This window comes from Salvia splendens, chromosome 13 (genome assembly GCF_004379255.2).
Source record: "Salvia splendens isolate huo1 chromosome 13, SspV2, whole genome shotgun sequence".
Taxonomy (NCBI): Eukaryota; Viridiplantae; Streptophyta; class Magnoliopsida; order Lamiales; family Lamiaceae; genus Salvia; species Salvia splendens.
The window spans coordinates 14,942,862-15,087,040 of NC_056044.1; the positions used below are offsets into that span (position 1 = coordinate 14,942,862).

General features: G+C 39.5%; 6 protein-coding genes across 8 annotated transcripts; 4 read left to right on the forward strand and 2 right to left on the reverse strand.

Annotated features, from left to right (window-relative positions):
* Window positions 1-28,320: 28,320 nt before the first annotated feature.
* On the forward strand, window positions 28,321-31,205 carry LOC121762368. 3 transcript variants are annotated; one of them, XM_042158230.1, is made up of 8 exons: window positions 28,321-28,732; window positions 29,051-29,095; window positions 29,194-29,314; window positions 29,803-29,878; window positions 29,984-30,032; window positions 30,157-30,254; window positions 30,533-30,671; window positions 30,751-31,205. In XM_042158230.1, the coding sequence occupies exons 1-8, from the start codon at window positions 28,361-28,363 to the stop codon at window positions 30,820-30,822; spliced, it is 972 nt and encodes a 323-aa protein (XP_042014164.1). In that variant the 5' UTR covers window positions 28,321-28,360; the 3' UTR covers window positions 30,823-31,205. The 3 variants fall into 3 exon arrangements, with proteins under 3 accessions (XP_042014164.1, XP_042014162.1, XP_042014163.1); XM_042158228.1 differs by having other exon boundaries at window positions 28,325-28,732; window positions 30,744-31,205; XM_042158229.1 differs by having other exon boundaries at window positions 28,326-28,732; window positions 29,809-29,878; window positions 30,744-31,205.
* A 3,892-nt stretch (window positions 31,206-35,097) lies between these two features.
* Window positions 35,098-36,875, forward strand: LOC121762993 (40S ribosomal protein S7-like). The gene is made up of 6 exons (XM_042159024.1): window positions 35,098-35,235; window positions 35,690-35,772; window positions 35,870-35,943; window positions 36,015-36,138; window positions 36,319-36,501; window positions 36,583-36,875. Exons 2-6 carry the CDS (start codon window positions 35,698-35,700, stop codon window positions 36,700-36,702), a joined length of 576 nt encoding a protein of 191 aa, XP_042014958.1. The 5' UTR covers window positions 35,098-35,235; window positions 35,690-35,697; the 3' UTR covers window positions 36,703-36,875.
* An 8,536-nt stretch (window positions 36,876-45,411) lies between these two features.
* Window positions 45,412-46,882, forward strand: LOC121761531 (cell division cycle-associated 7-like protein). Its single transcript, XM_042157173.1, has 5 exons — window positions 45,412-45,516; window positions 45,685-45,782; window positions 45,860-45,946; window positions 46,028-46,139; window positions 46,211-46,882. Exons 1-5 carry the CDS (start codon window positions 45,430-45,432, stop codon window positions 46,376-46,378), a joined length of 552 nt encoding a protein of 183 aa, XP_042013107.1. The 5' UTR covers window positions 45,412-45,429; the 3' UTR covers window positions 46,379-46,882.
* Window positions 46,883-61,245: 14,363 nt separating this feature from the next.
* On the reverse strand, window positions 61,246-71,086 carry LOC121760570 (plasmodesmata-located protein 4-like). Its single transcript, XM_042156214.1, has 3 exons — window positions 70,396-71,086; window positions 69,939-70,046; window positions 61,246-61,390 (listed from the first exon to the last, which is right to left on the reverse strand). The coding sequence occupies exons 1-3, from the start codon at window positions 71,084-71,086 to the stop codon at window positions 61,383-61,385; spliced, it is 807 nt and encodes a 268-aa protein (XP_042012148.1). The 3' UTR covers window positions 61,246-61,382.
* Window positions 71,087-74,057: 2,971 nt separating this feature from the next.
* Window positions 74,058-78,772, forward strand: LOC121762299 (protein SPT2 homolog). The gene is made up of 10 exons (XM_042158130.1): window positions 74,058-74,338; window positions 74,943-75,033; window positions 75,128-75,327; window positions 75,654-75,771; window positions 76,497-76,571; window positions 76,656-76,779; window positions 76,882-77,381; window positions 77,463-77,599; window positions 77,700-77,786; window positions 78,504-78,772. The coding sequence occupies exons 2-10, from the start codon at window positions 75,013-75,015 to the stop codon at window positions 78,607-78,609; spliced, it is 1,368 nt and encodes a 455-aa protein (XP_042014064.1). The 5' UTR covers window positions 74,058-74,338; window positions 74,943-75,012; the 3' UTR covers window positions 78,610-78,772.
* Window positions 78,773-141,285: 62,513 nt separating this feature from the next.
* Window positions 141,286-142,670, reverse strand: LOC121761305 (probable glutathione S-transferase). Its single transcript, XM_042156957.1, has 2 exons — window positions 142,333-142,670; window positions 141,286-141,764 (listed from the first exon to the last, which is right to left on the reverse strand). The coding sequence occupies exons 1-2, from the start codon at window positions 142,639-142,641 to the stop codon at window positions 141,414-141,416; spliced, it is 660 nt and encodes a 219-aa protein (XP_042012891.1). The 5' UTR covers window positions 142,642-142,670; the 3' UTR covers window positions 141,286-141,413.
* Window positions 142,671-144,179: the final 1,509 nt, after the last annotated feature.

Genomic DNA, 144,179 nt, shown 5'->3' on the forward strand with positions numbered 1-144,179 from the left:
CACTCACTTGTTGCATAACGAAGTGGAGTTTGATTTCAATGAGGAGTGCAAAAAAGATTTTCAGTTGTTGAAGGAAAGATTGGTTTCTGCTCCCATCATCAGAGCACCTGACTGGAATCTACCCTTTGAAATCATGTGCGACGCCAACGATTATGCAGTAGGGGCGGTGTTAGGTCAACGAGTTGATGGAAAAAGCTACGTGATTTTCTATGCTTCGAAAACACTCAATCAAGCCCAGAAGAACTACGACACCACTGAAAAAGAGATGCTGGTTGTTGTATACTCATTTGAGAGGTTTCGCCCGTACTCGCTGGGGTCGAAGGTAATCGTTTTCACAGACCACGCAGCTATTAAGTACTTGCTGGCGAAGAAGGAGTCCAAACCAAGATTAATCCGTTGGGCGTTACTTTTACAAGAATTTGATTGGGAGGTTAAGGATAAGAAATGAACTGAGAACAAGGTGGCTGACCAACTAAGTCGTATTTTTCAAGGGGAAACCGAGGAAGCAATACCAGATGCATTCCCCGAGGAACATCTGTACTATTTAGGGGAATTTCCTAGACCTATCAATTGGGAAAAGATCATGGCATTAACAGGTCCAGGAGATTCTGAGAAAGGAAAATGTCATCTAAACGATGAACCGTGGTTCGCAGACCTGGCAAACTACTTGGTCACTGGAGAGGTACCCAGTTCGCAGGAAATTTCCCGGGCCCAGAGGATGAAGCTCAAAAGTGAAGCCAAGTATTATTTCTGGGACGACCCGTATTTGTGGAGAATGGGAGCTGACCAAGTAATCCGAAGGTGTATCCCTAACAGAGGGATGTGCTAAATCATTGCCATGCCCTAGCTTGTGGAGGTCACTTTGGACCTAGGAAGACTGCAAGGAAGGTGTTAGATAGTGGTTTTTACTGGCCTATATTGCATAAGGATGTTTTCGAGTTTTGTCAGAACTGTGAGAGGTGTCAACAGACCGGGGGAATCTCCAGGAGGGACGAGATGCCGCAAGTCCCAGTGATTGTATGTGAGATCTTCGACTTCATGGGTCCATTTCCATCTTCATACGGGAACGTATACATACTTGTGGCAGTTGATTATGTTTTGAAATGGATAGAGGCCAAGGCGACCACATCTTGTGAAGCTAAAGAGGTAGCGAAATTTCTTAGAGCTAACATCTTTAACAGGTACGGAGTGTCCAGAGCTATAATATCTGACAATGGGACGCATTTCCGTAACCAGACTATTGAAGCTCTAATGAGAAAGTACGGAGTTAACCACCGCCTTTCCACACCATACCATCCTCAATCAAATGGGCAAGCAGAGATCTCCAACATGGAGATAAAGGCGATACTGGAGAAGACGGTTAATCCGTCAAGAAAGGACTGGAGTAAGAGGCTTGATGACGCACTATGGGCATACAGAACAGCATATAAAACGCCCATTGGAATGTCTCCTTACAGGTTAGTATTCGGCAAGATGTGTCACTTGCCGGTGGGAATTGAGCATAGGTCGTACTGGGCGGTCAAGGAGATTAATATGAATCCTAAAGCTTGTGAGGGAGAGAGGAAACTGCAGCTCCAGGAGTTGGAAGAATTGAGGCTTGAGTCTTACGAATCAGCGATGTGGTACAAGGAAAAGACCAAGCTTTGGCATGATAAGAATCTTCGGACCAAGGAACTGCAAGTTGGGCAGAAAGTTCTCCTGTTCCAATCCCGGCTCAAGTTAATGCCTGGTAAGCTTAAGTCCAAATGGATTGGACCATACACTGTTGTGAGTCTGCGTGCAAATGAAGCAGTGGAGATCCAGGGAAGTGCTTCAAACTCTACTCTGTTTCTTGTTAATGGTCATAGGGTGAAGATATTTAGGGATAACTCGGAGATGTGTGTAGTGGACGAAGTGCCACTACGCCCACCCCTTGATATCGCCTGACTGGTCTGGGAAGGAAGTGTTCTTAGAATATTCCTGGGTCAGGGGACTAAGACTTCCTTATATATGCCTTGACCCAGGGAATCTTGAGAACACTTGAAAACAAAAAAAAATTGTAAATATTTAATCGCTTTCCTTAAATCAAGAAAACCCAAACAAATCAGAAAAAATAAATCTTCCAAAAATATTTTCTTTTCGAAATACCAGACTCCTCAGGAGAATTTTTATACTGTCATATCCTTGACCTGGGAGTCTGGCATTTCATTTTAGTTTAGTTTGATGTTTTTTTAGTGTGGCATTGCAGAGATATTCACATGGGGTAGGGAGTTGAGGAGTAATATTTTGAAGGGAGTCGACACCGGTTCGAATTTCAAAAAGTAACTTTATGGGGAGGTGTAAGGTCGCACACGTCACGTCTGCAACCACCTGCAAAAATCCGTCCTCTCCCATACCACAGGCTATAACCGTGTTTTTTGCTTTTATTTTTCATAACACACACTCTCTCTCTCTACATTTTCTCCCAAAATTCTCTCTCAAATCCCATTTTTTCTCTAACCCTAATCGGAGCAATTTTTCCGAAGTTCTTGTCAAAATTTGCAGAATCTACCATGGATAACACGAAAAACACAGAAAGCACCTCGATAACCGCCGGATCTGACGCGGCGGCTTTCATGGCCGACCTTTTACAAAAGCTAGGGGGACCAGCAGAGGCTATGAAGGCGTTCGCCATGTTTACAACCATGATGGGAACGGCCACGCCGGCCGCAATTACCACCCCAACCACCACTGCACCACCGCCACCAGTTTCAGAAGCCAAGAAACCCCAACAGGAGGCAGATCTGGCTGGGGGTTTGGACCTTTTGGCTGGAAGCGTACCAAGGTTAGACTCTGTTGTTGAGGGGGAAACCTCTGCTTTGGCTGATATATCGGTTGGCGTGTCTGCGGGGGAAACCCCTGTTGCTGAGGATGTTATTTCTGAAGTTATTGCTGGTATTTCTGAGGGGACAACCCCTGTTGCTGAGGAGTTATGAGAGGGTGAAACCCCTGGTGTTGGTACGACTGTTGTGGAAGGGGAAACCCTAGAAGTATTTGGGGGCGATGGGGCCCAAGTTTCTGAGAAAATCGTTAGTGAGGGGGGGACCCCTGAAAAATCGGTGGGTACTGAGGCCCACGAGGAGCAAGAATTGGTTGGGGTACAGTCCCCTGTTTATATCATGGGGTCGACCCTTTTGATGGCTGAAGGGGGGGAAGCCCTCGTTACTGAAGTTATATAGGACTCTGTTGACGAAAGGGCAGAGTTCATTGTGGATTTGACAGATGTCCCAGAGGGGACGGGTTTACAGATAGAAGATGCAAGGGAAGCCCGGAGGCAAGCCCGCCGGAGCGTGTTAGATGATATTGACGATTCCGTCCAACAGACAACGAAGGAAGCGCTGGGTCAAGGGAGCACCTCCGAAGAACAGGACAACTCCCCTCGACCTAGTGAGAAGGGGAGTGACGAAGAAGAGCGCCGCCAGGCGGTGGACAGAAAGAGAAAGGGGAAGCACGCCGTTACTTCCTCGACCAAGCGAGCAAAAGGGAAAGCTGTTGAAACTTCTCTTCCTCCACCTGCAAAGGTGCCTTACGCTGCTGAGTCCGATAGCCCCTCTGGGTCTAGTGATTCTGAAGAGGAACCTGATGAGGAGCTTAATTTCGTCCCTAAGGATGTTTGGTTGACCAACGACCTGCTGAACGCCATGAGGAAATTCTCTAACCCTAGGCGGGCAGCAACATTTAAGGAAAAGAGTGCTCAGGGTAAGCTTGCAAAATCTGGAAAAAGGTATGATCCCGCAGAATTAAAGAAGATTGCTTCCGATGCCGAATTCCGGGAGTATATCGACGTGATAGGGTTCGACTGGTTACTAAAACACAGCACTTTCGAGGTTCCGACAGCAGCGGTGCATGAGTTCTTTTCAACCTTTCGGCTGAAGTCTACGCATGATTTGGATGCTGACGCTATCACTTTCCGCCTCTTCAATGAAGAGCATGAAATGAGTATCTGCGAGTGGACTCTCCAGATGGGGTTGATGTCACGGACCCAGGATGATGAAGGACTATGGAATGATAGGGTGGTAGGACCACCGAAGTTGACTCCAGGTTTTGGCCCACAAAGTGCCTGGGAATTCATAACCCACCCATATGTGGGTCAGTTTAAGACAAGCGTTTCGAAGGCCTCCCATATTAGCAATCAGATCTTGCGGTTTGCTCAAACATTCATCAGTTACAACTTGATGGGAATGGCGAGCGCTCCGTTGACCACGCCTGACCTGTATTTCACCTGGTGCATGGCAAAGGGAATTCGTGTGCACTTGGGCTACTGGCTAGCCCAGGCTTGCCACCAAATGGCCGCCAATCCCTCCAGACATATGTACACATGCCACCTCTTAGGGGCATATCTGCAGCTCAATGTGATATTGAAGATAGCAAAGTCGTGCCGGGTGGGGGAAATGTGCATGCCCCCGGAGGTGTTCAATGTCGACTACTTCTTCAATAAGGGGCTGTTATACATGTCTGGAAAGGAGAAGTGCTTCTACGAGGTCGGCGGGTCAGATGTGCAGGTGAAACAGGAAGCAGCGAGTGTGGAAGCGGGTAGCAGGATTGAAGTGGAAGAAATGAGAACAGAGGTTGGATGGATGAGGTCCGAAATAAAAATGGTGAGAGAAGAAATCATGGCCCTACGGGGTAAAGAAAGGGACAGTGTTGAGATTGAGAGAGTACGGAAAGAGGTCGCCGGAGTGAGAACGGAGGTCGACGAGACGAGATTAGAGGTCAGGAAGATCAGGGAGGAAGTCGTGACCCTCACAGGGCGTATTTCTGATCTGGTGAGGACGACAACCAGGCATACTGAAAGGATGGCGGAAGGTGTCTCGCTGATGATGGTAATTGCGAAATGGCTCAGAGCGAGGTTTCCCGAGACACCAGAATCACTTCCTGGCCCCGACAGCATTTCTGCATCGCCAGGGCAGGGAAGTTTGTCCATCCAGAAGCCTCCCCAAGCGGCGAAGCCTTTGACCACTCCCTCCGCGACCAAACCCGTGACCTCAAGGAAGACAGTTCCAGGACAGAGCGAAAGGATGACAGAGACGCCGGGTTCGCCGGCAAAGAAGAAGGCTAAAGTGACCCAGACGTCTGCCCCACCCAAGGCTGGCTCCCAAGGGGGCCAGACCCCGAATTGATTTCCCCCAAACCAAGTAACATTTACCTTTCATCTTTTATTTTTATTTATTGCTTTCTGTTTTTTATTATCTGTGCCAGCATGCTTTGTTCTGTACATATATGTTGCAACTTCCCACACTTAGCCCAATTTCTGGTATAAGTATGAGAAGGGGTTGAGCTGTTTTTACATATTTGGTTTTGGTTGTTGTGCTTTCTCCCACTTAGCTCGGTGTACGGTCTAAGTGTGAGAAGTTTGTTTTGTTTTTAGCATGTTGTTTGTCTATTGAGTTTATACTTCCCTATTTCCCTCCTTCACTAGGATAGCTTGGGGACAAGCTTGAGTGAAGTGGTTGGGGACAAGCTTTAATTTCTGTTATGTCGATGATGTTGAATTCTGTTTGCTGCTGTGATTTTCTGGAATTTGAGTTAGCTTACTTGTTTTGGATGTGTTTCGCAATTGTTTGTTGAATGTGAGCAGAGTAATGGATTAGACATGCCCACCGGTTCCGGTTCCGGCGGTTAACCGCCGAACCGGAACCGGCGGTTCCGATTCCGAACCGGAACCGTGGCCTTTTTCCCGAACCGGAACCGTCGGAATTCGGGTCGCGGTCCGGTTCCGGTTCAAGATATTTCGAACCGGAACCGTTACCGAACCGGCGGTTCTGGACGGTTCGGAACCGGCGGTTAACCGGCCGAACCGCCGGTTCGGGCGCGTTTTTCAAGGCATGTGGATGGGGCAGACCGGCGGCAGCTTTTCAGCTGAAAAACCGGCCGGTTCAGGCGGTTTTTGGGCCGTGAACCGCCAGTTAACCGGCGGTTAACCGTGAAAACCGGCTGTTAACCGCCGGTTCAGGAAGTTCCGGATGCGGCGTGAGAAACGAGGCGACATGACGCAGCTTTTGCAGACGGTTTCGTTGACCGAACCGGCGGATTCGTCCCGGAAACCGGCGGTTCCGGTGGTTTTCCGCCAAAAACCGCCGCTTTTGCCGATTTTTCAAAAAAAAAAAATTTCAAATTTCAAATTCGAATTCTTCCATTTTCCCCCCCATTTTTATCTATAAATACCCCCCTCTATCCTCATTTACATTCACCCCACTCTTGTGTTAATAAGAGTTTCTCTCTTCAATCTCTCAATTCTCTCTCTTTGTCTCCAATTTCTCATTTGTGCTATTGTGCTTCCATTTACTTACGCAAGTGCTACTCTTATTACGCTTTACGCATTGTTATACACTTATACTTGTTCCCGTAGTTCTATAAGTTGTCTTCCTTTCTCAATTGCTAAAACAAAAAAAAATATTATTCCATATTTCTACCTTTCTACATAGCAATATGTCTTCATCCCGAGAAGGTCGTGTTGATAAGGGAAAGGGAAAGGCCAAGAGGCCATCTCGGAGATCCGTTATTGATGAAATTTTCAAATGAACATGGATGAGTGGCAGGTTAATATTTATTATCTACTAATTTAATTAATTTTGAATTACATTACATTATTGTTCATAATTTTATTTTGTATTTACAATACAAATATTATTTTGTAGGCTCGAGAAGAGCAAGATGTGGCACATGCTATTGCTCTCTCTCGCTCTCAATCCCAAGGCGATGCTTATGTTGGTACCGGTAGTGGTGCTCCCGGTCGTGGTGCCTATTCCCAACAAAGTCCAACCCCTGTGAATGTTGATGAAGACGATGATGATGATGACGACGAGAAGGAGGGGGAGGAGGTAGAAGAGGTTCAAGAAATGCCACCCCCACCACCACCAAGGAGTCGGCGTGGTCGTGGACAACCTCCTCAACCTCCTAGACCAGCTGAAAGGTCTTTAACCTCAAACATCATGGTGAAACATTTCAAGAAGGTACAAGATAGTAACGATCCTAACACTTATAATGTGTATTGCAACTATTGCGAAAACGTATACACATTCCGAAGGGGTGGAGGATACGGTACATTTACCCGTCACATGGAGAAAGCGCATCCGGTCGAGTTTGGTATCGCTCCAACCCAAACTCAACTCAACTTTCAACATGGAGTCGGGACCGGGAGTGGGACGGGTTCATCCCAAACATCAGGTACGTGTAGCAATACTCTTTTGAAATATGATCATAAAAATGCTCTTAATGTGATGTCTAGATTTGCCGTTATGAAACATTTTCCATTCAATGCTTTTGATAACGATGCTTTTGAGTCGAGTATGCGGCAAGTTTATAATGCCGCTGCAAGAAAATTGAGTCGAACTTCAATGACTCGGGCCGTTGTTCGACAATGCATGGAAAAGAAGGCGCAATTAGGTACGTTTATTATTAACTTAGGGCATAAAGTTTCTATTTGTTCTGATGTGTGGACTGATTGTTTTTGTAAAAATTCGTATATGGGCATCACTGTGCATTTCGTTGATCACAGTTGGACTTTAAACAAACGTTTGATTGCATTTCGGGAATTTCCCGCACCACACACTGCACAAGCAATTGCTCAATTGATCATTCAAGTTTTGAATGAATTTCAATTGATCAATAAAATTTTTTCAATTGGTTTTGACAATGCTAGCGCTAACACTGCTAGCATAGATGAACTAATCAGTGCATGTTCTCCTGTTATTGATGGCAAATATTTTCATGTGCGATGTATTGCCCATATTTTGAATTTGTGTGTTCAAGATGCGATCGATTTGTGGCAAAAGTATGTTGATCCTATTAGAACTGCTGTGAAGTTGATTCATAACAAAGCTCCTATTGGTAGAGCTTGGAAGAGATATTGTCATAGTAAGCAATGCAGGTACACCAACTTTCGCTTGGATGTTTCAACTCGTTGGAACTCGACATATGATATGTTGGAGTCGACTTTGAACCACATTGAGTATTTATGTGATTTTTTTAGAAGTTGTCCTCATGTTCCTTCTGATTTGATTTTGATACCTACTTGTTGGGACCACAGCATGGATTTATTTCGATTATTCCGCGCTTTCAAAAATGCCACTGTTGAGTTATCCGGTGTTTATTATCCTACTTCTGTGCGCGTTTTGGAGCATTGCATGTATGTGGCAATTGGTTTTAAAACTTGTGTGAAAAATACTCAATTCATTGAGTTGAAGGCTATTTTGTTTTACATGGTTGAAAAATGGTTAAAATATTTTTCACGTATTCCAAATGTGTTTTTGATTGCAAAATGCTTGGATCCAAAGTGGAAGTTGCATGGTGTTTATAAACTTTTAGACATGTACTATGGTTGTTTGCACGCTTTGGATTTTTCTCAACTCCGCGAAATGGGCTTGACAAGAGGAGAATGCTTCGAACTAAGTATTCCAGATGTTGATGAAATCAAACTAAGGTTAGATAGTGCACTTTGTTCTCTCTACGCGGAATATGAAATGCGGTATAACACCGCTCACCAGGTACGTGCTCCTCCTAGTCCGTCTACATTTGATTTTGGTGGAGGGGATTTTACCAATATCATGATTGATCCTGACGTAGTATCACAATTGCAAGATCTATACGGTACTACAACCAATAGGACTAGAGCGACTAGTAAATTAGATATATATTTGGAATCGCGCTCTATTTTTCAAGATGCAGGTCCTCCTACTCAACAAATTGACGTCCTTAATTGGTGGGGAACACATGACAAAGAGTTTCCGATACTCTCCATCATGGCTAAGGAGATATTCGCCTTTCCCGCTTCCACCGTCGCCGTTGAACAAGCTTTTAGTGTCGGCGGTTGTGTCCTAGACGACAAAAGGAGCAATCTCTCCGCCAAGAACATGGAAGCCACTATGTTACTTGACGATTGGGCAAAGGCGGACATGAGAGCACAAGAGCCGGATTTCGACTTCCGTGTAGAGAGTGATGGTGAAGAATTTTCTTCCGATGGCGATGACGAGGTCAGAAGCGAGAGCACTCAACATTAGCAATGAGTCGACGGGGGGCGGTGAACGGCGAGCACAGCCGACCAAAAAGGTAAGCAAGGTAAGAGAACTACGTGGGCTTTGATTCCTCAATAAAATTGTGGATACGTAGGCACCTCAACTTAAATTTGAAAAGTTTAACTTCGAAAGTTTAAGTTGAGCTCAAGCCCTTTTCAATTATTTTTTTTCCCCCCCATTTCATGTTTTTTTATCTGTAATTATAATGTATCGTTGTTGCGGCTAAGTTGTACTTGAAGATCATTAAAATATATTCCCCATTTGATAAGTATCTTATTGGTGAAAAAGTGGATATCTTTGGGGCAAATGGTACTGGAACACAAATTTATATATGATCTTGAAGTATCATCCAGATTCCATATATAAATTTGTGTTCCAGTACCATCTGCCTCAAAGATACCCACTTTTTCACCAATAAGATATTTATCAAATGGGGAATATATTTTAATGATCTTCAAGTACAATTCTTCTCGGAATCAACCATTTGATCTTCCAATGCAGCAATGTGTATATGGCGTGCTGATATGTGTTTGCTTAGAAAATGGGCAACATTTTGCAAGAAAAAATGGTTGATCCTAAGGTAAGAGAACTACGTGGGCTTTGATTCCTCAATAAAATTGTGGATACGTAGGCAACTCAACTTAAATTTGAAAAGTTTAACTTTGAAAGTTTAAGTTGATCCCAAGCCCTTTTCAATTTTTCCTTTTTCCCCTCATTTCATGTTTTTTTTATTTACCTTCCGAGTCCCACGAGGCGACGACACTTGTAAATTATATTATATTGTTGTATGTTGTTGTATTGTATACTTATGTATTGTAAATTGTAATGTATCATTGACTCGTTGTCCGTTACAACTCAAAATCAATAAAATTTATTTCATTTTCTCCATATTCGTCTTATTTGTGCTTGAATTATGCATTGCCTTGTTCCGATTTATTGTATAAAGCCAAATTTCAAATTTAAAAAAAAAATAATAATAATTGAACCGGCGAAACCGTCGGTTCGAAAACCGGAACCGCCAAAACTGTCGGAAAACCGGTGGTTCCGAACCGGAACCGGAACCGCCGGTTTTCGAACCGGAACCGGAACCGGAACCGGAACCGTGAAATAGCCTCACGGTTCGGTTCCGGTTCCGCCAACCGCCGAACCGGAACCGGCGGTTCCGAACCGGAACCGCCGGTTCGTGAACCGTGGGCATGTCTATAATGGATAGATCGGAGTGATCGGAGTCGTTGGTAAACGAATCGGAGGTTGAATTTGATTCTGTGGTTTTTGGTTTTGGAATCGTTTAAATTTGGAGTTGATTGGAGTAGATATGCTAGATCGGAAGTTATGGGGTTGAATCCAGTTGTTGTAGGTTTCGGATTGCTTGGATCCGGAGTGGATTAAGCGTTCGACGTGAGATCTGAGCAGAGTTGGTTGTTTATTTTGATGCCTAGTCTTCGTGTTTTTATTTCTCTTCGTCTAGTATATTTAGATCTGTGTTATTTCCGGTTGGTCGTGAGTTTCCGACAACCGGATCTTTACATTCTGTTTGAATCCAGGTATGTGCTCTGTTTCTTTCATCTTCGTTTTTAATTCCTTTGCAGAGATACATGTTGTCGTTAGTTAAATTCTCGGTTAGTTATTTGCAGCTTTCTGTCGTACTTGCTATTTCTGGTCATGGTTCCCACGGTTAGTTATTTTCTGTCTAGCTAAATTAGGTAGTCATTTACATGGTCTAGGAAGTAAATCTAATACACCGAAGTCTTCATGACGTCTGTTATAAGAATGTTCACAGTTTCCTAGATCTAGCATTTACATTCCCTGCCTAGGTCTAATAGTAGTATACCTCAACCCTTTTGCGTGGCAGCAGCCGCTTTAGCCAAGAGTCTCTAATTGCTTTCTTACGTGTCTATCTCTGTGGGATTCGACCCCTACTTCTCTATACTAATCTATAGTATTCGAGTTGAGGGATCTTTGAGGGGGAGTTTGTGTGCACAACGATATAGCATTCCGAGTTGTATTGAGTTCCTAGACCAAGTGATCTAGTGGATTCATAGGACTTGGTGTCTCGACCCAGCACATCGCATTTTCATATTCACACACCGCAAACAACACAAACTCCTAGGAAGCTTCAAAATTCATCTGTACTGACTAAGAGCTTAGCCTCTGCGTCTCCAATAAATTCCGACTTCTGGCAGAAATCCTTAATAGCTCCCTCTATCTCCTCGTCAGTTAACCCCTGGCTACTGATCAGATCACACCATGCAGTTGTTTCTACGTCTGCCTGCCCATACACATCTAAAGCTTGGAGTTTCTCCTGCAATAATTCAGTCTCAAGAAAATCTTGGACTAGGGGGTCAATTACATCCACATAGCATAGATTTTCAGAATCGATAGGCTTTTTCATGGCCTCATTGACATCAAATGTAAACTTCTCTCCGTGAAAATCAATGCAAATTGTTCCCTCAGCCATATCTACAATCGTCTTGGTTGTCCTAAGAAATGGCCTTCCTAACAATATACCACTAGACTCTCTAGCTTCAAACTCACCCATCTTGATCACGTAAAAGTCAGCAGGGTAAGTAAAATCATGTACTCTCACCAACACATTTTCTAACACACCCTCAGGACTTATGCATGATCTATCAGCCAGTTGGATCAACACCCTAGTACTTGATAACGTTACTCCCTTCAGCCGATTATAGATTTACAAAGGCATAACATTAATAGAAGCTCCCAGGTCACACATTGCATGCTCGACTTTCACATCTCCTATAGTTATGGGCAAAGTGAACATACCTTGATCGGCTCTCTTGGGCGGTAACTTTTCCTGTACATTTGCTGACGCTATCCCTTCCACCATGATCTTTCCATCCTCCTGGGCTTTCCCGGCTATGAATTCTTTAATGAATTTCCCAAGTGGGAGTATCTTCACGGCCTCGAGGAATGGTATGGTTACATCCAGCTTCCCGAAAATCGACATGTAATCCACTGGGTTCTCCTTCTTTCTTTTAGTCACGAAACGGTAAGGGAACTGTTTCTTCCCTTTCTCCTCTTCAACCAGTTCTTCAACTGCCCTTCCGGAGTTTTCCTTAGGTACATTCTGGGCTGGAGCTTCCTTCGTCGGTCCCTTCTCCTTAGGCGAGTCCACCTTGGGTTTCATGCCTCCGGTTTCACCGTTCCTTGATGGTTCCTCATCCAAGAAATATGGATCCTGCATTTGGGGTAGAGGTTTGCGTAACTCCTCTTCCGAGACAACGTCTCTCAGTAATGTTGCTCCACTTGATTCTCCACTGGACTTCTTCGGTTTGGGCCCCTCATAGGTGGTACCGGACCGCAATGTGACCTTGCTTATGTTTGACTTCTCAGGCACATGGACTATAGACGGGAGTTTCCCTGAGTTTCCTTTCATTTCACCCATCGAACTGGCCAGCTGGGCCAACTGCCTATTCATCATATCTATGTTCGCCTTATGCTCCTTCTGGGCATTCTGCGACGCGAGCAATTCTCCCATCATGTCCTCCATGGACCTCCTCGACCTGTTAGGGTATTGGAACTGACTTGGTCCTTGGTGCTGGTTATACTGGGAACTTTGGTTAGGCTGGAAATTTTGGAAGTTTTGTGGGTTCTGGTTAGGTGGGTATTGGTTATACTGGCCAGGAGGGTTGTACTGATCATGGTTATATTGGTTTAGGTTTTGGTTTTAGAACTAGTTCTGGTTCTGCTGAGGTGGTGGTCCTTGGTTAGGTTGACTCTGGTAATTTTGGAAGTTTCTCTGGTGGGGCGGTACATAAACAGGGTTTGGGTTCTGGTTCTGTGGGTGTTGGTTTTGAGGTTGTTGACTGTGGGGTTGTTGGTTCCTTCCTGACCAGTTGAACTGGTTGTTGGGGTTTTCTAGGCCACGGTTGAAATTTTGGTTCGGGTGGGGGTTGTATTGGTTCTGACCTTGACCTTGGTTTTGATTTTGGCTCCCATCTCCCCATCGAAAGTTCGGATGATCCCTCCATGGTGCGTCTCGTTGTCTCCCCTGGATCCAATGCCCACTAGAATTGTAGTACCCTGCAGCATTAACTTGCTCCACATTCACGAAGTCATTGGGCTGATCATAGCTTGGTCCTTGGTTTCCCTACTCTGCACCCTTGTAGCTTCCAGTCGGGGAAGGTAGTGGTGCGTTCTTCTCGATCGCGCTCAGGAGCGTCTTCTTCAATTCGTCCATTTCAAGTCCATCTTCTGCTTCATCTTATGCTTCTGGTCAGTGGACAAGGTGCTTGCAATCCTTTCTCTGCTATAACCATCTCTTGAATTGTCGTACTCCTTCTTTGCACTCAATAACTTACCTAGGACCCTTTTTGCTTCGCTGACCCTTAACTGCGTGAAACTTCCTCCTGACGAAGAGTTTGCCAAGTCTTTCGTTGCTTTGTTCATCCCCTCATAAAAGGTATGATGTATTTCTATATCGGCCATACGATGGTTCGGACATGCATCCAAAAGACTCATATACTTTGCCCAATAATCACTCAAAGGTTCATCATACCCTTGCTTCACTAGTTATCTCTCTCTTCAACGCGCTCGTCTTCGATGACGGAAAAAATTTCCATAAGAAGGCTGACTTAAAACCTGCCCAACTCTCAATGGAATTTGGGGGCAGTCGCATGAACCAGGTGTTAGCCTCCCCTTTCAGCACGAACGGCAAAGCCTTGAATCTGTAGTCATCGTCGGTCGCACCTGCTGGCCTTCTCTGTGCCCTACAAATCTTATAGAACTCATGAAGGAATTCGTACGGGCCTTCATAGCTCTTCCCGCAGTACGTAGGCAGAATTGCGATAACATGGGGATTCATATCACTGGCAGTCTGCCCCGGGGTGACTACTATAGCTTGCGGTGGTTTCCTTCGGTATGCGCGTTCAACGTTCTGATTTCTGGATCTTTATATCCTTGGGCAGCCATCTCCCTCGGGTTGCCTTCCAACAGTGGTATTTCTTCTAGTATTGGTCCTTCTATGGTGTCTTGCTCTTCTTCACTACTCGAACCTAAATCAGACAAAGCTGTCGACAGGCCGGAACGAGTGGTCACGAGTATAGATCCTCGCTGAAGTATCTTCGGTCTCCACTGGTCAGGAGCCGAACTGCTTCTCATAAACTGAAATAAAAAGAAATAGAAAAATTATCCACAATATATACGCCAAAGTATCACACACAATAACAATAAATAACGCCATTCATCCCCGGCAACGGCGCCATTTGAAAGAGCAGGTTTGTGACAGGTGTCGTGTCAAGCACAGGATGTATCCTACTGATCAGGATGGAACCCCAGCTAATCCTGAACCTGGTATCAATAAATCCTCAACCCCATTTTACTGGCTAGTATAGTGGAGGCAAAGGTCGAATCCCACAAAGATGATGCGTTTTGGTATCGTGGTGATATTCTGGAATGGTTTGGTTAGCTACCACGCTTAGGTTGAGATTATACCTAGGCAATAAAATAAGGTGGTACTCTACTGACTAGGAAGGGAGGTGAAAGATGATTGACATGAGCTGTGTACGTGGAAAGTGGGGACCATGATGTCTCAGAAATATGTGGATTGTACAAGTTTACTATAAAAGGCTAAACGGAATATCAGAGGAAAAGAGGTAGTTGGGTGGCTACTCTGTCAGATCTGTAGGGTACCCGCTGAAAAGTAAAGAACAAAAGTAAAAAGTAACCAAAAAGGTAAAAGTGGTCCCAAAGTTGGATGGAGATGTTATCTTCTTCAACCAGAATCAAATCAGATCAACAAATCCAGGCTCATCACCATAAAAACACAGATTAACAACTTCAAGAACACAGATCTACAACTAAACTTCAAATCAAAGATCGAACACCGATACTGCAATTACGCTTACTGGTCAACATGCAAGGTGGCAGAAATCACGTAAACTGGACTTTCACACTTAACCATTTCAGATCTAAAATCTAACAGCTATCTAGACTTGTAAACTCAGAGAGATTAACTACAGAAATGAAAACATGCGATTCAACACTGGAAATTACCGTAACAGCTAGATCTAAGCTATCTAGGCAGAAGGAAACAGAATCAAACATGAACCGATACAGGAAAACAACTTCATATTTATAAAACGTTTGGATCAGAACTAATACTCCAAAGTATGCAAATAATGAAAGTGCAACAAAATCCAACGTAAGAAAAACACAATGCGATTAACTAAGAAAGCAAGTAAAGATTTTTTTGCCACTCCGGGCGATGAAACGGTTAACACTCCGAGGTACGCTGACTGGAACGCGAGAATGGGAAATCCGGTGAACTTGACGATCTTCAAGTGACCATGGCAGTGGCGAGGAACGAGAAACACGAAGGATAATGCTGAAGGACTGATGTACCGAAGAGAGATTGCTAACTAAGTGTAGGAGTTAACTAACTACTTGATGATGATTCTCTCTCCAAGTGGCTTCCTTTTATAGGGAGGCCTCCCTTGATTTTTAGGGTAGACTCTCTGCATGAAATGACCCTTTTGCCCCCTTGCTAGCGGTTGATCTTCCCAGCTATCCTTCTTCTCCATCTCGAGCCTTTTTTGGCATGCATATTGTTCAGGATAGGAACACCCTGACGCCCTTTTCACCTGAATTGCTCGAACGCTCTCATACTGGCTAGGACACTTCTCTGCACACTTTAGCAACTGTTTTGCAGCTATATTCCAGTTATGCACATTATACTAACCAGTAACCAAGGCCTAGAATACGACTTATCACTTACTCAAGTTGGATCGTCAAACTGATCCAGCCAATCTATATATGTCTGCTACCTGCAAACTGCGGATGAGTGGATCCAGTAAAAGCTCAGGCTGATCAACTCGACATGGATTTGACTTTTGAGTGAGATGAACCGAAGATCTAAAAAGATGTGTTCTCTCAAAATATTAACCCACTAATACTATTAACTAGTATATGGAAGTAAGGATCGATCCCAAAGAGATGAGGCGTTTTAGCTTTTTGTTTGCTTGACACGACTAGGAGATGGTTGCTGCCACACTTTCTAGGGGTTGGTTAAGTTAACTACTAGACTTGAGAAAATAAACTTAACTAAACTGATCAACTTGCAGGACGAAGCTAAACTACTTGATCAACTTAAATAAACTTTCCATAAATGGACAAGCAGAATAAATGGGGATTGTCAGTCCCCTACAAAAAACACTGTAGAGTAAAAACTTTCCAACAACTTCATCTTCTTCAACAAATCAACACGAAAAACAGAGTAAATAACAGATCTGAAAAGCTAAGAAAGATGAAACATCAGAACAAAACATAAAATTAAAGGTGGTACTCTACTAACTGGGTGGTGTGAAAGTGATTGATATGTAGTTGTTTACGTGAGAGTGGGGACACGGTGTTTCAGGGATATGTAGAAAGTAGATAGTTACTATAAAAGGCTAAACGGAATATCAGAGAATATGTGGTGGTTTGGTGGCTGCACTGTCAGGTCTGTAGGATACCAGCAAGAAAAGTAAAGGACAAAAGCAAAAAGTAACTAAAAAGCAAAAGTTGGTCCCAAACTTGGATGTGGATGTTGTCTTCTTCAACAAGTATGCACAAAATCAAACAAACTCAGATTCCATGGATGACACTTACAGATTAACAACTTCACAATTCAGATCCACAAATTAACACGCTAAAATTTGAAGATTAATCGAGTGAAATCAAGAATTACACTTACTGGGCGACATGTAAGGTGACAGAATTCACGTAAACTCGGATTTCACACTTAATCACTTCGGAAACTAAATCTAAACAACAAACTTAACTAACAATCTCAGATCGAGCAGCTCCAAATAAAATCATGCTTTCAACACTTAGAAATTACCGCGACAACTAGATCTAAGCTACCTAGGCAGAATGAAACAAATTCAAACCGAAAGAGATGCATAAAAACAACTTCATTGCATAAAACGTTTGGATCCCAACAAAACACTTCAAAAGATAACAAGTACTGAATATGCAACAGATCCAACGAAAGGAAAACAAGTAAAGATTAACTAGGAAAGAGAATAAAGATTGTTTTGTCACTCCGGGCGATGAAACTGCTACAACTACGAAATGAACTGGCTGGAACGATGGAAGGCGATTCTCCGGTGGACTTATGGAATTTCAAGTGACCATGGTTGTGGTGAGGGAAGAGAAGATTTTGGACGATGCTGAAAGAATTTTTCTACCGAGAGAGGGAACTCTAACTAAGTGTGAATGTCGATTTTTCCTTCTCTCTCCAAGTGGCTTCCTTTTATTGGGAGGCCTGCCCTTGCTTTTTAGGGTAGACTCTCTTCGTGAAATGACTCTTTTGCCCTTGTTTGTGGTTGATCATTCCCAGCAATCCTTCTTCTCCATCTCGAGCCTTTTTTGGCATGCATCCTGGTCAGTATTGCACCCTTCTGGCTCTCTTTTCACCTGAGTTATCCGAACCCTTTCGTACTGACTGGTACCCTTTTCCTGCACACTTTAGCAACTATTTTGCAGATATAATCCAATTAAGCACGTTATACTGACCAGTAACCAAAGCCTAGAATGCGACTTATCAGAACTTCTATTTATAGGGTTGCTTGCCCTAAAAATTAGGGTTGTTCTTCCTTGCACATTGTCACTTTTCCCCCGTTAAATAGTTGGCTGTCTACTAGCAACCCTCTCATCTCCATCTCGAGCCTTTGGGCATGCATCCTGGTAAGTATTGTACCCTTGTGGCGTCCTTTTTCACTTGATACCTCTGATTCCTTTCCTGCTGACTTGCACTCTTTTCTGCATACTTAAGCAACTTTTTTTGCAGAATATGCACGCTAAGCTTATCATACTGACCAGTAACCAAGGCTTAGAATACGACTTATCAAACTGCTCACACTTAAGACATGCTTGTCCTCAAGCATGGAGGAACAAACCTAAAACAATAAGTCATATTCTAGTCTGGTTACTCCCTTAACTAAACCTATAAAATAAAAAGACTCTATCGACTATGGCTGTCAAATCGTGCGTGTTGGATCGTTATCGTGTCAACCCATTATCGACCAAACCCAATCGTGTCCCAACCCAACCCAACCCAACCTGAAATCATCGGGTTCTTATCGTGTCCTAACCCAACGGGTTCGTGTCAGGTTCGTGCGTGTTATCGTGTACCAAAACAAAAGTCAACTCTTTGTTAATTATAGTAAGCTAGCTTGACACGACACGATAATGACTAAAACATAATGTTATTATACGATTTAAACATGATATTACACGATAAAATAAAAATTATCAAATTACAATAATTATTTTCTTAATCAAAATAATCAAATTAAATTATAGTAATATTAAAACTAAATAAATAAAAAATTAATTAATATTTTAATAAATAATCAAATTTAAAAAATTAATAAATAATCAAATTTAAAAAATTAATTTTTAATAAAATCTAAGCATAATATTTTCTTAAAATTCATACAAAATTAATTAATATTTTTTTATTAAAAAAATTAAAGTATAGTATTTTTTAATTAATTAAAAGTAAAGTATAATATTTTTTTAATTAATTTAAATTAAATTATAATATTTTTAATCAACAAAAATAACTAAAATTAAAGTTTAATAATTTTTAAATAAAAATAATTATTTTTTTCTTAATGTATAACCCAAACCCGACTCAAACACGACCCGGCCCAAACCGTTATCTTCGACCTCCTCCTCTTTTCAGCGCCCTATTCACAGATGTTTGACTCTTCTTTCGCTGTGACTTGATCAAGGGCGCTGGATTCAAGGCTTTTATTAAGACTTGTCCTGGATGCTGGAAAACTTGCAATCGAGCTCTGATAAACTCCTTCTGATTTCATCCAACCAAGCTGCTCTAGTGGCTTGGGAGTTGATATCAGGGAGCTTTCACTTCCTAGGAGGTCGCAGGTTCGAATCCTAGGAAGTGCAGATTTGGGGATTAATTTCTCCTTGGGCCTGTGGGCCCAGAATGACAACGAAGCGCACCTACGGGGTAAGACGCTTCACCTCCAACTGTTAGGTCGGGGGTCCGAGTCACATCGGAGGGTAGATGGGGAACCATCGTCGATCCTCCTTAAAAAAAAAAAAAAAAAAAAAAAAAAAAAAAAAAACTCCTTCTGATTTCAGAGAGACTGTGTTGACATTCTCTCGTCCTGCTGGAGGTTGCATTGTAGCCGAAATCTTTCCTTCATTACCTCTCAGCTCTCCCAGTGACATGGCAACCTGAGATAACTGCTTCGTAAGCATTTCTAATGCAGCTCTCTATTCTCTCTGGGTTTCCTGTATTTCTCGCACAATATCATGGGGCTGGTGTGGAATCATATCCCCTGGACCTTCATTTTGTTGCCTGTTATTTCTCTGATTAAATCGGCCTCCTCCATGGCCTTGCTGGTAATGGTCGGAAAGTCCATACTGCTCTGGCTGGTTCTGGGAGAAGTAGTTCTGTTGGCTTCTTTGCAGGTTTCCTCTTTGGTACGACGGGACATAATTCACTATTTGATTATTTGGTTATCTTCCCTGGTTGCTAAACTGAGGGGTTTGGTGTTGGTATCCCCCCCAGTCTCCTTCCTGTTGTCGGCTTGACCAATTAGGTTGTCCTCCACTTGACCAGTTCCCTTGGGGTTCACTTGACCAACCTGCCTGACCTCCATGCATTTTGTTCCCTCCAGTGTTTGGTCTATCCATGATTCGAGCCAGCCAGTTGGACTGCCCGTCAGAGGATTGCATTTGCTGTGAAGGGGGTAGTTGTGGTTGGCTTTGATTCTGTTCAGCCCATCTGAAATTTGGGTGGTCCCTCCATGGAGCATCTCTCTGCTTCCCCTGGATCCAGTTGCCATTTGCATTCCAGTGGCCTGCGGCATTTACTTGCTCTACCTCAGGGGGAAACTCGCAGTAATAGTACTGATGTTCTTCTGGCTGCGGTGGCTGCGGCACATACTGCGTCTCCTTTGGTGCAGGCGGTGGCGGCGGTCTGGCTTTCTCCACTGCCTCTAGCAGCCTTTTCTCCATTTTCTCAAAACGAGCATCTAGCTTTTCATCATTGCGCGCCTCTGCTGCGTGCACTGCCCCTCGTCAGTACTGCCCTCGGTTTGTCTCATACGACCGCTTGGCCTCAATCAGCCTTTCCAAAATGTTCTTAGCTAGGCTAAAAAGGGTTTTTGAGAAATACCCATTTGCTGCGAGGTTGTGGTCGTTCTTGCTGTCCACCGTGAGTCCGCCGTAGAAGATCGAGTAGATCTCCATTTCTCCCAGCTTGTGGTTGGGGCATGCTTGAAGCAGCCCTTGAAATCTGTCCCAGTACTGGCCGAGGGGCTCGTCGTACTCCTGTCTGGGCTCTGTAATCTCCCTTTTCAGGGCACTTGTCTTCGATGCTGGAAAGAAACGATCGAGGAATGTCATACGGAATTCGGCCCAAGTCCGGATGGATCCTTCTGGCAGCCTTGACACCCAGACACCCGCGTCCCCCTTCAAAATGAAGGGAATAGCCTTGAGCATGTAATCTTCGGACGTGGATCCAGCCGGGACGGGCTGAATATCACAGTATTGGCAGAACTTCTCCAGAAAAGCGTTCGGACACTCCTTCGAAACACCGTAGAAGTGGGTCAAGACGGCTAGCACTCCTGATTTGATCGCGATGGTCTGCATCCCAGGAGTGGCGGCAATGGCATGTGTTGGCTCCTTCTCATCATGAGCGTGCAAAGAGCCGATTCCCGAGTCGTCAGCGATAACGGCCATCTCTGCTTCTGTTCGTTTTTGTGGTGATGGTAGCGTGTTCTGTTCAGCTGTTGCTGCCTCTAATGCTGCTCTGTAACGAGTGGTAACTACTCCAGCTTCCTGAACTCTCCAACGAGTGTTAGTTCTTCTGTATATCAAAGGATGATTCCAGTAATCGCCTTGGTGGTACCTTCTCATCAACAGCAGAAAAAATAAATGAGAAAATAAAGAAAGAAATAAATAAACTATTTACTCCTTCGCACTACACACAAACATAAAGTAACACCATGCTTCCCCGGCAACGGCGCCATTTTGGTGAGGACGAGAACGACGGATTAAAATTGGATCAAGTTATATGGAAGATAACTGAACCAATTGGATCAGATAGCAAATTGTCGTTGCCACTTAATCAAATCAATCCTCAAACCGACTCACGTAAGAAAATATTTATAACTCCTGATTTCGCACTACTTTAACAGTAAAGCGGCAAGTTCGGGGTCGATCCCACATAGAAGTTGGTGTGTCGAGTGTGTGAGTAGTGAACAGGGGGGTTGGCTGCTGCTACGCTTTAACTTGGGAGTTTTTTAACAACTGTTTTTAATCTAGACAGAATTAAACTAGCTAGCTTGATCAACGGAAATTTAACTACTGGGTCAAGTGAATTGCGGGTAACAACAGAAAAGTAAATGCGCGGATTAAAAGCAAAAGTAACTTCGATTAAACTAAAAACGATTATAGCGTGAAATTTAACTAAGCTAACACTTCGGAATTAAAGAAAGCGATAAACTGAGAAGAATCTCAGCGGGAAACTTAAGTTACGCTAACAGAAATGAGTATTCTGCAGCGCTCCCTTCGGTCGCTCTTTTAACTAAGCTATCTAAACTAAACTAGAGAACTGAATTAAACTAAGCTATAAGGCTGACTAAACTAAGCTAGAGAGCTGGACTAAGCTAAACTAAGCTAAACTAGACGAAAAGTAAAGTCTCGGATGCCCTTCTTGTGGTGGCGCATCCTCTATTTATAAGCTCGATTCGGCCTCCAGCTGGATAATGATCTTGACCGGGAATATTCACTCATGCAGAGGATGAGCGACTCATTGATTGCTACATGTTCTTTCTTCTAGAATGGCGACACTTTTGGGTAACAGATTTCTGACCGGCTCGTCCTGGCGTCTTCATAAGCTAGCACGTGTCCCCTTCTAGAACGTCGTCCTGGATAACAGAATGGTGCGCCACATCCAGCTCATTTCTTCACGTGTTCTTCTTCTAGAATCCAGCGGTCCCCACTTTTACTGCTTGATCACTCCCCCTTGATCAACTCCCTCGATTTTTGGCCTCTTATCGCCTTTTGTACTTGCTTGATCAGTTCGGCCTTGCTGCCTTGGTCAAGTAGCATTTCTGCACATTTTAACACTTGTTTGCCGATAAACCGATCAAGTAGTATACATTTTACCCCTAAACCGATGCATGAAATGAGCCTTATCAAACTGCTCACACTTAAAACATACTTGTCCTCAAGTATAAAGAAAAGAAAAAGAAAAAAGATAAGGCAAATTTCAGGCATGGTTTACTTATTTCACAAGTAAAAAAAACGAAAAGAGGAATAAGACCTTAAGATAAAAACACGTATTTACATGTATGCATTGGACCGAATAATTTTCCAACAATCATACCCGAGGTCGAGGTCAATCCATTAGGCAGTAGCTTATGTTTCTGCTTTTTCGCTTCTGCTTGATCAAGGTGTCAGCTTGTCAAGATTGCTCAATTTAAAAACCACTCTTGGATTCACTCAGTCACTCATTTCTCACCAGAGATGTTAGGACTGTTCACTCGGTGTTGCCACAAATTTAATACTTTGAATCGGACTGCACAAGATAGTTCCTTAAGGTCTTTGTTTTGGGTTGTAACTGGGCTCAAGGGTAGTAGCGTATTAGGGTAGGGTCCTAGGGGTTCTATGTTTAAAATAAAAGAGAAAATCACATGAGTCAAAAAGCCAAAGATTTAACTAAACTCGCTGGATCAGATTTGGGGTATTTATTTCTTCTTCTACTTGACGCTCCTTCTTGGTCAAATGTTGACCCTTAGCCTTATAATTTTCGGCTTATTATTATTTTTACTTTTGATTTTCTGTAGGTTACAACTATTTTCTGCCCTTTCTCTCTCTCTCTCTTTTTTTTTCAAACCTTTTCATAATTTTCATATGATCAACCTGATTGTCTAACTTGATCAACCCGGCTACCCTTTATTTCGACCATTCTATTTCTATCCCCTTTTATTTCCTTTGACAACTTCATCTCTTCGACCCTCTTTTCTCATGTGATATGAAACTCGTATTTGGTCTTAAGGCTTTCAAAGAATGGGTAAGGGTGTTTGGGCTCAAAGTGGTTAACTAAGGGGTGCCATGATTAATGAGGCGGGGTTGTGGAGCGAAGGAAGACACGGCTCAAATGGTTAAGTCCTAATGCCTTTAGTCATTACTACTTGTGCAATTTTCATCTCAATATTAAAAGTCAGCCTCTCGTAATTTTTTCTTTTGTAAAAAATAGTAGAAAGTGTTCTACTTTTGGCTTATAACTCACATATAGAGAGGCTTCACAGTTGGTTTAGAAATTAAGCGTTTCCATCATACATGCGTCGTTCAAAATGATCAAGTTTTTGCAATCAAGTTTTACATGTGAGCATAATGAATCCTTTTTCTAACTCTCCCAAAAAGTAATCAAGTCTTCCATTTATCCAATTTCATGCGTATTACGTATTTTATTACTATCTGGAATTTGTTATTTTTGAAAATTTTGGATTTATGATTTTTCTGTAACTAACCCGTCCCCCCTCCCCACTACATATGAACTCGTCCTCGAGGGACTGGATGCAGTGGAAAGAAGGGTTAGGCAACGGTATAGTAACAAACAAGGGAAACTTCTCACACTTAGACCAAGCACTGGGCTAAGTGTGAGGCAGTGCCAGCAATCAACACATGCTAATATAGAAAACATAACACATAAGCAAAACAGACAACAACTTCCATAAACTTCTCACACTTAGTCCCGACTCAGGACTAAGTGTGAGAACGTAGTTAAAAATACAATTTACACAGAGAAACAGAGTCGAGGGTGATACTATTGCCTTTTGGATGGTTGGATCAGGGGATGTTGCACGCCTTCCTTATAGCCTCCATTTCACAGGCCTTCCTTATTGCCTCCATGGTTCTCGCGTTTAACGGAGCTCCTCCTTTTTGGTATTTTTATTCTTTTTCTCCTTGGGAGGGGAAGACTCATGCTGGAAGCGTTAGTGAGCCTCCATACCTTGATTGGTATGGTGGTCCTTCTTCGAAGGATGAAGAACACTTCCTTCCTCCTTCCCCTTGTTCTCTTCCTTCGCTCTCACTCGGCTGCCTTCCACAGTCTTGCTTGCCTCTGCGGCTGGCATGGCCGCTTGGTTCACTTGTCTCTTCTCATCCACTTGCTGCCTTGAACCCTCAGCTTCAAGAAGCAGTTGGTTCGTGGTCCGGCTACGCGTCCTTTTCAGGATGGAGTAATCCTCTATAGTCGAAAAAATGTTACATTCTGTCTCCTTTCGTCGCAATAGGAGATCACCGGGAAGAGGCATCTCTTTGCGAAGGTGCATAAGGTCCTTACCACTAGGTAGTGACTGGGTGTTTTGAGTAAGCATATCCTCTGTCGGCGGTGGCGTAGAGAAGTCCTTAGACCGAGAAATTTTTAGGCGAGCCTTGAGGGCGATGTGCATTTCCACGGGGTCAGCGCCGGTGAGAAAACTTCTGAGTAAGAAGCCTACACGCCTTATGTCAGTCAGGTTCATAACTGGGAGTGGGCCGATGAACCTAGGAGGTAATATAGGGGTTCCGGTAGTTGGTGGGCTGGGTGGTAACAAGGATCTCTGATTATCACTGTTGATGCCGGCTTCTGAAGAAAACGAGGAGGTACTGGAAACATCGAGTAGATTGTCTTTCATTTCTTTCTGATTATGTTTGCGGGTGATTTGAATTGGAGAGAATTAGATGAGTATAGCACAAAGGTAGCTGATGGAAAGTGAGACCCGAAAGACCCCCTTTTATGCTTGGACTCCGACTGTTGTGATTCGCGTCTGTTGAGATCTCTGCGATGTTTCGCGTGCCGGCGTGCCTTTTCAGAATGCCAAATGGCAAAGCTTCTCCAATACGCTTCTTTTGTCTTTTCATTTCAACAGTCGGCGCCGCCTGACACCTCTCTAATTACTGCACACGTCTTATCATTACCTGCTCTTATCGACTCAACCACGGTACCATTAATTCAAATTGCACTGATCATGCGGACCCTTAAATCCTGATGTCAACTCTCATAATTCCACTTGATCAGTTTCTTTTCTCCACTTCCGACTTTTGATTTACTAAGAAAATAAAACTTATCATACTAAAAAGAAAGAAAACTATTTACACTAACAAAGGTTCGACCGGGTTTCCTTGGAATGTCACTTGATCAGATTAAGAGTTTAGAATTTGTCACTTGATCAAGCAGACTATCCATGAATACCATATCACACCTTATACCTGTTCACTGGCGCGAGCTAGGCATTGGTAGTGACATGTAGTCAACTACAAACGCCTCCATTCCATTCCTTCCAGGTAACTCTCCTTCCTCCAAACCGTCGGTCCTTCTCGCGAGCTTTGCCCTTTTGGGTGCAAGTTGCTCCCAGCTACTCTGTTTGCCTTGATCAATCCTCCTTCTCTGGCAGACCCGCTGTTCCTCAGACTTTGACTTGATCAAATGCAGGTGCCCTTCGGGGAACTTGTCTGGAATGGCTCATTTTTTTTCTTTCTGCAGAATTCGGCGCCGGTGACTCGCCTTTATATTTTCACACTTTTTCTATCAACTGCCTCCCACTCAAATTCCTGTATGAGGAGTAACCATCTGATCAACTGTGGGTTTGATTTCTTCATCGATGATAGGTACTTGATGGCTAGATGGTCAGTATATACCAGCACCTTGGAACCAAGTAGGTGCTGTCTGAACTCCTCAAATGCAAAGACTACTGACAGCATTTCTTTTTTGGTCGCATCATAGTTCCTTTGCGCCGGACCCAATGCTTTTGACGCGTAGAGGACAACATAACCTTTCCCTTGGATTCTCTGACTTAGTATTGCTCCCACAACATGGTCACTAGTTTCACACATCACTTCAGAAGAGTGATTCCAGTCAGGGCCGCGTATCATAGAATAACTCATGAATCGATCTCTTAGAAATGGGAACGCAGTCTCGCAGACATCAGGAAATTTAAATTTTACGTCATTCTGGGGAGGCTCCGTCAGGACCTGTGCTCTTCTGGGGAAATCCTTTATGAGTCTTCCATGGGTCCCAGCGTGTCTTAACAAGGCTCTGTTCTCCTCCTAGTTAATAGGGTACGAAAGTTTTGTCATGACTGCTCGAGGGTCCGACCAATTTGAACTTCGCTTCTTAGGCATCTAGGATTGATGTTGGGAGAGTAGTTCTCCCTGTTTCTGCAAGCTTGGTTCGGCTGGTTTGTGATCTGTCTGGCTGGACAGGTTCTTGAAAACCCTCGGCGATGTTGGTACGGGGAGTAGTTGCCTTGTAAGCGAGAGATCCTTCTTCGGCATTCCTTTTAATGGGGCGGTTTGGCCTGGTGGTTTCTCGACCCTTCTTGGTGAGTAACCTCTCTTGCCTCGGCGGGTTGTGATGGCTGGCAAAATTCCATAATTGCCCTTCCAATGGCTTGATCATCCATTGCTCCAGTCTTTGTCGAATCAAACCATTCTGCTGCCTCTCTCTTCAGCTGTTTACCTTCAGCGGAACCAAAGGATGGCTCTTTGAAGGATTCCTCTTTCGAATACTCCTGTTTCCGAGGGCTGATAGTGTTTACTGTTTGTATGCTCTCTCTGACGCAGCGGCCCGCGAGTGGGCGTCGTCACGCTGACGCAATAAATCATTTTTTTTAAAAAAAATTGATTTTAATAAAAAAAAATTATAACGGTAATGTTACCATTTTTACGGTTCAACGGTATTTTTTTTATTTTTATTTTTTTTTTCTTTTTTTACTCTATAAATACTCATCTTTCATCCTCATTATACACACAAACACACATCTATTCTTCTCAAATCATCTCTCTTTCCTCTCCAATTTTCATCTCACATCTCCAATTTTTATCTCAAAATTGTCCGGCAGTGGAAACGAGGGCGGCTCTGGCGGATATGACTTGAACGCGTTTGGCGACTGGGGGGCATGTACAATGTCTTGGGTGCTGCCGGTTCCGGTTTGTCGACGCCGGGCACCCAAGGCTCGTCGACGCCGCCGGCGTACCAACCACCATATTTTGATATGGATATATACTCTCATCCCTCCGCCCCGAGGTATGGGCAATCGCGGGGATTATCCCAAATTAGGGAGGATTTTCCAGATGAACCCAATCCGGATGGAGGACGCGGCGGTTGAAGCTCCAGGGGTCGCGCATTCGACGCTGTGGAGGAAGAGGAGGAGGCAGCCAAGGAGGAGGAGGATGCATGCCGTCATCCATACAGCCGGGCGGACACGATGACTCTGTTCAACGCTTGGGTCAGCGTCTCGTACGATCCCATCGTCGGGAATCAACAAACCCGCAAGTGCTTTTGGGAAAAAGGTCACCGCCGCCTACAACGAGAACAAGCCGGCTCGGTCCCGCCGCCGCACCCTGAAGATGCGCCGCAGTCATTTTGACCGCATCGACAGAGATGTCAAAAATTTTTACGGCATCTACAAGAATGAAGCACCTCAATACCAAAGCGGAGCCAGTGGAGCCGACATTATGAGAGCAGCTTTGCGAGTCTTCTTTGACGACAACGGCAAAGAATTCAAACATGTCGATGTTTGGGAGGCCGTAAAAAATGTTGAAAGGTGGGCCGACGGTGTCCAGTCCAGCCATGGCTCGAGCTCGAAGCGCACGAAGCACACGGCGGGTGGCCAATATTCATCTAGTGAGGGCGGGTCAGGCAGCGCCTCACAAGAGGTTGAGGGCACGACCACCGATGCAAGGGGCTTCTCCCGTGGGCGCCGTCTGCCGCAAGGCGGCGAAGGCGGATAGAGGGGGGAGGGACCGAGGCGAAACAAGTCAGGCGGGCTCGGGCTTGAACACCCTATTGTCCATGTACTTGAGCCCATCTTGCCGGAATTGAGTATATGGCAAGAGAAATTGGTATTCCGCCTCCAGGTAGCTTGAGTGCACCGCCACCGCCTTCGGGGGTGATTCCCCGGCGGAGTAGTTTTTTTAATTTCTATAAAATTTTATTTTAAATTATGTAATTTTTAGTTTTTTTAGGATTTTAATTATGTGTTTTTTTTGTTTTTTTGAATTTTAAGTTGTATTTTTATTTTATTTAATGAAGTGTGTTTTTTATTAATTAAATTTGTTGGAAAATAAAATAAAATTGAATGAATAGTTAATGGATGAGATGGTTAAGAGACGATTGAGATGGAGGGTTGCAGGTGTTGTCTCTTAGTTAAAGATTGAATGAAAAGTATACTGAGGCTCATGAAAAGGGAAAGATGAGACGGTTAAGAAGACATCAATGATGGCATGAGGAAGTAATTTGTTTGAAATCAAGAAGACTCATTTACAAGATAAAGGTAAAATATGCATTCCCCGTAATGTTATCCAGTCTTATACGGGATTGTGGCTGTACGGCATCTTCTCCTTTATCAACAATGGCGGTCATTGGCCTCACAATTCTCACAAACAATCCTCACTTTGGAATGACTCGGGCTAGCAACAACTACAAATACAAAATGCGGGTACCTTACGAACTGAAGAAAGGACAGTCTCGGCAATTTCACAAGCTCCCTTCCGGTTCCAACATCGAGATCATCTTCCAAAAAGGCCTTCCAAAAATCGATCAGAAGCCGCCGCCGCTAGTATTCGTGCACGGAAGTTTTCACGCGGCGTGGTGCTGGGCTGAACACTGGCTGCCCTTCTTTTCTCGACATGGATTTGATTGCTATGCTCTTAGCTTGCTCGCTCAGGTATTCTTCATTTTATTCTTTTCCATTGATTAATAGTTTCATTTTTTGGAGAATTTGATTTGACCTAAAAGAAGCTTTGCCATATCACCTTTTTAGTTCGTCTTATGAAACATTTGAAACAAAATTGGTAAATTAAGAGATAGAGAGAAAAGTGTTTTAGTGCCAAAAATGGAAGTTTCTATTTTTAGGGGACGGAAAATTTTCTATTTTTAAGGGACGAATGAGTATTAACTATTAAGTGCCCATTTTGTTGAAGCTGTTGTTATCTATAAGCGTGCTAGAATTGGGAATTTGATTCTGAACAACTGCCTGCCTCAGGGAGAAAGTGATGCACCTGATGGTGCAGTAGCAGGTTCACTCCAGGTATACTATGCTCTTCACTCATCAAATTTGTTGGGGCATTGCTTAACTCAAAGGAAACAGGAACTTGTTAACTGCTTCTAACTCTTTATCTACAGTAGAGCCATGCAGCCGATGTGGCTCACTTCATTCACAACGAAATTAGGTTACCACCAGTCTTGTTAGGTCATTCTTTTGGAGGACTTATCGTTCAACAGTATATCGCAAATGAGAAATCTCAAGGTCAGCATCTCCGTACTACATCTTTTGGATAGGAAAGTAGGAGGATATTAAGGTGCAAACAAGACAGTCATTTTGCTTGTGAACATTTCTACAACAACTTCCTACTTGGGCACTGTTTCTACATAGCCACAACTCTTTGAGACAGAATAGGTGTTATTTAAACAACTCTCTAATTTCCTGACTATGAAACTGGTTTTCCATCAAACCAGATCATGAAATTAGTTAGGTCTAAGCATCCAGGGGAATTGTTTTTAAGAAAGAGGCATATTGCTACACTCTCTATCTCTCTGTATTCCATAATTGCAATTTATTGCACTACTCATTGGAATAGATTAGTGGTGCTTTTTCTGGTGTTTGAGGCATGGGTTAGCTTTAGGCCTAAGCTGATAAAGCTTCATACATCCGTCAAGAAACAAATGAAGAGCTTTTTTTACTATTAGTGGCTTGCATTGTGATTATAAAATGCACTTACTTTTCTCCAATATAAGTTTCAGAGATGGAAAACAGACACCCATATCTAGCTGGGGCTGTCCTAATTTGCTCGGTACCACCTTCAGGAAATAGGTTATATTCTTAACAAGTCTGCCTCATTTTATCCATAAATCTTTATCCTCTTTACTCATCTATTTTTATCCTTTTCATGCCACTATTTTTATCCTTTTCTCCCAGTGGCATAGTTTGGCGGTATCTATTCTCCAAACCTATTGCTGCATTTAAGGTACTTCATCTTTTAAAGAATGAAGAATTAGTTACATCCAAAATTGATTAGAGCAAGAATCTCTCTTAATATGAATGCTGAAACCAATTACCCTGCACGTCTATTTTGTATCGATATGGAACAGATAACACGCAGTTTGGCAGCAAAGGCTTTTCAAACTTCTCTGCCACTTTGTAAGGAAACTTTCTTCTCTGCTGCTATGGAGGATCATCTGGTCCTTCGGTTAGTACTGGAAACTTCTTTCCCTGTACCTTCTTAATTAATACAATCGCTGCATTTTGTGATCAATTCCAATTAATAAATATATGAGGCATTGCAATTTCCATCTGATTTTATTAACATGTAAATATTAATTAATGGTTTTATTATTATAAACTAATAAAAAGGTTCCACTGTCTGAGAATCCAAGTAAAGAAAGCTTAAACAAACGATTCATCACTGAACTAGCTTATGGAGTATCTTCTAGTATTTCTTTGATGAATAGTAGTAATTCTTTCCAGATATCAGAAGCTGATGACAGAAAGTTCAAGTAAGCCACTTTTTGATCTGCGGAAGCTCAACGCATCACTTCCTGTTCCTCCTGTGAAAGATCATTCCATGAAGATCCTTGTCTTGGGAGCAAATGATGATTTCATAGTGGTAAGACTCTGTATCAGAAAAAAGTTCTGTTTTCATTTCTCTTTGGGGTGAATGAATCACACGTTTGTGTAGGATGCAGAGGGACTTAGAGAAACAGGTAGGTTTTATGGAGTGTCACCTGTTTGTGTGGAAGGGGTTGCACATGACATGATGTTGGATTACTCATGGGAGAAAGGTGCGCATGTAATTCAATCATGGCTGAATGCTTTGGACACATAAGCAGCCTGAATCAATTATGTTTCTAGAATACTTCCTATATCAAAGAAGAAACTTGATTTTCTGAAGATGAATACGTTTGTCACATGGTATTGCTGAATAACACATCTCTACCTGAGTATATTACACTAAGCTGGTGTTGGTTGGGGTTTCCTTAAAATATAGTATCAATGGAGTATAATGGAGTATTTTTTTTGTATGGAGATTTCCAAATGTTTGGACTATTGACAGTGAGCACTTAGCAACTAAATTTACCAGCTTGTATTGTTGCCTACTGAGAGGTTATATAACATACTAATAGGAACTATCATTCTCAAATAGGAGTACTACTTCTTTTCTTTTTTTAAAAAAAACTAAAAAATATAAAATTATTATTATTATTATTCAGAGATATTCAAGTAGAAGAAATAAAGAATTCAATTGACCAATTATTGCTCAACCATTTAAGTTTGATATAGCTAAAAAGTTTTTCATTTAGAAAGATATAAATTAAATAAATGAGAAAGGGAAAAGAAATGAAATAAAGAACACGATGAAACCAAAATTAAATAAATAATTTATTAAAATATCATGTATGACAAAAATGGAAAAATGAGCAAAAAATTCAAAGAACAATGAAGATTACTTCAAATAAGATTATTTCTTTCTCTATCGTTAATGCGCAAATTTCATTACCAATGATTTTTTTTAGTTCACTATTCGAAAAACAAGAAAGAGAATTTGGAGAGAAGAAAAACGAAAATGATAAAAATGATATTTTCATCTAAAAATGAAAGACTTTAAATAAAACAGTGAACTACAAAAATGAACCATGAACTATAAGTTTATCTCAGCAATAGTCTTTGGACTTTCAAAATATCTATAGTAATCCCTGGACTACGGGTTTATTTCAAAATCGGTCCTTTTGCATTTTTCACCCGAGAATGCCCTTTTGTGGGCTGGGTAATTTCGTCTTTACACAATTTTCACTTTTTCAATTCGATATTATTTCAATGATGTGTTAAATCTGATATTATTTCCAAATTATCTTCTTCTTCCATTTGTCATCCTTAACTTTATTTCTTTATTTCAATATCAGATTTAATTGTATAAAATTAAATTAAAATTTAGATTTTTAAATATCAGTAAATTATTTTAAAATTATTAATTATATATTCTTTCTCGACTAACAGCTATATATATAGAAATGAAACTATGTAGCAAGCCCACACATAACTAGAATACATAAATTAATAATTTTAATTAAAATAATTTATTGATATTTAAAAATCTAAATTTTAAATTTAATTTTATAAAATCAAATATGATATTGAAATAAAGAAATAAAGTAAAGTATGAAATAAGGATGAAGGAAGATAATTTTGAAATATTATCAGATTTAGTATATCATTGAAATAATATCAAATTGAAAAAGTGAAAATTGTGTAAAGACACAATTACCCAGCCCCCAAAAGGGCATTTTCGGGTGAAAAAATGCAAAATGACCGATTTTGAAATAAACCCTTAGTTCAATGACTATTGTAGATATTTTTAAAGTTCAGGAACTATTGTCGAGATAAACCCATAGTTTAAGGCACATTTTTGTAGTTCACTCTAAATAAAATTATACCTAAAATTTAGGGATCAAACTGAAAATTGCAAATATATTGTTGTTAGACATATATCTAGTAGAAAAATTGTAGAGTTCAATTGACCGGTTAATTTCTCAAACGTTTTAAATTTTTATATAGATAAAAAGTTTTTCATTTAATAGGGAAAAGAGACATTTAAAGAAATAAGAGAAACAGAAAAAATGATAAAGAAAGGGATGAGATAAAAATTAAATAAATAAAAGAAAGGGAGTATAATTTAGAAAATTCAATAAATTATTGATTAAAATATATTTTCAGATAAAAAGGAAAAATGAGGTAAAATATCAGAAAATAATGAAAAGTAGTTTAGAAATATCCGATAATTAAGAAGGTACCACAAATGTGCCTGCCTCATAATTAATGATAAAAAAAATAAAAAAATAAATGTTGAATTCGCCATGATATACCTGATCCATGCATAATATCATGAAAAATGGATACAAATTTTTGACTGCTACTTAGTATCGGCAATAGGTCTGAAAAAGTATCTAAAAATATCAAATTTAGATATTTGTACCCTGTCGAAGTAAGGAACCATGTAATATACATTTGGAATAAATTTTATTTTGAAAGAATTGAAAAGGCACTATCTCATTTTCATTGAAAGGTTCTAATACATCTGCCCCCTTCTCAGCGCATTTCTTTAGACAAACACTTTGTAATTCACTCTTAAAAACATAAGAAAGAGATTTAGAGAAAAGAAAAAAGAGAAAAGAAAAATATAAAATTGACATTTTGCCTAAAAAAATAATAATAAAGACAAATGAAATTACACTAATAATTTTGGTATCCCAAATACTACTCCCTTCGTCCCCGATTTCTCGTTTTTCCATTTTGGTCCATTCGTAAATGAGTCTCGTTCATATTTACCATGCATAATAGACCATATATTGCACTACCCATTCCACTCACACATTTCTAAACTAAATAAATATAAATAAGTGAAACTCATATTCCACTAATTTTTTCAATTCATTTTTTTGTAACTTTTCTTAAAAGCTATGCTAAAAGAAATGAGACTCTTAATGGTAGACTAGGAAAGTAGTACTCCCTCCGTCTATGATTAAATGTCTCATATTTGACCGGCACAAGTTTTAAGAAATTGTTTGACTTTATAAAATAGAGCAGGTAGGTAAGTTAGTGGAATGAGGACCTATTTTTATATTTTAGTTTTATAATAAAATATGAGTAAAATGAGTTAGTGAAATATTTGATCCACTTATTGAATATAGTAAAAATGAAATGAGACATTTATTGGCGGACGGAAAAAAAAGGAAAAATGAGACATTTAATAACGGACGGAGGGAGTATTTCTTTTTTAAAACAAAAAATCAAATAAAATGATTTGAAAACTAAATATCTAGTTCACCATATAAATATAGTAAGATTTAAAATATTTCTTTTGATGGATAAATAAATAAGAGTTTACACAATAATATCTAACTTTTGGTTTTGGATATTAAACCTTCTACCCTAAACTTATTAAAATGTATATTTAATATTCTCCATGTTCCAATTAAATTGAAATATTTCTTTTAAGGCACATAAATTAAGAATTTATGTTGAACGAGTTAAACAAAAATAAATAAAGTATGAGACAGATGAAAATATATTGAGATGAGAGATAGTAAAGTAACATGATTAATAAAATAAGAGTAATTAAATGTTTTGTTTTTTACAAATAAAAAAACGAGTCACCTTTGTTCGAACATCCTAAAAATAAATAGGAGTCAACTTAGTTGTGACTGATGAAACAGTATATTCGGTTTTTCTTTTTTAGAATCATAAGTAAGGATGTCAATCGGGTCAGCCCAGCGGGTTTCGGGCCAACCCTATAAGGTTGCGGGTCAACTGGGTGCGTGTTAGTCGGATTGTGATTTTTTCGGGTTATAAAAGTTCAACCATAACCCTAAAAGCTCGGGTTTTGGTCTAGCCCAATGAGTTATTTGGGTTGCTGCCGATAAAATTAACATGCGAACAATCCAATAAATAACGATGAAAATAAGTTATATTTATAAAATATAAAACATTTAACTGTGATAAATTTGATAATCTGAGATATATGCATAAACTCAAAGATAAACATAATCAAATATTAATATTTGAGATTTGTGCAAAATGAAATATAAACATATTTTGAGAAAATTTAAAGAATGTTTTAGAAATTTAAATATTTTTGTAGTGATTTTGAAGTTTCTAATTTTTATATCTATTACTTATATTAATAAAAATTTAATATATAATTTAAATATTTAATATAAATTGAAAGTTAATTTTTTAGTTATCTATATAATAAAAATAATCAATGAAGTGACGAATTATGTGTCAAATAAATAGAACAATATAACTTTTATCGGATTTTCTGGCCAGCCCATCGGGTTTTCGGGTCTGACCCTAACGGATTGCAGGTTAATCGGATTGTAATTTTATCGGGCTATAAAATTGCAATCATAACCCTATAAATTTGGCGGGCTATTCGAGTCAGCCCACGAGTTGCGGGCTGCACTGACATCCCTGACAACAAGTTCATTTTTCCTTTTCGGCGTAATACCGGGAGTAGTAAATTTAAACGGTCCAGATCTGCCCAGTTGTTCAGTGTATTCATCGCAACCGTAGTTGCTAGGGTTTTCAATTTACAATCTTTAAAATTCTCAAATCTCCGCCACATCCAATCTGCGCTGATCAACGAGTGTTTATCGTCCGGCTTCATCCGAAAGGTACTCCATCATCTACTCTGGATAATTCGTGGTTTCACTTGTTTGATCTGTCTTCTATATAATTTTGTCGTAATTTCTCAAAATCAACACACTTAAAGCTACCTGTATGATGTTATATATCAGATGTTTGCGGCGATTGCTTTGGCTTGTTTTATTTACTTCTTATTTCATCAACGAATTTGGTGTTTATTACGTATGTTTTAATGTGGCCTTTTCTGATTGCACTCCTCTTTCAAATATCGCTACGGAATGTTTTTAATGGTGACTAAATCTAATTTTTAAACAAGTTTAGGATGATGAATTGCTTATCCATATTTACTAAATATTCAGTATGATTCATATTTTCTAGAGTCGCACCAAAAGAACAAACAAGGAACTAATCAATTTATGGTTGCAATTAACTTTCATTGGTTTAAGAATTTATCGTGTTGTGTTTAATCTGATTTTTGTGAAGGTGCAAAGATGTATACTGCGTTGCAAAAGATTCACAAGGAAAAGGATGCTGAGCCCACTGAGTTTGAGGAGAATGTAGCTCAGGTAATTTATGATTAATGCTGTTGAGCTTTATAGCTATGTTCCAACAATTGAAGTTTGTGCTTATTACAAGTTTTTTTTCTTTTTTTAATTGACACAGGCCTTATTTGATTTGGAGAACACAAATGGAGATATTAAGAGCGAATTGAAGGACCTTTACATCAACTCTGCCTTGTAGGTCTTTAATTGTGTGGATGTTGGCTTGCTTCCTTTGATCATTCTACTAAATTTTTAATCTTCTTTAGGCAAATTGATGTCTCTGGAGGCAAGAAGGCTGTTGTAATCCATGTACCCTACCGGTTAAGGAAAGCTTTCCGCAAAATTCATTCTAGGCTGGTTAGAGAACTTGAGAAGAAATTCAGCGGAAAGGTAACGCTGATTTAGTTGTGTAAAATTTGCTTTATGGATGTATGCATTCAGTTTCCTTGTAGTTTTTGTTTATATTTTTACATAATCTGATGGTTAAGGGGACTTGCAGTTGTATAATTGCAGACTTGAGGGTTGAATCGATATCTCTTGTTTTCTAATTGACTATCATTGAAAATATAGGAAGTTGTTTTCATTGCTACTAGAAGGATTGTGCGGCCACCGAAGAAGGGTTCAGCTGCTCAAAGGCCTCGATCACGTACTCTCACATCCGTTCACGAAGCTATGCTTGAGGATGTAGTTTATCCAGCTGAGATTGTTGGTAAGCGCATCAGATACAGGCTAGATGGATCAAAGATCATGAAGGTGATTGCTTCATTCATCCTAACTTTGTAATCTACAGCCAGGGCTGCAATTGATACTGTAACTTGTTCTGTGCATTTGCAGGTGTTCTTGGATCCCAAGGCAAGGAATGACACCGAGAACAAGGTTGAGACTTTCTCCAGAGTCTACAGGAAGCTATCGGGGAAAGACGTTGTCTTTGAATTTCCCACGACAGAAGCCTGAAGATCTTGTAATCTAGTTGTGATCAGATGTCATCTGTTATTCTATTCCATTGCAAGAGATATACTAATATTGGGGTTTGGGCTATTTGAAGTTTTGTTGGAAGAGTTTTGACCAAAATTTGTTAAACCCATGTTAAAATTATTCTCCAGTTTTCCTTTTTGGATGTTCGGTTATTTGCCTCGAGTAACTCAGGAAGTTCTAGTGACAGTGTTTGATGTTTTTGTTTTCATCTAAATTTTCATATTCTTGCGAAAATCATGATCCTCTCTATTCATATTAGAAAGGAAATTTTATGCACTTTGCTTACTTTTACCTTTTCATTGTGTATTTTGTACACAACTCACTCTATTTTCCTACTTGTGAGTCTCAATCTTCATTTCTATGTATGAGTTCCTCTTAGCAATTTTTATAGATCCATTCGGGAATGATGATGTTCCATTTAGTGATATTTTTCAGACACCGACGAATGCCGTCACATACATCAAGAAATAGCGTCATAGAGGGGACTGATGGTAGATTATTTCTCTGAAAACCGCTTGGAATATTTCCGCGTCAGTTTCGTGTAAGCCACACGTTGGGAGCTAGGAAGGAGTACTTGTAACATAGATGCGACCTCACTAGTTGCTTAGAGCATCCACAATGGCGCCTAGCGCACCGCCTAGCCGAGCGCCGGCGCTAAGCGGTCGCTAGGCGAACCATTGCAGGAGCCGAAAACCGCCGAGCGGTTTTTCGGAAATGAATTTCGCCTAGAGCTAGGCGGTCAAAATCCGCTGGGCTATGCGCAGGGCGATCCGCTCGGCGCCATTGCAGCGCCCGGATCGCCCAGCGGTTTTTTTTTTTTTTTTTAATTTTCGAAACACTATATATACGCGATTTGCACTTCATTTTCACTCTCATATTCGACTCCAAAAGGATTTAATTGAAGAGTTATGTGCGCGGAGGACTACTCAGAGTTAGTTTTTTTATTTATGTAATTTTTTAAAATGTAATTTTTTTAAAATTTAAATAAAATTGTTGCATTTTCCCGTATCTGTGGCGTAAATTTAATTCCGTATTTTGTGTGATTGTTCATTATTTGTTTTATATAATTTTGAGTGATGTGGCTGGGCTATTTGCTTGTTTTGATGATGTGACAGGAGGATTTTTAGTGCTGATGATGTGGCAGTAGGAGTTTGTGGCTAGGCTATGGTTGGGCTATGGCTGGGCGAAAACCATTGTGGATGCTCTTAGGTCCCTCGACACTGCAAAATGCATGTCGGTGATTTGACAATATGAAGGTGCTAACCTGTTTGAAGATTACTTGCACGTTAGAGCATCCACAACCGTGCTCTTGCCAGCGGCACGGTTGTGGGCCCGGGCGGTACTATTCATGCCTACTCTCTGGCAAGAGCACAACACCCACAACTGTGCTCTTCTGCAAGGACGAGCACAATTAATTTAATATTCAATTAAACATAAACATTTCCATAATACTAAAATTCATTAAAAAAACATAAATAATATTACAAATGACAAATAAAATAAAAAACGACATAATTAAAATCCTAAAAATTAAAAATTACATAATTAAAATACTAAAAATTAAAAACACCACTACTCGTTGCCGAATTTCGCCCACATGTGTTTGATTAGGTCTTCTTGTAGCTGAATGTGGGTTCGGGTATCGCGCATTGTGTGCCTTGTCTCGATCCTCTGGCCAACCGTCGTATGCTCACCTCGGCGTGGGGGAGACCTCGCTGTTGAGCTTCCGGCTTCATCCTCGTCGTAGAAGCTAGCTACCCTTGGCCCTTCGTCGGCTATAATCATGTTGTGTAAGATAATACACGTGAACATGATGTCGGCGATATTATTCACGTACCACAGCCGAGCCGGGGCCTTCACAATGTTAAATCGGGCTTGAAGGACCCCGAAGGCTCTTTCAACGTCTTTCCGCGCGGACTCTTGACGCTGCGCAAAAAGAACCCGCCTCGGATCGTGCGGGTTGTGGAGCGTCTTCACGAACGTCGACCACCTTGGGTAGATACCATCGGCGAGATAGTAACCCATGTGGTATGTATTTCCGTTGATGGTGAAGTCGATCGCCGGTGCTACACCATTCATCACATCATTGAAGAGTGGTGAAGAATAGAGCACGTTCAAGTCCTTGTTGGCTCCGGCAACGCCGAAATATGCATGCCAAATCCATAGGCAGTAGTCGGCGACCGCCTCAAGGATAAGTGTTGGGCCGCCGCCTTTGTGACCGCTTAAGTGTTGCCCCCTCCAAGCATTCGGGCAATTCTTCCACCTCCAATGCATGCAGTCAATGCTGCCAAGCATTCCGGGGAAGCCATGGACTGATTCGTGAAGACGCAGCAACCGTTGGCAATCATCGGTGCTGGGTGCCCGAAGGAATTCATCCCCGAAAGCTGAACGAACGCCCTCGCAAAAATTCTTTAGACAAAGGATTCCAGTGGACTCACCGATATGCAAATACTCGTCGAAGATGTCGGCCGTTTGCCCAGTAGCGAGTTGTCGGATGGCACACGTACACTTCTACAACGGCGTGATACTTTGCCGTCCGGCTGCATCTTGACCTGTTTGGAAGAATTCAACACGTGCGGACAATGTGTTGACAATTCGCATGAACAAGCGCTTTGACATGCGAAAACGGCGCCTAAAGTAATCTGTCGGAAACCGCGGCTGGTCGGCAAAGTAGTCGGCAACTAGCCTTTCGTGGGCTCCCTCCCGGTCACGATGGATGTAGCGCCGATTTGATCTGGTTCGTTGAGGAGGAGGAGCGGGGGTATTCGCCGCGACATATGCTTCGTAAGCGGCACGATGTTGTTCGTAGTATTCTTGTTCTTCGCGTTCCGCTTCCGCCATAATATGGGTGAAATCCATTTGAGGTTTTGAATGAGGGATGAATGTGTTGATAGTTTGTATGAGAATTTTAAGAATGAGAGATGAATGGGAGATGAATTGATGTGATAAATGGATGATGAATGTGTGTATTTATAGATGTTTTTGGGGGAAAAAAAATAAAAAAAAAAACTAAAAAAATTCAGAAAAAACGGGAAAAAAATGGCCATATTTTTGGGATTTGGAAATTTTTTTTAATCATTTTATATAATTTAAAAATGATTTTTAAAATAAAAAAAATAATAATTCAAAGGCAATCATAAGCCGCCACGTCGTCTGCTCGCTGGCACGGACGGCGGCCTTCACTCCCACCACCGTTGTGGATGCTCTTAAAGAGATCACAGGACTCGAGTTATTGAACTGTTTCTAAACAACCGTTCATGAGTTGACCACGATATAGAGCAGCATTGATGATGAAATTATGTATTTTTTATTTGAATTTTAATTATGCATTTTTAGTTAAATATTTTATTTTAGTTATTATGAAAAAAATATTAATTTTATTTTATTCATAAATCTTAACTTTAGTATATTAGGATAAGGAAAAAATAATAATAAAAATAAATATGAATAATGTTATGTGCTTTCGAGTAGAACTAAATAATTAAGATTTAAATTTAAGTGCATTTGAGTACACAAAGATATAAAAGATGAAGATAACCACTTAAGATAAGTGTTTTTTAGAACAAAGAGTTGCCATTTCACTACATAATCAGATGTCTATATAAGTTAATACTATCTCCCTCCGTAAAAAATAGATAAAGTTGTAAACGGCATGAGTTTTAATGCACAATTGAAGCGTTAGTGAATTATAGGGACTACTAGAAAATTCACATAATATGACAAGTATAAATGCAATTAGAAAATTATTATCTTGATACTTTAGGTGTAATGGCACTTATTGCACGTGTGAAGAAAAAAAGTGTGATAACAAGCAAAGTGTGGAGATAAATCCTTCTTTATTACACTCAAAAAGTGTCAAGAAATAACTTTTGTCATCAAAATGTGTAGTGTCACAAACTATTAGTTTAAACTACACTATATAAATGCACGAAAATTTACAAATAAACCCCACAAATATATATTATTACATGATTTATACTTTTGACCTACAAATTTCTATAATTTGTATTTTCATCCTAAAATTTTTATAAATTACATTTAGTCCTTCAAATTTTTATATTTACATCTTTCTTAAATATATAATTACATTTCCACTTTCAATGTAAAAAAATCATATTAAATTGCTATTAACCATCCAACAAAATTTATATAAACGACTGATTCAAATAAAATGCTAAATTTGAATAACAAAAATCCTCTGTGGGTGCGCGGACGATGGACGATGCGTCGTCCTCGAACGACAGATAGTCCGCGGAGGAAGCGTGGACGATAGGGCATCGTCTGCGCCATCGTCCGCCCACCGTGGGGGACGCGGACGATGCAACGCGTTTTTTTTTTTAATTTTTGTCTATTTAATCCTCGTTTCTCATTCTATTTTTCATACGAACATTTCTCGCGTCTCTCATTTCTCTCATCTCTCACATTTCTTCATCTCTCACAAACCAAAATGAACCACGACGACGACCGGAGTTCCTCGGACGGCGATAGTCCGACCTTGACTCAAGCCTTAAATGCAGCCGTTAAAGACGCAATGGCGGAATGCTTAGCCGAAATGCAGCGCGAGGAGGCGGCGGCGGCGGAGCAGATCCCCAGGCCTATTCGACATCGGACGTTTGTCCTTCGTGAACACGCCGCATCTCACAAACGTCTAGTTGCAGACTATTTTTCCGAGCAACCACGTTGGGGCCCGACTGTTTTCCGCCGCCGGTTTAGAATGCCTCGTTACCTTTTTCTCAGCATTGTCCAGACGTTGGAGTCACGTGATGAATACTTCCAGTATCGGGAAGATGGCATCGGCAGACCCGGACTTACGCCGTTGCAGAAGGGCATGGTTGCACTCCGTCAGTTGGCCTACGGCACCACGACAGACATGTTCGACGAGTACCTCCACATCGGAGAGACAACAGGCCGCGAGCTTGAAGAGATTTTGTAGGGGAGTTGTGGAGGCCTACAGCGACACATATTTGCGAAAACCGACTGTTGTAGATTGCCAGATCCTGATGAAGATGCACGAGACGGCGCACGACTTTCATGGGATGCTAGGGAGCATCGACTGTATGCACTAGGAGTGGAAGAATTGTCCGACAGCGTGGAGAGGCTAATTTACTAGTGGATACAAGGGCAGCCACCCGACGATGATCCTCGAAGCCGTCGCTGACCATCGGCTCTGGATCTGGCATGCGTACTTCGGTGGAGCCGGGTCGAACAACGACGTCAACGTTCTCAACTCATCCACCCTTTCACCGAGCAATGCAATGGCAACGGCCCGGCCATTGAGTTCACTGCCAACAGGCGTCAATACCACATGTGGTACTACTTGGCCGATGGCATATACCCAAGGTGGCATGTTTTCCTGAGGACGATCAGCTGCCCAATGGGTGAGAAGAGAGTTTTATTTGCACAAAAGCAGGAGGCGGCGCGGAAGGATGTGGAGCGGGCATTTGGTGTGCTCCGATCACGGTGGGCAATAGTGAAAGGGCCGGTGCGTCTCTGGTTCAAGGAAGTCCTCGCCGATGTCATGTATGCGTGCATAATCTTGCACAACATGATAGTCGAACATGAAGGTGGGAGCATCACCGATTGGACCGATGATGAAGATGCATCTAGTTCCTCCAGCACTGCGACCGCGCCCCCCGCTCGAGGATTACCGACGGGCTTCAATGAGGTTCTATCTAGATAGACCTCAATGCGCAACCAACAAGACCATGCTCAGCTCATGAACGACATGATTGAAGAAGTGTGGGCCCGTAACCATCGTCACTGAGTTTGCGTATTTTTTTTAATTTGTATTATAATGTATTAATTTTATAAATGAAATGAAGGTTTTTCCCAATTTTTGTATTTATTTAAATATTCAAATAAAAGAAAATGCTTAGGTCGCCCCCTAGGGCGGCTTATAGGGCGCCCCACTGCAGGTGAAAGGGTAGGAGGATAAAATGGTGACGTGGCGGTGCATAGGGCGGACTTTAGGGGCGCCCCATTGCGGATGCCTTTAGAAAGGGTATGCGCTCTGGTCACGTTGATGATGAAATTATGTATTTTTAATTTGAATTTTATTTATGCATTTTTAGTTAAATATTTTATTTTAGTTATTATGAAAAAAATATTAATTTTATTTTATTCATAAATCTTAACTTTAGCATATTAGGATAAGCAATAAATAAATAAATATGAATAATGTTAAGTGCTTTCGAGTAGAACTAAATAATTAAGATTTAAATTTAAGTGCTTTTGAGTACACAAAGATATAAAAGATGAAGAGAAGGACTTAAGATGAGTGTTTTTTAGAACAAAGAGTTACCATTTCACTACATAATCAGATGTCCATATAAGTTACTCCGTAAAAAATAGATAAAGTTGTAAACGGCATGAGTTCGTCAAGTTAAAGACAAAAAACAAGTGCTTGTTGGGAGTCAACCCAACATTTTACATTTTTTATGTTTCTTTAAGTTTGTTTATGGAAGTTTGATTTTCATTTTTGTCTTATTGAAAATTCGCAGCTACTGGACTCAACCCAGCGGCCGCTGGCCATTGTCCTACGGCCCGCCGGCAACTCACTAGAACGATTTTGTACTCAACACATTGCCGATGAAGACGTCCAGCGTTCCGCTATAATTTCACCGCAATCTAGGAGAAAGTGTCAACTTTTGTTGGAATTTTACCTCGTCCAGCCATAGCCCGATTTTCAAGGTATCTTTACTACTTTTGTATATTTCTCACGTCCCAACCGACTCTACAAACTTATTCTTCATTCAGTTTTGAATAAGTTTGGGGGATGACATGGTGGACCGTGATATTAGGATTTTTATTGTTTTTAACATGTTTTTCTTAGTTTAAATTTTGTTGTTTTTTGCTGTTTCTCTTTGTTTTAAAAACACGATGTGAATTTGTCATGAGCTTAACATGGAGAATAATGAAACATGCTTGTGTAGAGACATATTAGACTGAGTTGTCAATGATAGAACGCTCTTACATCTTCGATTAAGTATGACTTGATGCCTTGATTTGATGGTTTGGTGAAAATGTAGAAAATATGTGTACCCCCTCCATTAAAATGGAAAGAATGAAGTACTCCCTCCGTCCCGCTTTAGGAGTCCTGGTTGATCAATTTCGGGCGTCCCTCTTTAGGAGTCTCGGTTGGGATAAACTAATAAAACATGCCTACAAAGTAAGTAAAAAAGTGTTAAAAGTGGGTCCTAACATCCACTACAACATTTATTTATTACACACTCAATTAAAAGTGAGTCTCAACATCCACTACAATATTTATTTATTACACACTCAAACACTTTCTTAAAATATGTGTCCGGCTCAACTGGGACTCCTAAAGCGGGACGGAGGGAGTATAACATAGAGAGTATTATTTTAAATTTGAGTTTAATATAAATAGTTGGAGCAAAAGTATATTTGATGTGACATTATTACTAAAAAATATTCTCCCTCCGTCCCAGCCTAAGTGAGACGAATTACTTTTTGGTACGTCCCAACCTGAGTGAGACGTTTCCTTTTTTGACAACAATCAACTCACTCTTCTCTCCTACTTTATCCTCTCATTTCTCCTACTTTACCTTCTCTCTTACTTTATTCTCTCTTTCTCTTTCTTACTTTTTCATCTCTCTTACTTTTTTCTCTCTTTCTGTTTCTTAATTTGCACTCTCTTTCTGTTTCTTAATTTACACTCTCTTTCTTACTTTTTCATCTATTTCTTAATTTACACTCTCTTTCTTACTTTTTCATCTCTCTTACTTTTTTCTCTCTTTCTGTTTCTTAATTTACACTCTCTTACTTTACTATTAACAATTTAATTCACTAAACCCTACTACCTAAATTCTTGTATCAAAATAGAAACTTCTCGTTTAGGCCGGGACGGATGGAGTATTTAAATTTAGTGTTAAAATATAAATGTTTTGGAGATGTTTCTTATCTACCTATAAGAGCATCCTCATCCGTGCTCTAGCCAACGAGCACGGATGTAGGCCGGGACCCCCTTTTACGCCTTGTCCTTAGGCAAGAGCACAACACCCACATTCATGCTCTTCCACAAGGACAAGCTCAAGGGTCCCACCATTATATTATTCAATTTAAATAAAAACATTTCAACAATATTAAAATGCATTAAATTTACCCAGAATACTATTACAAATTATAAAAAAATAAAATTACATAATTAAAATTTTAAAAATTAAAAATTACATAATTAAAATCCTAAAAATTAAAAATTACATATTTAAACTCCTAAAAAATAAAAATTACATAATTAACATCCTAAAAAATAAAAATTAGATAATTAAAGGCTAAAAAAATTGAAAAATAAATTAAAAGTGGGGAGAAAACGGATATAATTTTTGGGAAGTGGGAAAATATTTTTTTTACTTTTAATCGAATTTTTTAATTAAAAAAAAAAAGAAAATTGCCAACGATATTGCCGTTGGCCAATCAGAGGAGGACACATCAGCTGCTCGCTGGCACGGACATTAGCGCCGTGCCAGCGGCGAGAGCACAGCAGCGGACGGACGCTGGCCTTCAACCTCTGCGGATGCTCTAAAGAGCGACAATTATTGCCTAATCTGATTTAAGAGTGGCGGGAAATAGAATAACGCTGGTTGGCGCTTGATTTTTGACTGCGAAATTAAAACTCACTCCTCCGCTGTGTCTCCTACTTTAAAAGACCAAAGAAAATACTAGAATTGTGTGTTGTGGTTGACAATGGCGGTTAATTCGGGCAAATCCCCCAGAATCCGGCTCGTCGGTAGTCGGATTTATGATTCCGTCAACGGAAAGACTTGCCATCAGGTTTGATTTCGAATCGAAGCCCCTCTTTTAATACTATTGGTTATTTTCCTTTAAATAAAAAGGAGATTTATAAAACTCCGATGCTTGTTTGACAGATTATAGCTAGATTGTGATGCGATTGAATAGAATGGGTTTTTGGTTTCTGACATTTGATCTTGGGGTGTCAAGTGTCGCCAAAAAACAAGGGATTTCAGTGCAGCATGCAAGAACCACAAGATTATCAAGCCGTGTACCATTATGTATTGTCATAAATGCCTCTTGAACAGGTTAAATATTGCTCTTTTTTTACTGAGTTTTTGAAAGAAATCCGCAATGAATATATTATGAGTTGTTCTTGTGTTAGGTATGGCGAAAAGGCGGAAGAAGTAGATGGTTTAGGAGAGTGGAGCTGTCCCAAGTGTAGAGGCATTTGCAACGGCAGTGTTTGCATGTGAGTCTTCTCAATTCTCTCTCATTTCTTCTTCTTCTTTACTCTTTTTGTGTTTGTGATACCATTGGAGACATTGTTTAGGAAGAAAAGAGGTCATCAACCCACTGGTATACTTATTAACATGGCAAAGGCAACTGGCTTTTCATCTGTTTCTGAGATGTTGCAACATTTTCAAGCTTCTTTGCCAAATAAGGTGAAACTTTTCTTCTTCTATACCATATACATTAACAATAATTTTGACACTTGTTTTTTGGCTCTAAAAAGCGGGGGAAGGAAAATTCCGTTACTGCCAACAAGTCCAAGAAAGTTTATAAAAGAAAATTGGAGAAGGAAGCTATTGCAGAAATGCACAACTGTAATAAGAAGAAGCGTGGAGCTGAAGGTACTGATATAGACAAGTCAAACAAAATGAAGAGAGGTGGGATCATATGAGCTGGAAATTAAGAAAGATGCTGATAAAATGTGTGTACTCAAAAAATCAAGGAAGGAGTTGGAGAAGTATGATGGTAAGAAGGGTTATGCCTCTTCAAAAAGTCCTAGAAAATTAGTATCTGAACAAGAAGCAAAACTCAAAGTCGGACGCAATCCAGATGTTGTAAAGCGTTTAGAAGATGATAACACAATGCGAGATGAAATTGAGTCTGCCATAACGCTAGTTTCCTTGACATACCAATGCCTCTGGGGATAGAATTGAAAAATGTAGCTGGACTTGATGTATCAGCGGAAGATGTTGGGAATGCATTGCAGTTTTTAGAATTTTGTGCTGCTTTTGGAAAGGCAACTGATTTTACTTGCAACCCCCTACTTTTGATACTCATTTTTTCGATCTAAATGGGACCTTACATTTGTATATATAGCTTATTTTGATGTCCTAACCTTTAACTGGACTGGGAGCACATTTATGTTATCTACACATGCTTATTTCTTATTGTCAAACAATTCAGTATTGAATATTTTGTTTTCTGTTTCTGATACTCGTTATGGTATTGTCAATCTGCAATTTAACTCAATCATACTTTTATATTGAAATGCTATTTGTATTTAAGAATCGATAAGTATGATCGTCTACACTTAATCGTACACTTGTAATTTCTACAACTCTATTTACCCTGTATACCATATGTAGCATACACCAATACCTTGGCCACTTCGGTTTTCCCTGTATATCATAAGTATAGCATGTATTTTAAGGCTTGTTTCATGGGTGAGCTGGACGCCAAGGAATATTTTCTTTGACAGTCCAATTTCATATCCACCTGGCACCTACCTATTTTACAGACAGAGCAAGGAGAAGAGTATGACCTACTTTCTGTAAATTGGCAAACATTTATTTTCTTTTACAAGGATACGTTGTTAATCATTTTCCATTTTCTATATAGATGTGGAAAACTAAGTCCATCAGCTGTAAAAAAAACACATGGTTCAGTGCACTTAAGAACTGCTTCGCTGAGTCTCCAAGCTTTGTTAAAACAAAGGGAGTGGAATGTTTAGAGAGGGCATATCTGATTACGAATCTTTGAAACCTTCGGAAAAGCTTAGGCTCTTAAATTTCCTCTGTGATGAAATTCTTGAAACTGTGTAAGTTCATTATAATATTTCCCCCGTCCTTTCTAATATTTATGTATTCTCTTACGTTGCTCAATTTGTTGGAAACACGTCAACTAAGTAACGTCGCTACCACTGAATCCGTAGAAAGTCGGACTTGCAATGCTATACGAATAGAGCCTTTGCTTAATGAAAACCAGAAGTTGAATATAATTGTATTGGCAATGTACTGCATTATTATGCATTACATGTTTTGCTCCATATATTTTATCTAGCTGACTTTATGTCTTATGTGATGATCTTGGAAAGGGAGACACTCTCACCTTAAATGAGAAGAAATGATTCTCCATTGCTGATGAAGGGAAGGCAGTACAGTAACAGAAGATCTTTTTCATTACGGTCTCTTCTCCAATGAGTAAGTTTGTTTCATTAATGTGGTATACACACATTGAATCATTAATTTCTTGGTTAACTATTCAAATGCAAATGCAAATGCAAATGCAAATCAATATCAGTTGCATATAAAAAACCAACAATATTAGATTATGTTTAAGTTGCACAATCTTTATTAGATCATGGCAGAATACCTAGTTCTATTTCTGCTACTAGAACATTGTGCAACACAACTAATAGCAATACATGAAAAAGATGCATGTAAGGTTTATTGGTTCATGTTCATGATACATTCATGGCATGAATTAAATGGTACTCAAGCATTGATTTATACATTCATGGAGTAACTCTCTATTTCCAAGCATGATTTATACCCTAAACTATGCAATAGGTTAAGTTAGTTAATACCTCTCTCATGTCCTGTGAACATTCTTTTAACCTTTCTTGTTAGTATGCCTTGAATTTGTATAGGATTATGTTTCCTAATTGGGATAGGATTAGGTTTCCTAGGCCCAGTCTGTCTCATGTGTGCCTATTTATATGAGAGTAGAGCACATAATTCTGCAATCTGAAATCTGAAATCTGAAATCTGTAGCCATAATCTGAAAACACTCTGAATAAAATATGTTCTCTGTTTCCTGCGCGTGGACGTAGTCAACAACGTTGGTGAACCACGTAAATCTGTGTCTTCTTTACGTTTATGTTTATCTCGATTACACAATTGCTCTATTCTGTCACAACAAACGGGTATCTAGAGCATGGTTTTCGAACTAGGGTTTTGAATTCCGCATCTGTTAGGGTTTCTGTGTTAATCAATCAAGATGTCCGCTCTAAACGTGAAGGTCGACAAATTTACTGGGAGAAATAGTTTCGGTCTATGGCAGATCAAGATGCGATATTTGCTGAAGCAGCAAGGGTTGTGAGCGCCTCTAACTGCAAAAGGAAAGGCGAAAAAGACAGACGAGAAGGATGACGAGTGGGTAACCATAGATGAAAATGCTCACTTGACAATCATGGTGTGCCTGTCTGACTATGTTATCATCGAACTCGCTGATCAAGAAACTGCGGCTGCCCTCTGGACGAAGTTGGAGAGTCTATACATGACGTCTCTAACCAATAAGTTGCTCCTGAAGCAACGTCTGTTCCGATTACGCATGCAGGAAGGTACGCCCCTTCGGGACCATCTTGAAAATCTGAACAAAATTTTGCTGGATTTGCGTAATGTTGAAGTTAAAGTAGAAGATGAAGATGCTGCTTTAAGTCTACTAGTTTCTTTGCCTGAGTCATATGAAAATTTCGTTGAATCTTTTATGACTGGGAAAGAAACTCTGTCACTGGAAGATGTTCGATCTGCTCTCCACATCAGAGAAGATCGGCAACAGGCAGCTAGTTCAGCCATAGCGTCAGGATTATCTGCTACGGGTACGGGTTAGAAGAAATCTGGAAAGAAGACGTCAAAATCAAAAGGGGGATCGAAAGGTTTCCAACCCGGAGACATCTGCAGACACTGTAAAGAACCAGGGCACTGGAAATATGATTGTCCAAAGAAGAAAAAGAAAGAGGGCAAGAAAGGGGATGCCAATGGTTCAGCAACTGTGGCAGAAGCTGATGACTTAGACTCTGAAGTAAGCCTAGCGCTGGTTGCAGATGACCAGCCACACAGCAACGATGTGTGGATTTTTTACTCAGGAGCATCGTACCATTTGTGTCCGCACATGGATTATTTCACCACTTACGAGTAGATAGATGGAGGCAATATTACCATGGCCAACAGTGTTGTCTGCAAGGTGGTTGGCATTGGCTCTATCAGAATAAGGACGCATGATGGGGTGTTCTACACCTTCAACGATGTTAGGCATGTTCCACAGATGACGAAAAATCTTATATCTTTGAGTACCTTTGACAGTAAGGGATTCAGCTTCAAAGGTGAAGGTGGAGTAATGCATATTATGAAAGGTTCGAAGGTGGTTCTGACAGCCTTGAAACGAGGTACCTTGTATATTCTGAGATTCCGGCCGAGAGTATGACAAAGCTATGGCATATGAGGCTTGGTCACATGGGGAACGAGGAATGCAAATTCTGTCAAAGCGTGATTTTCTCTCTGGGCATAAAGTGAAGAATCTGGATTTTTGCGAACACTGTGTTTTTGGAAAGCTTCATCGCAACAAGTTCCAAAGAAGGCTGTTCATCGGACCAAGGGGACGCTCGACTACATTCACATGGATTGTTGGGGTGCATCACGTGTTGAATCTATTGGAGGTCACAAGTATTTTGTGTTGATGATTGATGACTACTCGAGGATGACTTGGGTGTTCATGATGAAGCATAAAGGTGACTCTTTCAAGAAGTTCAAACAGTGGAAAACCTTGGTGGAAAATCAGACAAGGAAGAAGATCAAGCGACTGAGAACTGATAATGGTTTGGAATTCTGTTCGTCTGAGTTCAACGAGTTCTGTAAGAACGAGGGGATTGTTAGCCACCACACTATTAGCCATACACCGCAGCATAATGGTGTGGCAGAATGCATGAATCAGACACTGCTGGAAAGAGCGCGATGTACTCTTTTCCAGGCTGGGTTGACTAGGAAGTTTTGGGTAGAAGTAGTAAACACAGCGTGTTACCTGATCAACTGTGCACCTCACACTGGCATTGACTGCAAGACACCTTATGAGGTATGGTCTGATTCACCAGCAGATTATTCGTTGTTGAGAGTTTTTGGAAGTACTGTTTACTATCATGTGAGTGAGGGTAAATTAGAACCAAGAGCTAAGAATGGGGTATTTGTGGGTTATGGATGAAAATTTTATGCTTAACTCAATTATCAAGTTTGTCGATGCAGAGGAGTCTGATAGTGTTGATAAACAGGTGGAGCTGCAAGTCACTCACAATGAGAGTGAATCACAACTCCAAGGTGAAAAAGATCAACACACTACTGCTGAAACTACTTGTTCTGATATCCATCTGGAGGCTTGTCAAAGAAGCATTGCTATTGACAGAGCTAGGAGGACAGGTGTGAAGTCTCCACAGAAGTACGCTTTTGAGGACATGTTGGCATATGCACTACAGGTTGCCAGTGAGGTGGAAGATGAACCATCCACTGCAGAACCATCCACCTACAAGGAAGCTATTTCGGGTAGTGAGCATGCTAGATGGCTCGCTGCAATGGGAGAGGGAATGGAATCACTATGGAAAAATCTGACTTGGGAGCTGGTCAAACAGCCGAAAGGGAGAAAGGTTGTTACTTGCAAGTGGATATTCAAGAAGAAAGAAGGGACCACAACAGATAAGGGTGTTAGATACAAAGCTCGGCTAGTTGCAAGAGGGTTCACGCAGAAGGAGGGGGTTGACTATAATGAGATATTCTCACATGTGGTTAGACACACTTCCATCAGAGTGTTACTTGCGATAGTTGCACATTATGATTTGGAGCTTGAATAACTGGATGTGAAGACGACTTTCCTACACGGACTACTCGAGGAGGATATCTACATGACTCAGCCAGAGGGATTTGTAGTTCTGGGCAAGGAGGATTATGTTTGCAAGCTGAAGAAGTCTTTATATGGACTAAAGCAGTCCCGGAGGCAATGGTATAAGAGATTTGATAGCTACATGATCCAGTTGGGATACAACAGGAGTCCGTATGATTGTTGTGTATATCACAACAAAGTTGATGATGGTTCCATGGTCTATCTTGTTTTGTATGTGGATTATATGCTTATAGCTGCAAAGTCGAAGTCTGAAATTCAGAAGTTGAAAGCTCACCTCAGTGCTGAGTTTGATATGAAGGATTTGGGTACTGCAAAGAAAATTCTGGGCATGGAGATATCTAGGGATAGAACAAAGAAGAAGCTCTCCCTGTCACAGAAGAGATACATTGAGAAGATTTTGTCAAGATTTGGCATGTCTACATCAAAGGCTATTGATACTCCAAGTGCCATAAATATTCATCTGTCATCTGATCAGCACCAAAATCTGAAGCTGAGGAGGAGTACATGTCTCAAGTTCCATACTCGAATACTGTTAGGAGTCTGATGTATGCTATGGTCTGCACTAGGACAGACATAGCACATGTTGTTAGTGTTGTCAGCAGGTTCATGGGGCAGCTTGGAAATGAACACTGACAGGCTGTAAAGAGGATTTTTCGTTATTTGAGAGGTACGTCTGATGTTGGTCTCGTTTATGGAGGTGATATTTATTGTTCTGTGATTGGTTATTCTGATTCTGATTATGCTGGAGATGTTGACGGTAGAAGATCTATGACTGGCTATGTTTTGACTCTTGGTGGTTCTGTTATTAGTTGGAAGGCAACTTTGCAGGCTGCAGTTACTTTGTCTACGACTGAAGCAGAGTATATGGCATTGACAGAAGCTGCTAAAGAGGGAATATGGTTGAAAGGGCTAGTTGGTGATCTTGGTCTACATCAAGAGCAAGCTGTTGTGTTCTGTGATAGTCAGAGCGCTATTTGTTTAGCCAAGGATCAGGTCCATCATGAGAGGACCAAACATATTGATGTGATATATCATTTTCTGAAGAATGAGAAGAGAATTGAGGTGGAGAAAGTAGGCACTACTGATAATCCTGCTGATATGTTCACCAAGCCGGTCCCGCAGAGTCCGCAGAGCAAGTTTCAACATTGTTTGGACTTGCTTAATGTCATGAGTTGTTAGTTGTCCGAGGAGGGCAAATTTGAGGCAAGGAAGGAGAAGTCTGTTCGTCTGGCATTGTAATGATACATCTGCAAGGGTGAACTCAAGTCAAGGTGGAGATTTGTTAGTATGCATTAATCTGTATAGGATTATGTTTCCTAATTGGGATAGGATTATGTTTCCTAGGCCCAGTCTGTCTCATGTGTGCCTATTTATATGGGAGTAGAGCACATAATTCTGTAATTTGAAATCTGAAATTTGTAGTCATAATCCGAAAACACTCTGAATAAAATTTGTTCTCTGTTTTCTGCCCGCGGACGTAGCCAACAACGTTGGTGAACCACGTAAATATGTGTCTTCTTTACGTTTCTGTTTATCTTGATTACACAATTGCTATATTCTGTCACAACATTTCTTAATCATTCTTAAGTAATTGCATAAGGGTCCTCAATTTCTTATGACAATTTGAGATACAAATCTTAAGAATGAATAGAGTCCTAGTGAAATTAAATTTGATTGGTTTCTTTTAATTATTAAGAAGAATCAGTTTAGTTTCATTCTCAATGTTTAATCTAGCAAGCTAAAATATTATTTTAAGAAAATCTTACTCTCTTTGTTCGTTATCAGTAGTTTACTAGTATATGACGCATGTTTCAATATAGAATAAGTAAAGTTGGAAAAAGAAAAAATAAATAAAAAGTGGTTAGTCTCATTAGAGAGAACTTTGCAGAAATATAAAGTCACTAGCTTTCTTGACGATTCAAAATGGTATATTGATTGGGAATAAGGGAGTGTTTCCTTCATATTATCCACACTTAAATGGTCCACTTAATTAATGAACATTCTTTTCTTGCAGGGGAAAAAAGGATGAGCTGTTGATGTGAACAATATTGAAGGAACATAAAATATGTGCTATATCAAATATGCTTTTATTTGATAAATTTTTGAGTTGGCACAATCTTTGAATTGTTTCGGTTGAAAAGTCCTGTGGATCGCAAATGAAATGTCTGTTGTGAAGGAAAAATATTGATTGTGTTGTGTCGGGAAATCACTTTTTTCGTTGCGGGGAAAAATTGTCGTGGAGAGAGGAAATCTCATTAAAAAAATACTCGATTTAACATGTTCAATGGAGGCAAAGAATGTATTCGAATAGTAACCATATTAATATGTTACTTGCTAATTAAATCAACACATTATATTCAAAATATTAACACAGCGATATGAATATGTCAATACAAATTTATATTGACATTTTGTAAATGTCAAAGTAAAATTTGTATTAACATACTTATGTTATTGTGTTGACATTTTTAATATAATGTGTTGATTAGTGAACAAGTAGCACATTAAGCAAAATGTCAAGATAAATTTGTATTGACATACGCATGTTATTGTGTTGACATTTTTAATATAATGTGTTGATTAATTAGTAAGTAGCACATTAAGATAGTTAGCATACTAACGCAACCCATGGAGACAATGCTCAACTCTAATGTTTGTAAATGTACACAAGGGGTGCTTTATAATATTGATACACTTGGAATTTGCATGGTTTTAGAGGGTAGTTGTGACATCCATGACCCAAAACATGCTTTATTTTACATATTAGCATTTATATTCATTGGAATTATAGATATATAAATGGATTGCTATAAAATATGGTACTCCCTCCGTCCGCGAATAGGTGTCTCATTTTTTCATTTTAGTTCGTCGGCGAATAGGAGGCCCGGTTCACTTTTACCATAAATGGTAATAGGGTCTCACCTTCCACTAACTCATTCCACTCACATTTCATTTAAAACTATTGTACAAGTGGGACACCTATTCTACTAACTTTTTTCCATCACTTTTCTAAACATTTCTTAAATTTCTTGCCGTCAAGAAATGAGACTTTTAATGGCGGATGGAGGGAGTATTAAATAATCTATGAAAGGTTGAGTTAGTTATATAATTATGTATCTAGATGTATACACCTGTGATAGCATTTGTAAAATTAAATAATTGACGCAGTTAAGTTGAACAATTAAAATGATAAAATAATAGTACAATACTATATGTTTATGTATATGTCCGTACGAGTCAGGAATAGTTTTCCATTTACTATATGAGCCATAGTGTGGAGTATTAATTTTAGACACATACGTGTGTTTATTTGTATGCTATGTAATGGCGTGTAGTTCCAAACAATAAAATGCAATTCTTTATAATATTGTTACATAGTATTTTAGATAATTGCCATTATTATAATATTTTTATTTGATGCTTGATTTTCTCTTATTTCAAATGACGTATAAGAAATTTAGAGTAAGCATAAGCTGAAGAAGTGGATAGGTGTGAATCTCATTTCCATGACCGACTAGAAATTACTATAAATAGGTCTTCAAGCATAATTTTAAAAAAAGGAGACTTTGGAGTCGAGAGGCAGAAAGTGAAAGTCAAAAGATGAAGAGGTTAGGGATGTAATTAAATTCTTAAATTTTCTCTTAAACACACACGTCTGCTTACTACATATTTAGGATCAAGGTTTGAAAGGGACGAGTAGTCAGGGGCCAGATTAGATTATATGCCATAATTAGGTGTGCATATATTGTACTTTTAATTTTATAAGTGCCATGTGCTAAATTGTTGGGATTGGTTTATATGGTGGAATATGACAAGAATATATGATTCGTGTAAGAGATATGTTTATACATCATATTGGAATTATTTGATAGCATATAATATGGGTGTGCAGTCGATAGAATTGATACGTTTTACATATGGTATCGAAAGTACATGAATCATATAATTAAAGAGGATATGTTACGGTCTTGTCCTGAATCTGAAAATATAGAGGGACCTACGGGTCAAAATATAGAGGGACCTATGAGTCCGATTACAGAGGGACCTTCGGGTCAAAATATAGAGGGATCTATGAGTCCGATTACAGAGGACCTTCGGGTCAAATACAGAGGGACCTATGAGTCCAATTACAGAGGGACCTTCGGGTCATAGAGGAATCCCGGGCAGATACCAGACTTGATTTGTCACAGAATAATAAATAGAATAGAGAGCCATATGCATATGGATGGAAAGTGATTATGATATTTGATATTTATTTATATGTGCAGATTTAGAATATTTGTAAATAAGCCTGATAAGTGATGGATTTTGTAATTATAGTATTTGGATGGTTAAATGATTAATATATGATTTCTTTTACATTAATTTGTATTTATTTATTATAAATATATATATGTAAGAGGGGTTGGGGGTGACAATTTTAGTGGTATCAGAGCAGTGATATGATCTTACTGGGATAGTCTGCATTCTATATATATTATAATGACAATTGTTAGTCATAAGTTGCATTAGCATTTGACTTGTCAAGAATATGAACATTTTTGATTATATATCATCGATGAGAGAAGGGTTAGCCATCTTGCTTCATTATTTAATTGTATGAGTATTTTAAATATTTGTGTATCATATGAAAATAATTAGATCTTGATGGTTGCACAAGAAGCGTATATATCAATAATAAAGTACACTTAATTCTAAATTTTGTGAGCATAACTCTTAAAGATGAGTTAGAGTATCTAACATGCTAATGCTCCTAGAGTTAATATTATCATAATTGAATAGTATTACTTCACCGTTTATTAAGTGAAAAGTTATAGTATCCTTTTTTTTAAATTAACTCATATACTATAGAAAGGAGGAAATTACAAGTTTACAACTGATGTCAAGAGGGCTCGAACTCGGCACCTCATACAATAATGTCTAAGTTCCTTGCCGCTAGGACAAAGGGTCTGGACAAAAGTTGTAGTATCTTTCGAATATAAAGAAATGCAAGAGGCTATTACAAACAATTATAAAAACAATACATGGTTTGGAATTAGAATAATTCGAAAGTAATAAGTATGATCTTTCTTATAATTCTTGTATGAGATGACAAATTTGAGAGAATAAATTGATGTAAAAAGATATAGAGTTGGAATAACAAAATAGATTGAATTATAAGGAGTGCTGAAAAGGTTAAATTAGAAAGACAACGACGGGAACTTAATGGATAACGAATTTTGCGAACAAAATTATTAAAGATGAGAAGAATTGTGACATCCATGACCCAAAACATGCTTTATTTTACATATTAGCATTTATATTAATTGGAATTATAGATATATAGATAGATTGCTATAAAATATGGTATTATTTATGAAAGATTGAGTTAGTTATATAATTATGTATCTAGATGTATACACGTGTGAGAGCATTTGTAAAATTAAATAATTGATGCAGTTAAGTTGAACAATTAAAATGATAAAATAATAGTATAATACTATATGTTTGTGTATATGTCCGTACGAGACTAGGAATAGTCTTCCATTTACTATATGAGCCATATTGTGGAGTATTAATTTTAGTCACATATGTGTGTTTATTTGTATGCATGTAATGGCGTGTAGTTCCAAACAATAAAATGCAATTCTTTATAATATTGTTACATAGGATTTTATCTAATTGCCATTATTATAATATTTTTATTTGATGCCTTAGATTTTCTCTTATTTCAAATGACGTGTAAGAAATTTAGAGTAAGCATAAGCTGAAGAAGTAGATAGGTGTGAATCTCATTTCCATGACCGACTATTACTATAAATAGGTCTTCAAGCATAATTTTGATAAAAGGAGAGACTTTGGAGTCGAGAGGCAGAAAGTGAAAGTCCGAAGACGAAGAGATTAGGGATGTAATTAAATTCTTAAATTATCTCTTAAACACAAATGTCTGCTTACTACATATTAGGCTATATGTTAACATGTGATAACTCAAAGTGAGATGATTTATCTTAATTTTGTAAGATAACACAATTTAACTTAGTGTTTGACTTTGGAGTTGAGAAAGTGAAAGTCCGAAGATGAAGAGGTTAGGGATGTAATTAAATTCTTAAATTATCTCTTAAACACACACTTCTGCTTACTACATATTTGGAGGGTGTTTGGTAGGCTATATGTCTTAACATGTGATAACTCAAAGTTAGATGATTTATCTTAATTTTGTAAGATAACACAATTTAACTTAGTGTTTGATAGCCTAAGATATGAAATTTGGTAGGTTATATGTCTTAACATGTGATAACTCAAAGTTAGATGATTTATCTTAATTTTGTACGATAACACAATTTAACTTAGTGTTTGATAGCCTAAGATATGAAATAAGATGATTTGGTTATATGTGTGAAAAGACATATATGCCCTTCTTATATTTAATTTTTATTAATTAAATCACTTATAACATAATTAATGAGTATAAGAAAAAATTTAACAATAGTAAATTTTATTGATTACGTAGAGAGAGGGAGACGAGTAGCGGGAGAGAGAAGGTGGGGGGGGGGGTGTTTGGGGGAAGGGGTAAAAGGAGGGAGAGAAAGACCGGGGGGGGGGGGGGGGGGGTGTGGGGTTGGGTTGAGAGTGGGGTTGGGTTGGGTTGGGTTGGGTTGGGGTGGGGGTGGGAGTACGAGTAGCCGGGGGGTGGGAGTAGGGGAGGAAGAGAGGGAGGGGGAAGGGTGGGCCAGAATAACAGTAGAGGGAGCGTGGAATATGACATGAATACATGATTCATGTAAGAGATATGTTTATACATCGTATTGGAATTATTTGATAGAATATAATATGGATATGTAGTTGATAGAATTGATACGTTTTACATATGGTATTGAAAGTACATGAATCATATGATTAAAGAGGATCTGTGACGGTCTTGTCCTGAATCTGAAAATATAGAGGGACCTACGGGTGGGACCTATGAGTCCGATTACAGAGGGACCTTCGGGTCAAAACAGAGGGACCTATGAGTCCAAATACAAAGGGACCTTCGGGTTAAATACAGAGGGACCTATGAGTCCAATTACAGAGGGACCTTCAGGTCATAGAGGAATCGCGGGCAGATATTAGGCTTGATTTGTCACAGAATAATAAATGGAATAGAGAGGCATATGCATATGGATATAAAGTGATTATGATATTTGATGTTTATTTATATGTGCAGATTTAGAATATTTGTAAATAAGCCTGATAAATGATGGGTTTTGTAATTATAGTATTTGGATGGTGAAATGATTAATATATGATTTCTTTACATTAATTTGTATCTGTTTATTATAAATATATATGTAAGAGGGGTTGGGGGTGACAGTAGTTTTGTATGAATCTAATCATATTTTGGCTATTATTAGGTATGTTTATATCTACTTCTCTATTATGTTGGTATTTTGACCATTTTGTGAAGAATGTGCAGAAAAATGTACAAAATATGTGGATGTGGAGCAGCTTTGATTCGAGACAGTTTTTCTGGATATTTTGAAGTCCTATTAGTCCATAATGCATACCATTCTCTTCGTCTTTGAAAGATCTTTGCATGGATATCTTAAATGTCTCAATCGGAGTTCGGTAGAAGAAGTTATGGCCATTTTACAAAGACTGCGCGGAGAAGTGACATAGCTGGCAAGCCGCCAGGTTCGCATGCAAACTAACCTGGCGACCCGCCAGTAACGCACGGGAAAAATGCCGTTGGCAGCTGACGAGTTGGCAAATTCGACGCACAATGAACCTGGCGACCCGCCAGCTTCGTCCGACAGCTTCTTTCTCGCCCAAAGTCAACCCTAGGTATATATATGCATAGGAAACGCTTCCCAACACTATTCTACGTGCCTCCAACCCAAAAATATATACTAGTTTTCCACGTAGGAAGAAGAGAAAAATGACCAGAGGACGAGTATTCATCGCAAGATTGAAGACGAGGCCTCAATCCGCCCAATCCAATTCTAGGAGTTCATATTTTAGTTTTATTTTTTTTCAAACAATGTTTTTGAATATTTCTTTCTTTTGTGATGAACTTGAGTAGCTAAACCCTCCGTAGAGTTCTATGATACAATTATTCTTATGTTTAATTAAATTCCTCTTTTTTCTATGCCTTTGCTCATGTGGTTATTTTGACTTCTCTTGTGCTTATACATTTATTTGACTGATCACCTTATAAATACATGTGGATTCTACTACAATAATAGGGAGATGAGTAGTTTAATTTGAAAGAAGAGATGTTGACGTCTTTGCCAATAGACTAAAGGCCATTTGTGATACTAAACATATGACGATTTTACGATTTTGGTCCAAAACATTATCTTTTGAATTATTGCATCATGAACAAATGAAAACGGTCCGGATTTAGTCCATTTTTCCCGGAGCCGTCAAATTTTTAACGGTCAACGACAATTAAATGAATGTTGACTGGATTAACAGCTTTTTATTAGAATATTTAGGACCACAAATGGTCTTTAGTCTTTTTTTAACAAAACAATAACAAATGTTAGGTTATAGTATTAAAAAAATTGAGGGGTCTCCTACTTCATATTCTAATTAAAAGTTGTTAATCCAATCAAAATTCACTTAGTTGTCGTTGACCGTTAAAAATTTGACGGCTCCATCCAAAATGGAATAAATCCAGACCGTTTTTATTTGTTCATGATGCAATAATTCAAAAGATAATGTTTTGGACAAAAATCGTAAAATCATCACATGTTTAGGACCACAAATGGCCTTAGTCTTGTTAATATAATCTAGAGATTTGAGCCTTTGAATGAAGCTAAATATCTTAGGAGCTTTTAGCAGTTGTTGCCTTAGTTTTAGGAAGAATACTTCGGTTCTAGGTAGCAATCTACAAATTGTAATGTTATGGAGAAGATATAAATTTATCTTAGTGATAGCTTAATAACCCTTGAGACCATTTGTTGGCATAGTTTGAAATTTAGTTGAGCATAGGATATTTTTATCGAATTCGTGGGATTCTACCTCTCCCTTCTTGATCTACATCCGTTACCTTTATTTGTCTATGTTGTTTTTATTCGCTTTAATTATTGTTTATGCTTTGCTTTCAAGTAGATTTAGAAAAACAAAACCTTACGGTTCTTCTAGATAGTAGTTAAGATTGGTTCGTGGTACTTAGGTTAACACTCATTGTCTCTGAGGATATGATACTCTTGCTTACTATTTGCTACAGTAGCTCCATACACTTGCGGGTATATAAGTTGAGTCAAATATTAATTTTTCTTAAATTACTACTCCCTCTGTCCCATTTAAGACAACCCATTTCGTTTTTCACACTTGTTTTAAAAAAATATAATAAATAGTTAAAATGGAAGAAAAGTAAAGTAAGAAAGAGAATAATGTAGAAGAGAGTCTCTTCCATATTATCATCTCTCTTAATTTACTTTCCCCCCACTTTAACTATTTATTATAATTTTTACAAAACCCGTGCGAAAAATGAAATGGTCATCTTAACTAGGACAGAAGGAGTAATTTACTAATTCATCAATGCAGTATCTAAAAAATGTCAATACGATGATATTAGTATATCATCACAAATTTAGTTGACATAGTTATGTCTTTGTTTAACTTTTAAAAATAGATGTCAACACAAAAACATAAAACATAAGTATATCAATTAAATTTGTGTTGATATTTTTTAAATAGCAAGTTAGTAATTTTAAAAAAAGTTAGCAATTCATCACCATTTGAATATTTATTTATACTATGAACAAAATATCGATTGCATCGCAAGCCCAATTATACTATGAATAAACGTTTTGTGTCATCATATATATATTTTTATGAATAAGTAATAGAATATCATTAGAACTTATCATTTATATCATATTCTTGGGCATATATGAAGGAAAACATCAAGAACTAATCTACAAGTAACCAAGCATACCAAAACAACATGAGCAAACCCATATAATAATTTAACAACTGATCGGTGAGGCGAAAGCGAAAGCTACAGCTCTCGGCAATGGAAAAAGTTGTCATCCGATCGGTCACCAATCTGAAAAAAATATGCTTTTCTCATCATAAACTAGTATTAAAACAACGTGGAAATAAAATCGTAAAATATATTTTGTAAGTGATGGGGTACGAACTAAACCCTAATGGCAAGCCCAATAACAGTGACGGCCCATCAGCCCAGAGCCCAAGAAAGAGTATCTGTTCGGCACCAAAGAGTTCGGCACGACCAAAGAGCTCGGCACGACCAAAGAGTTCGGACTCAGCCTACAGCTCGGTAAAAGCCGACCAGTCAAGCTCTCCTCTCAGATCGGCAAGAGCTGATCGGTAAAGTCCAGCAGTTCGGTCTCAGCATTCGACCGAACTAGGAGTTGGTGGACTCACGAAAGGCCTCCACGACCTCCACTATACCCACGATCTATTTAGTGGTATGAAGCAGTTATTGAGCAGTTATTGCTCACCCACGATCTTGTTAGTGGGGCTGCAAACCACGATCCTAGTTCAATGTATAAATAGAACTTAGATCTGATAGAAAAAGGTTAAGCTCTCGAGAGATAAAATAGCATATAGCAAGTCTGTGTTGTAAGCTGTATTTTCGCAGATCAAGCAATACAAACCTGCCCTCATTTCTCCCCGTGGACGTAGATTTACCTCAGTAAATCGAACCACGTAAATTCATTGTGTCATAATTCTCTACCAGCATTTACTAACATCAATAATTCGCGGATCCATCACTGGCGCCGTCTGTGGGAATCAGAGAACCAAATTTGTGATAAAGCGAGTTTTTGATCCTCTTTTACCAAAAAAATGCATACCAGATCACATAACACCCGTGCCTCCGTCCGTGATAACCATGAGGAAGCTAATCCAGCAGCCCATAGGCCTGGAAAGCAGCCTCGTGAAAAATCTACTTCCAGTTCTCACGGAGAAGGAGCAAGCCGCTCAAAAGGTCCACACACCGAGTCTTCCCAGCAGCCTGATTTGAACGAGGCTGTCAAGCTGTTCTTGGCCGAGAAGCAGGAGGAGTTCTTAACCTTCCTGCAGAAGAGCCAACAGTCGGAGAAGACAACAGCGGATTCTCCCTCCTCATCCAGACATGAAAGTCACTACCGCAGTAGTGACGTGTCTTCCAGGAGAAAGAATCCTCAACCTCAACATGCTCCTGCTCCTCCTCGGTACCGGAACCACAGGAGAACTCCATCTCCTCCGTACCGAAGAGATGTCGGGTTTGCCATGTACGGAGCATTAAAGACTCCGTTCTCGGACGATATCACCCGAACTCCTTTGCCGCGGAACTACCGGACACCGTCAATGACTTATGACGGGCTGGAGGATCCTCATGACTTCCTGGGACGCTATCAATATAATATGGCGAACCAGGGTCTCAATGAGGTCCACATGTGCAAGCTGTTCCCCGAGCTGCTCATCGGGAACGCCAGAAGGTGGTTCGACAGCCTTCCTCAAGGCAGCATCAGATCCTACCGAGATCTCATGGATGCTTTCCACAGGAGGTTCTTTCAGAAAGCGGAAGCCCGAATCACTTCGGCTCAGCTGCTTTCTATACGTCAAGGTCGCGACGAAAAGATCAGCGACTTCCTGACGAGATTCCATAAGGAATGCCTACAAGTAGATAATCTCAATGATCTACTTGTCATCTCGGCATTCCAAAATGGAATCCTGCCCGGAGCTCTCTACAGAAAGCTCGTGGAGTGCGGTCCGCAAACAGCTCAAGAAATGTGGGACATTGCGGACCAGTTTTCTCGTGCGGATGAGGCAGACCGTCGAAAACGGTCGTTAGACAGCTCATCCCAAGGAGACAAAAGGAAGCCCGATCAAAGCGACCAGGTGCTTCCTCGCCGAACTCCTTTTGAAAGAATTCAAAGGGCACCGGTACAAGGCAGATTGGGGCCACGTCTCAATCCTGAGAAGCCGCCCGCTCAGTTTGTACCATTAAACAAGTCAAGAGCGGAAATTTTCGAACTACATTCCGATATGTTCGAAAAACCAAAGCGGATGACGAAATCGGCCGCACGGCGACTTCAGGATCAATATTGCTCCTTCCATCAAACCCACGGTCACGATACCGAGGAGTGCCGAGATTTGGCTGCAGGTATTGATGTTCTTGTGAAAACAGGAACGTTAAAAAAATACCAAAGCAAGCAGCCGAAAAAGAACAAAAGGCAGAGAAGTGCGAACTGCAATCCTCAGGATCCGAAAAGGCATGAGGATCCCGAAGACGACGACGAGCCGCAATACGATGGAGTAATCCTGACTATTGATGCTCTCCCTGCCGGGAAGACTAAGTCGTCCCTAAAAGCAGAACGCAGAGGTTCCAATCAAGAGGAACCAACACATAAAAGGCTGAAGAAAGACGAAGTGATTACATTTTCAGATGCCGATCCCGTCCCAGCCATCTCTCCTCACCAAGACGCTATTGTCATTCAAGCCGGGGTGGCAAACAAACTGGTCCACAGAGTATTTGTGGATACAGGAGCGTCAGTCAGCATTCTTTTTAAAGAATGTTTCGATAAAATGGAAGTGGATCCAGCTCGGCTCAGTCCGGCTCCACTTCCTCTGAAAAGTTTCGCCCAGGAGGACACCCGCCCTGAAGGTATTATCAGCCTTCCGATCACGGTGGGAAAAGCGCCTACAAGCTCCAATACGATGATCGAGTTCTTTGTGGTGAAAGCTCGGTCTCCGTACAACATCATCCTGGGGAGGGACTGGCTCAACACAGTTCGGGCCGTTTGCTCTACTTATCACCTCACCATCAAGATCCCCACTAAAGGTGGGATAGCGGTCATCCGAGGTGATCAAAAAAGAGCAAAAGAATGTCTGCAGATTGCGCTTAAAAGTGCCGAGCAATCAGTTCGGCACCATCAAGCATAGCAATCACAGCAACCGGAGTCGGAGGCAAGCGAGATGACCGAAGTCACTTCAGAGCCAAACTCAATGACCGTTCAGTTATACGAAGATGATCCATCCAAAACGGTCAAAGTCGGCTTCGCAGGAACGCCTCTACTCCGGGAAAAGACCATTCAGCTCCTCAAGGAGTACAAAGATGTCTTTGCATGGTCTCCGTTGGACATGACCGGAGTGCCCCCCGAGGTAATCACTCATCGGTTAAATATTGATCCTTCAATCCGGCCAGTAAAACAGAAGCAAAGACTCTTTGCGGCAGAAAGAAGCCAAGTCATCCATGACGAAGTCCGCCAATTACTAAAAGCGGATGTACTATTCGAGGTGAAATATCCTTCTTGGGTGGCCAATCCTGTGATGATCAAGAAAAAAGGAGGAGGATGGCGGATGTGCATAGATTTTACCGATCTAAACAAGCACTGTCCAAAAGATTGCTATCCCCTTCCGAATATAGATAAAAAAGTAGAAGCTTTGATCGGTTTCGAAATTTTCTGTTTTCTTGATTTATACAAAGGATATCACCAAGTGTTGATGGATGAGAGTGACGCTCCGAAAACAGCTTTCATCACCGATTTCGGCATTTTCGCTTATAAAAAGATGCCATTCGGTTTAAAGAATGCCGGAGCCACTTATCAAAGGATGGTAGACAAGCTTTTTCGGCACCTCATCGGGAAACAGGTTGAAGTGTATGTCGACGACATAGTTGTCAAAAGCAAAAGCACTTCGGAGTACGAAGACAACCTCAAATCCACTCTCGACGTGCTCCGAAAAGCCAACCTCAAACTCAACCCCCAAAAATGTACCTTTTTGGTAGATTCAGGAAAATTTCTGGGTTGTTGGGTTTCAAAAGACGGACTCAAGGCAAACCCTTCAAAAGTTCAAGTCGTTCAAAACATGGCAATGCCGAAGTCCATACATGACGTGCAAAGGCTAACCGGATGTCTAGCCGCACTGAATCGATTCCTTTCCCAAGCAGCCGAAAAGCAACTGCCGTTCTTCAAAGTGTTGAAAAAAGCACCAAAGTTCGAGTGGGGAGCCGAGCAGAAAAAGGCCTTTGACGAGCTCAAAAGTTATCTAGCCGAGCTTCCTATTCTCTCTGCTCCAACCGAAGCCGAAGTAATATTCTTATACTTAGCGGCTTCAGATCAAACCATCAGCGCGGTGCTTGTACGAGAAGAAGGCCTAAAGCAGTTTCCCATCTACTTTACAAGCCGAGCATTAAGAGGTCCAGAAACAAGGTATCAACCTCTGGAAAAAATTGCTCTGGCGTTAGTAAATGCAGCAAGGAGACTGCGGCCATACTTCTATGCTCACAAGGTATGCGTCTTAACCGATCTACCTCTTCGGCAAGTTTTGACCAAGCCAGAAGCATCAGGCAGAATCGCCAAATGGGCCATAGAGCTGGGAGAACACTCGATTGAGTACCTACCTCGGAAAGCCATCAAGGGACAAGCCTTGGCAGATTTTCTTACAGAGGCCAAGTTCGATCAAGCAATCCCTGTCATTGCCGAACAGAAAAAGTCTGCCGATGCCGAACTAGCACAGCCCTTGGAATCCGAAGTAGAGCCGCCAGACTGCTGGAGCGGATTCGTAGATGGAGCTTCAAACAAGATGGGAAGTGGAGCTGGTATTTTACTCATCGCTCCCGACGGACACGAGGTAACTTACTCACTTCGGTTCCTATTCCCCACTACTAATAATGAAGCCGAGTACGAAGCCCTCCTTGCCGGACTCCAGTTAGCGCAAAGTCTGCTCGTCAAATCTCTCAAAGTCCATTGTGATTCACAAGTCATAGTGAATCACATGTTGGGTACAAGTGAAGCCCGTGACGAGAGAATGAAGAAGTATTTGGACAAAGCGCAAAGCATCAGCCGAAGTTTCTCCTATTTTCGGATAATCCGCGTTCCCAGAGCGGAAAATAGCCGAGCAGATACCTTAAGTAAGTTGGCCTCAGATCCGAGCTCAAAGGCGGAAGAATTAATGCATCGAAGCATTGATGAAGCCGAGGTACATTCAGTATCTAACTCGCCGAACTGGATGACGCCGATCTTGCAGTATCTGGATCAGGGACAATTGCCCGAGGATAAGAGAGAAGCTCGGAAAATCACGTGCCGAGCACTTCGGTATGAACTTCATGAAGGAGTCCTCTTTAGAAAGTCTTACCTCCAGCCGTTATTGCGGTGCGTAGGACCAGAAGAGACGGACTACATCCTCAGAGAAGTTCATGAAGGATCGTGCGGCAGCCACATCGGAGCTAGAGCTTTAGCTAAAAAAGTTCTAAGATGGGGATATTATTGGCCAACCTTGGTACAAGAAGCAGTGCAGCTCGTCAAGACATGCCCGAAGTGCCAAATCCATGCAAATATCCCAAGGATGCCGCAGACCGATCTATCCACTATGCAAAGCCCTTGGCCTTTCATGCAATGGGGCATAGACATAGTGGGACCACTTCCTCAAGCTCCTCGGCAAATGAAATTCCTAATCGTTGCCGTGGACTACTTTACGAAGTGGGTGGAAGCTGAACCATTAGCTACGATAACGAGCTCGAAGGCATTGGATTTCGTCTGGAAGAACATAGTGTGCCGATTTGGCATACCCCACATCCTCATCTCGGATAACGGGACTCAGTTCACCGACAAGACGTTCAAGAATTGGTGCCAAGAGCTGAATATTCAACAGCGGTTCACTTCGGTCTCTCATCCACAAGCAAACGGACAAACGGAGGTAACAAATCGTATCCTGGTGAAAGGGTTAAAAGCTCGGTTAGAACAAGCCAAAGGACAATGGGTAGAAAATCTCCCTCAAGTCCTATGGTCCTACCGAACTACACCCACAACCTCCAACGGTGAAACTCCGTACAGTCTGGTATACGGCACTGAAGCTGTGATTCCGGTGGAGATCGGCGTACCCAGTCCCCGAACTCTAAATTTCTCCTCAGAAATGAATGACGACGGACTGAGAGCCGAGCTAGATCTTGCCGAAGAAAGAAGAGAATTGGCATGCATAAAAGCAGCCAAGTACAAGGAGCAAGTAGCCCGGTATTACAACCAAAGGGTGAAGAAGCTGCAAATTCAAGTGGGAGATCTCGTCCTGAGAAACAACGAAGTAAGTCGAGCAGAAAAGCTGGGCAAGCTCGAACCCACATGGGAAGGTCCGTATCGGGTGTCAGAAGTCCTCGGCAAAGGGTCTTACAAATTGGCTCACATGTCAGGAGAACAGGTACCCCGAACATGGCACATTTCCAACCTCAAAAAGTTCCATTTGTAAGAGACAGTCCGGTCAGTCTGTCTTGTGTCTAGTTCGGTCCTAAGGCTATGTGCGTTTTTTGTCTCTGTGCTTTACTTGGTCTTTTTTTGTCTCTGTGCGTTTTTGTCTGTCTGTTTCGTCTCTCTGTGCGTGTCGTCTCTTACAAATGTTACTGAGGCATCTTGTTCTTCGAAGGCTGATCCCCTTCTTAGAACATATACAAGCTAAACGATTGTGAGTCAAAGCTTCTACAGAAGATACAAGACTACAATTCAGCTTAAAACAAGCAGTTCGTCCGAAACGAGCTGCAACAAGCCAACGATTGTAAGTCAAAGCTTCTAAAGAGGATACAAGACTACAATTCAGCTTAAAACAAGCAGTTCGTCCGAAACGAGCTGCAACAAGCCAACGATTGTAAGTCAAAGCTTCTACAGAAGATACAAGACCACAATTCAGCTTAAACAAGCAGTTCGTCTGAAACGAGCTGCAACAAGCCCACGATTGTGCGTCAAAGCTTCTAAAGAGGATACAAGACCACAATTCAGCTTAAACAAGCACTTCGTCTGAAACGAACTGCAACAAAGGTCCAATTCTCGCGATAAAACTTGCCTGAATTAGGACTAGGGAAAGTCCGATCCACGCGATAAAACTCGCCGAATTAGGACAAGGGAAAGTCCGATCCCCAAATTAGGACAAGGGAAAGTCCGATCCCCAAATTAGGACAACGGAAAGTCCGATCCGAGCGATAAAACTCGCCAAATTAGGACACAAACCAAGTCCGGTCAAAGAAGAGTTCACTTCATGAGACCGTGGACAAACATCAACTTACCCCATACTTTTATCCAGAATGCCGAAGTGATTCACTTCGCTTTTCGGGGGGGGGGGGTAGTGATGGAGTACGTACTAAACAAGCCCAACAGCAGTAAAGCCCAAGACAGAGTATCAGTTCGGCATGACTAAAGAGTATCAGTCCGGCGTGACTAAAGAGTTCAGTTCGGCACAACCAAAGAGTTCGGCCCCAGCCTACAACTCGGTGAAAGCCAACTCATCAAGCTCTGCTCTCAGGTCGGCATCAAGCTCTACTCTCAGATCGGCAAAAGCTGCTCGGCAATAATTCAGCAGTTCGGTCTCAGTATTCGACCGAACTAGGAGATAGTGGACTCATGCAAGATTTCCACCTCCACTACACCGACGATCTATTTAGTGGTGTCAAGCAGTCATTAACTCATGCAGGATAGTGGACCCATGCAAGGTCGCCACGATCTCCACGACATCCACTACCTAATAAATGCTGCATGCCACGATCTTGGTTCACTGTATAAATAGAACCTAGGTCAGATAGATAAGGGCTTCTTCTTCTTCTGTTAAATTCTAAAAAGCTCTCTAGAGAGAATATCATAAAGCAGGCCAGTGTTGTAAGCTGTAATTCGCAGATCAAGCAATACAAACCTGCCCCCATTTCTCCCCGTGGACGTAGATTTACCTCAGTAAATCGAACCACGTAAAATCTCTGTGTTGATCTTCATTTATTTCCTGCATTTACAAAGTGCTTCAATGATGAAGAAAGAGCGTATTTATCAGATACGGGAAAGATTTCGAAATCGTTGCGCCGTTTCGAATCCCACCTTTTCAGGAATCAACGGCCGGATTTTACTGTCGCATTTAATGCAGGCATGCGCTAGGCACGTCCCCTGACGTCAGCCTCCCCCTTACCGTTATCCAGAATGCCGAAGTGACTCACCTCGCCGAAGTGATCCACTTCGCTTTTCGGGGGGGGTAGTGATGGGGTACGAACTAAACCCTAATGGCAAGCCCAATAACAGTGACGGCCCATCAGCCCAGAGCCCAAGAAAGAGTATCTGTTCGGCACCAAAGAGTTCGGCACGACCAAAGAGCTCGGCACGACCAAAGAGTTCGGACTCAGCCTACAGCTCGGTAAAAGCCGACCAGTCAAGCTCTCCTCTCAGATCGGCAAGAGCTGATCGGTAAAGTCCAGCAGTTCGGTCTCAGCATTCGACCGAACTAGGAGTTGGTGGACTCACGAAAGGCCTCCACGACCTCCACTATACCCACGATCTATTTAGTGGTATGAAGCAGTTATTGAGCAGTTATTGCTCACCCACGATCTTGTTAGTGGGGCTGCAAACCACGATCCTAGTTCAATGTATAAATAGAACTTAGATCTGATAGAAAAAGGTTAAGCTCTCGAGAGATAAAATAGCATATAGCAAGTCTGTGTTGTAAGCTGTATTTTCGCAGATCAAGCAATACAAACCTGCCCTCATTTCTCCCCGTGGACGTAGATTTACCTCAGTAAATCGAACCACGTAAATTCATTGTGTCATAATTCTCTACCAGCATTTACTAACATCAATAATTCGCGGATCCATCAGTAAAATATACAAAAATAAATCGAGTAGGCTCACCATCTTTTTTCTTCCCACATGACTTCATAAAATAACATAATCCAACTCCGACTGATAAAATGGCTAAACCTCCAACAACAAGTGCTACCAGTTTTGGCGAACTGCCTCCTTCAGTTGATAAAAATTATTGAATCAATTTATAAAATAGTAGTACAGTATAATTTGGTTACGTAGAAAAAAAATTCACGAGAGTAATTAATTAAACAATTATTGACCGAGTAAATCACCAAAGTTTGCCACAAAATCATTTTGTGCAAAATTTTTGTTCTGATAAAAATTAACATAAATTTTTACACTAATAATTAATTCTTAAATGGATATATTTTTCTATCTAATATTTCCTTTCTCTAACAGCAATATACAGTCATTTTCTTTTAGTTTCATTCACAAAATTTAATTATTTTCTGTTTTCTGAATAAGTTTCAACTAATAATATTACAATTGCTCTTATATTTACCTCCTCCCTCGTAGGTGCCAAAACCCTCATCTCTGTAGACATAACTAAGGAAGCATCCATCAACATAAACTTGTCCAGAAACTGAATATCTGCATCTCTCCTCACAAGCAATCTCCACCGCACGATGCACGCATTCTCCGCACTCACAGCTCCTCAGACTCTCCCCACACTGCGCCAAAACGTGGATCGATTCATATGTCGTCTCGCAAAATCCATTCTCGCTCATCACACAGCTTTCCACCATACCAAGCGCTGCATATTTAACGTCTTCAAACCCGCCTCTCTCGATCCTCCTCTCGCTGCAGCCCCGCTGAAGGATTTTATTATTCTCTGCCTCAGCCTCAGCCTCAGCTCCATCATCATCTTCGTATCGAACAGAGCAGCCGTGGAGCTGGATTCTTGCTGCTAAACTTTCTCCGCACAAGCTCGAAGATCTGGCCACGCATCTTTCGCATTCGTCTGAGCTGAGATGTTTCATGCACTGAAAGGAGCCAGAGATGGCGGTTTGCTCATTTGCGACGATGGTTTTGAAGAAGGTGGATTGCGAGGAGTGTGTTATGAGTTGTTGGAAAAGGATTGGGAGCAATGAGGGATATGGTGAGGTGCGGTTTGAGCATTGTGTGTATACTAATTTGTGGGTTTCAGAGGAATGTGTGACTGTTATCATGAGGAAAACAAATGGGATTAACATGTCGGATTGTGATTGATCATCGGTGTTTGCATGATTAAATATAGTTGAGTCGTTACTTTCTGTTGGGAAGATTGTGGTGTGAATATGGTAAAGTTTTGTGTGTTTATGACAAGGAATTTTTATTGGTAAAAAGGCACGTGTTTTTCCAGCCTAACTTCATCTAATTCCTTGTGTTAATTGCTATTAGATGTCATGGGTATATTAGATGAACACAAGGAATTCTCTCAGAACTTATCAATTTCATATTCACAAGGATTGGTGGTTGGTAAGATCTTGAACTTGACATTTTGGTTTCAAAATAGATTTATTTCACATTAAAGTCTTTATTGGTTCAGTTCATTTGCTAAATAATTTTTAGGTTCTATAGATTAAGTGTATAAGCTTTTGGTTCTAAATAAATATGTTTTGGTCTATTAATGATCAAATACCTCATCTGTAGTTTCCTTTTTTTTTCTTTTCTTGTAGTGACCCACTTTTTTATGCCTGGATTTTGCTTGATTACGTGGCAATTTCATTATTGTGTGATTATTTGGACTTAATGTGAAAATGCGAATTTCTTGATTTATTGTGGCTTGTACGTATTTTTTATTGCGGGAAATTAAAGTTCATTTAATTTTCTAAGTGTGTTGTGAATTATTTGGGATCATGCATAATTATTCTAGACCTTCTTCTTCTAGGTCGAAATTGGAGTTAAATGGGGTAGAAAGTCTGATACAAATCATGCCCTAGCTCCCCTTACTCTAACTCAAATTGTACCGGTTTTGGTCTACTCGACCAAGTAACCAACTGAGTTGGGTTGGTTGTGACTCCGTCAAGTAGAAGTCTCTAGAGTGAGATGTCACTTGCGGACTAGAATAGATTGAACCTAGCATGACTCGATCGAGTGGATCAAAGACCAAACACCACTCCCCCTTTTAAACGAAGATCAAAGACCAAAGATCAAACTTTTCTTATTAATTAAAAAGTGGCTCAGATACCAATTGATGAAGAAACGTACAGAGAATTACTTAACTGACCCTATTCTTGAAAATGAAACTCTAAAATGAAACTGTTCTTATTATTCAAAAAATGTTTCAGATACAAATTGATGAAGAAACGTACATGTGATAACTTAACTTGTAAGTAATCAAAGAAACCCTAATTTCTTGTAAACGCAACTGTTCTTATTTATCAAAAACTAGTTCAAATACCAATTGATGCAAAATGTATAGAAAATGACTGAATTGTTAATTAATCAATAAACCCTAGTTTCTTGAAAATAAAACTATTCTTATTAATAAAAAAACTGGCTCAGATACCAATTGATGTAGAAACGTATAGAGAATTATTTAACTAGTAAGTAATCACAGAAACCTTAGTTTCTTGAAAATGAAACTATTCTTATTAATAAAAAAGCTGCCTCAAATATCGATTGATGAAGAAACGTATAGATAATGACTGAACTAGCAACTAACTAGAGAAACTCTAGTTTATTGAAAATAGAAATATTCTTGTTAATAAAACTGGCCCTGATACCAATTGAGGGGTAATTACATATTTCATACAAAATATTTTACTTTTATTTCAATTTAGTACAAAAAAGTATTAAGTTTACATATTTCATATAAAAAGATTACTTAGTGTTCTAAAATAATACATTCCGTTAAGTCCCTACTAACACCGTTACTTCCAATTACATCATACATACAAAAAGTTTCATCAATGTTTCAAATTTGTACAAATTTGAAATTAAAATTTTTCATTAATTATTTCAAACACAGTTATTTTTATTACTCACAAAAATGAAAAACACATAGAAAAAAAATCACCACTCTTCACCATCAAATTAGCGAATTGCATTTTATTGTCGAAGCTTTCTCATATGACAATGGAGAATACAACTGAAAAGATATTGAATCTTTTTTGTAAAAGTTAAATATTGACTTATTGACTGTTTGAAGCTCAAATTAGTCATTTTGTAAAGATGAAATATGGACTTATTTTATAGTGTGTTCTATAAAGAATACAATAAAAGTATAGAGTATATTGAGAGACAGAATATTTGTAAACCACAATCAATTGATAGAAGAACTGATATTGACTATTATTTTTTTAGAGTGATTAATTATATTAAATCTCTAATTATTCTTTTATTATGATGATAAGTTGGACAAATCATAAACTAACTAACAGTGTTCAAAATATTTAACGGAATGTATTAATTCAAAACACTAATATAACTTTTTGTATGAAATATGTAAACTTAATACTCTTTGTACTAAATTGAAACAAAGCTAAAACATTTTGTATGAAATATGTAATTACCCCACCAATTGATGCAAAATCGTATAGAATATGACTATAAGTGATCAGAGAAACTCCCGTTTCTTGAAAATGAAATTATTCTTATTAATCAATATATGGCTCTCAGATGCCAATTAATGACAACATATATCATAATGATTGAACTGGTAAGTAATCAGAGAAACCCTAGTTTCTTGAAAACAAAAATATTCTTATTAATAAAAAACTGGCTCACATATCAATTGATGAAGAAACATATAGAAGAGTGATTGAACCAAAGAAACCAGTTTCTTTGAAATGAAACTTTTATTATTAATCAATAATTAGCTCAGATACAAATTGACGAAGAAACCTATAGAGAATTAATTAACTGGTAATTTTATAAATATTTATTGTCATGATTATGTCAATATTATTATTTTCCCAAAAAATTATACTATGTATATATATAATTATTACAAATTTTCGGTCTACATTAATATATTTAAATGTTTTTTCTGTTTATTGAATTTAATAAAATCACCACGTCTCCATTAATCTGGTTTGTGATAATTTGCCGTGATTTTTTTTTGGGTAATGTATTTGCCGTGATTTTAGAGTGGCGAATCCATATAAGTAGACGCGTATTTGTTTCCATATAAAATTTGAAAATGATATAATTTCACCTTAATAAAGGGATGGAAGGCGGTACGACGAATGGAGAAAAAACGCACAAAATCGCGGTTTGTCCATCATTCTTATCCTCAACCCCAAAGGCGCACGATAGCGTAGCGTCTTCCTTTTTGTGGCTCCTGCGGCGATTTATCTTCGCCCAGCCTCGCCAAAACGAATTTCCCCTCAATTTTTAATTGCGAAACCCTATCTCTCAAGACGGCCTCCTCTCCTTCAGATCCCAAAACTTTGTCAATAAGTATTGGTCTTCAATCTCTGATTTTGCTACCATCGCTTCCGATTTAACCTGCTCTACAGGTATTTTTATTCAATTTGATTTTGCGATTTCTGCTTAAATTTCATTTGCGATTAGGTTTTATATGTTTTTTCTATAAAATTCGACTCCAGTTCATCCCTATGTTTCTCAAACCAAAAAAATGCCTTTATATGTTTTGTCTCGTTTTTCTCACGATCAATTGAATTGTCTCGAAATACATAAGTACGTTTTTCAAGCAATTGTTTTGGATTTTATTGGTGGATTGATTTTGTGTATTTTTTACCACCCGTCTGCATCTTACGAGGCTAACGATGATATAAAGATAATGCCTGGTTGAATCTCCTTTCCATCACGTCTCTTAGGATTGTAAATTTTCTTTTTTTCCCGGTCAAAGATGCAAATCGGTTATGGGTTTTGTGCGAATATGTAAAAATCTGTTTGTTGGATTATACAGATAAGTGATACGTTAAATTGTTAGAAATTTATCTTATAACTGGTTTTCTTTGTTGGATATTTCTTGTGCTATATATCAAGCAAAATAATTAATTCTGCTGTCTGAAATTTGGTACATGGATAATCAATTTTCAGCAATTTGCAGATCCTAGTTTTGGTTGAAATTTGAAATGTTTATTTTTCTGTGTTCAGGATTGGGGTTTCAAGTCCTGTGAGACCAGAATCCATATTTCCTGCTTTTATATAGCAATTCATTAGAGCAATGGGAGGGTATGAAAAAAATGTGAGACATTCACCACCTTCAATATTTATGTCAGGTGTTTTATTGCCAGTTTATTCGGAGATTTTAAATTTTGTAATTTTTTTTTTAATTGCAGGAGTATGAAGATTGGGATGAGTATGAGGAAGATGGAGATGATGATGGTTATGAAAGAGTTCATAAGCCCACCCAGGAGGAGTTGGATTATCTTGCCCTCAGACAAAGGTTAAAAGAGTCTATCAGAAAGCAGATGAAGAAGGATACAGGGACTGCAAACCCTGCCTCCCGTGACAAAGTTAATTCATCACGTAGAGACAAGTAAGCTTACCTCAAAAGTTTGAATATATTGATATTTTTTTAATATTGCATTTAGTAAATTGAAATTTTATGTATATCTGATTATCTATGCTGGTTTTATTTTTCTTTCATGAGTTTATTCAGCCAGTTTTCTGCATGTTTTTGGTTATTTGAGCATTTTGCATCATTGATTTTTGTGCTGAACATTACACTACTATCTAACACAAGCTTTGATGATGAATCAACAAGCATTCTTATGCTATAACCGTATTGCATATTAATATTATGCTTGCATTGCATTCATATGAATCGAAGGTGGTTATTGACATTAATCTTTATATTTGCAGCTATGGTTCTTTCTTTGGGCCTTCACAGCCAGTTATTGCTCAGAGGGTAATCCAAGAAAGCAAGTCCCTGTTGGAGAATCCAGATCTAGCAGCAAGGATATGTAGAACTAGCCATAAGGTACGTTCTGTGACTTTTGTCCCTTTTATGTTGGCACTGCTGCTTTTCTCATTACTTTTAGGTTTTTACTAGTTGAACCTTAGGATGGATTCAACCTAGCTACGTGTTTAGAACATAAAAGACTGCCATTTCAAGCTGCTGGCTAAGAGAGGTGTGGATAGTTTAATATTGGTTTGAGCAAGCATCGCCATTACTGTTTTCTGGTTCAGTATCTGAGCTGTACTGGTATATAGGAAGACTTTTTTTCCTGTGTTGGGGGAAGGGGGATGGTGAGGATTGGACTGTAGACTTTTCTCTTTAGAAAGGACACCTACTTGGTTCTGTTGCAGTTGCAGGTCTTGAAACAGATGAAGACATGCCTATACATGAAAATATCACAGCCTGTTTATTTTAATACTCCCTCCGTCCTACTTTAGGAGTCCCAGTTGAGTTCGGCACGGATTTTAAGAAATGTAAAAGGAAAGTTGGTGAAAAAAATGGTGGAATGTGGGTCCTACTTTTTATATATTAGTTTTATAATAAAATGTGAGTGGAAAAATGTTAGTGGAATGTGGGGCCTAATACCATTTATGGAATATTCCAACCGGGACTCCTAAAGTGGGACACCCAAAAATGGTAAACCGGGACTCTTAAAGTGGGACGGAGGGAGTAATATATTAGTTGCATCTAAAAGAAACTGAAAACGTGTTAAATTTGTTTTACTCATAGCCGGTGTTTATCTGCAGGAGAAGAAGAGCTCTGTTACTGCTCCTGTCAGTTCAAAATCTCAAACAAACCGTCCGCCAAGTGTTAAAACTGTGGTAAGAATTGGCAGTATATGCTTTCCTATTGTTATTTGATTGTTGTACTCATATTTAAATTGTGGCCGTTGATGATTGATGCAGTTGAAAAAAAAAGTCGAAATGCTGAAAAATACAAGAGACTATTCGTTTCTATTATCTGATGATGCTGAGGTTTCAGCCGCCTCAAAAGTTCCACCCCCAAGAAAAGTGTCAGCTCCCAAGTCTGGTGCGAGACTGCTCTTGTACTTTCTGGTCCGTTGACGCAAATCCTGTTGCAATTGTATTTTTCTAAAGGTAACTTATACATGTTTTTTTTGTGAACTTGAAGATGCACGATCTGCCGAATTAATGCAAAGGAGCAGACCAATGGTGAATGGTCGTGCAAAAGAAGTGTTCAATGGTCGTGATGGCAGAAAGCCTATGCTTCCATGTAGCCAGAGCAAATCTAAAGTTGGGATGGATAAGTCAGCCCACACAAACAAGTCATCCACAGAATCTAGGAAACAGTTTGGTAACACTAGTGGAAGTGGGCCTGGTCGGCCTCTTGGACCCAATGTTCTGCCTTCTAACAATTCTGTCCGTGCTACAGCGAAGTCGGCCCAACCTGCTGCAAAAAAAAATATTACTGTTGTACGCAAACCAACATCATCACCACTCCAACCTGTTGCACGCAGACCTGTTCAATTGACTCCGCAATCTGGCAATAATAGACCTACGTCGTTGCATGGCCAGCCTTCAGCTTTGAGAAGACCTGTACAAAAAGATAATTACGAGTCTAGCAAGCCTAAGGTTGTTAGTAGACAGTCATTGCCTTCCTCTAAGGTTCAGGTATGAGCTATTGGGTGAGTTACAGATTAATTTTGCTTTATTGACTTCCAAAGTTTCCTAAGGGTTATATGGTCTTCGCAGTTGAAGAGATCTCCTCAAAGACACCCCAAACTTGCTCCTTTGCGGGATGAACGGCCAAAGGCAAAACCTAAGAGGCAGCTTCCTGATGACGATTCCGAGGGTGAACAGGCCATAAATATGATCAGACAAATGTTTGGGTAGTTAAACATTTTTGACTGTATCTTGAGAATTATTCCTTTTTTCAGAGGGAAAACTTTCCTTTGTATTCAAGTATTAAAGACTACAATTGTTTTGCAGTTATAATCCCAATAAGTTTCGAGATGATGATGACACTGGTGACATGGAGACCAATTTTAATGATATTCTGATGGAGGAAAAACGAAGGTCAGTATAATGGACTGAGTATCTAATCTGGTTATGAATATATACACTGGTTGAATTACATGGCTTCTTTTTACTTTTTTGATGCATTTGGTTTAGTTAACTTAATATATTCCTTCCGTCCTATTCTAAGGGACACATTTTTGTTTTTTGGATGTCCCACCCTAAATTACACATTTCTTATAATGGAAACATCACTACTACCTCTACTTTTTCTCGCTCTTACTTTATCCTCTCTCCACTTAACTCACAAAATAACACTACATAAAATCTCATGCTGAAAAGGAAATGCTACACCTAGGGCAGGACGAAGGGAGTACATGGCTTCATTTACATGACTTCTTTTTACTTTTTTCATGCGATGGTGGTGCTATCAACCTGTATCATCATTAGTCATGTAGGAATTTATTTTCATACGTTCACAAATAAAATTTCAAATGGATTTTTTGTTGGAACATGCTACATGCCTCTGCTGGAATTTGAACATCAGAGTGTGTATTATTTGTTGAAATTTAATAAAATTGTCGTATTATTTGCCTTCTTTGTTCATCCCTTGAGAATTGTGGGTACGGGTTGGTGACAATAGTGGGGTGTTCAGGATAGTAGTATTTGTATATCCAGTCTTTGCATTCTGATATTTGGTCTTGACATCCAGTTGTTTCTTTTTGAAGAAGCAGCTTTGAAAGTTAAGTTTGTTGACATGTTATGTATCTTGTCCAGTGCAAGAATTGCCAGGCAGGAAGATGAAGAACAGCTCCTCCTAATCGAAGAAGAAGAAAGAAGGGATAGGATACGGCTGGCAAAGAAGCGCAAGATGAGCCATTAAAGCCCCATCATGTAGCACTAGTAAATGACATGGGGCGGAATTTGTTATGGTTCGGGTGCTGTTTGCTTTGGTGCCTACATGCATAGTTTTGTATCTAACTATACTGGACTCTTATGTGACAATAGTGTTATCATTTCGATTTGGATTCTTTGTTTTCTTTTTATTCAACAGGCAAATCCATAATTTTATAAAAAGTTGTCTGTTGGATGTTTTACGCATCGGTGGTTATGAGGGTTGATATTCCTCTGCTTTCAATAGGAAGGAGCGAGGACGTTATGTTATGGCATGACTTTTACTCCCTCTCCATCCAACTTAAGAAGGAACATTTCCGTTTTTTAAATACTCTCTTTCCTGTTAATATGCCCAAACACATTTCTCTTCACAATTAAATTTTCAACTTCCTTTCTCTTTGGTAAATAATGACACTCCACATTTTCTCTTTCTAATTGTACACATTAGCCCACAAGGGTATAGTGCCAACTTTTTTTAATTTGTTAACTAGCTAACTTATCAATGCAGTGTATTAAAAGTGTCAAACATAATAACATTAAACGTAATAACATTAGCATGTAAAGATAATTTAGTTGACATCTACTTTTAAAAGTCCACACAAAGTCACAAGTTTCTCAATTAAATTTGTATTGACATATTATGTCATCGTGTTGACATTTTTTAGATACAGTACTGTATTGATGAGCTAACAATTTAAAAAAGTTAGCAATTGATGATATCTCTTAACCAACATCTTAAAATCTTGTGCTATTAAGAAATGTGTCAAGCCAGCATGGAGGAAGTACACCCTCCATTCTATAGTAGTGGAGATGTTTCTTTTAAGCACGTGATTTAAGAAAAATTATATAAAGTGAGTTAAGTAGAGAAAAAATAAAGTAGGAAATGAAAAAGGTAGAGAGATGAAGAGAGAATAAAATAAGAGTGGCAGTAAGTGAGAAGAAATGTGTTGACTTTTACTAAAAAGAGAAATGACTTCACTATTGTGGAACGTACAAAAATGACAAACTGACTCTACTACTAGGAACAGAGGGAGTAATAAAAATGTGATGTCAGTGTATCTATAATGGAAGAAATGATTTAAATAGTGAACTCAAATTAGTGTTTTATGGTGGGCTATCATTGGAAACATAGGTGGTGTTTGGTTGACATGACTCATTATAATATAATTATTTATCTAGGAATAATTTATGAGATTATTGAGATTATTTTAGTTGGAGGGTGGTGTCTATGACTAATTATTGTATAATTATCTATCTAAGATTAAGTTTTGATACTCAATCTCACAATATACTATGTACATAATTATGAGATAAAATCTTACAAATTGAACAATCCTTTAGTATATTATAAAGGAGTGAGCTTTGAAAAAAAAGAAATGTTACACAATTTTGATAAATACATTTAATAGTATTGTTGAACGGTGTTAGAGATAAAAGTGAGCACATTATTTTTGCAAAAAGTATCTAGTGGATGAAAGAGTTAAACTATATATCAAGAATTTTACAGATAATATTTGAATTAAGTACCAAAACTAAACAAGCCCTAAACCCTAACCAATTATAACTAAGAAGATCCACCCATCTCTACCACGAACGCGTCTCGATTTCATAATCTCCCTTCATTGATTGCAATATGGAGATGCAAAAAACACATCTTTAAGTCGAAAGATATTGGTAGTTTGATAAATATTTTTAATTTGGTTAATAATATTAATCTGCAAACACCTATGATTACATTCACTGATATAAAACCAGTTAATGAAGAGAACTGATACTATTAAATACATACAAAACAAACAAAAAATGGTTTGTTGTTGCTCCTAATATGCTATGATTTGTTCAGCGATTGCATATTTGTTGTTACTAATAAGACAATATAGCTTCTCCAAATATTATTTTAAAAGTAGTTAATTACCTTCATTGATACTCCATCCGTCCCATTAAATATGAAACATTTGCTTTTGGGTATGAGATTTTAGATAGTGCTATGTTGTGAATTAATAAAGAGAGAATAAAGTAGAAGATATGAAAAAATAGGGATGATATTATTTTCATTTTAAAAAACGTTTCATTTTTTAATGGGACAACCAAAAAAAAAAAAAACATTTCATTTGTAATGGGACAGAGAGTATGCATAACAACAAACAAATCTACTTGTATTGTGAAGATATCCACCTCTAGCAGTTCTTTTGGTTAAACCGAATGGTTCTCGGTTAGATATGAGAATCGAGTTCTCCGAGACGTGACAATCGGGGCTGAGCATGTAACTGTCACTTCTATCTTATTTTTGAAGCTTAATCGATTTGGTTAATTGATAACCGATTAACCATTTAGGTAGCCCTAGATGGATGTGCTGAACAAAACTAAATGGTGGAATATTATTAATTCAATGTAACTGTCACTTCTATCTTATTTTTGAAGCTTGCAAATTGATAAATCTTTTGAGTATGGTATGACTAAGGTTTTTGCCAGTTAGATATGGAAAGGACGACGACTCAATACTTAAATTCTAAAGATTCCGTTGAGTATGTTTTGAGCATTGATTTTGAAGGTATGAAACTGTAACATGCATGCGATGTGATGATTGAAAATACTCCCTCCGTCTCATTATATGTGAGACACTCTTTTGGGCAATAAGATTTTATAAAAATGATGTTGAGGGAGTAAGTGGATAAGGGATAAAGGAGGAAATGACTCTTATACGATCATCGATGCCGTGCATAAAAGGATTCACTCAAGACGTGAACCATGAATAGATTGGGTCACTCAAGGCGTGAACCATGAATAGATTGGGGTCTAAGAAGATTGCTAAGCCATGACAAGGAGCTAAGATGCAGTTGAGTCATGATTCAAACAGTAACCAACCTATCAAGATGGCTTCAAAACGAGACCTCCAATGTGCTAAGTTTCAAAAGAGTTTCACGTAGATACCTTGCATGCCTCAGTCGGAGTCGAATCGAGAAAGTTATGGCCATTTTATGAAAATTGCACAGTCTAGAACCTTCTACCCAGATGGGGCGAAGTTGCAGCCAACTCCACCCGGACGGATCAAAGTTTTTGACCTTCAAATTTCGGAAACTTCTACCCGGAGGGGTAGAACTTGCACCAAGGATACCCGAGCAGGTTAATATGCACGAATTTTATCTAGTTTGAGCCCATTTTTGGGTCCCTTTTATGTTATTTCTCTTCCATAGTATAAGTAGGCTTTGGCTCATTTTCTTAGCGATAGACTGTATAATTTATAAGACACTTTAAGAACATTCTCTCCGTTTTTAGATTTATCCAGTTCCTGTTTGAAGTTGTTTGTTTACTTCTATCTAGATTTAATCAAGTAAATGTATGCTTCCATTGTGAGTGTATTCATGGATCATAGAGCCAATGCGGTGCTTTCCTTAGTAAAAGTAGCCTAAGGTTGTCCTCTTTGTTTTGGGAAAGGTATTAGGTCCCAAGGAGGTTCATTCTTCAATACACCTTCTTCATCTTATTTTCCTTCATGCATTCCCTTTTGGATATCCCTATAATTCGTTGGGTAATTGGAGATTAAATACAATTGACACATCTTGAGTAAAGTATTGATGGATCTCAACATGAAGATCCATATCAAACTCACTCATAGTGGGGCGATCCCTAAAGAAATACAACGACTCACTTATGATGGGACATAGAGAGTAGTAATTTGGGGATGCTAGGTTTATGTTTTCAATGGGTTGAGATATGTTTAGAAGTATGCTAGTTATATTTGTTATGTTTGAATGAAGAGTATGCAGAACTTTGATGATAACTATAGGTAGTTAGACAACCCTCATATTTTGATGTGTATAATGATTGAATTGGTTTCTACTTCGTGCATTAGAATTGGATTGAATTTTATTTGATTCAAATAACGTCTTGAAAATCAAAAGTATAGTTGAAATAGGTTGTAGATAAAAACTACTGATAATATGAACCAAAGAATGCGAATGATAAATATTATTGAAAGGTCAACACACGCACACACACATATACCATAATAATATGATCCAAAATATTTGGCAAAAATATTTTTAAATGAATTAATTTTATTTTGGAATCACATATTATTCATATTTCATTCTATTTTATTCATATATTATTTGTAGTCACCAAACATATGAATGAAATCAACTTAGAAATAATAATCCCATTCTCTTTGTATTTCTTATCACTACCAAACAAGAGATTGAAGTTGAATAATCATTCCATTCCATGTTCATTCCATTCCTTTCTTATTTCATTCTATTATACCAAGAAGGGCCTTATGGTTTGTAAACCGTAAAACACGTTTCGAGCTACTTTGTCTATGTAAAACTCTATATATCAATTTTTATCCTATAATAAGAAGATTTTTTTTTATCTCGCTGTGTGTTTTAATTATTGATATATAGAATAAACATATATCAATGAAGTAGAGATAATGATGTACACTAGTCTGAGTAGGGTTTGCGGCCCTACTGGGACCCGAATTCGATTTAACATGATTGGCATAGCGAAGCAGATAGGTAATCGTAAAAGCAAAAAAACATGGCATGACAAACATGTTTAGAAAAGCTTCACATATTCATACTAAAATCACGTTTTGAAAAGAATGCCCACCTCAGAGCTTAATTCCTTAATTGAAAGTTCCTCAACTTGGTCTTACTTGACGTGCGACGACGTCCCTTTAGAAAATGAAGTATACTTAGATTAGGCTTTAAGAAGCCATATGAACCTAACATGAATGCATCCTATATGCATGATCATTTTATTCCCTTCTTTCTTAATTCGTAAGTAGTCCTTGAGCGTTAATTAAATCGTGCGATTTAAATTGATTTGGGGATTTGCAAAAATTATTCGAGCATTAGTTAAATCCTTTTCCCTTTTTTTTTCTTTTGTATCCCCTAGATAAGTCTTTGAGCTGTAATTAAATCATGCGATTTAAATTTTATGTGGAGGTCTACTATTTGTTCGTTTAACAATAGAGCATTACTTCCTATGTAAAGCGTTAACATAAGTCCGAGGTCTATTCATTATTTCGGAATTAATTTGTGTACTATCCCTTAACCTTATTTATTCGAGCACTAAACTAAAGTCCGGGAATTTTATTTATTTATTATCGCAGGATTAATTAGCGGGCAATCAATTATTGAATCGGGCAAGAAAAGATTAAGAGAGCCCATGATTTAATTAGTTTCTTATCCCAACTTTTAATTCCCAAGGAGTGGTCCAACTCTATAATTGTTCAGGTAGAAGGCAACCCAAAACTTAAATTAACTTAGCCAAAAAAAAAAAAAAACTGGCTCATCATCACAATAAATCTCTTGGCCCAAAATGAAAATTTATTTGGGGAGGCCCAATCTCCTCCTACCCCCACTTCATCGCCGCCCCCCTTTCTTGTTTCACCATTTCTTCCCCCAAATTAGGAACCCTAGGTGGGAGCTCCCCAAATTTCGAGAGCCCGTCGTCGTCCTTCTGGTGCAGAATTGGGGCTGCCGGAGCTAAGAACGACCACCGGAATCGCACCTACGCATATAGACTTAGGCGAGATAGGAGATAGATTGAGAGAAGAAGTGTTTTGCATTAATATGTGAATGAATGAATACAAAATGAAGTAGAATTCAACTTATATAGCTGAATTCGTAACTATCAACTGCTAACAACTGTAACTAACTCTAACTTCTCTCGTTTCAACTCTCAACATAACATTCTCGTGTGCGCATATGCGCTCATGCACACGTCAGCACTTATTTAGTAGACCTATTTCATGCACCAAACTTCCCCCCCTCAAGTAACATGCCCTCAAGGTTGAAAATGAGGAAATCGCTCTTTGATGTCGTGAAGAAACTCCCACGTAGCGTCCTCGGGGAAGGAATTGGACCATTGAATCAACACTTGCGTAGCTGGTTGGTTGCCCTTCTTAACCAAACGACGATCCAATATTTGTACTAGTTCCATAAAGGTGGAGTTACCAATGGAAGGGAGAGTGCCGTGAAGTTGAGATAGCGGGCCAACCTTATTCCTTAATTGAGAAACATGGAAAACCGGGTGAATTTTTGTATCAGACGGAAGAACTAGTTTGTAGGCGACTTCACCAAACTTATCAATGATTTTGAAGGGACCAAAGAAGCGAGGACTTAGTTTGTGGAACTGCATGTCGCGTAGAGTGTTCTGGCGATAAGGTTGTAACTTTAAGTAGACCCAATCACCAATAGTAAAGCGGCGGTCTGAACGGTGCCGATCATGTTGCTGTTTCATGCGACGTTGAGCACGACCCAAATGAAACTTAAGTACATCTAGCATAGCCTCCCGAGCTAACAGACTTTCGTTGACATCATGAACAGTAGAATCGCCACGAAAATAGGGAATGTGAAGTGGGGAGGGTAGCCATACAGAGCCTCAAATGGAGTGGTCTCCATAGCAGAATGAAAGGAAGTGTTGTACCAGAATTCAGCGAGGCTGAGCCATTTACTCCAATTAGTAGGCTGATCCCCACACATGCACCTGAGATAAGTCTCTAAGCAACGATTTACCACCTCGGTTTGGCCATCAGATTGAGGGTGGTAGGCCGTAGACAAGTGAAGTTCAACACCTTGTAGATTGAAGAAATCTGACCAAAATTGGCTAAGAAAGACCTTGTGTGGGAAGGCCATGGAGCTTAAAAACATTGTCAAGAAAAACTTGAGCAACAGATAAGGCGGAATAAGGATGTGTGAGGCTCATGAAGTGAGCATATTTAGTCAGAATGTCGACCACCACAAGAATAGCTGATTTCCCATGTGATAGGGGAAGGCCTTCAATGAAATCCAAGCTGACTTGAGACCAAGCAGCCTCGGGAATACGTAATGGCTGGAGTAATCCAGGAGAAGCACAATTATCATACTTAAACCGCTGACAAATATCACATTCCCGAATGAAGTTTCTGATATGCTTTTCCATGTTTGGCCAGTAGAAGAGTGAAGAGAGTCTCTTGTAGGTAGCTAGCACTCCAGAATGGCCACCAGAACTCGAATTATGGAACAATTGTATGATTTTTAAACGCAGGGCAACATCATTTCCAACCACAAGTCTGCCCTTCCTTCGCAGCTGACCCCCCAACCAAGAAAATTTAGAAGCAGATGCAGGGTTCTGCTGGAGCTCAGCTATCACCAGTTTCAAAGAGGAATCTGATTCCCAAGTAGCTCTAATTAAGGGATAAAGATCATTAGAGACAGTAGTGATAGCCATACAAAAGATCTCCGAGGAATGCACCCTAGAAAGTGCATCAGCCACCACATTCTCCACTCCCTTCCTATATGTAATCTCAAAGTCAAAAGCCATCAACTTGGATAACCAATTGAGTTGGCCAGGTGTTGTGAGCTTCTGTTTCATCATATGGCTCAATGTTTTATGATCCGTTCTCACTTCAAAAGGCTTGCTGCTTAAGTAGTGACTCCAGTAAGTGACATCAAACACTATAGCCAATAACTCCTTATCATAGACAGAGAGGTTCTTATTTTTAAGGGACAAGGCTTTGCTGATAAAAGCAATAGGGTGCCCATCTTGCATCAACACAACACCAATTCCATAGCTGGATGCATCCGTTTCAACAACAAATGGCACTGAGAAATCTTGTAAGGCTAGGACAGGATGGGAGATCATAGCTTGTTTAAGCTCCAAGAAATCCTTATCAGCCTCAGCATCCCAATGGAAGGCATCTTTTCTGAGAAGATCAACGAGTGGTTTACAAATAATGCCATAATTTCGTATGAACCTTCTATAATAACCAGTGATCAGGCCAAGGAAACCTCTCAATTTGGATACATCGGATGGAGTAGGCCAAGTTTGCATTGCAAAATTTTCTTCGGGTCAGTAGCAACACCTTGCTCAGAAATAATATGACCGAGGTACTCAATTTGAGGTCTAGCAAATTCACACTTGCTAGCTTTAGCAAACAAGGAGTGCTCCTGTAATTGTTGAAAGACCAATTTGAGGTGATCAAGGTGAGCATCCAAATCCTTGCTATACACTAGGATGTCATAAAAAAAAACCAACACAAACTTCCTCAAGAAGGGTCGAAATATATCATTCATTAAGCCTTGGAATGTAGCCGGTGCATTGGTAAGGCCAAAGGGCATCACGACAAACTCATAGTGGCCTTCATGTGTTCTAAAGGCCGTTTTTGGAATGTCTTGCACCTCCATACGGATTTGATGCTAGCCAGCCCGCAGATCAATTTTAGAAAAAACAATGGCTCCTTTAAGTTCTTCCAATAGTTCATCAATGAGAGGAATGGGGTACTTATCTTTAATAGTAATCTTATTCAACCTCCTGTAATCCACACACATCCACCATGTTCCATCCTTCTTCTTGACTAGAACCACTGGGGAAGAAAAAGGGCTCGCACTAGACTGGATAAAGCCTTGTTTCAAGAGCTTAGAAACTTGCTTCTCAATTATAGTTTTATGCAAAGCTGAGTGCCTATAAGGTCTGGAGTTGACAGGAGTAGCATCAGGAAGAAGATGGATTTTATGATTATGAGAGTTCATTGGAGGTAAGGCAGTTGGTTCAGCAAATATAGAGCTCTGTCCATCCAGAAACGACTGAATAGGTGAAGAATATGGGAATCCTTCTCAGTGTGTTCCTGCCCCATAGTGAGAAGCTCAGAGTGGCCGTTAGTATTCATCTGAATACAGCAGAGTTGAATTCCCTCGTGATGAGCAAGGAGTTTATTCATTTCCTTCTCAGATACAGCATGAACTACCTGTTCAGTGGAACCCCCTCTCAGTAAATTTCTCTTTCCATTCAAGGTGAAATCCATGGTTTGATTCTTAAAATTCCAACGGATATCACCAAAAGTTTCCAGCCACTGAATTCCAAGAACCATATCACAACTTCCAAGAGGTAGAAGAAGCACATCAGTTGAAAATGTAGTGCCTCTTAGGGACCATTTCAACCCTTTACACATAGACTTGCACTCCAATCTATTCCCATCCGCCACATCAACAAACACTGGGGTAACACTAGTGAGTACAAGACCCAATTTCCTTGCAACTTGCAGATCAAGGAAATTGTGAGTGCTACCCGAATCAATGAGAATGTGAAGTGCTTTCTTGCCCATTCGGCCAGTAACTCTCATAGTACGAAAGCTCCTTGAAGAAGAGCCATTAATAGCATGAATGGATATCAAAGGGTTTTCATCCTCAACACTGTCCTCACTAATCTGATCAGAGTTCAATTCCACATTGATTAATCCATCATCAATTTCTAACAAGTAAAGCTGCTTCCTAGCACAACGATGGCCTCGCTCAAATTTTTCATCACAACCATATCCTCGGTCAGCAAGCGTCTAGACTTAAATGCAGGGGTGATAGGGGTAGGAAGTAAAGGAGCAGAAGTGTATGAGGTTCTAGTGTCCTGAGGCATAAAACGTCTAGCATTCAGAGGTAAGTTATCCTTCACAGGAACAGACATATCCTGAAGTCTAGCTAGAGCATACGCATGAACTAATGTTTGAGGCATAAACATGCGCACAACCTTTTGAATAGACGGTTTCAAACCATTAATAAAATGGCTAATTGCATACGATTCAGAGAGAGAAACACGTCCTAACAACAGTTCAAAACGATCATGATAATCAGCGAAGGAACCTAATTGTTTGAGTGCAAGGAGTTCGGTCATCAGATCTCCCAATATTTGATCACCAAAACGAGCTTTGAGCGCTTGTAGAAACAACGGCCATGGGGTGGACATTGGGTGATCCTGATATTTTGATCAGCTTTGAAACCATTGAAGAGCACGTCCTTCGAAATTGATCACAACCAGCCTGACTTTCGACTCCTCCGGTGTTAGATCCACCGTGAAGAAGTGATCGCAACGAAGGATCCATCCGGCCAAATCTTCACTAGAGAAGATAGGGAAACCGACTTTCGATTGACGAATGGCGAAGTATTGTTGACGTGGTTGGGGACCACCAGCGTACTGCCCAGCCGGAGCACCGCCACCAATTTGCCCATGGAAATTGCCGTTAGCAGGCGGAGCAAAACGATGGAGGATCTCGTTTTGTTGAAGCTAAAGAGCGAGGAGGCCTTCACGAAGCTCCTTCATAGCTAGATCGCGAGATCCATCGGAAGTGTCTCGGAGTTTGTCGCGCTCTTCGTGTTTCCGATCAGATTCGGCTACACGGTTGGAGAGATCAGCCATGGCGGCCGCGAGCATCTCTTCCAAGCGACGCGAGTCGCCGGAGCGAGTCTCAACCATCACAGGAGCTGGATCGGAGAAGCTGATACCACTTGGTGCAGAATTGGGGCTGCCGGAGCTAAGAACGGCCACCAGAATCGCACCTACGCATATAGACCTAGGCGAGAGAGGAGATAGATTGAGAGAAGAAGAGTTTTGCATTAATATGTTAATATGTGAATGAATGAATACAAAATGAAGTAGAATTCAGCTAATAGCTGAATTCGTAACTATCAACTGCTAACAACTGTAACTAACTCTAACTTCTCTCGTTTCAACTCTCAACATAACATTCTCGTGTGCATGCGCTCATGCACACGTCAGCACTTATTTAGTAGACCTATTTCATGCACCACCTTCTTCTCCGGCGAGAACGTACTCGCCGCCTCCAGCGGCGCCCTCTCTCTCCATCCGTCTCTCCCTTCTCTTTTCTTCCTCGGCCACGCTCACGCCACCGCCGCTGCTGTGCGCGCGGCGGCTCGCCGTCGCGGCCCTCCAGCTCTCTCTCTAGGGATCCGCCGCCATCACCGATCACCGCTGCTACACACCGCTTCAGCCGCCGCTGCTGTGCATGCACAGTGAGAGTCTTCGCCGCTTCTCCTTGTTCTCTTTCTCTCTCAGAAGCGGCGCTGCCCTCGTCCCTCGGAGTTCACCGACTCGCCGCCAGCACCGGCGATTTCTCGCCTCTGTCCGGCCGGCGTCGCAGTCGACTCTCCTCTCAGTCGAACGCCGTCCATTGCTCGCAAGTGTCGTTGCTGCCCCGTGAAGTCTGTGCGGCTGCCTTCGTGGCCTCGCCGTCGTCGGTAGTCTTTGGACAGCCATTCCGGCCATAAAGCTAAGTTCTTAACCCCTTCCTTACTTAGTGTAAGGATCAGATTACTCGAGGTTCACTAATTACCGGGACCTCTTTGTATTGACAAAAGTCTGAGATGGCTAATCTCAGAAAGTACAAGCCAATTACAGATTCAAGTAACACAAAACAGGAACGATACAAAGAGAAGCAAGAATTAACAAAGAATCCTAATCGATTTACAAGATCTGATCCTCTTGTAAAAGCACCGGATCTATCGCTGCAATTCACCTGCACACTCAAGTACACTGTTAGTATGACAAGGGAAACAGATCCAAAATGGATCTAAACTGTGAACACAAAAACAGAACTCAAGGAACAGAGAAATGGCTCAGGTCGCAACCACGACTACACCAGGGCCAAGGACCTCCTCCGTCCTATCCAACAAGTCACAAGGGAGCACAGTGGAACCAATCTAAACCCCGAGCTAGGGTTACCCGACTGCTACCACACAAAACCACCCTTACAGAACCAATCACTCAGAAACACAATCACACAACCTCAAGAACCCTCAGAACTCACGGATCTGAGAAGCCAACCGATAAACTTCCCAGAAACAACAAGAGACAAGCTCAACCGCTTGAACTCCCTCAAATCTCCAGACCAACACAGAGGTTGAGAGATAACACTCGATCTTCACCAAAAAGAAGAGATCGAAGCCATCGGAGAAGAGAATCGGCCAGAGCTTCGAGAGAGAGAGAGAGCTTCTAGAGAGAAGGCAGAGCAGATGCTCAAGAAGAGAGAGAGAGAGAATAGTGTTCGAATGAAGAGAGTGAAGAGTCAAGAGTCACAAATAGACTCAAGAGAAACACACCTCAAATCCAACGACTCAGCGCCAAGATCCGAGTGAGAGTGACACGTGGCAGCCATCGGGGTAACTCTTCATTAAGTAACGGGCCAAGACAGAATGGGCCATCAATTAAACGGCCCAGCCGAATTAATTCCCAGCCCAAATGTTAGTCCATAATTCCACATACTCCACCTTGGACTACCTTTGGTAAACAGAGGAGAGCCTTGGTCATCGTGTTGCTTCATCACAGCCTACAAGGTCAGAACAAGACACCAAAGAGTCAGAGCTCATTAGTCAAGAACCAACCAGGTTGCCTAACAAGACACCAAAGAGACAAGGCTCATTAGTCAAGTAGGTCTTTATGTTGCCTTGAGATTTCAGTAGACCAAGGTCTAGAGAATCAACAAGGTCTTCCCCGGGACATGCATATGCACATGCTAACCACAATCAAAGTGTAACCTTTTAATGCAGATGAGCAGTTTATCAGCAGGTAGACATTTAGTTCCCATGTCAGCAGGATTCTTATCAGTATGCACCTTATGCAATAAAACTTCTTGTTTTTCAACCACATCTCGAATGAAATGGAACCTAACATCTATATGCTTAGTTCTATCATGAAAAACAGGGTTTTTGCATAGTTGAATAGCAGACTGACTATCAGAATATAAAGCAGGAACAGATTTTAAGAGTTTAAGTTCAGAAAGAACTCCCTTTAACCAAATTGCTTCCTTCATAGCCTCTGTGATGGCTATATATTCTGACTCTGTAGTGGAGAGGGCTACTATGTGCTGTAACTGAGACTTCCAACTTATACAAGAACCACAAACAGTAAACACATAAGAAGTGGTGGACTTTCTTTTGTCCCTATCATTTGCATAATTGGAATCAACAAAACCACATAGATTTACACCATCAACACTCTTCATAAAACACAGACCATACTTAGAAGTATGTTTCAGATATCTCAAAAGCCATTTCAGGGCCTCCCAGTGCACAGGTCCAGGGTTTGACATGTATCTACTTAGGCAAGAAACAGCATAAGCAATATCAGGCCTAGTACTAACCATTAAGTACATCACAGAACCTATAGCATTAGCATAAGGAACCTTTTTCATAGCATGGATATCATTTTCAGACTTTGGACACAAATCTTTACTCAATAGGAAATGAGCAGCTAAGGGCACTGAGGCAGTCTTAGCAGCAGACATGTTAAACTTATGCAGGACTTTAAACACATATGGCTCTTGATGAAGCACAAGTACAGAATCCTTTCTGTTCCTATGGATATTAATACCCAAAATCTTTTGTGCATCACCAAGATCCTTCATCTCAAAGTTATTACACAGAGCAGATTGCACAGACTTGATGGATTTGAGGCAAGGTCCCATAATCAGCATATCATCAACATATAGCAGTAAGAACACAGGAACCTTATCAAGGTTTTTCACATACAGGCAGGCATCAAAAGTGCTTCTAACAAACCCAAGATTTTGCATGCATGAATTAAACTTGATGTTCCATTGTCTGGGAGATTGCTTCAAGCCATACAATGCCTTTTTTAACAGGCAAACATGATTGGGATACTTAGGATCTACAAATCCCTCAGGCTGTTTCATATAGATAGGCTTATCTAAATCACCATGCAGGAAAGCAGTTTTAACATCCATTTGTTTAAGTTCCCAGTCAAAATGAGCACACAGAGCAAGCATAAGTCTAACAGTTGTAAATTTAACTACAGGAGCAAATATCTCAGTATAATCTACCCCCTCTTGTTGAGTAAACCCTTTGGCCACAAGTCTGGCTTTATACCTAAGTCCCTCTACCTCATTCTTTATTTTATACAGCCATCTGCAATCCACAACAGAGGCACCAACAGGTAAGGGAACAAGTAACCAGGTACAATTAACTTTTAAGGATAACATCTCATCTTCCATGGCTTTTTGCCATTCATGCCAAAACTTAGATTTAAGAGCCTGTTTAAAAGACTGGGGCTCATCACCATCAGATTCATGCACATTAAAAGCCAAAGAAATCAAGTTAACCAAACCAGTATACCTATTAGGTTCATTAATGTGTCTCCTGACTCTATCTCTAGACAGGAGGTAATTACTCAAGTCTGGACCAGGGTTAACCGCTTGGTCATCAAGTAAAACTGGGTCAGGCTCTGGATCAGGTTGAGGGTCAGGGTCAGGCTCAGGTGCAGGGCCAGGGGTGATAGGATTTGGAACCCAAAATTGCTCCACCTCACTTGGAGTATCCTCAGATACCTCCACCTCAGTGAGGTTATCAGTGGACTCCACCTCACTAGGAGGCTCATTGTCCACATTCAGAGGAGTGGTATCAGGGGCAGGTTTAAGACAGGGGAACTCAGCTTCATTGAAGATGACATCTCTGCTTATAATGACCCTGAAGCCAGGCTCACTTCTGTTCCAGATCCTATAACCCTTGACTCCCTCAGGGTAACCTAGGAAAACTCCTTTCTTGGACTTAGGTTCTAACTTGTCAGTCTTGGTATGAACAAAGGCACTGCAGCCAAACACCCTAAGATGAGACAGAGAAATTTTTCTACCAGAGAAAACTGTCTCAGGACACTTTCCCTTTAAGGGAACAGATGGAGACCTATTTACAAGGTAGGCTGAGGTCAGAAGGGCTTCACCCCAAAATTTTTTAGACATTCCACTTTTTGACAAAAGACATCTAACTTTCTCTAGGAGGGTTCTATTCATCCTCTCAGCAACTCCATTTTGCTGAGGGGTATAAGGGGTAGTCTTGTGTCTTTTAATTCCAAACTGAGTACACATGGAGTCCATTTGAGAATTACAAAACTCAAGACCATTGTCTGTCCTAATCACTTTGATAGACTTTCCAGTTTGATTTTCAATAAGATTTTTCCATGCAGAAAACTTGTCACTGACCTCAGACTTGTTTTTCATTAAGAAACACCAAACTTTTCTGGAAAAATCATCAATTATGGACAGAAAATAGACTGATCCTGAATGAGTTGAAACAGAGGCTGGACCCCACACATCCATGTGTAGGTATTCTAACACACTGTGACTGATATTTTCAGTAACAGGTGTGGGGAAAGATACCCTATGTTGTTTGCCCAAGACACAAGTGTCACAAAAAGGAAGACTATTTTGGAAATCATTTTCAGAAAGTAACTCATTTTTCTTCAAAATATTTAGACCTTTTTCACTCATATGACCAAGTCTATTATGCCACAACATGGCTTTATTAACCCGAGCCAGGCTTGAGACATTATTCACACAGGCCAAAGGTTGAGCAGAACACACATAGAGATTACATTTTTTCATAGCTTTAAACAAGCACATAGCACCCTTACAGATCTTCATGACTCCCTGCCCCCACTTACCCTCTAGCCCATCAAGCTCCAAGCAAGTGCAGGAAAGCAAATTATAACACAGATCAGGCACATATCTCACATTGTTCAAGTTTAGCACATAGCCATTGCTGAATTTTAAACACACAGTACCAATGCCAAGAATTTGACACTTCTTGTCATTTGCCATGGAAACAAAAGTATTTTCTACAGGTTTAAAGTCAGAAAACACAGACTTAAAAGGAGATATGTGATAGGTGCATCCAGAATCAATCAGCCAATCATTTTCAGTAAAAGAGCAACCCAGAGAAGAATTTACAGACAGAATATCATGAGTCATGAAGCACACTCCCTCAGGATCATTATTCTTAGCTAGGTTAGCAATAGAATCCAGACTATTATTACCATGTTTCTGCTTCTTAGGGTTGGGGCACTCTTTCTTATAGTGGCCTGCCTCACCACAGTTAAAACATTTTCTATTAGCCTTAGGATTTCTACTGTTAGACCTAGACCTTCCCTTTCCTTTCTTCTTTCCTTGATCATTAGATTTATTGTTATCATTACCCCCTCTGGTTTGGGATCTACCCCTAACATGCAGGGCTTTAGACTGAGCAGATTTAAAGGCATTATGTTCCTTGATTTCAATTTCCTTAGATTTCAAAGAACTGATGATTAGGTCCAGAGGAGCACTATCCCTACCATACTTTATAGCAGCTTTAACATCATTATAAGAGTCAGGGATAGCATTCATCAAGGCAATACTAGTATATTCATCAATAGTCTTGTCACCAGACCTTTTAATATCCTGAACAAGTTTCTGGAAAATATCAATGTTATCATCAATGTCCTTAGAAAGATCCAGTTTAAATTTGAAAAGTTTTTCAAGCAAATACATTCTGGAGGACATTGAAGTTTCAATATACAGAGTATCAAGTTTTTGCCAAAGCTCAGAAGCAGATTCAATAGATCCAACTTTCCTAATCACAGAATCAGAAAGGTTTAAAATAATGGTTGATCTGGCCAATTCATTCATTTCAGAAATTTTTTCAGCAGGTTCAGTGTCAGGAATAGTTCCCTCCACAGCTTTGAAAACTTTTTGCTGAATTAAAATGCATTTTATTTTCTGTTTCCAGATAGTAAAATCATTTTTTCCATTAAAGGGTACAATACCAACTGGTTGAGTCATTTTTAAGTAAATTTTCACACAGATAACAGTACCAACACCACAGCAAACACAACAAGCAACCCAACTGTCACAGAAAGTGGACTTAAGCACACAGCACTTTGAGAGAGTACTTAAGGCAGATATGTAGCTATTCCTCATACAGGAAACGAAAAGAACACAGATGCAAAACAACAACAGAGCACACAACACACAGGAAAGCAAGACTCCACACAGATTCAAAGAAAAGATTCCAGAAACCTCACAGAACAGGTCTTAACAGAGTTCCTCCCTATCTGTCACGTGTACCCCGGCAAGGGGATTTCCCAGTTCGCAATCACCCAATGTATGGGGGCGCAGGGGGTCACCCAAGGCGGTTACTGGCACAGGGTGGATAGGTAATTCACTCAAGACACAGATTTAGGCTTCTGAAAAACACACTTTGAACTTTAAAACAGAGGAGACCAATCACAGAGCAGTCAGCGGAAGCAAGTTAAGCAGAATTGCATCAAGAAACATATCACAAGACAAAAGTACATAGTCCTAGACCACGGCCAGTGGTAACTACCAGAAACAACTGCCCAAACCTAGACTAGAAAGCTGTAAAAGTTTTTAGAGTTGCAGCCAATTTACCAGAGCGGTTACCCTTCGTTAAGGAATAGCCGTCTTACCTCTGGGCCTATACCGGAGGCCGAGCTTTACTCTGACGAGCCCACCTCCTTAAATTTTAGCGACCCGGCGTGCCCAAGTAATCCCCCTGTGGCTCTGATACCACTGTAAGGATCAGATTACTCGAGGTTCACTAATTACCGGGACCTCTTTGTATTGACAAAAGTCTGAGATGGCTAATCTCAGAAAGTACAAGCCAATTACAGATTCAAGTAACACAAAACAGGAACGATACAAAGAGAAGCAAGAATTAACAAAGAATCCTAATCGATTTACAAGATCTGATCCTCTTGTAAAAGCACCGGATCTATCGCTGCAATTCACCTGCACACTCAAGTACACTGTTAGTATGACAAGGGAAACAGATCCAAAATGGATCTAAACTGTGAACACAAAAACAGAACTCAAGGAACAGAGAAATGGCTCAGGTCGCAACCACGACTACACCAGGGCCAAGGACCTCCTCCGTCCTATCCAACAAGTCACAAGGGAGCACAGTGGAACCAATCTAAACCCCGAGCTAGGGTTACCCGACTGCTACCACACAAAACCACCCTTACAGAACCAATCACTCAGAAACACAATCACACAACCTCAAGAACCCTCAGAACTCACGGATCTGAGAAGCCAACCGATAAACTTCCCAGAAACAACAAGAGACAAGCTCAACCGCTTGAACTCCCTCAAATCTCCAGACCAACACAGAGGTTGAGAGATAACACTCGATCTTCACCAAAAAGAAGAGATCGAAGCCATCGGAGAAGAGAATCGGCCAGAGCTTCGAGAGAGAGAGAGAGCTTCTAGAGAGAAGGCAGAGCAGATGCTCAAGAAGAGAGAGAGAGAGAATAGTGTTCGAATGAAGAGAGTCAAGAGTCAAGAGTCACAAATAGACTCAAGAGAAACACACCTCAAATCCAACGACTCAGCGCCAAGATCCGAGTGAGAGTGACACGTGGCAGCCATCGGGGTAACTCTTCATTAAGTAACGGGCCAAGACAGAATGGGCCATCAATTAAACGGCCCAGCCGAATTAATTCCCAGCCCAAATGTTAGTCCATAATTCCACACTTAGTGTAGTTATTTGATTTGGCACAGTAGCTATGTGATTACTGATTTTGATTTGTTTGGGAACTTGATTGATGAGAAAGCGATGATGTTCTTGACAATTGGTTTAGAATCTGTGATGAAGCTTTGTTTACATAAAATGAAATTGGTGTTGCTAGATTCTTTGCAATATGATATTGAAACATAAGATTTGTCTGGGGTAGCAAAAAGAATATCAAGAATCTATGTTAAAGCTCCCTATTTCCTTTTGTACATGCTTGGCTAATGACATGGATTGTTATGGAAAGAAGTTGGATTTGATAGTGTTACCTGTGGAGGGCTGTGAAGAGGGAGAATGAACTCTTCTTGTTGCTATTAACTCTCAATTCTTGTTAAATTTGTTGGGTTTTCGAAGAGTGTGGAAGGGGAAGATCTTGCTGCCTGTGAAGGGTGTTTTATAGGCAAGCTTGGAGTACTTTAGGGAATTAAATGGCTGATACTTTCGCAGGTGTACAAATCGTAACATATCTTCCTTTTTCTGATTTCCTAGCTCCTTTCTCTTAAAGTAAAATGATGTTTAGTTGGGTACCTAGTACTTGGCCATTAAACATTTTGTTTGTTCTTGCATAGTGTACCAAAAGAGGGTGCGGGGATGATCTTGAAGGAGGGGCGTTTGTAGGTATGTGATTTGCCCTTTTTGGGTAAGCTTTGGGTCTTTAAAGTAAAGAGGGTTATCCCCTTCCCTACTTGTGTGTTTTCTTTAATTCTCTCTTGTTTCCTTATTGATAAGAGTTTTGTTTTTACCTTGCAGGGGAAACTGCAAATCTTCGGCTGCCACCGTGCTGACTCGGGCCCGACATGCCGTCGGGAACGGGCCGCGATTCGGGCCTAAAGAAAACACCCGAAGTGCTCGTTTGGAAGCTTACATTCCGTTTTCTTTTCTTCGTGTAATTCCTTTGAAATTAGTTGGTAGTTTATTATGTATGTAACGATATTCGAACTCCTTTGGTCCAAAAACCTTTTGTGCTCCCTTCTATAACTCATTATTGAAGTCGTTTTAGTTCGTTCTATTATTCCTTACATTTTTTTGGTTTTGCGAACTATCAACATTAAGCATTTACGAACGGTAATAATTTCCAATTATTTCCACGAACAAGAAAGCGACATTTCTTTAGTTCGACACACATAAGAAAAGGGGCTTTCAAAGGAGCGGGTGTTACAACTACAATAATTGATTTGTTCTCACCCATTTTTTATAGGTATGCGGAAACAGGATTTGAGGACAAATTCTTTTGTGAGGGAATGATGCGAACCCGGGTGTTCAACGTCATATTATACAATGAGTTCAAGGCACATGGTTGATCGGGGTCTAAGAAGAGGGCAAAGACATGATAAAGAGCTAAGTTGCAGCTGAGGTGTGATTTAAACAGTAATAGGCCTACAAAATGTTTCCAAATACTCTTCCAAGGTTACCAATTTCTTCCTCTTTGAAAGAGCTTCACGTGAGTACCTTGCACACCTCAATCGGAGTCCGATGGAAGAAGTTATAACCGTTTTACAAAAGCTGCACAAAAAAAAGGAGTCTAGAGAGTTTGCGCGGCCGAGCGTTTTGTATTCCAGAGAGAGTTTGCTGGCCTGGCATTTTCAAGCACCATTTTTTAGCAGCCGAGCATTTTTGTCCGTTATGCCAAATTTCTCCATTTTAAGATATTTTCTTGGGTTTTTAACTCCACCTATAAATATTAGTTTGTGAGACTTTTAAATCAATTTTTGTTGATTTTTAAACCTTACTCCCTTGGGAGTTTATCAAATTCCATTGTTGAATGGCTGCTTCTTCTAATGTTTCATCAATTCAAATCAAGGTATGCATTTCCTTCATTGTGTAGCTAGGTTTGTTGAGCCAATGTGAGTTGTTGCCTTAGTGAAAGTTTTTTTTCTTTTTAATCAAAGATGCCCTTTTGCCTTAGTGAAAGTTGTCTAGGTTTATTGTGCTTGTTTAATGAGGATTATGGTTCTAAGGAGGTGATTCACTTTTCAAACCTTCTTTCATCTTCTTTCCCTTCCATAATCTCCATTTTGATCTAGTGTTTGTGGTTGGATAACTTATCTTATGTGTTGAGTTATTACAAGAGGCAAGTCCTTGGGAAAATAAAAATATGGATTCAATCATGAAGAATCACACCATTTGGTATCAAGAGACATAGGTGCTTGCTTTTTTGTAAGTGTTCATCTTAGTGTGTGCGCGCGTGTTATGCGTCATGTGCGCACACAATGTGCCTGTGTTATGGCAATGTGTGACAATATCTAGTTTTATACTCACTCCTAGGGATGTCAATCGGGCCAACCCGTTCGGGTTCGGGCCAACCCATTCGGGTTGTCGGGCCATTCGGGTACGGGCTATTCGGGTTATGATTTTTTCGGGTTATAAAAGTCCGACCCTAACCCTAACCCTTCGGGTTTCGGGCTAACCCACCGGGTTATTCGGGCCAATGCGTATTTTTAATTCTTTTAATATTTTTAAAAATAATACTTATTTTAAATTTTCTTTAATTATATACGTATTTTTAATTAATCATTCAATAATGAAATACATATTTTTAATTTTCTTTAATATTTTAAAAAAAGATTAAGTTATTTAAATTTAAATGTTTATGTTTATGTATTTAAAACATAAATCAACACTTTGTTTCAAAATTCAAACATAAATCAATTCGTAAAATATTAAATAAAATTTTCATAAGAGTGAATTATCAAGATGCTAGCTAATTGGAGTAACTCTAAGTTTTCTTGAATTATGATTGGTCAAATTTAATTTATTCCAGCTGTAAATAAGTCAAATAATAATTTATCTTTGTTTTAAGAATCATCAAAATACGCATAATTCAATGACGAAGCAGCGTCAAAATACTTTGCACTATTATATTGGAAATATACTAAAAGAAAGCTTTTATATACGAGTATTTATGAATCCATGAACCACACAGTGATTTTTTTCGTGATCTTATATAGTCGGTTGACGTATTTGGATTTTGCATGGTTTTAGAGGGTTGTCTTGGATTATTTTGATTATATTTCTATATTTTGGTATGTTTACATGTTTGTTGAGAAATGATAGAAAATGGATTAGAAAATGTACACAAAATATGTGGATGTGAAGCAGCCCTGTTTGAGTCAATGTTTCTCGCGATTTTGAAGTCTGATAAACCTCTAATACATATCATTCTCTTCGTCTTCGAAAGAGCTTCGCGTGAATATATTGCACGCCTCAATCGGAGCTTTGTAGAGAAAGTTATGATCGTTACAAAAACTGCTCGATGTGCAGAAGCCTTCAACCCGACGGGCCGACCCGTAACCCGAACGGGTCAGCCCGCCTAACCCGACAACCCGAACGGGTCAGCCCGAATGGCCCGATTTTAAATTCGGGCTGCGAAATTACAACCCTAACCCTGTATTTTTATCGGGTTATTCGGGCCAACCCGCGGGTTCGGGTTACATTGACATCCCTACTCACTCCATATCATTAAAATAGTAAGTTTTGTTTTTTTAAAAAAAATTTGGACCGTCCCACAAAATTAGTCATCTTCTATTTTGGCAATTTTTCGTTAAAATAGTCATCTCATTAAATTACTCCCTCCATCTCATTAAAATAGTTAGTCATCTTCTACTCCCTCCGTCCCCTTAAAATAGAAACTTTTGAAATGACATAGGTTTTAATGTAAAATTAGTATAGTAAGAGAGGGATAGAAAGAAAAGTGTGTTAGTTGAAATGGGTCCCACCTTATTAGGGAGAAATAAATTTTCTTAAATAGAAAGTTTCTATTTTTAGGGGACAGACAAAAAAATGAAAGAGTGTCTATTTTTGGGGGATAGAGAGTATTAAACGGAGTCTAGAAGTTGATTAAATAAATAGAAAAACATATATTTAGAGTCAAATCTCCCTCCGTCCCACATTACTTGAGGCGTTTCTTTAATGAGTTAAATAAAGTAAAGGAGAGAATAAAATAAGAGAAAGAAGACAGAGTAAAGTAAAAGAAAGAATAAAGTAGGTGTGATTAGATATTTTGTTTTTAACCAAAAAGAGAAATGATGCAAGTAACTTGGGATAGAGGAAAATGAAATACGACTCAAGGAACTTGGGATAGATGAAAGAGAGAGTATAACTTTATCTATCAATGACTAGATAGCTTAAAACAAATACACACAAGATAAAGGGAAATATGAGACCAAACTAGAGAGATTCCTCGTGTTTGGCTTCCTTTAAAAAAAGGCATGAATTTAGGGCTCAAAGTTATTGAACTATGATATTCATGCAAATTCAAACAGAAGTCCATATTAAAATGTTTGTACTATATATTATTTGAAGTGCGATTGAATCATCTCTCAGGGTGGTGTACACATAAAGGGGCAAGTTGGTTGCTTGGAAGATCACACAAGCGTATACAACTAACCACCTTAAACAATTTCCTTCCTTCATTAAAAATAAATAAATAAACAATTAAATGTGAAACTAAATACACATCTTTTACTCTAAAGCAACAAGAAACTGGAAGATCACACAAGTTCGTAGTTGTTGGTTATGGAACAATTAAGGCATCCCATAATGCATTTGGAGGTTACACAAGATGAAAAGCCAAAGGTTTGGCCACATCAAAAGTTTCCCTCATTTTACACGTTTTTTCCAATAGTTGTTGGTTATGGAACTGGACTGAAGCATAGAAAATCAGAGGAGTTCCCAGTCGTCATCCTGCCCAGAATTCTCCGATTCACCTGTAGGCAGCCGATGACCAAGATAACAATCTTGAATCACTCTAGTGTTGCCTGGCCTCTGGGTTCTGCGGGTCTCAGCTATGGTAAATAATGGAGCACCTTTTGATTGATCAACAAGGTTTGAAATTGTTGCACCAACACAAAAATCATCAAAATCACCTGTCCACAAACAAATGCACATAACAGACACTGTAATATAATATATAAGCTCGCTTACTTTTGTCCCTACAATAAAATCCAAGTGCCAAGGATGAATCAAGAGAATCCAGAGCAATATGTCTCAGCACACTGCAATCAGTCAGAACAAGTTGAAAAACAGATTGCCCGAAAACAGTTGGAAAACAATGTCAACAAGATAATAAAAGATTAGGATAATGAGTGACTCACTTGCAAGCATCTACATCATCCTTCTTCAGATTGACTATCTACCAATCAAACAGCCAGCAAGATTAGAATTTATTTATATGTAACATCTGAGTGCTTTTAATGTAAAACACAAAATCACAATGAACAAAAATATAGTATTAACAAGAACCGCGAATATTTAATGATGAAAACAATGGATGAGGTGTTAATTTAACAGATTTTCAAATTGAATCAGAATACAATCTGGCTTTCGGTGTTCAAACTTTGCCCAACTATGGCTTACATGGTACAATAATATTCTTTTATTATGATTTTTAAGATGGACAATTGATAAGGCTCGTTTCATGCATGTATTCTGTGATAAAACTACACCCAATTCTGTAACCTGACGTGCAAATGTGAGCCAGGTGTGTGTGAATTCCATCATAATCTGAGACTGAACGGATCAACTGGGCGGAAAGACGGAACAAGAGGAATGAAGTAAAAAAAAACTGCTGTACAGAGTTGATCAAGCCAGAATTGAGTGGAGCAGGCAGGAGCTCTCCCCATATGGAAGATTGAGCGCAATCCGAAGACCCCAAAAGCCAAGGGCAGAAGTGACTTTTTGAGAGGACGGTACACTAAGGATTAGAGCCCTACGTCTCTCTATATATAGAAGAGTAGAGTGCTAAATGGTCATATTATGGCCAGCCATAAACTTAAAATATTAATAAAAAGTTGTACATTTATTGCTGATCCACTTTAGTTTATTTCATCTAGAAAGCAACAATTTATTTTTGACTATATTATCCTTGAACACTAACCCTATTCATTTTTACAAATTACAAGAACATGAATCTACAGTATTGATACACGTGAAGGATGCGGCTTATGGTTATATACTCATGCTAGTCAATAACAGACTTTATTTTCTTCCCATGTTAAACTTAATTTTTATTCTTCTCACCATGTTTGATTTATTTTAAACCTTTATTTTTTTTACTATTTTGGGAGTAACATTTGAATTTTTTTGGAGTGGTATATTATCGCATTTTCCATAAACATTAGTATACTTTTGAGAGAAAAAATACAATCATGAAGGAAAAACCGTGTAGTTATTTTTGTTAACGGATCAGGTATATTATGAGGATATTTCGGATTTCCAAATATTTTTATAAACCATTTAAGAATTTTCAATTTCCTTAACTTAAAATTTAATTACTCATTCATTTTACATTTCTAATATAAATAAATAATACATCATATATAAAAATTATTGGTAAAAATAAAAAAATAAAAATTGAAAGAGCTTGAAAACAAAAGAAATATAAATAATGGAATTGAAATTTACTAATGCAATTAAGTAAAAGGGTAATAGTGTAAACATTCTTTGAGCATTAAATAAGGTAATTAAATGATTTCTGTTCAAAATATTTATATTTACTTAAATGCCATTTTATGGCCAGCCATTTTATGGCCAGCCATAATATGGCCACATAGCATTTCCCTATATAGAAAGTCCAGCACGAGTAGGTGGGGGTGGGGGACAAACATGGAGATACACGGAGATACATCTTAGAATTCAGCTCTCTTCTAGGGCTGAACTGGGAGCTCACCTTACTTCACAACCTTAATTTCTGTCATACACACACACACTTGGGTTCTAGTTTAGTGGGATGGTAGTTTTAAATCAAGTTTGGAGTTGTGTAACACCGTCCCGAGAAGGGGCGAAGATACAATCTATTATTTTCTTGCATTTCTTGCTATGTTTAGTTTTAAGTTTCCATGCTGTTATCAATTCTTAATGTTTTGCGAAGTAAAATGATACTCCCTCCGTCCCCGAATAAGAGTCGCTAATTTCCATTTTGGGTCGTCCCCCATTAAGAGTCACTCTTCATTTTTACCATAAATGGTAGTAAGCCCCACATTCCACTAACTCACTCCACTCACATTTTATTATAAAACCAATATAAAAATGTGGATCCCCCATTTCACTAACTTTTTCAACCAACTTTTCTCTACATTTCTTAAAACTCGTGCCCGGTCAAAGAGCGACTCCTATTAGGGGACGGAGGGAGTATGATTTTAGCTCACCTTGGTTTATTTTGTTTCTCATGCATGTGTTCTTTGATTTATTTTTAGTTTCTGATTTTGGGCATCTTTTAGCTAAGTAATTTTGTTACTGTTTACTATGTCGCATCAGAACTGCTAAATTACTATTCATAGTATCGTAGAGTAGATCTAGGTTGGTTTGTGTTGATTGAAGGTATAATGATATCTGATTTAGCTTCTGAGGTGGTAGATCTGATAACTGATTTGTGATTTCCGCATGATTATGGCTAAGTCGTTTATTTACGTAGATGTAGTTTAATTCCTTAGCGCAGATTTTAAGTTTTTTTTTTAAACAAAAATCGCCCTTTGTGGGCGGGGGGTTAAGGCAGACCCCCAAACCGTAAATAAGATCAAAATATAATGTTCCAACAACATGATCTTAGCCCAAAAGTGTCTAAGATCGAAACTAAGAACATGAAAATGTAAACCAGAGGTCCCACAAGCCAGAATCCTCCATGCTATCAGGACGACAAGAAATGCTAAATAAAACCATCATGAGCTCACGCTCAATCCACATCTCTACGTCGGAAGCGGAAGTTAGGATATCCCAACTGGTCCATCCTAACGAGAGCCTTCAGATACCGAGGCTCAGAGATTGGATCAAAGTATATAAGGGCAGGGGTCTGGACCCCCTACCTACCAGAAAGTCATTGGCCCGGTTCCCTTCTCTGTAGATGTGTGAGAAGCGAACGTGCCGCTGAGATGCCATGCTCCGGATCAAAGCCATATGATGTCTAAAATCTGCGGCGCCAAGATGTCCAGATGACAACAAGCTAACCAGAGCCGCTGAGTCCAGCTCTATCCAAATGTGAGTAGAAAGCTCCGTAGCCATCGCCAAACCCCGAATCAGAGCCAAAAGCTCGGCCTCAAAGCTCGATGATGCAGCAACCGGAGCACAGAAGGCCCGCAGAAGGCCTCCATCAGAGCCACGAACAAATCCTCCCTCCCCCGCCTCTAGTGTCGATGTAGAGAAGGCATCGTCTGTGTTCAGCTTCACCCAAGGTGCATCAGGGGGATGTCATAGTACCATGAGCGACCGCAGAACACGCTGTCTGGGGGAGAAAGGCATGAAATCAACCGACGGCGCGCATCCCCTCCAATGATTCGGGACGAGCTTGCCTGCCAGAACAAGTGCATGTAGGTGATGAGTGACCTGTCAAATAACATGTGAATGACTAAAAGGATGACCTCCATGCTTGCAGCCATTCCTCTCCGTCCAAAGAAACCAAGCAATCAAATAGGGAGCCAGAAAACTAATATGCATGGAGGGAGCCCTCTGGAAGGAAGACCTCCGCCAGTGACCTAGTCTAAGTACAATATCAGTGCTTGTGTGAATCGGTGTGTGCGAGGAAGGAAACCAGGCATCGAAATACTCCCATGCAGAAACCGCCGACTGACTTGAGAAAAAGACATGACCGAGAGACTCAACCGAAGGAGACCTACAACACTGACACCTAGACGCTAACTCAATCCCCTTCCTCTGCAACTTCTCATCCACCGGCAGCCTACCAAAATGTAACCTCCAAATGAACACCGAGATGGTAGGGGTCAACCCCTGATTCCAAATAAGGCAAAAAATCTTCCTCTTCGGCAATCTTGTCCGGATGCTCTCCCAGGCTGAGGTCACAGAGAACTCGCCATGGCTAGTCAGACTCCACCCCCTCACATCCTTCGCCCCCAACTCGATCGGCGTGGCTCTGATCTGGTCTATCACATCTAGAGGTACGCCAAACCTGAAAGATAAACTATGCAGCATATCCTCATCCCATGCATGCTCATGCCAATATGATGCAACGGCCTGAGATTGAGGAGGATCATTTTCCGGGACACACAGACTCAGGATGGGGCTAGCCCCAAGCCAGACGTCATCCCAGAAGCTGATCTTCCCCTCACCCAAGGACCAACGAATATACTCATGCATGTTATGTTAAGTTTGTCGGGTCATAAGTTGTTCGGAAATGTTCAGATCTGATTATGCTATGTTTTCATTTTGATGTTGTGAGGAAGATGGAGTTGCTAGGAAAAGTTTACTTTATCGTACGTTTTGCAGAAGACTGACGCCCGTCTGCTTTCACTTTGTGGGCCCATTTTCAGAAATTACAGTATGATTTGATCAAGTAGGTTTTAGTTCTGTTTAGCAAGTGGATCAGTTTAGTTAGTTCAGTCCCCCAGTTCATTTAATCAAGTAGTTTAACTTAACCCACCCCGTTAAGCGTGGCAGCAGCCATTCCCATTTTGTCCTTTAAGAAATGTAGAACACAACGTCCTTGAGGGATCGATCCTTACTTCCCTTTACTAATCTATAGTATTGTGGGCTAAGGTTTTGAAAGGCCCTGAGTTCCTCCATTTGTGCACTTAAGTTTGGACTAAGTCAAGTTGATCAATTTGAATTTCCACTGAATCCACTAATCTGTAATCGCAGGTAAAAGGGCATACATTGGCCAGCTGGTTCAGTTTGACAATCTAATTTGAGCAATCCACAATGACAGGAGAAACACATAAGTATCATAAGACTTTCAGAAATGAGATGGTGTGACTTGTGAGGTGAGATTGAATATTTTAGGTTTTGTATATCCCAATTAGTACTATATTATCCACCTTGTATAACTATTATATAAATCAAGGTCAGTTAACATCCATGGAAATTGTTAATAGAGCCAAGAGGAATTAATATATTTTCCTCCCTGCATACCCAAGCTTCCTTTACATGAACAATGCAGTTTCAATAGGGCACCTTGATGAAAATCTTAGCATGTCAAGTTGCATTAAAAGCAAATACAGTAACTTTTTTTCAAGGACAAACAACTTTATTAACTTATTAATCTAGCCTTTTTATAAACTGAAACTTAAAAATGTCTAACCAGGTAATTATTTCAAAGGTTGACACACAAATACAAAAAAAGATGGAGGAGCTCGAATACAAAGAAGTAAAACCAATAGGTGTTTATTCATAAGGTTCTCTCATATGCTATATTTTTTATATTGACATTTCCATCATTTATAGTTTAGGTAGAATCACATATGAAGAACTTTTAAACTATTTGGGTTATTTTTAAGATGAAAATGGTCTAGAGGCCAGGGCTAATTTAGGCATTTCATCTCTCCGCTTTTCTTTCCAATCACATATGAAGTTCTTTTAAACAATTCTGTTGGTTTATTTCTTGGATCATTATCTATCATTTAAAACACAATTAATCAAGGATAAAGAAAATATTCAGTGGTCCGGACACACCACATGGCATGATGACATAGTGTGTCCCACTAATTAGAAGCTGACAAATGGAAGTAGTAGAAATTAGAAATTACACTACATAAGCTGCTCTTGAAAATACCCCAGCATGCTCTCGATAATTCTCAGCTCACTCAGGTAAGTTTTTAGTGCAAAACATGTGTTTTTAAGAATGTATGGTGATTTATTGTACTAATTTTGTTCTGTTGTACTTATTTGCAAGAGATATGGTGTTTGATATAAGTATATCTTTGGAATACCTTTATTAATTATTTAATTAGTGAGATGCCATATCTTTCCTATATAATTAGGACACTTATTTCTTGAGGGGAGTGATCAATTACTAACTCATCATTTAATTGCTAACTACAACTAATTTAAGACCATGAGATTTTAGAAATCTTGTGGTCTAAAATTTGCCACGTGCAATTTTCATTTTTATTAATTAAATAAAAAAAGATAAAAAAAACTACCAAATTAGGGTTTTGGATGAAAATGTCATTATAATGTTTCGAAAATATCAACACAATGCTTTGAGAATATTAACGCATTGCTTATATTGACATTCTACATGTAGTATATTGACATATTTTATACACTATGTTGACACTTGTTGCTGTACGAAAAAATTGAAAATTTTTAAATTTTTTTTCAAATTTTGACATCGGAACATATGCAAGTGAGATCTCGTTAAAATCCTTATGAAATTATGTTTAATTTGATATATGTTGTGCGAAAACATAATTTAAATCAAGAAAGTTATATGCGTTTTAAAGATGTGATATTTTTAAAAAATTAGTTATAGCTAATTTGTTGTAAATTGACCTTAATACCCTTATTGACGTTTTTTGTTGATCGTATTGACATTCCGGGGCAGATGATCTAGGCCATTGATTTGAATATCTAATGACTATTATTTAATTGTAGTTAGCAATTAAGTATTGAGTTAGCAATATAACACTCCCCTATTTCTTGATCATTAAGTTAGGTTATTAGTATTATATATATGAGCCTTTATTATCTTTTGAATTAATCATTGAAGAAATATCTTCAATTTACTTTTCCTATCTTTGTTCATCGGTTGCTCGAGGGAATTCCTTCCGCGAACAGACCTCCTTTATCCGGCGAATTCTCACTAATATCTTCAGATACAAGTTTACTCGTATCATCTGGTGCTTTCATTGTGTTCTCATCCTCCGCATCACTACCCCGAATAAGCCAATTCATTTGGGACCCTGCAGATCCGCTCTTTTTCCTATTCAAAGATCAGCCCCCTGGCTCTGTGTTTTCACATCGAGAATTATTTGCAGATGAAGAGACCGGTTACTGGATCTAATCCTCCACGAAAAGTAAGAAATTCCGCATATTTTGACCAATTCAAGGTGAAAAATGGGGTTTCTCCCTCGGCCAGCAAGTTGATCAAGTAGAGTTCACCATAAGAGATGATGAGTCATAGGAGAGAAAAGAAAAGATGTCATCTCAAGGGAATTAATGTCAAGACATGATGAGCTTACCCTAGGGATTTGGGCCCAATGCCATCCTATAAATAGTGGAGAGAGTGCACACAGAAGGGAGTTCGACATCATCCTCTTCCATCACCACATTCCACACTTCACACTTTTGTCGTTGCATTGTGCGAGCAAGTTAGCAACTGTCGGAGTCTTCGTTCTACCTCTACTTTCATCTCTTCTTCCTCATCAAGGAAGGAGGGACCTGGATTTGCACGAAGTCTTTCATTGTTTGTGTTTTCCTTACACCCAGAGGGGTCAAAACAATTGATACTCTATTTTTAGTTTATCTTTTCCGTAGCTTAGTTGTTTTTGAGGTTTTTCGCTTAGTTGCTACTCTAGTTACTTTCCGTTGTTAATCGCTCTTTAAATCTTAGTTTGTGATTCTGTTTTAGTTGTGTTTATTGATGATCGTTTATGAAATGGAGTTTTTAATGCAAGTTGTTTTGGATCTGATGTTCTCTGTTTTAATCGCTTTCGTTTAGTTTTAGTTCAGTTCTGATTCAAAGTTACATCTGCGTAATTTAGTAGTTTAAATTTAGATATGAGTTTAGATGGAGTTTGTGATGCATGCTTGGTTTGATTCATTGATCATTGAGTTAGATTTTGTTCTGATGATTTCTTATTGTCCTGTTTATGATTTCTCGTAGTTAGATTTGAGTTCTTAGTTCGTCAACTTGCATGTGCTTAGACTAGATACTATAGATCTGTTTTCTTTACGTCCAAATTACATGGATCTATGTTTGATTTGTCTGATTTCCATTTTCATGTTAGTTGTTTTATTTAGATCTGTCGTAGGTATTTTTATTTAGTTGCTTAGCGAAGAAGAATGTCGTAGTTTGTTAGAGTCACAGTCCTCTGTCACCTTTTCATTTGTTTACAACATTTTAGTAGTGCGCCTATTTGTGTCAGTGGTCCCGAGTTACTTTTGCTTTCCAATTTTTAGTTTAGTTGATCAAGCCAGCATATGTCTTAGTTCGGAGTTTGTCTAGTTTCAGTTGATCCGTCTAGCTTAGTAAGTTGATCAATTCATGTTTCTTAGTTTAAACTTAACCCACTGGAAAGCGTCGCCGCAACCAACCTCCCAATGTCCCAAACACAACTCAACTCACTTCTGTCCCCGAGGGATTCGACCCTTACTTCCCTTTACTAGTCTATAGTATTGTGGGTTAAGGTCTTGAAGGCCCTAAGGTCTCTCTGTTTGCATACCAACGACCGGATAGTAGCCAGCTTGATCTATTGACTGTCTAGCCTGATCAAGTGCGTGAACTCTATGTGTTTTATTTGATTTTATATTGTGAACTCTGAGTACTTAGGTTCGAGCTTTCAGAGAGGTTAAGGCTTGAAAAAGAACGTTGTTTTGCGAGGTATGATACCTGTTGCTACCACAGCCACGCCACTATCCGTCAACATGTACCTGCAGCGACAATTTTGGGAGTTGCAATCGCCCGACCAAGGATTGCCATATGATGTGTCGTCATTCAACGCGGCGGATCAACTAAAGCCCGATCCCTACCACTAGGGCCCTCAATTCGACCACCACCATACACAACCACCGCAGCCACGACCCTAAAGATCCTATGTTTAAGATTCCCCAACCGACTGGCCATCTACCTGTTGGGACTTTCCAAGACAGCACACACCGCAAGGATACTACGAGCCAACTTAGTTTAGCCCTCGAGACGAACAAGCCCAGCCGATGGACAACTTGACCTATGAACAACCGCAACACTACCACCAAGATCTGATCCAGCCGCCTTATGGCTATGGATCAACGCCGACTTATGATCTAGATCCCTACCGATGGCAACGCAGCCCTCCTGACTGGCCGCCACCGCTACTGCAGCGCTCGACCTCCTCCTGGCATCCATTGAAGCACCAATGCACAACAACAGGTTCATTAGAATTTAATGACCAAATTTATGGTCCTAATGATTTTTGGGATTCTTCTAATTATGAAGAAGACGTTAATGTTGGCTACAGTGAGGAGATTTGGTTTTTGGCTCATGAAATTGACTACCAACGTGACACTATGAAGGGTAAAGGATGCTGCGACACGTCCGCCACCAGCCCCAAAGTTCAACGTCCACCAGCTCCTCCGTTCCAGCATCGCACTACTCAGCTTCACCCTACACCGTGCACCCGCTTGTGAACCCCAACATCACGGGCAGCCTGTAGCAGCCACCTACGCAACGCTCTCCACCAGCCATGATATCTCTATCGTGCAGCCATGATACCATCACCAAAGAGAGTGGAATTGGAGAAAATCAGTCGATTGGAATTGGAGAAAATGGGTTAGTTTGCAAGTGGAAATATGCTGACAATACTAGCGAACAAAGCACGGTTGGTATTAGTCATCGTTCAATGATGCTCGACACCGATGCTCGATTGATCCTCCCACTCATTGATACGACGTGTTTGGGCATTCCTGAACGCGTTGACAAGCTCTATTTTTGGGCGTCGAATAATCACAAGCACGATGTTCGGGCAGGGCAAGTTGAAGGGGTTAACGAGGTGTAGTAGGCAAGTAACTCTGGAATTTATCAGTAATCAATCAAGCCACGGTCGAGGACTATAAGGCAGAAGGATGTATTGTCGACCCTGCTCAATCAGGTTGTGCTGGCCAAAGGAGTATATCCGCTGTGGAAGACAACAAACTTGAGCAAGTTTATGGAATAAGGCGGTTCGCAAGGTTGGCAGAGGAGAGTGCTAAGGTATTAAAGGGAGCTAATTTGTTTATGAAGGAGTTGTTTGCTGATTATATTCAAGACTTCAAAAGGAACTTGGAAGAAAGACTATACACTTCGGTTGAGGTCTCGGGAGTTACAGATGTGGACGAGTCTGAGAGCAAAGATGGTGGGCAATTTTTCTTGTGGGCTCACAATATAACGGCGAAGCTTTCAAGGGAACAACTCGAGAGAGGAGTGATATGTTCATTAACTGGTACTCATGCACAGGGCGTAACATAATTTGCCTAGAAATTGGGATGCAATGTTGTAATGCCGGTTACATCTCCAGTTATGAAACTGGGATTGGTTGAAGGACTAGGGGTGACTATAGTGATTGTGCGAGATTTGAATGACGAAGCACAGTTTCTCCTAGAAAGCTAGAGATGGAGATAGAATGACACCACAACAAATCATTCTCTCTTCTCTATAGCTCTCAAGCATTCTAGATCGCACTTAGGAGCATTGTATTACTCGGTTCTCGCCTCCAATTCAAGTTCGCCGGTGCCTACGAGTTTGAGGTGTTTCAACTCGGTAGGGGGAAAGAGTAAATCTTGATTTACTAAAAGTTAATGAGTTTAATTCACAAAAGAAATGTGAAGTCTGTGTTGAAGAAAAAATGACCAAGATGTCGTTCCGCTCGGTAGAATGGAACATAAAACGTCTAGAATTGATCCATACGGATATGTGTGATTTAAAATTTGTGCAAACTAGAGGTGGTAAAAAGTATTTGATGAGTGCACAAGGTATTGTTACATTTACTCATTAAAAAGTAAAGATGAGGCAATTGAAGCGTTTACCTACTTCAAAAATGAAGCCGAAAATCAACTTAATTGTCGAATTAAGTGTGTTCGAAATGATAGAGGTGGTGAATATGTGTCGAAGAAATCATATCCTTCTTGCTACTTAAAGCCTTTTACAACTAGGCGAGCTTTGTACTTTTCAATAGTACCATCATCTTGCTACTTGGTTCGTCATCCAACATAAAAGTTATGAAGTCGGGACCAAATGTCTTAGCTATTTTAACTCTTTTACCACATCTTGGTTTTACATCCTCAGGAGGGTGAACATGAGGGTTGCACATTTGTTTCTCCATTCAATCGTTGTCTACTTTTAGTTGGCATTGTTACCTGTGAAAATTGGGTCTTTCCCGAAGTGAATATTTTTGGAGTTGGACCTTCTGATGTCAATCCAATGGTTTTATCATTGTACCTTGACCGAAGAGTAGAGTCGGATCACGCTGATGGGGGAGCAGTCATGGAAATTGGTGAAGAGACCTTTCATCTTTGCAGCAAGGAATTGACAGAGGGAAGGGGTCTTGTTAGCTATAGTGCTATATGTGCATCAATAAATGATATGTTTGAAGAGATTGGAAGTATTTTAAAACTTTCCCTAGTTGGAGCGGAGACATTGCATATACTATTGTCTCTAGGGTGCTAAGTGCTAATGTAGTGGTTGTGACAAGTGGTGCCGATATGAATTTTAGTGGACTGAGATTGATAATTGCACCAGCAAAAGTTGTATCGGCAACTTACAAGCCAAGGGATGGAGACTCATGAGCAGCATCAAGAGCTTCTTGAAGTGTTTCATGATAGCCAAATTCTGAGTTGGACTACCTTCTTGCTTCTTGGTTTCCACATTGAGGGCAAGGTGAATTTCAACCATGGGAGAGTTGACACGAGTATATCCTTGGAATATCTTTATTAATTAGTTAATTAGTGATTTGCCATATCATTCCTATATAACTAAGATACTTAGTTCTTTATCATTAAGTTAGGCTATTAGTATTATAAATACGAGTCTTTTGAATTAATCATTGAAGAAATATAATTATCTTTTATCGTCTTTTATTTTTCTACAATTTACTTTTCCTGTCTTTGTTCATCGGTTGCTTGACGGAATTCCTTTCAAGAACAAACCTCCTTTATCCGACGAATTCTCGCAAATATCTTCATATACGAGTTTACTCGTATCAGTGTTTATGTGTTTAAATATAGAAAACATAAAAACTACGAAGATAAAATCCAAGGAAATAATCTTGTAAGCCTTGATCTTCTTTTGAATTCAAGCTTCAAACTCCAAGTATGGTGGAAAGATAGAAACAATGAAATAGAAATTCTCAATTTGTATATCAAGTATAGAATACAACAAAAGGTTACTTTGATGAAGCTGATACGCTCGGATTTTGCACTATTTTAAGGCCATTTTGTGGTCCGTTTTGAGTGTCAAAGTTGCATTACATGTCCATTATTTGCATATTTTATCTATTTTGATATTTTGACGTGTTTTGTGAGAAATGTGTAAAATAGAACTAAAAAAGGGCATAAAAACATCAAAGTTCGGAAGATGGAGCGGAAGGCAACCTAGTGAACCGTTGGCGCACTCCAGCGGTCACTGAAAATCGCTCCAGAACGTTCTGACTCTCTCCAGAATGCCAGCGGTCGGGCAAGACAGCCTGTGTTCAAACTCAATTTGTCGCGCACGACATGTCATTCTCTTTGTCTTCAAAAGAGCTTCGTGGTGGAACCTTGATCATCTCAATCGGAGTTCTATGGAGAAAGTTATGGCTGTTTTACCAAAGTCGCGCAAAGTTGTCAAGTGCAGAATTTTAGGCGGAAATTCAAAGAGGGAAAGAAGACATTTCCTTGTGAAGCCAAATGTTTTCCTTAACCTTTGGGGCACGAAAATTCCATATTTACTATTTCTTGGAGGAAACTTTTTACCAAATTTAAATCCTTTTCAAGCCTTTATATACCCCATAACCTAATTCATAATATTCACCAATTCATAGCCCCCAAAAGGGGAGTCTTCATGGCTCTCCCCTCCATTCTCCAACCCTAATTCCTCCATCCACCATTCCATCACCATTCTTGGAGATTGGAGCAAGGCAAGAGAAGACTAAAGATTGCACAACAATTCATCCTTAGGTTTTGTTTGCTTTTTCTTTATGTTTTGTACTTTGATTTGTAGTTTTTGCTATTTTTCAATAAGTAGCTAAACTATAAGTAACTTTTATTAGTTTATACAATTCCGTTTTGCTATTTAATATCCATTTTGTTCTTACTTCGTTTCTTCCCTAAGTTGCAAAACTATAATACATCACGTTTGAGTGACACATTCGGTAATGATTTAATATAACTTGCTACATAATCGTGAGAGGAGGTTGGCGAGTTAGATCCACTTAGTAGACACTACAATTAGCTTCCCTTAAAACGACACTGTTAATTGAGAGTGAGGACTTTATAAGGGTCTTAGGAGCTTTTGGGAGTTACGGATCTAGGACTGACGCCCCTAGTGTTAGTAATCTACGCTTGTGCCGCATGGGCAAAACTTATGTGACTCGTTCTATCGAAGTATGAACTGTGCTAGGGTGTTGTAGTTGGAATTTGTATAACCATAATTGTGAAACCACTATTGTTGGAATTCCCCTATTTGCCTAATTTATTTGCTTTATTTTATTTGTTTTTGCTTAGTTAAACCAAATCTCTTGTTTCTCTAGATAGTATATGACGCTTAGTACATGATAGCCAGTTGCAATTATATTCCCCGTGTTCGATATCCCGGTACTGACCTTTAGTAATATTAGATCTACCATGTATACTAGCAGGTATTTTTAGTGCTAATAAAAAGTGCATCAGAAGCTTTATGTGTATTTATAGCCTTCAAGTCGTGCCCCTCAATATGGTAGGTCTTCTATTCCAACAAGGTAAAGTCTTGGAGATAAAATAGATTAATTCATGCGCCGTTCATTTCTAGCAGGTCGCGGCCATGTTCCAGCGGACTGCTACCAATCTTTTGACCTGTTAGTGCAACTTTTAGCAGGTCATTGTGCTGGTCCCAACGGTCGTTGGGCGTGTTCCTCTTCCAGACGTGATTTCAGAGGTGGACCGTTGTTTCTTCGGTGGTCGATGTGTTCTAGCGGCCGCTGGTTGGGGCCCAGCGGACTGTTGGCCGGCTCTTTTGCTCCAAACTTCTGAATTCGACTTCTTGCTATCTTTTTAGGCTATATTTTACACATTTTTCACATAACACGTCAAAATACCAAAATAAATAAAATATGCAATTAATATACATGTAATGCAACTTTGACACTTAAAATGGACAAAATAATTTCCTTAAAACAGTGCAAAATCTGAGCGTATCAAGATGCACACGCGATTGACTTAACATGGTGACATTTTTTTAATGGCGGAAGATGGCTCACTTATATAGCCACACCAGTCAATGAGAATTGCAATGAGTATATGTTTAGTGAGGTTCCGAACTCTGATCAAATTGAATTATTTATTGAATATATTCCGAACGTCGTCGATTTTTTCAAGGCGAAGTTTTTTTTTCATTTAATCCTTCTTTCTTTTTTAAGCTTAAAAGAGTTTTGGACTTTTGCGGACGATTAAAAAGAATTATTATTTTTATTTTTCAGCAAATTTACTTGAGAAGTCTTTTTGACCAAATTAATTCTTTTCAAGCCCAAGTGGCTAATTTCTTTTGGCATAAACTTGTTTCACTTGACAATTGATACATCATTCTGCAATCTAAAAGTCACAAATCGAAACCAAAAGATCACATTTGATTCCAATAATCACTTCATCTACTAACAGTGGTGGCGTTCCTCGGCCGAACAACAATGGAAAAGGAGGGACTGATATGACCCCACGTGATGGACCCACGGTGAGGCGGCTTCGAGAGGGATTTTCCACGTTCATCCAAAAGGCTGTGTGGGAGGAGTCGATGAAGGCGGGGGAGCCGACGATGCGGATCGTGTTAAAGAATGAAGGGCCGGAGAGCGCAAGGAAGGACTGAGGAGGCCACCTGGCCGAGGGGATTTACCAGGTCTGGGAGAGTCAGGAATGGGTCGAAAAGTGTCACCTGGCCGAGTAGTTTTACCAGGTCTGGGAGAGTCAGGAATGAGTCACAAAGTGTCACCCGACCGGGTAGATTTTGTTAGAGTTTGTATACTAGAAATCATCTTTCGAGTGATTGAATACTGTAAAACTCTCATTTTATTTTCCAAGGAATAAAACAAATTATTTTTGTCATAATGTTGTTATGTTTTACATTTGATGTATGTTTATTGCATGTTTAAATGTACAAGTAACTTAACAAAGTCTAAATCTTTGTTTTAGTTGACCGGTTGTGGGCGACGTCCACTTTAAGGTAAAACGGTCAGTTCTGAACAAAGAAAAAGGAGAATTTCACAACCTAGATGGAATTAGACTACCCATAGTGAAATGTTGCAATGTCAGTCTGTATATTTCTAAGGCTTACTGAAATAAGATGACATTGGTGTGGTAAAGCATTGAACGGATCTAACAGCGAGACGAGTCTTTATGCTATCTACTGAAAGACAAGGTCTTGATAAATGTTTATTTCTTAACCAATGTATGTTAGCATTGAGCATACGGTATTGATTATGCACTGCTTTGACTTATCAAATGGTGCGGGTTTTTCGCAACCCAATAATCCTGATATTGTGGGCAGTGATGATTAATTTCTAGCGGTGCTAGGATTGCTATTATGATGAATCGTGCGCGAGGTGAGTCTCGTTTGATAATGTCCTCAAGAGGAGCGTGAAACAAGGTTTTATTATTCAGAACCTAGCTAGTTGGAGTTTGATTACTCTATGAATAATAAATAAGTGTTTCATGCTAACTCCACTCTTGGAATTAAGAAGAAGTTAATTAATTAAGTCCATAGCAGACATTAATTAATTAATGGAGCAGACATTAATTAATTAATGGACATTTATAACTTAAGCGTGGGAAATAAAAGTTAAAATGGAAACCTGAATTACTTGTAATTTCGGATTTGGATGGGGAGTTCAATATTACTTCAGTAGTGGCAGCTCGTAATATTTCAATTAAAGCTTATATTAAATTGTGGGATCAATTTAATTTGTAAAAAGCTAATTGGAGGAGCCCATATCCAAAACCTTCCATAGAACTCTATCTGGGCCCAAAAGGAACTTAATATAAATAGAAGAATAAATGAGACAGAAAATACACTTTAATTCTTACTAAAATTTTCGCCACTCCCACATACAGTAGGGGATGATTTTTTCTCCCCCAGCTCTCCTCTGTGAGATCAATTTTTAAGTCCTATTTATTCAAGTCCTAGTATCCCGGTGAGACCAGCCCACACTGATATCGGAATACAGTTCGGGAACCAGCCAGAAGATTCGTGGTCTAGTACTTGACGCCTCACGTGGAGAAGTCGCTAGCCATCGTCAATTGTTTGGAGAATCAATAAGGTATTATTCCTACTCCATAGAAAATCATGTTTTAAGTTTCGATTATACTTAAAGCATGTTTAATTCAAGTTATGAGCATGATACATGTGATAATTACGCGAATAGAATTTGTCTAAATAATCTGCTAAATAGATCTGATTATTATGTGATTTATTTCATGCACGCTTCCGCTGCCAACCCCTTCAATTAGTTTCAGAGCCAGGTTTTGGCTTTGATTATTTGGATTTAAATTTCGTGAAATTCATGTATGCATGTCCTTTTTGATTTTGAAGCATGATGTTCTTGCTTTAGTTGTTTTTATAAGCATGATGAACTCAAGAACTATTGAATCAAAGAACTTGAATTGATTGAACATACCAGATGTGTGATCCATTGGCGCTCGCGCCGAGATGGATCGCACAACGTGTATTCAAAGTAGGGTTGTCGAAGCAGTGGGAGCCAAGGGCCTTGATCACGGGGTGACGCATGAATGAGCAAGGGCTCATGTGCTCCACCCGCCAAGACCACGAGACCTAGGTGGCTTCGGAGATTTGCAGCGATCGAGGGAAGTGCGATGCTATGGTTCAACCGAGAATCGCCGAGGCACCATGTGCGATTTTCGAAGCCTGGGCGGATAAGGCTCGAAACCTGCTTCCGGTACTAGCCGAGAGCACCGTGCCTAGGAGGGGATGCTGGCTGGTGCAGTGGGAGCGACTAGGGGCCGAGACGACTGGCCGAGAGCAGCGACATATCCTTGCTCGCTGCTGGCCGAGAGCCTTACCACCCAACGTGCCGACACGACGAGCCACGGCTGGCCGAGAGCTGGTATGCATCATGCGTGTTGCTGGCCGAGAGCTGGATGCGTCGTGTTCTGATGATTATTTCGCCGGATTGTTCATCGTTCATCGTTCGTGAAAACCTCGTACGATGAGATATCGATGATGGAATATTTTAATGATTATTAAATTCCTTAATTAAAAGATATCATTAAAATAATATTATTTAATGGTAATAAAATATTTTGGAAAGATTTCCCTAGATTTTAGGAATATTTTAATTATTGACTATATCTATGGAAATAAATATATTCTATTTAATCATAGATGATATAGACACGAATAATTTAATAGTTTCCTAAATATTATATATCTAGAATCCTTTTTAGGATAAACATATAAGATTACATTAAATAATATAATTATTCTCTTCCTAATCTTGAACAAGGAATTAATATAAATTTAATTTTCATGTCCGTCCATTATATAAATAACTCATTTTATTTTAGATACATCTTATTGAAGACATGAATGAGAATTGAATTTTAGCTTATTAATATACTTCCTTAAATAAGATACTAAAGACTATAAAAATTTTAATTATCCAGTGAATTAAATACCAACATAATTTAATTAAGTCTTATTATGCCTTAAGGCTAAGTATAATTAATGAAAAACCATAACCCAAATATCTAAGCGACAATTACAAACTTAAAGTTTGTATATGGTCTCCATTGGTTGGTCTACCAAATTTTGTGAAGCTTGTTTCTAATATTATCGCCACCCATTATGTGGGGACAATAATCCTACGAAACAGTAAGTTCATGAGGGTGGACTTCTCACATAATAAATAGAATGAACTAGAAAGTGGTTCCCAATATTATCGTCACCCATTATGTGGGGATAATAATCCTAAGGAACTACGAGTGTGTTGTCTAAATAGAATCAATCAAAATTTATTATCAGCGCATGAGCATTGTTATGGGACTTCTCACATAATAAATATAATCAATCAAAATTTATGAGATAGCTTGATTTTATTATCAGCACATGAGCATTGTTATGGGAGTGTGTTGTCTAAATAAAATTTTGTAATGCTAAATCTGATGATCGTGCCATGCCATTATGTGGTCTCTGGACTATTCATCGGTGTTGTGACCAGTAAAATTGCTAAAATTTATGCGTATTGACCTCTTATGGAGGGTACAAAATTTTAATTTTACTGTTGTAAGATTTTGAAAAGTTTTATGGTTAATCTACTCAATATTCTTACATAAGTTTATGACAAAAGGTATAAATATTATGTTTTGCAGTGCAACTTAAACCATCAAGATGTCATTCAATCCTCTTTCTGCAATCCTTAAAGAAAACAAACTCAAGGGCCAAAATTACATAGAATGGAAACAAAATTTGGACATAGTTCTCACAGCAGAAGAGTACAAATTTGTGCTCACTACTCCACAGCCTCCTGTGCCGGCTGCAAATGTCACTGCTGTCGTTCGAGATGCGCATAAACGGTGGCATAAGGCGAATGAGATGGTTAAGTGCTACATGTTGGCATCTATGTCTTCAGTATTCAAGCATCAGCATTCTGCCATGGCGGCTGCCACCGAGATTATGCAAAATCTCACAAAAAAATTTTTGGTACTCAGAATCGAGCGGCTAAGTCTCAAGCCTTTTGGACTATCATGACGAAGACTATGAAGGAATGATGTCCTCGAGATGATGAGCCACCTCAACCAGATTGAGGTTTTGGGAGGGACGATCGATCCCGAGTCCTAAGTTACTATCATCCTTTAGAGTCTTCCCCCTAGCTTCCAGCAGTTCAAGCTCAACTTTGAGATGAACAAAAGGAATTACACTTTGGCAGAGTTGTTGACTGAACTTCAGTCAGCGGAGGACCTCATGGTTGAAGCGAAGGTAGCTATGCTGAGTTTGGCGCCTCATTCATCTGGCTCTAAGCCTGGCGCCTCATTCATCTGGCTCTAAGCCTGACGCCTCATTCATCTGGCTCTAAGCCTGGCGTAAGAAGAAGAAGAACGCTAACAAGAAGCCTACAGGTAAGTGCTTCAAGTGTGGAGAAAAAGGGCAGTGGAAGCCAGATTGTCCTAAAAAGGGCAAGGCTACAGGTATGCACCAAGCTCTAGTGGTCGAGTCATGTTTGGCTTCAACATCTACTTATACTTAGGTTTTGACACTGGCGCTACTGATCATATTTGTTTTGATCCTGACTTAAAGTAGGTGACAAGACGGTTACATGATCGTTAGATCGAGGTCCAGCTGGACAACGCTACCAAAGTGGCGGCCGTTGCAGTGGGAGACGTTTATTTACGTTTTAGTAGTGATAGATCTTTGATTTTGAAGAATGTTTTGTTGATACCTTCTTTTAGAAGAACTTTAATTTCAGTTTCTAAATTGGATTTTGATGGATATTCAATTTCTTTTAATGACAATTGTGTTATCAAGAAAGAAGGTTCTTATATATGTCGTGGTATCATGGAAAACAATCTGTACACAATCACTTCTACACAATTTAACAAACGTAAATCAGAACTCAATACAACATCGAAAATTTCAAAGAAAAGAAAAGAACCTTCAAGTTCAATGAACGAAACGTACTTATGGCACCTTAGACTTGGTCATGCCAACGAAAGGAGGATTCATTCTATAGTGGATCAAGACTTTATTAAAGGTCTAGAGAAATAGCCGTTTACAACGTGCGAATCCTTTTTAGAAGGCAAGATGACTAAGAGACCTTTTAGTGAAAAGGGTAATAGGGCCAAGGAAGTACTTGAGCTCGTTCATACTGATGTGTGTGGACCGATGTCAACCGAGGCAAAGGGCGGTTTTCGATACTTCATCACCTTCATTAATGACTTCTCGAAAATTGGATACATCTATTTGATGCGCTACAAGTCTGAATCTTTTGATAAGTTTAAGAAGTTTAAGGCTTATGTAGAAACGTATCATGGTAAGAGTATCAAGAGCCTGCGATCTGATCGCGGAGGCGAATACCTAAGTGCCGAGTTTTTGGACTACTTATCAGTGCCGAGTTTTTGGACTACTTATCAGTGTCGGGAATTGAATCCCGATTGACTGCACCGAGCACGCCTTAGCCGAATGGCGTAGCTGAAAGAAGGAATAAGACCTTGTTGAACATGGTCCGATCGATGATGAGTTATGCACGGTTACCAATTTTGTTTTGGGGATATGCCTTGCTTTCCGCGAGTCATATATTAGATAATTTACCTTCAAAGTCAGTTCCTACTACCCCATATGAGCTGTGGACTGGGTGCAAGCCTAATCTAGAACATCTCAAGGTATGGGGGAGTCCGGCTCATGTATTGGAAAAGGATCCAACAAAGCTGGAATCTAGGATGGAGGTATGTTTGTTTATAGGTTACCTTAGAGGATCGAAAGCTTATGAATTCTATAGTCTCCGAGATAAGAAAGTCATTGTGAGCACTCATGCCACATTCTTAGAGGAAGACTTTGTAATGAATCATAAACCCAGTAGTGAAGTGACTCTTGATGAGCTAACTTTTGTCACAAGTTCCATTAACCAAGAACAAGTACCTAGTGTACAAACAATTCCCGAAATTTCAACTTCTCCTCCTAGTGTTGTAGTACCGCATTGCAGTGGGAGGGTCAAACATGAGCCCGAAAGATACATTGGTTTGGGAGAATCTATGGATCACTCCTCGGACAACAATTTATTGGACCACTGGAATCTTGCAGAGGCGCAGGCGGATGTCGATCATTGCTAATGGGTGAAAGCAATGGATTCAGAACTGCAATCAATGATAGACAAAGACGTCTACAATTTTTCCATCCTACTCGAAGGTTGTACTGCTATTGCGAGCAAGTGGATATACAAACGTAAACGTGGACCCGATGGACGAGTTAAAGTCTTTAAGTCAAGACTAGTGGCTAAGGGGTATACCCAAAGGGAAGGCGTCGACTACGACGAGACTTTTTCCCCAGTAGCCATGCTCAAATCGATCCGTATACTTCTGTCTATTGCAGCTTACATGGATTGGGATGTATGGCAGATGGACGTTAAGATTGCGTTCTTGAACGGTAGTCTTGAGGAGACCATCTACATGGAACAACCCGAAGGATACGCCGTGAAGGGCAAGGAACACATGGTTTGGAAGCTTAAGAAGGACATTTATGGTATCAAGCAAGCACCTAGATCATGGAACCAGTGTTTTGATCAAATTGTTCATAAGTTTGGATTCGAAAAGTGCTCAAATGAAAGTTGCGCGTATAAGAAGGTTGAAAAGGGAAATGCTGTGTTCTTAGTTTTATATGTAGATGACATTCTTCTAATTGGAAACAATAAAAAGATGTTGTCATCAGTACGAACATGGTTGTCAAACCAGTTCGAGATGAAAGATATGGGAGACGCGGGATACATTCTCGGTATCAAGGTTCTTCGCGACCGTGCAAAGAGAACGTTGTGTTTATCCCAAGAATCTTACATCGATATAGTACTTAGACGCTTTAGCATGCAAGATGCCAAGAAAGGTTTCTTACCTTTTAGACATGGCATCCATTTATCTCAAGAGATGTGTCCAAAGACACCATCTGAGATAGAAGAGATGAGAAAGATACCATATGCTTCTGCAGTTGGTAGTCTCATGTATGCTATGCTTTGTACAAGACCTGATATTTGCTTTACTATTGGCATGGTGGCAAGATATCAGTCGAATCCGGGCCAAGGACATTGGACTACCGTGAAGAACATACTCAAGTACCTTAATCGGACTAAGGACTATGTTCTAGTTTACAATGCAGCCGAGCTCTGTCCTTTGGGATATACTGATTTAGATTTTCAAGCTGATCAGGACTCGAGAAAATCTACTTCTGGTTATCTGTTTACCTTAGGAGGTGGTGCCGTAATTTGGAAGAGTGTAAAACAGAAATGCATTGCGGACTCTACCATGGAAGCCGAATATGTGGTCACTTCGGAGGGTGCAAAGGAGGTCGTATGGCTTAAGAGCTTACTTTTGGACTTAGATGTGGTTACGAATCTGCCCAAAGGCATCACCATTTATTGTGACAATTCTGGTGTTGTGGCACACTCGAAAGAACCACGCTCACAAAGCGAGCAAACACATAGAGAGGAAGTATCACATCATTAGAGATATAGTTCAGAGAGGAGACATACAAGTGGTCAAGATTGCGTCAGAGAACAACCTGGCAGATCCATTCACGAAGGCATTAGCGGTCAAGCCGTTTGAGAGCTGTGTTGAAGGAATGGGAGTTCGACTCATACAAAACATCAACCCGCTTTCAGTATAAGTGGGAGAATTAGACGTTAGCACATTTATTTTGTATTCTCGAAAGTTTTTTGAGTATAAGTGGGAGATTGTTAGAGTTTGTATACTAGAAATCATCTTTCGAGTGATTGAATTCTGTAAAACTCTCATTTTATTTTCTAAGGAATAAAACAGATTTATTTTTGTCATAATGTTGTTATGTTTTACATTTAATGGATGTTTATTACATGTTTAAATGTATAAGTAACTTAAGTCTATATTTTAGTAGACCGGTTGTGGGCGACGTCCACTTTAAGGTAACATGGTCAGTTCTGAACAAAGAAAAAGAATAATTTCACAACCTAGATGGAATTATACTACCCATAGTGAAAGGTTGCAATGTCAGTCCGCATATTTCTAAGCATTACTGAAATAAGATGACATTGGTGTGGTAAAGCATTGAACGAATCTAACAGCGAGACTAGTCTTTATGCTATCTACTGAAAGACGAGGTCTTGATAAATGTTTATTTCTTAATCAATGTATGTTAGCATTGAGCATACGGTATTGATTATGCACTGCTTTGACTTATCAAATGGTGCAGATTTTTGCAACCCTATAATCCTGATATATTGGGTCTGGTGATTAATATTAAGCGGTGCTAGGATTTCTATTATGATGAATCGTGCGCGAGGTCAGTCTCGTTTGATAATGTCCTCAAGAGGAGCGTGAAACAAGGTTTTATTATTCGGAACCTAGCTAGTTGGAGTTTGATTACTCTATGAATAATAAATGAGTGTTTCATACTAAGTCCACTCTTGGAATTAAGAAGAAGTTAATTAATTAAGTCCATAGCACACATTAATTAATTAATGGACATTTATATCTTATGCGCGGGAAATAAAAGTTAAAACAGAAACCCGGATTACTTGTAATTTCATATTTGGATGGGGAGTTCAATATTACTTCTGTATTGGCTGCTCGTAATATTCCAATGAAATCTTATATTAAATTGTGGGTTCAATTTAATTAGTAAAAAGCTAATTGGAGGAGCTCATATCCAAAACCTTTCATAGATCCCTATCTGGGCCTAAAAGGAACTTAATATAAATAGGAGAATAAATGAGACGGAAAATACACTTTAAATTTTACTAAAATTTTTGTCCATTCCCACATACAGTACGGGACGATTTTTTCTCCCTCATCACTCATCCGTGAGATCGATTTTTCTATCCTATTTATTCAAGTCCTAGTATGCCGGTGAGATCAGCCCACACTGATATCGGAATACAGTTCGGGAACCAACCAGAAGATCCGTGGTCTAGTACTTGATGCCTCACGTGGAGATGTCGCTAGCCATCGTCGATTATTTAGAGAATCAATAAGGTATTATTCCGACTTCGTAGAAAAACATGTTTTCGGTTTTGATTATACTTAAAGCATGTTTAATTCAAGTTATGAGCATGATACATGTGATAATTACACGAATAGAATTTGTTTAAATAATCTGCTAAATAGATCTGATTATTATTTCATGCACGCTTCCGCTGCCAACCCCTTCAGATTTACCTTGTTAAAATCCACCCGGTCAGGTAAGACAAAAAGACTGTGAGAGGAACAGAGAGGGATCCGAAATGGACACCCGGCGGGGTGAATTATCACCCTGGAAATCCACCCGGCTGGGTAGTGCTGCAGGGATAGATTTTGTGGGCACCTTTTTAGAATTTTGGGTCTTTAATATAAGTAGTAATTTTTCGTCATTTTGCAAGGAGACTTGGATTATCATAGAAGCTTGAGAGATTTGTTTCCCCTTTGAGGGTTTCCTTCCAATTCCTAGTTCTAGGTTGCTTGAATTCATCAATTCTTAGTGAAGTATGGATCAAGTAGAGGTATGCTTTGTAGGAAAACACATGTGATAATTTCAAAAGGCTAGTCCTTTGGCTTTTCACATGGTGTAACCTTTATGAGGTGCCCTTATTACAAGACCTTTCACTTGTGTTTCCTAGCCTATAAATAGGCTTGTTTTTAGGAGAAGAAGACACAACAAAAACAAATCTTCTCTCTACATCACTTAAGCATTCTAGTGGGCATTCTAGGAGCATTGTCTAGCTCGGTTCTCGCCTCCAATTCAAGTTCGCCGGAGCCTACGAGTTTGAGGTGCTTCAACTCGATAGGAGGAAAGTCGTTTCATCTTTGGGGACATTACGCCAATCCGTGAGCACTAGCCGGGGCGTATTTCGTCTTGCGGAGAGAGGGATACCTCGACTCGACTTGAAGAATACTATAGTTTGCATCTCTTTACTTTCGTTGTAATTTATTTGTTACATTTACCTTCCAGCTTTGTGTTCTTTGTAATAGCAAGGGTTGCCAGTGTAAAGGCCACTATATTTCCAACAATCGCAAGACGAAATACTGTACTCTTGCTGAAATCATGTCGACCGAAGCTGGAGGGAACGGAAACAACACCATTGGATCGTCTTCTGCTGCCGCTAACACCTCAATGTTGGCACCTGTTTCGACCTCAAGGGTCATGGCTCAAGCTGAGAAGCCTGAAAAATTTAAAGGCTTAGAATTCAAATGTTGGCAACAAAAGATGTTGTTCTACCTAACTACGTTGGGTGTTGCCAACTTCCTCAAGGAGGATGCTCCAACTGTACCTGAGGAAGAGACGGACTTTAATGTTCGAGCTGCCTATGATGTTTGGCATCAAGGAGATTTCTTGTGCAAGAATTATATCTTGAACGGCTTAGAGGATAGTCTCTATTCTATCTTTGCCGAGGCTAAGACCTCCAAAGTGTTGTGGGAGGCTCTTGACAAGAAGTATCGCGTCGAGGACGCTGGTACAAAGAAATATGTAGTCGCAAAGTTTTTGGACTACAAGATGGTGGACTCTCGTTCAGTGGTGGTGCAAGCTGAAGAGTTGCAAATCATAGTCCACGATGTCCATGCTGAAGGTATGGCCCTACCAGACCAGTTCATTGTTTCTGCAATGATCGAGAAGCTTCCTCCGTGCTGGATGGATTTCAAGAACTATCTAAAGCACAAGAGAAAGGAGATGACGACGGAAGACCTAATAGTCCGTCTTCGTATTGAAGAGGACAATAGGCGGTACCATCAGAAGTCGGGAGGGACAGAAGTCGCCAAGGCAAATCTGATGGAGAAGGGACAATCCTCCAAACGTCCCCGCCCGAGCGCAAAAGATAAGGGCAAATGGAAGGAAACTGTTGGCAGAAAGTTTGAAGGCAATTGCTTCAACTGTGATAAGCCGGGCCATATGGCGAAGGACTGCCGAAAGCCTAAGAAGATGAAATTCAAGAAGAGTGCTCAAATGGTCGAGAGAGACTTCAACGATGATGATCGGGCTGCTGTGGTTTCTGAAGTGAACCACATTGACAATCCGAAGGCTTGGTTTGTTGACACCGGAGCTACTGTGCATGTGTGCTCCGATCGTAGCCAATTTTCGACCTACAAGCAAGTCGAAGGGAAGAAGCTCCACATGGGCAACCAAGACTCGTCTAAAGTCATTGGCATGGGTGAAGTGAAGCTTTTAATGACATCTGGTCGTGAGCTAAAGCTGAGGGATGTGCTGCATGTCCCAGACATCAGTAAAAATCTTGTTTCTGGTAGTTTGCTTGTTAGTCATGGCTTTAAGCTAGTGTTTGATTCTGACAAGTTTGTTTTATCTAAGTTTGGTACTTTCCTTGGAAAAGGTTTTCTTTCCAATGGTTTGTTCAAACTCAATGTAATGGCCAAGGGCCGTGTACCGAATCAAGTGAATGATAATAAGAATGCTTCTTCTTCTTACTTGCTTGAGTGCTCCGATTTATGACATTGTAGATTAGGACATGTAAATCTAAATGCTATAAAAAGATTAGTAAATCTTAATTTACTAAAAGTAGATAAGTTTAACTCACAAGAAAAATGTGAAGTCTGTGTTGAAGCAAAAATGACCAAGCTACCGTTTCGCTCGGTAGAACGGAGCACAAAACCTCTAGAGTTAATCCATACAGACGTATGTGATTTAAAATTTGTGCAAACTAGAGGTGGTAAAAAGTACTTCATCACATTTATAGATGATTGCACAAGGTATTGTTACCTTTACTTATTGAGAAGTAAAGATGAGGCAATTGAAGCGTTTAAAGACTTCAAAAATGAAGCCGAAAATCAACTTAATTGTCGAATTAAGTGTGTTCGAAGTGATAGAGGTGGTGAGTATGTAGCCCCGTTTGCAGAATTATGTCATGCAAGTGGTATAATTCACCAAACAACGGCTCCATATTCTCCCCAGTCAAATGGAGTTGCTGAACGAAAAAATCGAACACTTAAAGAGATGATGAATGCTCAGTTGATTAATTCTGGTTTATCCCAGAACATGTGGGGGGAGGCTGTGTTAACAGCGAATCATATCCTGAATAAAATTCCACTAAAAACTAGGGACGTGACTCCTTATGAGTTGTGGAAATGGAAGAAACCTTCATATTCATACCTCAAAGTGTGGGGGTGTTTAGCGAAGGTAGAAGTGCCACTTCCGAAACAAGTTGCAATAGGCCCTAAAACAGTCGATTGCATCTTTATTGGCCATGCACTTAATAGTAGTGCCTATCGTTTCCTAGTCCATAGGTCAGCTGTGCCTGGCGTGGCTGAAGGAACAACGATTGAGTCAAGGAATGCTATATTCTTTGAGAATGTATATCCTTGTAAGAGGCAAGAGGATCGTTCTAGTGAAAGAATGATGGATGAATCCACTAGTTCTAATTCTCCAAAAAGGACGAGGTCAAGTCCTGAGGATGTTGAACCAAGACGTGGTAAAAGAGTTAAAGTTGCTAAAACATTTGGTCCTGACTTCATAACTTTTATGTTGGATGACGAACCAAAGTCATTGGCAGAAGCTTTGTCTGGCCCAGACGCAGCATGGTGGCAAGAAGCTATCAACAGTGAGATTGAATCCATCAAGAGAAATAACACTTGGGTGTTAGTAGACTTGCCTGAAGGCTGTAAGACTTTAGGGTGCAAGTGGATTCTGAAAAGGAAATATAAGCCCGATGGTACTATAGATAAGTACAAAGCTCGCCTAGTTGTCCAAGGCTTTAAGCAGAAAGAAGGGCATGACTTTTTTGATACCTATTCACCTGTTACGAGAATCACTTCCATTCGGGTGCTTCTTGCGATTGCTGCTTTGCACAATCTTGAGATTCACCAAATGGATGTGAAAACTGTGTTTCTGAATGGTGATCTGGATGAAGAAATATATATGGAACAACCCGAAGGGTTTGTTGTGCCTGGGCAAGAGCGTAAAGTATGCAAACTGGTAAAGTCATTATATGGGTTGAAGCAAGCACCATTACAATGGCATTTGAAATTTGACAACGTGATGTTGGCAAATGGATTCACTATCAATGAGTGCGATAAGTGTGTTTACATTAAGAACACAGATAACGGTTTTGTTATTGTGTGTCTGTATGTTGATGATATGTTGATAATGGGCAGCAATAGTGCCATTATTAACGAGACAAAAAACATGTTGAAAAGAAATTTCGATATGAAAGATATGGGTCTAGCTAATGTGATTCTTGGAATCAAAATATTGAGGACTAATGAGGGAATTGCCTTAACGCAATCTCATTATGTTGAGAAAATGCTTAAGAAATTCAACTCGTCTGATTGTAAGCCAGCAAAGACTCCTTTGGAGCTCAATGTCCATCTGAGCAAGAATATGGGTGATTCTGTTGCTCAAGAAGAGTATGCAAAGGTCATAGGAAGTTTGATGTTTATCACAAACTGTACTCGACCTGATCTTGCTTGTCCTGTAAACAAGTTGAGCCGATTTACGAGCAACCCAAGTAAGGAACATTGGAAAGCTCTGTGTAGAGTTTTGAGATACTTGAAGTATACTCTTAACTTTGGGTTGCATTACACAAGATATCCCCAAGTACTTGAAGGGTACTGTGATGCAAATTGGATCTCTGATTCAAAAGACTCATTTTCTACAAGTGGGTATGTGTTCACTGTGGGGGGTGGTGCTGTCTCGTGGAAATCAACGAAACAGACGTGTATTGCTTGTTCCACCATGGAATCTGAGTTTATCGCTTTGGATAAAGCAGGGGAAGAAGCCGAGTGGCTTAGAAACTTCCTAGAAGATATTCCATGTTGGAAGAAGCCAGTGCCGACAGTAGTGATACTCTGTGATAGCCAAGCAGCTATAGGTAGAGCACACAGTGGCTTATACAATGGTAAGTCTCGACATATTCGTCGGCGATATAATACCGTCAGACAATTGAGCACAAGTGGTATTATCACAGTTGACTATGTAAGGTCAGTGGATAACTTAGTGGATCCGTTAACAAAAGGTTTAAACCGTGATCAAATGCATAAATTGCTAAAAGGAATGGGACTGAAAACCACATCTTAAAAGATGAGTATAGTGGTAACCCAACCATACGATTGGAGATCCCATGGGATTGGTTCAATGGGAAAACGAAGCTATACAAATCTAGCTGTAACACTTAGAAGATTTTTAATCTTCGCCCACTCTTTAGAAAGCTTTGAGTGTTGTAACCTGCAGGTGGTAAGAGGTTAAGTCTTTTGACTTTTAATGATTCTTGAAATCTCAAGGAGATGCAGTATGACAGGATACTCATGAAAGAATCACCTATATAAGTGAGAAGTGAGGCCGCTTCGTGTGAGTAAGTCACTTTTGAATTCCAAAGAGGTGTTCAACGGCAGAAACGGACACAAACGTGAGAACTGATGGAGTTGAGACAATATTGTGTTAATGCTATTGACTAGGCATACACCAAGGAAGAATAGTTCAAGGCATCGCGTCCACTAGTCCGCCGGTATGTCCGATAGTGTTGACTATGGAAGGTTCAAAACCACAAGTTACCTCTCCAAATACAGTATCGTTTCCTGAGAACTTAGCAAAAGAGTCTGCATACATGCATACATGTCTAGTGTTGGTTTGAGCTTGCAGCGCTCTAACCAATGTGGGGGATTGTAGGAAAACACATGTGATAATTTCAAAAGGCTAGTCCTTTGGCTTTTCACATGGTGTAACCTTTATGAGGTGCCCTTATTACAAGACCTTTCACTTGTGTTTCCTAGCCTATAAATAGGCTTGTTTTGAGGAGAAGAAGACACAACAAAAACAAATCTTCTCTCTACATCACTTAAGCATTCTAGTGGGCATTCTAGGAGCATTGTCTAGCTCGGTTCTCGCCTCCAATTCAAGTTCGCCGGAGCCTACGAGTTTGAGGTGCTTCAACTCGATAGGAGGAAAGTCGTTTCATCTTTGGGGACATTACGCCAATCCGTGAGCACTAGCCGGGGCGTATTTCGTCTTGCGGAGAGAGGGATACCTCGATTCGACTTGAAGAATACTATAGTTTGCATCTCTTTACTTTCGTTGTAATTTATTTGTTACATTTACCTTCCAGCTTTGTGTTCTTTGTAATAGCAAGGGTTGCCAGTGTAAAGGCCACTATATTTCCAACATGCTTTGAGGATTGTGGTTTCCTTGAAGATCTAGCTATGAATGCTTGTTAGTATGGTGTAAGTGTCTTAGCTTATTCCATCAATGACATTTTCATTCCTTTTCCACATTATCCATTGATGATCTTGCTTGTTTTAGTGTAGATTCAATAGTTCTCATTGGATCTATGATTTGTCTTTTGTTTGCTTTGATAAATTGAAAATCTACTTCACAAAAATATTAGATCAAACATCTACAATTTGGGTATTCCTTGGGAAATGGATCATAATCTATATGGATCCTTATCATTTGGTATCTAGAGTCTAGTGACTCTAGTACCCACTAGGTGTTTGATCTTTTGTGCCTTTGAGTTTTTGTTCTTTTCTTTAGCATTTGTGTGTTTTCCTTGTTTTTGGCCTATATGTGACTGATGAGCAGAGGGATCTATTGTCCTTGGATTGGGTTACATGTTGGCATGAAGAACCTTTGATGTGTTAGCTAATTACCCATGAAATTTCAACCACCCCCCCTGTTTGCCTATGTTTATGATCAATTAAATACATATACCATGTTTTTGCATAACTAGGGGAAAAGAGCAAAACCATACACAATTACAAAATCTGAATGTTGGGGCTTATTTTACCCTTGAAATACACTTGATATTGAGTCTCCCTACAAAGTTTCATCCATTTTGGGGTTGGGTAGCTATATACAAAAATTTTCCAAAATCAGGTCAAGCTTATTACTTTGTTGGTTTGCTTGTGTGTGTTTTGCTAAGGCCTTGAACCTACTTGCATCTTGCTAATATGTGTTGATGTGTTATATCATCTTGTGTTTGTTTGCCAAAGAGTATACCTTGATTGATCCATCTCAAACATCTATAACTTGGAATTGGAGTTGCGAGTGCGAGTGAAACCACCTCTTACTATACTCTAAACCTTCTTCCGAGTGCTATTGGGGAGTGACTTTTGGGGGGTTGGGACATCTTGGTTAAGGCCACCTTCTTATATCCTATTTTTATTTATTTTTTACTAACCACAATTGGGCTAGTCCTTAGTATTTGTCTTATTTTCAGGGATTTACCTTATGCATCCTCGCACCCAATCCAACACAATGGTGGGGACGAGTGTGGAAGAGGAAGATGTGGGCATGAGTAACCCCAATCCCGAGGTAGACTTTTTGAGCATAATGGCTAAGATGATGGAGGATCTCAAACAAGAGCTCAAGCATGAGATCCGGGGTGAAGTGAGGGAGAGCGGTGCCCGGATGGAAACTCGATGGAAAGCCAATCAAAATACCTTAGTTGGAGCCTTAAACGAGATCTGTGCATCAACATCCGACACTTGTTAAAGTGACCACCTACATCTCAAAGCTTCTGGTATAGAACATGTAGTGTCGTGGGGAAATGGAGGCCATATGGAGTATGTTGGCAAGGAGTATGGAATGAATGGTGATGAAAGAGGTGACTATGAAACAAGGTACCATGGAGATGGACTTGATAGGGGAAGTAGTGAGAAACGAGCTCCTAAGTCTCATGGAGAGTGGAATTCTAGGAGGGTGAGAGATCATGTTAGCCATAAGGGGTTTGAGAGGCCAATTGAAGAAGAAGTCCCATATAGAGCTCGGTTGAGGCCTACATATCGACATGGTGGTGTTGACACAAACCAAATGGGTACCCCATCAAGTCGTTTAACTACATCCTCTTCTTTCCATTTCTCACATGAGCCTCTTGATGTGTATGGAAAAGTCCCCTATTTGATGATCTTAAACCAAATTAGTAGAGAAAAAGAGCGAAAGGGAGAGAAAAGGCTTGAGAGTGAGAGTGAGTCTAAAAAGCCAAGAAAGCGTGATAAAAGACAAGAGTGTGAGGTGCAAAAGTCAAGAGATAGTGGTGGGGGTGAGAGAAAAGAAAAATATCAAATGAGAGAAAAACCACAAGCACAAGTGAGTAAAGGGTGCTTGTTAGATTATAAGGACAACCTTGGGTGGGCACCAAATGATCCTTTGCCTCTTGCCCTTGGTGAGGAAAATAAGCCATTACCCACTAACACTTCTTCTATGTCTTTTTGTGTTGATGAATTTGTAGAAAATTTAATTGAAGGCATGAAAGTGAAGCATCATGCTGCACATGGCTTGGAAACCTCCCTACCGCCGATGGATCAAGAGGAACTAGGGCTAGTCGAGGAACTCTTTTCCCAAGGTTCAAGTGCACTATCCTTATCTCCTTGTGATGATTCATTGAATGTGATTGCATTAGAGAAGCCCATTTGTGTTGATAGATTTGTTATTGATGGCTTGTGTAAAAAGTGGTCTCATGAGCTTGAATCTTTGGATGCTAAATCTTTGTTTGCCTTATATATTGATCATTTTTGGTTACATACAAGCATTAATAGACATGACATTTCTCTTGTGAAATCTACCTTGAATGTTGGAGTGACTTCCTTCCATGCTAAGATGTCTAAGCTTTCACTAGTTGGTATTTTTGAGTCTCATGAGTATGTGGGTGCAAATAGGAGGACCATGATGAGTGAAATGATCAATGACTTTAGAACTTGGTGTTTGCTATGTCTTCATTGCAAAGTGGTTAAACCCTTCAAGGGGATTGGAGTGTTCTATGGCCGTTTTGTGAAGGATTTTCCTACTCATATATCTCTTTTAGATGGTGTTGTGATTGTTGGCATAAAATTGCATTGTTCCCATAGTTGAGGTCTTGTTTTAAAATTGTTGGAGGAATTGTGTAAGGCCTATTTTGATAAAAATCTTAGGATGCTTATTATGGCTTTGTACAAGTTACATATGCATGAAGTTGTGCTTATTATACATGTTGAGCATAAAGATTTGTGGATACATTGTGCATATGCTTTTGACCACTTCTTGAAATTATTGGAGCAATGGAATGAATTCCATTTTGATGAACTTAGTTTGTTGGTTGATACACCTTCTTGCAAACTTGATGTGATTTATGATGAACCTATTCTATATTTTGAACAAGAGTTTGTCAATTTGTGGAAGGGTATCCCTTATTTGAGCAAGAATGATGTGTTAATGATTAAAAATGATTCTTCGTTGCATGATCATGAGAATAAGATATTTGTGCTTAGGCATCTCTTGATAACTTTCCATTTTGCACACTATGAGGACCCTTTTCTTATGTACATATATAGCTCTAATGAGAATGCAAAACCTTTTGTGAAGAAGTTGAAGAACATGGGAATAGGTAGTGTGGGAATACTTGAGACAAAAAGAGTTAAATTGTGTGATGCTTGTGTGTTGTGGCAAAATACATGTTTTCATTGCATGAAAATCAAGTCGTTCAATGGGGTTGGCATGTTTTATTGTCATTTTGTCAAAGATTATGCATCACATGGTCTTGTTTGAGACTACAATGTTAAAGAATTCCTAGATTTTTGTTTCCCTTAGCTTTATGTATTAGTGTTGAGCTTGTTAGAACATGTCCACCGTCTTGGTGTGGTAACTTCTATTAGGGTCGTAGTTGGTCTTAATCTTTATCATCGTACTTTGATATTTGATTTGCTCTCGTTCTATTTTAAAGGTATGCGGAATCCGGATTTGAGGACAATCTTTTCCACGAAGGGGAGGATGATATGGCCACGAAGGGGTGCTAGACGTCAAGAGTCTTCACTTCGGCGTGAGCCATGGATTGATTGGGGTCCAAGGGTGAGAGAGAGGACATGCCAAGGACCCAATAAAGCTCGAGGGCTGGCCAAGGAAGCGAGGAAAAGAGAAGGCTCGGATTTGAGGACAAATCCTTTCCAAGAAGAGGAGGATGAAATGACCCCACATGGTGGACCCACGACGAGGGCCATGGCGAGACGGCTTCGAGAAGGATTTTTCACGTTCATCCAAAAGGACGTGTGGGAGGAGTTAATGAAGGCGTGGGAGTCGACGATGCGGATCGTGTTGAAGAATGAAGGGCCGGGGAGCGCAAGGAAGGACTGAGGAGGCCACCTGGCCGGGGGGATTTACCGGGTCTAGGAGAGTCAGGAATGGGTTGAAAAGTGTCACCCGGCCGGCTAGTTTTACCGAGTCAGTGAGAGTCAAGAATGGGTTGAAAAGTGTCACCCGACCGGGTAGATTTACTTTGTTAAAATCCACTTCGCCGGGTAGGACGAAGAGGCTGCGAGAGGAACAGAGAGGGGTCCGAAATGGGCACCCGACCGGGTGAATTATCACTCTAGAAACCACCCAGCTAGGTAGTGCTGCAGATATAGATTTTGTGGGCTCCTATTTAGAAGTTTGGGCCTTTACTATAAATAGTAATTTTTCCTTATTTTGCAAGGAGACTTGGATTATCATAGAAGCTTGGGAGATTTGTTTCCCCTTTGAGGGTTTCCTTCCAATTCCTTGTTCTAGGTTGCTTGAATCGATCAATTCTTAGTGAAGTATGGATCAAGTAGAGGTATGCTTTGAGGATTGTGGTTTCCTTGAAGATCTAGCCATGAATGCTTGTTAGTATGGTGTAAGTGTCTTAGCTTATTCCATCAATGACATTTTCATTCATTTTCCACATTATCCATTGTTGATCTTGCTTGTTTTAGTGTAGATTCAATAGTTCTTGTTGAATCTATGATTTGTCTTTTGTTTGCATTGATAAATTTAAAATCTACTTCACAAAAATATTAGATCAAACATCTACAATTTGGGTATTCCTTGGGAAATGGATCATAATCTATATGGATCATTATCATTTGGTATCTAGAGCCTAGTACCCAATAGGTGTTTGATCTTTCGTGCCTCTGAGTTTTTGCTCTTTTCTTTAGCCTTTGTGTGTTTTCCCTATTTTTGGCCAATATGTGAATGATGAGCAGAAGGATCTATTGTCGTTGGATTGGGCTGAATTTTGGTATGAAGAACCTTTGATGTGTTAGTTAATTACCCACAAACTTTCAACTAAAACAAACCCTTTGCCTACGTGTATGATCAATTAAATAAATATACTCTGTTTTTGCATAGCTAGGGAAAAAGGGCAAAATCATACACTATTACAAAACCTGAATGTTGGGGCTTATTTTACCCTTGAAATACACTTGATAATGTAGAAATAATATGCAATCTTCTTACTCATATGCCTATATACACGTAAGGCAATAAGGCATAATACATATGAATATAGGGATGTATTCATATTCATATGGTAAATATTGGTAAAAAATAAAACACTTGTTAATCCATTGGATCTTGTGATCTAACGGATAGATTAATGTCACGTGTCATCTAATAATGTAGATTATTAGTTTAATAATGTAACTTAGATAATAATGTAGCAATTTAGTCCAATAATGTAGATTAATTGTCTAATAATGTAGCTTATGTGATCTGTTTGATGCTTAACACTAATGGGGTATAAGGACTTTAATACTCCCCTATGAACACATATTACATACACATAAATAACTAATCAATCTCTATATTTATGGAACTATTTTTGATAGATAAATCGTTCACAACTAATCTCCAAATTAAAGTTAACAACTAATCACGTAAGGCTACTATTTATAATTAATTCTAAGACACAATTTTTTTTAAATGGAAAAATAATTAACAATTAATTTCTATAATTATGGAAATCAAATTTGATACTATAAGTTTTGATTTAGATTGATTAATTGAATTCATCTAATAATAAATAAAATAAAAAATATTGATATATAATATGCAAAAAATAAATATCAAAGAAGTAAGAATATATAGTACTCCCTCCGTCCGATAGAAAATGTCCATATTTCCTTTTTTCTCTTGTCTTATAGAAATAGTTCATATTCATTTATGGCAACCTTTTTTCCTTCTTTTTTACTTTCTCTTTTATGGATCCCATCATCAGTACACAATTTTAATTTTTAACAAATTTTTCACATTCTCTCTTACTTCACCAAATACGCATTAAAACATGTGTCAACCCTAAATAGAATATTTCTATGGGATGGAGGGAGTAGTATAAAACTGATATGTTGTTCGTTTTGGGTTGGGCCGGGCTTTGAGTGGGTCTGGGCTTGGCCGGTCCTCGGTTTGTAAAAAGGCCCAATTGGAGCACAATTGACATGCTAAGCCCAGCTCAAGCCCGCTCCATTTCATTGGTGGGTCGGGCCTGGGTCAGTCTAGTCCGGGCTGGGCTGGCCCATTTGACATCTCTAGTTAAGATCAACCAAGTTTTACTATGGAAATGATTTTAGTGTCTTGGGCCTTTTAAAAGTTAAAACTCCGAGGTCACTCAATGGCGGCAGGTGAAACGGTGGTGGCTCAGGGCGCTTAGGTGTCGTTCAAGTAAGGATATATCCTACTGGTCAGGATAGAGATCCTAACTAAGCCTAGACCCTGGTTTCAAAAATTCCTCAACCCACTCCTACTGATCAGTATAGTGGTGGTAAGGGTCGAATCCCACAGAGATGGTGCGTTAAAACTGTTGTGGTGATATTCTGGATGGTTTGGTTAGCTACCACGCTCAGGTTGAGTCTCTACCTAGGCAGAACTTAAAGGTAATTTCCTACTGACTAGAATGGGAAAGAAGTGTAGAGGTGTAGCTGTGTACGTGGAAATGGGGAGACATTTTTGTAACAGAAAATATTTGGAAGGTACGGAATTCTATTTTGGGCTAGACAGAATATTCAGAGGGTATAGTGGTAGTCATGGTGACTAGGCTGACAGATCTGCAGGTTATAACTAAAAAGTAAAGGACAAAAAGCAAAAAGCATCTAAAAAGCAAAGTGGTCCCCAACATTAGACTTGGACATCATCTTCTTCAACAACACAAACTAAAATCAGAAAATAATTCCAGATTCAACACAGAAACACAATTTATCAATTCGCGAACACAGATCCACAAATAAGAACACCAAATCTGAAATCAAAACACAGAAACTGCAACTCCGCGTACTGGTCAACAGGAAACAAAACGCACTCAAACTAAACTTCACATGCAGCGATTCACTCACGATCGAACAGTTCCACGTTTAACTAAGGAAATTGCGACGGAAACAAGGAAAGAAAAGATTCAGCACTTAAAACACCAAAGAACCTTAGATCTAAGCTAACTAGGCGGAATAGGAAGGAAAATAAATCAACACAATAACCGAAACGGAAATCAACTTCATAGCATAAACACGTTCAGATCTTCAACAAGTACTTCAAAAGCAGAAAATATCCAAAAGCAAGCAAAGATCCAACGTAAGGAAAGCAAGTAAATTAAACTACGAAAGCGAATAAAAGTGTTTTGCCACTCCGGGCGATGAAATCTCTAAGCTACGGTCTTGCTGGCTGGAACGGACGATTTGGAACTCCGGGAACATCTAGATCTTCAAGTGATCATGGCAGTGACGAGGAACAAGATTCTGGACTGGGCTGAAAGACTAAACTCCGAGAGAACTCTCCTAAAAGTGATGATCATGAACCCCCTTTTCTCTCTCCAAGTGGCTTCCTTTTATAGGGAGGCTTACCCTTGATTTTTAGGGTAAGACCTTGCGGTGAAATGACTTTTTTGCCCTTAATTGTGATTGAGCAGTCCCAGCTATCCTCCTTCTCCATCTCGAGCCATTTTTGCATGTATACTGGTCAGTACGTAATCGTCCTGACGCCCTTTTCACTTGAAGTGTCTGAAACTCTGCCTACTGGTTAGAACGCTTACCCTGCACGCTTAAGCAACTAGTTTTGCAGATATAATTCAATTATGCACATCATACTGACCCGTAACCTAGGCCTAGAATACGACTTATTAGCAGGACATAAGTGTTGTTAATTTTATAAAAATATTTTTGGCATAAGTTCACTGAGTGCGTCAAGTACTTAGCCATGCATGTGTTTTCTCTATGTGTAGGTTGAATTATGACAAGCGCGCTGGATGTTGAACATGAAAGCGAAGAAGAGGACTGTCAAATGTTCTGAATATGTGTCTTCAAACATGACATTATTCTACTCTTGAATGTTTCTGTTGAACGTCGTTTCGTTTATCTTTCAAGGTTGTTGAACATCGTTTCTTTCGGTTGTTGAACTACTATGACTTGATACTCTGATTCGAATGATTTAAATTCCACATTTTGATTCATGATTCGAACCCAATTGATTGTCTTCCCTATTTCTTCCCCACTTCTTGAATCCCCCATTAGTCATGGTTTAGCCGAACTTTCTATCCTTAGAAATGGCGGTCGTGATATCTAGGAGGGATGAAATCATAGTTTTGATATTGGAACATCTCGGACGGATTAATATCATAGTTTTGAATTAGACACATCTAGGAGGAATGTAGAAGAGGAAAATATTGATGGTGCTAAACAATTAGATGTACCAAATGTGAAATGTGATCCCTCTGTACCACTATGGTCGAGGTGTTTCGATTTGAGCACTCCTTTTGAAAAAATGATACTAATAAATTATTAAAATAGAAATAGAGAAAAGTAAAAGAGGTCATAATGTACATCTTACTGATTAATTGATTGTGCGAAAGTTGATTTCACAAAATAAAGCACTAAGGAAACAAGAAAGAATTATTTTCTAATTTTATATTTGGACTTTGATTAAAAGTATAAAATAAATAATCTTTAGGCCTATTCAAATAAGTATAAGAAAGTCCAATTAGTATAATTACAATGTTTGACCCTTACAAAAGAACTTAATTAAAAAAAGGATAATACATTTGGGCATACCAATTTATGCAGGTAAAGCTCTTCTTTGGCCATTGAATTTTCAGCTATTAGTTAAGCTGAACATAAGAAGATAGGCAGTATGATTGAGATTTTGGTTTAGTGCACCATATTTCAATCATCCATGAACTCATGAATACAACCACTGTATTCTTTCATCTAAAAAGAAAGTCTTTTGGCAGAAAAAACATTTTGATATATGTGAGATGAGAATGGAATCTGATGACTCTTTTTGTTTTTTTATTGGTTGGAGTCAAAGTGAGTTTTAATATGGCCGCAGAATTTGACAAGTCCTTGGCTGCTACTAGTATTTAATTTAGTTAGATTGGAAATTTTCAAAGTGTTGGATTAATTATTTAATGGTTGGGATTTATTAATTAACTAGTGTCGCAACAGTCAATATGTTTTTGATATGATAAACGATATATTGATATTCCAGTATTTTTTCCCACGCTATCGTCAACCAATAGTAATTATATTTTGCTAAAAAAATAACTTCCACGTAAGAAAATAAACATGTTATATTTTGCTGAAAAATTACTCACTTTAGGTGGGCATCCTCAAAAGAAATGGAAATAGTATAATAAATTAATAATGAACTACAAAAATAATATCAGAAAAAATCATTTGGCACTTGTTTTTTTAGTTCTCTCTATAAATAATCCATTAACACTCTTTTCAGTCAAGAAATTGACTTTGATTTTTCATTTAATTGTCTCGATTATACTAATTTTAGTGCTTGTAAGTCAAGGATAAAGTGGAATAGCCTTGATATTCAATTGTTGTGGCTGGATATATAGATTACATTTTATTAATTTAAGATTTTAGTGGATGGATAGATTACATTTTTTATTATTACATATTTAATTCTATATTAATTTTACATTAAAATCTTATAAATAAATATTTTTAATCCGGATTAAACATCGATAAATCAATATACTGCTCTCAGTTCATTGACAAATTGGAACGAAAATATTTCTGCTTGCTTCGAATATATTAATTGCGATTCAGATTTTGAATGAATAATACAATGTATTTAGCGTCTTAAGAGTAACAACTGACTTTGATGACTAGAACTGAAAAGAAAGAGCCAGCATCATATAATAAGTATAGTTGCTTGAATAATCAAAGGATTTGACTTTGAATGCCAACATGTCTTATTTCAACTAAGTTGGGTTGTTATGAGGAGATATTTTTAATTTTTATCAGTATTTAATAAATATCTTCAAATTAATGCTTTAGATTGCATGATACTTCCCTCCGCCCGTGAAATAATGTTCCATTTTTATTGATTTAAATCCCCACTTGCTTTTTTCTATTTTAAATAAGGGATTCACCGTTCACCTAACTCATTACACTCACATTCTATTATAAAATCAATATATAAAAGTGTGGTCCACTTTTTACTAACTCATTTCTCCATTTTTCTTCACAAAGTCAAACAATTTCTTAAAATTCTTGTTGAGTCAAAATGAGACTATATATAGCGGACGGAGGAACTATAAAATAAATCTCTATAATGCGTTTAAAAAATATAAAAAGTAGTGTAAAAATAAGCCATGGAAACACCATACATAAATCATACACTTATTTGTGTGTAAAACATTTAGAAAAATATGATGATGCAAATCGAGTAATAACGTATCGACTACACAGATCTAGTAGTCTTTGAGTGGCCACGAACTCTATCAACAAATCTATCCTTATCAGGGAGATGTTGTTTAACATATTTGTTATCACATAATTCATCTGCCCATTTGCACAAACTGGGCAATTCTTCATATGTGAAGAGATGGAGCCCAGCCACTTCATCAAAAAGTCGCATCCAATACGCTAAGAAAGAGCCAATTATATCGACATAGTCAATTTGGTCGCCTCCGAAATATTTCTTGTCCTTTACTTCGCATTCAAGAATTTTAAGAGCTTCCCTTGCTTCTTTGATGGCCTTCTCTTGCTCTTCTCCTCGACACCATAAAGCTTTCCTCGTTGCTGGAACACACTATACATTTACAAAAGGAAGGATCACTTATCTACCACTTTTCATGATTTTAAGTTTCATAGAATATGCGTGTGAGTTGGCCAAACCGTAAAAAGGTGAATGCCTCATATTTTCAAATTTGAATTCATTTATTCATAAAAAATAAAAAAAGTTTTATAGAATATGACTAACTTGTGAAAAATGGTCATACCATTTGAAATCTAAAACTGCTCAAAACATATCCCACAGCCCAATTATATTTAACTACGAGTATTAATTTTACAATTTTATTGTAAAAATAAAAGAAATATGGAAATCTAATTACTCCCTCATTCCATTTTTTCTTTTCCGTCCATCTGCCGATAAATGTCTTATTTCACTTTTACTATATTTAGTAAGTGGATCCTACTAACTATTAACTCCCCACACTCTGCTAACTTTTTCCACGTACTTTACTTTATAAAGTCAAACAATTTATTAAAATTCGTTACGGTCAATATGAGACATTTAATGGAATTCTAAATTAGTATTCATTTGAAAAATGGAATTAAAATGAAAAAAAATGAAAAAAAGTGGGAGCTAGTATAACCTTTTGATCGATGAAGTTGGCCCAAAAACGAGATCGAGCTCTTTGGTAAGGATCTTTGGGAAGAATGTTTGGACCTTCCCAAACTTCATCAATGTATTCAAGAATCACAGCAGATTCAAGGATGGTTTTGCCGTCATGTATAAGTATAGGCACTTTTTGATGAATTGGATTGTGATGTAGAACAAGAGGCGGTTTGTTTATCAAATCTACTTCAATATATTCATACTCAACACCTTTCATTTTGAGGCTAATTTCAACTCTCTTCACAAATGGACTAAACCATGCCCCTATCACCTGCACTTTCGCCATCTCTCTTGCTCTCTCTCTCTCTCTATGGAATATGGATCTTGTTTTATAGTTTCATTCAAGAATATGATGCCAACTACGTAAATAATTGGGCTTCTCAAGTTTGACCAAATGGTTGGTCTAAATTGTTTTTGATGTTGCAGAAAAAAAAATGTTTTTTAAACCAATATAGTTGGTGTGGCGACATTGTACGTCATAAGAGCATGCACAACGGTGAGCAGGACGACGTCCGTCCGTCCGTCCCAGAGGCACGGAGACGCTGTCCGCCGCTGAGCTCGCGCCACTGGCACGGCGCTGCTCAATGCATCGAGCACGTCCATGCCAACGAGCAGGCGACGTGGCAGCGTGCGATTGGCAAACGGTATATTCGTTGGAAAATCATTTTTTTAAAATCGAAAATAATACCCAAAAAAAATTCCCACTAAAAAAAGGCCGTTTTTTTGCCCGTTTTTCTGTATTTTTTTATTTTTTTCCCCAAAATCATCTATAAATACACACATTCATCATCCATTTTTCACATCAAATCATCTCTCATTCATATTTTTCATACAACTTATCTACACTTTCATCTCTCACTCAAAACCTCAAATGGATTTCACACATCGTGCCGCTTATGAAGCATATGTCGCAGCGAATACCCCCGCCCCTCCTCCTCATCAACCAACAAGATCAACTCGCCGCTACATCCATCGTGACCGGGAGGGAGCTCACGAAAGGCTCGTTGCCGACTATTTTGCCGACCCGCCGCGGTTTCCGGAAGATTACTTTAGGCGTTATTTTCACATTGTCCGCCCGTGTTGAATTCTTCCACACAAGTCCAGATGCAGCCGGTCGGCAAAGTATCTCGGCGTTGCTGAAGTGTACGTGTGCCATCCAACAACTCGCTACTTGGTAAACGGCTGACCTCTTCGACGAATATTTGCATGTCGGTGGGTCCACTGGAATCCTTTGTCTTAAAAAACTTTGCGAGGGCATTCGTACAACTTTCGGTGATGAATTCCTTCGGGCACCCACCACCGATGATTGCCAACGGTTGCTTCGTCTTCACCAATCAGTCCATGGCTTTCCCGGAATGCTTGGCAGCATTGACTGCATGCATTGGAAGTGGAAGAATTGCCCGACTGCTTGGAGGGGACAACACTTAAGCGGCCACAAAGGCGGCGGCCCAACACTTATCCTTGAAGCGTCTACCGCCTATGGATTTGGCATGCATATTTCGGCGTTGCCAGATCCAACAACGACTTGAACGTGCTCTATTCTTCACCCCTTTTCAATGATGTGTTGAATGGTGTAGCACAGACGATCGACTTCGCCGTTAACGGAAATGTATACCACATGGGTTACTATCTCGCTGATGGTATCTACACAAGGTGGTCGACTTTCGTGAATACGCTCATCAACCCGCAAGACCCGAGACGGGTTCTTTTTTAGCAGCGTCAAGAGCCTTTGGGGTCCTTCAAGGCCGATTCAACATTGTGAAGGCCCCGGCTCGGCTGTGGTACGTGAATAATATCGCTGACATCATGTACACGTGTATTATC

Bases quoted from the DNA above. Each gene is read 5' to 3' on its own strand.
- LOC121762368 (XM_042158228.1), top strand. From the start codon at position 28,361: ATGTTATCCAGTCTTATACGGGATTGTGGCTGTACGGCATCTTCTCCT. The intron at 29,096-29,193 runs GTATACTATGCT...TATCTACAGTAG, and splicing joins CAGTAGCAGGTTCACTCCAG to AGCCATGCAGCCGATGTGGC. The intron at 30,672-30,743 runs GTAAGACTCTGT...ACGTTTGTGTAG, and splicing joins CAAATGATGATTTCATAGTG to GATGCAGAGGGACTTAGAGA.
- LOC121762993 (XM_042159024.1), top strand. From the start codon at position 35,698: ATGTATACTGCGTTGCAAAAGATTCACAAGGAAAAGGATGCTGAGCCC. The intron at 35,773-35,869 runs GTAATTTATGAT...TAATTGACACAG, and splicing joins TTGAGGAGAATGTAGCTCAG to GCCTTATTTGATTTGGAGAA. The intron at 35,944-36,014 runs GTAGGTCTTTAA...AATCTTCTTTAG, and splicing joins CTTTACATCAACTCTGCCTT to GCAAATTGATGTCTCTGGAG.
- LOC121761531 (XM_042157173.1), top strand. From the start codon at position 45,430: ATGGCGGTTAATTCGGGCAAATCCCCCAGAATCCGGCTCGTCGGTAGT. The intron at 45,517-45,684 runs GTTTGATTTCGA...TGGGGTGTCAAG, and splicing joins ACGGAAAGACTTGCCATCAG to TGTCGCCAAAAAACAAGGGA. The intron at 45,783-45,859 runs GTTAAATATTGC...TTCTTGTGTTAG, and splicing joins CATAAATGCCTCTTGAACAG to GTATGGCGAAAAGGCGGAAG.
- LOC121760570 (XM_042156214.1), bottom strand. From the start codon at position 71,086: ATGTTAATCCCATTTGTTTTCCTCATGATAACAGTCACACATTCCTCT. The intron at 70,047-70,395 runs GTAAATATAAGA...TATCAACTGAAG, and splicing joins TGGCACCTACGAGGGAGGAG to GAGGCAGTTCGCCAAAACTG.
- LOC121762299 (XM_042158130.1), top strand. From the start codon at position 75,013: ATGGGAGGGTATGAAAAAAAT. The intron at 77,382-77,462 runs GTATGAGCTATT...TGGTCTTCGCAG, and splicing joins TGCCTTCCTCTAAGGTTCAG to TTGAAGAGATCTCCTCAAAG. The intron at 77,600-77,699 runs GTAGTTAAACAT...ATTGTTTTGCAG, and splicing joins ATGATCAGACAAATGTTTGG to TTATAATCCCAATAAGTTTC.
- LOC121761305 (XM_042156957.1), bottom strand. From the start codon at position 142,641: ATGGCGAAAGTGCAGGTGATAGGGGCATGGTTTAGTCCATTTGTGAAG. The intron at 141,765-142,332 runs GTTATACTAGCT...GTAAATGTATAG, and splicing joins CCAACTTCATCGATCAAAAG to TGTGTTCCAGCAACGAGGAA.